The following is a 121,097-nucleotide window of genomic DNA, read 5'->3' as shown; positions in this document are numbered from 1 at the left end:
GGGTGCAGATCACCATTGTCCTTCCTATTCCACTTGGCTCTGCAGCGTCACTTTTCATCCTAATATTAAATATGAGAGAAAAACGGGGACTCCAGCAGTGGAAGAAATAATAAAATAAAAATAAACTTCACAGAAATAGACGTGATTAAAGTCTACTGTGTTTCTGGCTAGGGTTTAAAACAGAAAAATGCTGTGTTAAAATGCTTCCACTTGCTACTTAACGGACTGAATACGCTGTTTATATAAATTGAGTTAATATGTGTATTAAAATAATTCACAAATGTTGGATTTGAAAAAGGACTGAAAATGATCAAAACAGCGATACGACAGAAAGGGTTAACTGGTCAGACTGTGCTGTAAAAGTTTCCGTAGATCAACATGTTTATTTTTTTTTTAATTTGGATGCTTGTTATCTGTCCCCTGCGCAAAACAAAAATTAAGTAGTTAATCCAAATTTGAGCAACGTTAGGACAAAACATAAATATGATACTTGATTGTTGTCAGACGATCAATGAAATGATATGAAATGAACTAAGCAAACTAACAATTCATTAGGAGAAGCTGTGCATTTAAATTTTTTATTGCTGCATGCATTATATGTGGTGATATATAATAATTATATAATCATTGCTGACTGATAATAATTATTGCTCATTGGGCTATTGTCAATACGCTATTTTAATTATTTAAATAGCATTGGTTATATATTACTGAGTCTATATTGATTAATGGCATTGTATTATAATATTGCACCACCCAAATATGTATGTCCTTCTTTCTATTTCTTGTTGTCAGTGAAGGTTTGTTTAGCTTATATTTACCGGCATGAAAAACGATTAACCTGCATAAAAAGTGAAGACAGTGGCAAAATACGGTGAAATTATGTTCTTTAGTCATAAAAAATGGTTTAATGCGTGTGGGTAGCATTTACCCTGCTTGCGGTTTTAGGTATACAGTGATCCCTGGCAGTTCTAATGTTAAAGGAGATGCATGCAAATAATTACAATTAATTATCATTTATTGCAATTACTTATATCAGCTGCCAGTTATATCGCACCTATCAGTGGTGGATTCGTCACACTGGCAATCAGTTCAGACCCAAGCTATAAAATATAAGGGAAACTTACTTGGCAGCTGTGACATAGCGAGGCTTAGGCATGACAGCCATCTTGGCTGGGCAGTCAGGCGTGGTGGCCATTTTGGTCGAGGACATCTTATGGGGCAGGCCCAGGCGTTGCAGGCATGACATTAACAAGAATCGAAGTAAAAGGCATGGCGTGAGCAGGCCCTGGAGTAGCAGGCATGGCACTAGCAAACTCAGCTTAGCAAAAACGAAATTGGGCTTGGAATTATTAAACGTGATATGAGTAAACTGAGACTTATCTGGCATGATGTGAGCAGGTCTTCATGGGTCATGACACCCACTGTAAAAGCAGATCTACTTAGCCACAACACAAAATTCAGTGTACTTGTTCAAGAGTCCAGTGGAGGTATGACGTGGCATTAACAAAGTGTAGCATTTGAACCAATCAGACACACAGAATTTTTGAATAACAATCACAGACCCCTCACACAAACTGAGTGCCAGCATGTCTGTGGATGAACTCAGGCCTCCGGTTACCATGGTAATCAGGACAATCTGCCACATCAGATAAACTTTATGATCTATGTAAGTAGAGACAATCTCCCATCCTACTTAATACTCTCTAAAACTGACCTTAACCCAATTGAGATGTGTGGACCTCAAGAGAGCGATTCACACCAGACATCCTAAGAATATTGCCGCACTGAAAGGGGAATGTTTCAAAATCCCTCCTGAACATTGCGCAGGTCTGATCTGCAACTACAGGAAACATTTGGTTGAGATTATTGCTGCCAAAGGAGGATCAACCAATTATTAAACTCAAAGCTTCAAATACTTTTTCCATTCCTGCAGTGTGAATGTTTACATATTTTGTTCAATAAAAACATGTTGATAATTTTTGTGCGGTAATTCCAAAGGGTTCACATACTTTTTTTTGCAACTGTATATCTCTATCAAATTTGGTTTACTACACTAAAACCATGGTCAAATTTTGTAAGGTAGGACTCAAGGAACACATTTTAGTGGATTCATTTCATTTTTTTTTTTTTCTCTTGCATTTGTTATTCCCGAAACTGTATGTGGATGTATGGTCCTCTTAGACAAATCAAACCTTTCTTCAAATTGTAAATGGATTATGTAGCAAAAAGAAGCAAAGCGTTTTGGCCTTATAGCACAGCTAATTTTCACAAGATGTGACAGCCCGAAATGACTGCGATGTATTACAGGGTTCTTATCAACCACCAGGACAACCTAGAAACCACATAACAAGAGTTTAAAGCAACGTCAATCTTACAATTTTCAGGCTATGTTTCCTAAAGCCAACATCAAAGTTTCTTTTGACAAGCTTTTCTGTTCAGTATTTCAGAATTTCAGAATTTTATTTCAGTTCAGAATTTTACACCTTACAGAAATTTACTGTATGTGTAAAATTAGTTTAAGATACAGTGAAAATGCAACACCTTATAATATAACCAAATTATATATGATATATATATATACTGTACTGTAACAATTTCACAGTTGCAAATGCATGCAAAGATGATTAAATGAATTCTAATGATATATTTAAGTAAAATTACATTTTAACAATGTCATGAACAGCAACTCTGTGGCTCTCTCCGACGGCCACCAGGAGGGAACCTTCTCCTGAGTACAAAGTGTCCCGAACTACTATTCGCATCTTATCCAATACCTAATCTACCCATTGTAAGGGTCCCCCTTTTCCTGCAGAACAGAATCCAGAGGCCCTGGTTGAAGGTCAATGCGTGTTCAGTTTTTTCTTTGCATCTCTTTAAAAATCACTTATATTTATTAATCTTTTGCATTTCCATAATTGTATCTGACTTCAATCTTTCGTGTTTTTAGTTATATTTATTTAAATGTAACTGCTGATCCCTCTAGTTGTGATTAAATTTGGATCATTAATTAACTATAATATTTCCTAGTTTCTACTTATCGTTCGTTAGGAGTCTGGGTCGCTTAGAGACCTTGTTTGGTCAGAACAGACTCACGACACATCTGGTCTAGTCCAGGTCTTAGTCAGAGGCTACCCCGTAGATCGCTTACCTTAATGCAGCCATCTCCTCAATAGACTCAAAAAGAGTAATTTTTTATGCATTCCCTAAGTAATAGCATGCTAAGCCAGTTTGGTGGCCAGAAGTCAAGATCTCAAAAACCTGCCCCCGCCTCCATCCATCGATCGTTGATCTGACTCACCCTAGCACACCAACAATAAAAACCTTGTGGTGTTTAGGTTCCCGTGCTCCAGTGTCACACCTGGCTGGAACACGTTCAGAGACCCAAAAGGAGGACACACCTCCTTCTCAACAGAACACAGTTCTACCAAGTTTTTAATCTTTTCCATAATATAAGTGATTACTGTGAAATTGAGACCAATTTACCAATCACACTGAGACCTTTCAAATTAATTCCAGCCCATTGCGAAGTCTTATCTTTGCTCCGGCTGGTCATTCTGGGCGAATTCTCCTGTGTTGATCTTGGACTGTTTACACCAGTCTCTGTTGTCGATCACTGCTTGTCTGACTGTTCTTATTAAAGAGCTAGCAAATGGATCCAACCATCTCTGACTCCTTGTTACAAGCAAAATTATAAAACAAAATTTCTGTGATTGTCTTGACTCTGAAGTTATGATTGTTCAGTGTTGACAGCACAATTGTGTTATATTGGTTTAATTCTTAATTTCTGTACTTAAACCAGGTGTTTCATTACTCCTCCTGTAATCAAGAAAATTCAGGTAAATAAAATACTTTTTTTTTCAGTTGCATTATTAAATCACATTATTTAAATAATAATTATGTCTCTAATTCTGATAATTTGTTAATGTTTACTTTTGTCATTCAGAACATGGAACATCAAGACCCTGATGTTGCTGATGCAGTAAAGGCATCAGGAGAGTCCACTCTGGAAAAGGCTACAGCAAAAGCTAAAATAAAATTTGACGAGTTTCTCAATGTCTCACTTAACATCGCTGTGACTGGAAGGACAGGATCAGGAAAATCCTCCTTCGTGAATGCTATTAGAGGTTTACAGGATGACGATGATGGAGCAGCACCTACTGGAGTTACGGAAACTACAGCAGAGGCCACCATGTATGAACATCCTGAAATGCCAAATGTGAAGATCTGGGACCTGCCTGGAATAGGAAGCCCAAACTTCAAAGCAATAAATTACCTGAAAGATGTTAAGTTTGACACCTATGATTTCTTCATCATCCTTACTTCAGAGAGGTTCACAGAGAATGACATCATGCTGGCTAAAGAAATAAGAAAACAGAAGAAAAGCTTTTACTTCGTTCGTTCCAAGATTGACAACGACATATCTGCTGAGAAAAAGAAAAAAGGATTTGATGAGCAGAAAGTTCTTTCCGTAATAAGAGCTGATTGTCAGAAGAACCTGAAAGACCTGGGAGACCCCAAAGTTTTCTTAATATCGTCTTTTGATCTGGAGGAATATGATTTTGAATCACTTCAAGACACTCTTGAAGATGAGCTTCCAGAACACAAGAAGCATGCTCTTCTACAAGCCTGGCCAGTGTGTTCTGCTGCGTCTCTTCAGAAAAAGATCAAGATGTTTAAAGGGATGATCTGGGCTGTATCTCTTGCTTCTGCTGGTGTAGCGGTTGTCCCTGTGCCTGGCCTATCAGCAGCATGTGATGCAGGCATGATTGTGTCTTTCCTCACAAGATGTTACTTTGCATTTGGTTTGGATGATAGATCACTGACAAGGCTTTCAGAGAAAGTTAACAAGCCCCACTTGAGAGATTTGGCCAAATCTAAATTTGTTACTGCCATCCGAGAAAAAGCAGTGGCCAGATTTCAAGTGTCTGCTGCTCTCGCTACCATTAGTACAGTTGAATATTTCTTGAGTCTCTTTCCAGTTGTTGGCAGTGCTGCTGCTGCAGGAATATCCTTCGGTACCACTTATTACCTTTTGAGAGAAGGAGTAAACGATCTGGCAAATACAGCTCAAGATATCAGAAAAGAAGCTGGTCTCGCTTCTGTTCGTTGATTTATGTCCAACAGAGCATGTAAAAGATACAAGAAAGGGAATCTACACGCCGAACAAAATGGAAAGTAGAGTAAAATTTTATTACTGAAGATTTACATAGTGGTAGGAACACAACTGCAGTAACAAATGTGATTAAGCGTACTAATAATAGAAAAAAGCAAACTTTCCAGTCCTTGTTGGACTATCTAAAGTGCTAAAGATTACGACAGTGGTTAACAAACATTTAAGAAGCTCAAAGCACAAATCTGAGACATCAACAAAGACCACGTATGTTTTTAGTGCACCGCATGCTGATCCTTCTTTTAATGCACCACCTCAGCTTAGGCATACATATTTATTCTTCATCTTACCATGAGTGGGGAAAAATACATAAAAACCAAAAAAAAACTTTAACCTTGACACAGAAGCTATGAAAGATGTGGTCTGTTTCATTATTGCATTATTAATATATTACTTTTATTATTATTATTGGTACTACTGTTGCTGTCTTCACAGAATATTATTGTTATCACTATCACTATCACTATCACCTTAAAGCAGAAATGAAACATGAAACCTTTTCAAAGTCTTTCAGATATTGAATAATTTGTTATCCTGTATCAACAATAGCATTGTGGCCTTCATTTCTGAACATCAGATGCAATGTTATTTAATCATTAGTTTACTTATAATATTAATACAGTACATTAAACATATAAAAATAAGGAATCTGTGCCATATATAAAATTAATAAAGCCAAGATCTTTAAAAACAAACCTTGTGCATCACAGGGAATAAAATTAATACATTTTATAAAGCTGGTTTAATACCTTTATCATAAATATTTTCTTATTTTAACAGATTTCTGCAGTTTCATACATTAAAAGTTATATAATTTTTATAAAACGCCTAAAATGATAATTCCAGAAATCTTTGTGCAATAAACTTGTATGTATTTCTGAACATTTCCTTATTTGTTTTATAGTGCAATATCATGTTATTTAGAATTATATATATATATATATATATATATATATATATATATATATATATATATATATATATATATATATATATATATATATATATATATATACAGTGAGAGTAAAAAGTATTTGATCCCTTGCTGATTTTGTTGGTTTGCCCACTAATAAAGACATGATCATTCTATACTTTTAATGGTAGATGTATTCTAACATGGATAGACAGAATATGAAAAGAAAATCCAGAAAACAACTTTAAAGAATATATATTAATTGATTTGTATTTCATTGAGGGAAATAAGTATTTGATCCCCTAGCATGCATTAGGAGTTCTGGCTTTCACAGACCAGTTAGACACTCCCAATCAACTTGTTACCTGAATTGAAGACACCTGTTCTAACTAATGACCTGTGTGAAAGACACCTGTTCACAGAATCAGACAATCAGACAGATTGACTCTCCAACATGGGTAAGACCAAAGAACTGTCTCAGGACCTCAGAGACAGGATTGTTGACCTGCACAAATCTGGAATGGGCTACAAAAGCATTAGCAAGATGCTGGGTATTAAAGAAACAACCATTGGTGCAATTGTGAGAAAAAGACAAATGCTGCCTATGACCCCAGGAACACTGTGCCCACCGTCAAGCATGGAGGTGGAAGCATTATGTTTTGGGGGTGTTTCTCTGCCAAGGGCACAGGGCTACTTCACCGCATCAGTGGGAAGATGGATGGAGCCATGTACTGTGCAGTCCTGAGGGACAACCTCCTCCCCTTTGCCAGGAAGTTGAAAATGGGCCGTGGTTGGGTCTTCCAACATGACAACGACCCGAAGCATACAGCAAAGGCAACAAAGGAGTGGGTCAAGAAGAACCATATTAAGGTCATGGAGTGGCCCAGCCAGTCTCCGGACCTCAATCCAATCGAAAATCTATGGAGGGAGCTGAAGGTCCGAGTTGCCAAGCGACAGCCCACCAACCTTAATGATTTAGAGAGGATCTGCAAAGAAGAGTGGGCCAAAATTCCCCCTGATAACCTTGTGGTTAACTACAACAAACGTCTGTCAACTGTGCTTGCAAACAAAGGCTGTGCCACCAAGTATTAAGTGCTTTTGGCTAGAGGGATCAAATACTTATTTCCCCTCAATGAAATACAAATCAATTAAAATATTTATAAGTTATTTTCTGGATTTTCGTTTTCATATTCTGTCTCTCCATGTTAGAATACATCTACCATAAAAAGTATAAAATGATCATGTCTTTATTAGTGGGCAAACCAACAAAATCAGCAAGGGATCAAATACTTTACTCATTTTTTTAATATATATATATATATATATATATATATATATTCTAAAAATTAAGTCTTGTTTTTTATTCACAAGGCCTGAAGACGTATAAAAAACAAGCTTCGTGTTAATGAGCCCTGATCTGGTTAATACGCTGGTTCAGCTTGTCTGTGTAAATGAAACGTACGTATTTATTTGTATTTTTAACCGATGTAAAAGTAAGACTGAGCCAGACGCCTCGCTTCGGTCAATAGAACTGCACCAGCAGGGGCATCTAGTGGAAAAGATTGGGACTACGCCCAAACAACAATTCACTAAAAGCACATTTCTTAGGTATCAAAGGAAGCATTAAACGTTTTGAAATATTTGTAAGTTTAAGATAACCATTTTTTTCTTTTAGGTTTTATCTCTAAATATAGAAGCTGCTAACCGTATTCAGGCAAACACAGAATTGTTGCTGCTATAGTTTAATATGAATCCCTTAATACACAGCTTTTTTCACCTAAATTTTACATCCTCCAGAATATTTTCTGCTATGAATATTTGAACTGTTTATACATCAAAAAAAGAAACAAGACTCTGCTTTTAAACATGTTCCTCATTCTGTTATATCTTTATGTTCGTGTTTTATCATCACATCATCACAAACACGAACGAGTCCTTCAGCTACACTGACTGATGGTTTGTTTGGAACATGCATCCTCAATCATCATCATCAGAACATGTTTGGCAGATAAAAAGATATCCAACACAAACACTGGACGTAAAAACAAAAAACGTTACAAAACAATCAGCGTGTTTGTGTGACTCAATTACAAACGGACAGTCGCAAAGTTTGTAAACGTCATCCCGACTGATACAACTCCAATTTACAAATATAATCACGCATAAAAATACAAACTTCTGTAACATACTTGTAGCGGCTTCCTATTCGTTTATAGCCACTTCCGTGAGGGAAAGTAAAATTGACGCTGCTCCCAGAAAATTGTTTGATTGAAACTGGTGTTTATTGTAACAAAGGAATTAATACTTAAAAAATAAAATCAAACTGTGATTTGAAAGAGTTGATATGCAGGTCAAAAAACTGTTCCCTGCTCGGCCTGGAGTACAAGTCATGTTTCAGGAACAACCCAGGTGGCAGAATTGGTTTTCCTTTCAATAATAGTAGATGATTGGGCGTGAGAGGCTCAGGATCAATGACATCATCAGATATAGTGGTAATAGGACGATCGTTGACAATAGCTTCTACCTCGCAGAGAGTTGTCTGCAGTCCTTCATCATCCAAAGGCTGCTGCTTTAGGATAGAGTACAGAGTTTTCTTTGATGGTACGCTTTACAAGCCTCTCCCATACTCCTCCATGATGAGGTCCTGAAGGAGGATTAAAGCTCCATTTAATTCCCTCATTCAGCATTGCGTGTTTGATTTTACTATGATTCAACTGAGCAAGGCATTCTCGAAGTTCTCTCTCTGCTCCTACATAATTTGTTCCATTATCTGATATCATTTCTTGAACTTGGCCTCTTCTACATATGAACCTTCTCAAAGCCATGATGCAGGAATCGGTATCCAAAGAATATGCCATTTCAAGATGGATGGCCCTACTCACCAAGCATGTAAATAACACTCCGTATCTTTTTACCAAGTTCCAGCCCCTTTTTACCTCCACTGGACCAAAATAATCAGTACCTACACATGTAAATGGAGAAGAATCACAATTTAGATGACTTGGAGGCAAATCTGCCATTTTTTGTTCCATCATCGGAGCATTCCAGCGTCTACAAAGTAGACAGTTTCTAATTAACTTTCGAGCAGCAGAATTGGCATAAACTATCCAAAATCTCTGTCGAAGCTTAGAGAGAATCTGATTCTTTCCACAATGTCCTGTTGTCTGATGAATATGATTTAAAACCAATGTGGACAGATGACTATTTTTTGGCAAAATAGCTTGATGCTTCAAATCTTCAGGCATTGACATTTTATGCAGCCTTCCACCAACTCTTAAAATACCATCCTCCAGAAAGGGGTCAAGTTTGTAGATGCTGCTCCCCTTTTTGATAGTATGTCCTTTCTTCAGAGAACCAATTTCAGATTGAAATGATTGCTGCTGAAAAAAACAACGCCTTCTCAGCTTCAATAAGGTCATTAACTGAAAGTTCTTTATCTCCAAAGTCTTCTTTTACTTCAGTTTTCCTGTCAGAATTATGAGGGTCTGATAAATGTGCATCCCTTCTCTTTTGACTTAGTAACAACAGCATCCTTTTAAACTTCAAGATCCATGCAGTAGCCCTTTTTAGGCTTTTCCAGGAAGAGAAATGCTTTGAACTTGTTGACAGGATCAAGATCCCTTGTCAGAACTGTAGTAAAGGCTAAGGCTTCCTTCTTTATCTCTGAATCATCTCCAGATCTCTTAATTTGTTCCTCTGGAAAGAGAGGCCAATTTGATTCAGACAGAACAAGAAATTCTGGACCATTCCACCATCTGTCTGAACCAAGGAATGAATCAATCGAAAGGCCACGTGATGCAGCATCTGTGGGATTCAAAAATCCATTGACATCGTGCCACTGAGTTTTCTCAGACAAGTCCCGTATCTTTCTCACTCTATTTGCAACATAGGTTTTGAATCGTGTTGTATCATTAAAGATGTATTTCAAGACAGATGTACTATCTGTCCAGAAAACAGATTCCAAAAGTGGGATTTCAATCTCTCTTTTGAGCATCCTGTCAACCTGAGCAGCAAGGACTGCAGCTGCCAACTCAAGCCTAGGGATGGTGACGGGCTTTAATGGGGCAACTCTGGCCTTACCCAATACAAAGGCAACATGAACAGCACCACTGATGTTAGTAAGTCGCAAATAGCTAGCTATCCCATACCCTACCTCGCTAGCATCACTAAAATGATGTAGCTGGGCTGCTTGTACTTCACCAAAATTTGATGGTTTGAAACATCTGTGAATACTCAAGTTGTTTAATTTTCCCAGGTCCTCAAGCCATCTTTTCCAGGGTTTCATTAACCCATCTGGAATCTTGTCATCGCAGCCACAGGTGACTCTGCAAAGTTTCTGTTGTATTCTCTTTGCAGGGAGAATCAATGGAGCAAGAAACCTAATCGGATCGTAAATAGAGTTCACAGTTGAAAGAATAGTCCTCCTGGTGGACTGTTGCTCCTTTAAGTTAATCTTAAAATAGAAAGAGTATGTTTCAGTACTCCAATGAATTCCAAGGGCTCTTTCCATAGGAAGCTTTTCTTTGTCAAGATCCAACTCTTTAACTTCTTTGGCCTTCTCCTCATCTGGTATTGAAGCCAGAACAGGACGACTGTTACTAGTCCATTTTGTTAATCTGAATCCACCGGTGGCGCAGACAGCTCTTAAATCTTGAATTTGTGAAATAGCAGCGTCTTCATTGGGTAAGGAAGTAAGGCAGTCATCAACATAAAAATTTCTTCTAATGGTATTAAGCACCTCCTTACTAACTCTACCCTCATTGTCCTCTGCAGTTTTCTTCAATGCATAGTTTGCACAACTAGGTGAAGAGACAGCACCAAAAATGTGCACCAACATTCGATACTCTGTCAATGGTTGACTAATGTCACCCTTAGGCCACCACAAGAATCTCAAAAAGTCAACATCAATCATCAGGTGTGACTTTAACCTGATGAAACATTCCTTCGATATCTGCCATTGACGGAATCGAAGTATAACTCCAAGCAGGCTATTTGAAAGGTCAGGACCCTGAAGAAGCTCTTGGTTTAAAGATGTTCCTTGAAATGAAGACACACAGTCGAACACAACTCTAATTTTCTTCTTTCTCTTATGGTACACACCATGATGGGGTATGTACAACACTTTTCCAAATGTTCCCGACAGTTGATTTACTGGTACCTTTTCAGCATGCCCTTTTTCCAAGACGTCACTCATAAAGTCTTTATAATCAGCAAAAAACACCTCATCTCTTTGGAATCTCTTCATGAGGGTATTAGCTCGCTGTTCAGCTACCCCTTGGTTATTAGGCAGACTGACATTTTCTTGACGGAATGGAAGTCGAAGTTGATAGTGGCCATCCTGTTTAATTACCGAATCTGCAGCAAGTTTGAGAAACATCCTATCCTCAACTGAATGTTCAGACTTCTCCTCACAGGCATTTTCAGGAAAATCATGATTTAGCTGGTTCACAAGAAGCTCTTCTAAACTGGAAATTGAAATTCTGTTGCAGAACACCTTTAGTCCTTCATCTTTCCTTATAGATGGGCTTCTGCCCAGTGGGCCATTAATAAGCCATCCTAACTGAGTCAAGACTGCATAAGGTCCATCTCCTTGACTATTAATGACCCTCCATGGCTCTATAAGTTTTGGAGCATTAACTCCTATTAACAAATCAACTTCCGCATCAATGGTGTCCAAACTGACCTCTTTAAGATACGTCCAGTGCAGAATATCCTCTTCAGTAGGAATGTTCTCTTTGCCAACTGGTATACGAGCTTGAGTGAAAACCTCTGGAAGGGGCAAAAAGTTGTTGCAATTAAGATTGCTTACTTCTAACCCATTCAATTTATATGTACAGATTGGTCTCTCTTGGCCCAAAGTCCTGAGTAGAACTTCCGTCTTCCTTCCTCTCACACACAACCTTTCCATTAGGCTTTCTGTACAGAACGTAGCAGAGCTTCCAGGATCAAGAAAGGCATAGGTTTGTATTATTTTACTTCCATTACAAGCCTTAATCTTTACCGGTATAATTGCAAGTTTATGGTCTAAGGAACCAACCTCTACCTGCTCTGTTGACACCATGGCTATTGTAATGGAGTTACTGTTGCCTGTTAGAGTAGGCTCTTTGCCATCCTTACTATTCTGGCAATTGTGTTGCCCTTTAAGCGACATCTTAACATGGAGTATTGTTGGATGCTTTTTGTGACAGGTTTTGCAATCCAGACGTTTCCTGCATATTTTGCTCATGTGTCCTTTTAGAAGACATGCAAAGCACAATCCTTTACCTTTTAGGAAATCCACCTTCTCTTGATGAGATTTTAATGCTATCTGATGACATGATTCCAATGCATGATTGCCAAAACAAAACAAACAGGGAGATTGAAGTGCAATATCTTTAGTGTCTGAACCTTCTTCGTCTTTCATACTGGGTGTTAGTGGGGATACAGAAGTAGCAAAGCTTTTCTTACTGCCAGACTTCAGAGGACGAAACTCAGTTTTAATACACTTTGTTATAGAAGTAAGGTCTTGAATATCCCCAAAGACGGGATCTTGCAGTATTTTTGCCTGCCTTTCAATGAAAGCATCAACATCCTGGAATTTAGCTCTACTGTGTGTTCTTTCTAGAATGTCACATGCAGTATTTCTCCACCTTTCACGCAATTTATATGGAAGCTTAGATATTATTTGCTTTAGGTTGGAAGGCAAATCAAGATCAAACAGATTAGGGAGGTCTTCAGCAGCATTACAACAACCTCTTAAATAAAGTGCATAAGCATGAAGAGCCTTTTCATCATCACCCTTGATACTACTCCAATTTAAGGCCTTCTCCATATAGGCACTTGTGATATTTATTTCATCACCAAAATGAAGTTTCAAAAGCTTCTTGGATTCAGCATAGCCCCTTCTAGCATCCATGTGCAAACAGCTTCGGACAAGTTCTCTTGACTGACCAGAAGTGAACTGTTCCAGATAATAAAGTCTATCCCTGTTGTTGTCAGTTTTATCTTCAATGCCATATTCAAATGCTTGCATAAAAGATCAAAAACTTAATGGATCTCCATCAAATACTGGAATTTCTCTAGAGGGGAGTAAAGAGTGTTTTTGTTGCAAGATCAAGAGTTCAGTGATGTCATTCTGCCTCTGTGCCACATTTGAAAGATTCATACTTGTAGGTCCAACACCTTTATCATTGGCAGATGGATTTTGAATTAGTATAGCAGACATGTCAGATTTTGATTCTGTGCTCCCAACATTATACTTCCTTTGTACAACTTTATCAGGTTTCCTAGGTTGAAGCATCCTTTGTAATGGGGTTTTTGGGATAGCTCCAAGCTGAACAAACTCAAAAGATGGTGATGCTCCTGATGGTGTTTGCTCCTGAATTACTGTCTCCTTATGCAAAATACCTATTCATTTCATCTTTAGGTTCATAAGATTGATGAGAATTGACAGAACGAGCATGTAGACTTGGACTTAAATTTGTTTCAAAGTCTTCTAAAACCTTCAGTTTAGCACCGTTTGCAGCTAAGTCACATTCCAAATTGGCTGATTCCAGTTTCATATTCAAAGCAGCCTTTTCCATTTCAAGAGCATGTTTTTGCTTCAATGCAGCTTTGTGAGCCAGAAGAGCTGCTTTATCAGCAGCCGCCTTTATCCTCATTGATGATACTGAAGATGATATACTTGAGCTGTGAGAACCTTGCGACTTATGTGAACTTTTGGACACATTTGAAGCACTATCATTCGGCTCAATAAGTGTTTGTGGATCCTTCTGATCAATCTTCCACCTCTCCAGCTCATTCACAAAGTTTTCAAAGGTAGCCATTTTAGGCTCAAACCAGTCAATGCACTCATTTTCTCTGATATCATCAGGTAGTTGCTCCTGCACAAGCTTATGAGCAGTCTTGAATTCATTAAGTGCCACATAGAATGCCTCCACTCCTTTTTTTATTGATTCCAGATCATCACCAACAGCAGTCAAAGTTTTCACTTCATTTATCCTACGTGTGCACACACCAAGTTTTCCCCTACACATAGAACTGAGGGATGCAATGCTTTGCTCAATCTCAACACCTTCATTTTGAGACATCTCATCAGCCATGCTTGACACAAGCAAACATCCAAACAAACAATCCAAATCCAAATCCAAATCCAAATCTCCATAAACTCAGCAGGCCACAATATGCACACAAGCATCAACTTCTTGTTTCAGAATTTGATCCACCTTCTCAACCATAGCTTCTTAGAAATAAACACATCAGTTACTCACGAATTGGATGAGTTTCTGAATCCCTTGAGCTGCTGATGCCTTCCAACAATAGCTTGGTATTCCAGACACAGGCCTTGTTTGGGCCTACCACATGCTTGCATGTCCTTCCTGGAAGTTTTTTGACTAATGTAGCAGCTTCCTATTCGTTTATAGCCCCATCTTGCCACATCACTTCCTGTTTAAGATGGCTACTCCCAGGAAATGCCAAAATGGATGTAATTAACCTTAACCACCACAAGAGGCATACCTAAAATAACACATACAAACATGCAATCCACATAAACAACAAAAAAAAACATTATAAAACAACATTAACAACTTCATGGCACCTACAATACTCTTTCATATTACACTTCAATCACAAAGAAACAAAAAACAAAAGCGTACCTCATCAGCTGTTTTCAGAAGGGAGGATTCAAATGGGAACATCAAAGACTCTTCCATAGTTTTACGTTCCTTTAGCTTGCTTATTTGCTAGAAATTTAAGTAAACTTTAAACAATCTTCACATAAACCCATTACAATCAATGTCATATTTATATGCATACATATATACCTGTGCCCTTCACCGTGTAGAACATATACAGAAATTTAATAAAGTTATCAAACACAAAATATTAAATTGATTTTATATTAATCCTTAAAGCTATAAGTTTATAGTATATTTAGTATATTTTATAGTACATTTCCTTTTTTTTTTTTCTTTTGGTCTTTAAAGAACAAACATCACAGAGGCTGGGGTTAATGGATTATTTTGGGTGCCGTTTCTTTAAGAGCTGCCTCTGCTGAGCATAATGTAGATCTCACACATATAATGTCTTCATCCTTCATCCTATATCCTTCATATACATCTCTTTAACTTCTCTGACGAAATTAAAATGTCTTTTCGAATGTCTTTTGACATATGTATATATATGTATATATATATATATATATATATATATATATATATATATATATATATATATATATATTTATATATTTATATATAACCAGTCTCTATCACACTGTATAATGGGTAATTACATGCTGTGTTACTGCTCTTCAAGGTGCATTTTCACAATGTTTTCCCAACAAATCCTGCTCAAAATTCGGAATGAATAAATGTATAGACAGCTACAAAACAACTTTAGTCAGTTACAGCTTGGTGTCTCTGGTGACCTTCGTTGTTGGTGTCTGAATGTAGTCCGGGGTTTCAGGTGGAGTTTGTGTTGATTTCTGGTGCGGTCCTGGTAAACGGTGTCCAGTGGAGTCAGAGGTTCTCACCCTTGTCCTGGTGAAGGTGGGGATTCCTGTTTGGTGTAGTCTGCACCCTGTTCAGTGTCTTTTGATTACGGTTTTGGCCATCTCTTTGTTTAGGTGAACATGGTCATAATTGTATTTTGCTGTGATGTCAGAGATGTCAGCTTTGATTCTGTGTAGGGTCTATGAGTACAAGCATTCACCAGGAAGAGGATGTTGATCTCTCTCCGTCTGTCTTTTTAATTATTCATTTCGAGTTAATCTCTTTAATAAATCAAATGTCTCGTTTTCAAAGTTTGTGAGCACTGCACGGCTTCCTTGCACCATTACAGTTCCAGTATAGTAAAGGTTAACCGTTAAGTGTCTTCTCTTTGGCTCTTCTCGGTCGTGTATGTGTAATTGCAAGGCATCTTGAATGGTCCTTTCTGTAACCCTTCCTTCATAATGCCTGCAAAAAGCTTGTCTCCATGCAGTTCTTTGCCTTGTTCTGAAGCGAAGGTTACAAATTTTACCATCCCAGTTACCTCTGATAAGTTCCTCAAGGTTTGCTTCTGCCATATTGTTATACAAACTTCTTTGAATAAAAGGGCTCAGTAGCTCAACTGGCCTACCGGAGGGTTGGAATGTTACTGAACAAGTTTTTTCTCCTATTTGTTTTTCCAAGCTACTGTTGGAAAATAAAAGCTCTTATTGCTTACCTCCTGCATGAGCAAGTTGAAGGTAGTCCTGTTTGATTCTGGCTTTGTCTGAATTTTGTTACTATTTTCGTTGTTGTTTTCCCCGGGTGTACAGCTTGATAGCTTGAAAGAGGTTTTGTATTCTGATCTTTGTCCAGTTTTTGTTGACTTATTTATGCCTCGTCTCTGGTCCAATGGGAAAAAAGTTTTCAGTGCAGTTTTCTGTTATATTGCCCAATTTCTTTAGAGTGAACTGTCTCTGTCTTTTCAGTGTTTATATGCCCATCAGGCTGGTCGATGTCCCTAAGAACACAACCAACTGCGCAGCTGGTACCAACCCCCAACATGGGAGAGGCCTGTACCTGTCTTCTAATGCGTCAGCACTTAAGCATCACAATTGCACTTTCAGTTTTGAGTAACACATGCTTAACACCTGTTTTAAACTGTTTTCATGCGCTTTCGTTTACCTCAAAGAGGCTTTACTGAAGAAAGAAACAAAAGTAAAAGTATGCCAGTGTGCTGTGTTGCCATCTGATCTGAGTGACAGGTAAAAGAAAAGGTGTGTTTGAGTGCAGGTGTAGCAAAGAAACAGCAAGTTTGGAATGGACTTTTAATGGAGAGAAAGAAACAGTATTAGTAGGTTTGGATTCAGTGCTCCCCTTTCATGTGTTTTCAAACCAAGCTCAAAATGAGTGTTATGTATTATTGCAGCAGATTGTATAAAATATAATGTTAAAAACATGTATTATACATTAATGAATAAACACTGCATCGCAGGTAAATATATACTATGCGCTCAGGTGCTGCCAGATCCAGGCTGCTTTTCGCAGGAAATTCTCTAGACCCACCTTGTCCTCATAGGTTGACATTTGTTGGCAGATTTGTGGAGTTAAGCTCAGACGAAATACTGAGAGGAGAGCCGTGCCATTCCAACCGCTACTCACGACGAGAGTATGGAATGGAGAATATAGTCGTGGATTAAGGAATCTGCTTGTCTCAGTTGGAGGAGCTCATATTGGAACAGTAAGTTGAGTGTTGGATTGACTGAATACCATCTGGGAGTGCTCCACGAAGCTGTTGAGTGAATTGACTTGAGGACTGTCGGCATTTCAAAGGGTTTTGGCCCATTGCAGGGCTTGTCAGGACAACAGTGAAACGATAAAGACAATTTTTGAGTGTTTGGAGGGGAATTAATTGGCCTGCATCTCCAGGTAGAGAGAGCATTGCAGAAGATGCACGTTGCAGTAGCGGGTTGGTTGAATCCTTCAGATACTGTGATTAAGATGTCACAGAATCTGGATGGCATTTGTCAATGCCAATGGATCAAAAGGGATAAAACAGAAAAAAAACAGGGACACACATGAAAGAAAATATAAAACTACAATAAAAAAACATGGAATGTAAGAGTCAGGAATAAATTATGTAAAGTTAAATGAATGCATGAAAGTTTAATTTAGTGTAGCTGCGTTGGATGCCGCTCTCTCATGGCCATTCGTCTTGCTTTATGTAAAAGACTCAAAAGGATGTTGACAATAGGCATCCTCAGTGAATACCAGAGAATAATAAAACAGAACTCCACACACATTTTAAAAAAAAACATAGTAGTAATGGGTTGTCAAGGTTATTTATTCAAAGGATATAAATATGTTTATATACCATGAACACCAAGGAAAATCACTGTAAGATTTTTTTTTTTGTGAAGGGGTTTATAATCCAAGCTGTCCATCGTATAACTGTGTATTTTGAAATTCAGAAATAGACAACCTGTCACTTGTACTTGTGTCTATTATCACATTTCCCCTGTTTTTTCCAGTTATGTAAACTGAATCATTGTGTTATATAGTAATTATATATTAACATAGGCGGTATTTTGTGTATGTAACTGTTACATAGTTGTAATAAATAATCAATGGTTGTTTAACGCCTTAATTGCCCCTTTAGTATGGTTTAAGACAGTGGCGTAGTCCTAAAAAAAAGTGGTTATGTTACATTTTTCAATTATGCCTTGTTTTGTCAGTTACAGTATGTTCCAAACAGATTTACAAGTTATTGTCATATTTACAGATTTACATTGCCGTGACTGAGGGTCATTTGCAGTGCGGACTGAACATATTTCTCTGGGTTGAACAGTGAAATTGGTGGGCCATTCAGGTTGCTCATCATTACATTTTCTGAGGTTTTCCGCATTGTTGGTGTGCTAGGGTGAGTCAGATCAACCATCGATGGATGGAGCCGGAGGCAGGTTTTTGAGATGTTGACTTCTGGCCACCAAACTGGCTTAGCATGCTATTACTTAGGGAACGCACAAAAAATTACTCTTTTTGAGTCTATCGAGTAGATGGCTGCATTAAGGTAAGCGATCTACTAGGTAGCCTCTGACTAAGACCTGGACTAGCCCAGATGTGTCGTGAGTCTGTTCTGGACAAACAAGGTCTCTAAGCGACCCAGACTCCTAACAAACGATAAGTCGAAACTAGGAAATATTATAGTTACTTAATGATCCAAATTTAATCACAACTAGAGGGATCAGCAGTTACATTTAAATAAATATAACTTATATATTGAGTCAGATAAAATTATGTATAAGGTCAGTACTATAATTGGAAACCCAAAAGATTAATAAACATTAGTGATTTTTGAGGAGACGCAAAGGAAAGACCGAACACGCATTGACCTTCGACCAGGGCCTCGGGATTCCGCTCTGCAGGAAAAGGGGGACCCTTACAAAGACGTTTCTGTAGACTGTCAAATAGCCTTTGCAAGAATTCTTCAGTGTTAATGGACTTAATCTTAGGGTTTGACTTCAAGGGCCAATCTTTGAATGTGCCACGATCCTTTGCTTCCAGGGCAGCTGATAGTTTCTCCCTTGGCTGAGTTTTAAATGATTGCTCTTTTCACAAGAAGATCTGCTCTGAGTAGGGTCGTAGTTTGAACTCGGACAATGGAGAGTTCATGCAAGGTATCATACATCAAACCAAGATCATAGAGGAATTCTGGGTTCTTCAGCCTGTCACACAGGCTTCTGTATGTCTGTCTGTCAGTGCAGGCCCACTGGTCATCATCGGAGGCCTTTTTCAAAGTGTCTGGCAAGACCAGTAAGAGAGGTCCAGACAGCCCGAACAGTCCGAAAAACTGCTGGCATTTTGAGAACCTAAGAGCCAGCCTCAGCTGCTGATTCTAAAAGCTCTCTCTCTGTTTTTGTTTGACTTGCTATTGCTATAGATGTTGTGCAAATTTTCAACCGAGACTCTGATTGAGTGATTTATAGCAGTAACTAAGTATCTGAAACTGCCAGTTCTAACCTATAGTTCATGCAGTGCCAAGTGAGCAGGTTTGGAAATTTCATTTTCAATTTAGTTGACACACCAGAGTGTTTGCCCAACATAACACTAGCACCTCTCCTCTGTGAATCCTGCTTTTGTTAGGCAACTCATTAAAGCATCAGTTATTCCTTCAGATGTCTGGTCCTTAAGTTCCACTAGATCAAGAAATATGAACTCTGGTGATTCGCCTAGGACAGAGGCTTTAATGTTAACAATCAAGGTGGTTTTTCTACTCAAGGTGGAAGCTTCATCTATTAGTACAGCTAGTTTGCTAACAATGTTGTTTACAATTGAGCACTGCATTTCTTTAGCAAAGCTTTCAGTAATGTTGGTGGCACTGAAACTAGAGTGCAGAATTTGTCCCCTTTTGACTCCATTTACAGCTGGAGTTCTACGAGCGTTTTGTGATCTGTGAAGGAATGATTGTTTTTGGCTAGGTAATATGCAATTCTGAACACTGAGTAAGTTTCTTTTAGTAATGACAAGTTCATTGCGTCCACATTTTTCCCAGCACATCTTTTTTTTCTAGTTTTCTATATTTTCAGCAAAAGCATGTGCTTTTGAGCAAAAATGTCTTTTGATTTTATTCCTTAATGAACATAAAACAATGTTTCTGTTTTCATTGATAGAACCTTGAATTTGAAATGTACACCACTTCATGGAAATCTGGACATCTGGACCAACATAAGATAACATCTTACCAGCAGAGGGAGCCCTCACCAGAGTACTAGTAGTACAGCACTCCCTCTGCCTTCTTCTACTATCATTTCTTTTCCAGGGCTAGATAACCAGAAGCCCTCCATTAGATCATCGCGAAGTATTGCCAGTTTACCTTGCCTTACTAAGCATTCTTCATTGTCTGCCACATGTTTGAACTCCTATTTGACTCACGCTTCACGGTTCTGCCCTTCAGACTCATTGCCTTATCACTACAGTCTCTTGGATTGCCCAGTGTTTGTTGTAAAATCGAACTGTTTCTATGTTACTTCTCTATTACATTGCCTGACTTACCGTTTATGATTACTGTTTCTATCCATTTTAATAAAATTCTGCGAATGGATTCGACGTCGCCTTCAGCCTCCTCTTTACAACATCACAAACGTTTGCTTTTTAAGAAACATTTGCAGTAGGATAACCTCGTAATGTTTACATGATCTACCAAACAATCTCAAGAGTACTTTATTTTAATTTGCTGTTGGATAAACATTAAATGACGGTCAGTAGCAGATGCACAAATCCTATTGCAGCCTTCTGATTTTATCCCAATTGCTGCATTTATTTACCACATAACAGACTATGTTTTATGCAAATACTCATCATGGTTTTTTTTTTGTGTATTTGGCTTTCTGTCTGTGGCTTGTTAACTCCTTTAAACATAATTTCATACTTGCATGCTTCTTTATCAAGCTGAAATGTTTATAACTTCAACAATCTTGTGCTGCTTGGATAACGTTACATTCTGCCATATACGAAACCAAGATGACACGAGGGCATCATAAATCACGTACATTTAAACAGCATTGGCAGAACAGAGTGTAATTCACGGTAGCTGTGGCCACATATGAAACAAATTTCAAATACATTTATTTCCTGATTGCTTCAACATGACACCATCTTCGGTCGTCATGATAACCAGGATATGTGCTTATTTTACAGGAAGGGGCGTTAGCTTTGTGATCTGTATAGACTTGTTTGCAGTAGAAGCTGTCTAAGGCAGTGAGTGACACAGCACACCCAAAGATATTGAAAGTTTTTTTTAGGTAAGAAATTCACTCTCTTTAAAGTTAAATAGAGAGTTTTTTGTTCTTCAATGATTGTAAAAACTGAATTATATGTTCTTTAGTATGAACTGTAACATGGTGCCATGTAAGATTATTGTGAGTATAGTTAAAACACACTTAGTCAATCTCTCTCAAATTATGCATCCCAGGGAACCGAGGTTATGTGAGATCTGGTTTGGTACTCACACCATAGGGTGACCCAACTATAAGAAATATATCAACAATTGTGATGATAATAATATTATTACATTTGATTTAATACATTTTAATAAGCAAAATAACAAAGTGTGATAATGTTGCACGTCCTGATTTTACTGAGATTGACGTGTTCCTCGGTCAGCGTATTTTGTTGACCCTGTAACAACATTTTAATCCAAATAATTAGTTTTGACCATATCTCTACACCTAAATCTAACTTTACCCATGAGTAATGCCTAAAATCAGAGGATGTATGCACAACAGATGAATAAGCACTACTGATTGTAAGCCTAAGACTGGTTAAAGTTGTTTCGGCGTCAACAAAGATGAAAACGAATTCACAGAACCTGATTTTGCTGAGTTCGACATCTTTGTTGACCCTGAAACAACATTGCGATTAACCAGTTTATAGTTTTTGTGAAGCTTTTGTGAGACGGTCCAGTTTTGTGTGAGTGAAGGAAATCTGCTTGCGAGTGTAGATTTGTGCTTGTGCATGACGTGAATCATGTAACATTATGCACTCTTGATGTCTGTCATTAAGGTCACGCTATAGAAACCACCTAAAATTAAGTATTAAGAAGAGAAAAAAAGTGACCCTGGCAACTTGCCTACACATGCCAGGAACCGCCACTGCCAAATAGAAATTTACTAAACACAAGCCAATCACAAGTGTAACAAATTAGCTAAAAAATGGGAATATTTATAATTAAATATATCTAGGTTCAATTAATAATACATATTTAGATTAGATCGTAGAATTAATTGTAGCAGAATTAACGTTACAATTATTTGATCTGTTTGTCAACCGAGCAGACAATATAATTATTTATCGATTCTAGGAAAGGTTATTTTCCTGGCCAAGGAAGAATAGCTTTCCTACTCTGCAGTACTAGCAGTAAGTTAGCATGTAGCAACTGTTGGACTTTAAAGGCAGTCCTGCATGTTCAAATACACTAAAGTTTTATTAATCAGATATAAAACTTACAGTGCACTGGCTTGTCAGATGAACTCCTCACACCACATCACAAACCAACAAACACAATCCTTTTCAGACATGCATATTTGTATAGAATTTAACGTCTATCTCATCTTCAGACTCCTCCTTTGTTACTTGGTCAATCTTCTCCCCAGCAACCATGTTTATCTGACTCCATCTTGTTTTCCCCTAATCTGCACAGAAAACATCTTACACAGCACATCTGATGCATCCTGAGGTTAACAAGTGTCAGGGTGTACTTCCCTTAAACATAATTGTGCAACCCATAACACATAAAAACATCAACTCATTCTAATACTCTTAATAAACATTGTGCCTACTTAAACCATTAAACAACACGCTTGTGATTATACTAATGCATATAAATTCTTAAAATAATGCCATCACATTCCACTTCTTCGGCTATTCTCATTCAGTGTGTGCTTTGTGACTTGGTTTAACTCTCAGAACATCTCATGCTGTCTTACTACACGTACACACTGAGCTAGTTCTACTCACATTAGTAAGTCGTGACACACTCTATACTTCTGTATTACTTCTGTCTTTTAGTAGCAAGCACATGTCATGGCACACAGCATATGATACAAGATATGATGAATAAAATGAAAAGAATAAAACAAATATATGAATACAATGTCTAAAGTTCATATACAAATCCCACACAACATTCAGTGAATCTAAATTGTGAGCAGCACACAATCAGTTGTGAATATAAGAGATTTAACGAATGAGGCTATAGCTAAAATACAACAAATTAAGCAAAACACATATATAGAGGATGAAGTAAAGTAAGGAAGATAAAGAGAGGAGCAAAAGAATGGCAGTATTTGACAACAATTAACCACAACCTAGTGAGAATCACCAAAGAATCAAGATTCACCTTAAAGGGGGCTCAAACTTAAACATGCATCTAAATAGTTGTAAAGGTTACTTGCATTGGTTATTGTTGCTGCAAAACAGTCCTGATGCAGCTGACAAGAGGTTCCAGATGGTTTTGTTAGTCGTGAGCTGGAGGTTTTTCTCTGGTTCTTCTGAAGGCAGGAAAGGTACTGACTGTACTTTAACATCTTATCTAGATGGCATTTGTCCTCTCTCCTCCAGCCCAGCATGGCCTAACTCTTCAAACCCCTCGTTATCTGATGTTCTTCATGAGCATCAGGCCAAACTCAAGTAGTAGAGGGAAGATGGCGCAAATCAAAAAGATCTATTATACCTGAGTAGGTATTCATCTTTGCTTTTAATTTTTCTCTGCTGGAGTCCACATTGCCAAATCGTCATATTTCCACAAGATCAACATTGCTCCAGACATGCATCTCTTAAAAACATTTCAGTCTTTCCTCTGTCTCCATCCACCATCTCCTACCACTTCTATAACAGCTACTGATTTCGCCACATTCTTCACAAATAAAACCAGAACAATTAGTAGTCAGAGTATATGACAATATGTGTGGTTTTGAACTGTCTGTCTGACTACCTGCCTGCCTGACTGCCTGCAGTGTTATAATTTGCTTCTTGGTGTAAGATTAAAACTGTTTATGTTATATGCTCGTCTAGCGCTCCTTCCTTGAACCAGACCGCCCTAGTGTTTCCTAGTGACCGCCTTCCTGTGCTCGATCCACTTCCATGGACTTAACACCTCCACACAAGCAAAGCTTTTCAGGAATGGCCCTCAAGAGAGTGTTACCACTTACATCGAGTGGGTGCTGGTGTCGTGTGATTCGTCAATGACTGTTCAACATGAGGACAGCGAAACCAGCCCCACTACAGATCCAGAGCCCAGCCCATCAATTCACAGCGACGTGAAGCTACAGCCTGTGCCCACTGCTGACAAGGGATCAAAGTCCGCTGGTTCCGTCCAGCTGTCATGAGTCCCTGCCGCAAGGGCGCCCTCCAGATACTGTTCCCCAAGGGAGCCCTCCAGTGCCCGCACCTCGAGTGCTCCTTCCAGTGCCCATGCCTGACCACCCTATCCAGTTGTCGTCAATGTTTCCCAGCAGCCCCTGCGCTCACCCTCAGCTCATCTTCTGGTGCTCCCCACGGGTCTGCCTGTTACCATCGCCTGTCGGATCCCTCACCTCGTCATTGAACCGCAAAGTCCCGAACTCCACCTCAGGCCGTAGACACGTTGGCTCCCCCTTGGCTCCTAGCTCCCTTCTCTTCACCATGGCCCATCAATCCACCAGCTCCGCTAGGCTCCATTGTCCCTCCAGCTCCGCCTTGGTCTATTCGCGACCATCCGTCTTCCACTCCTCCGGCTTCACCTCGTTTCTCCATCCCTCCGGCTCTGTCAGGCGTCTCCATCCCTCCGGCTCAAACTCAGTCTTCTGTCGTGCTGGCTTCGCTGCGTCCTTCTTGTTCCCTGTCTCTGCATCAGTCATCGGTGCCTTCGCCGTCGCCTAGGCCCTCCAGCTCTTTGGCTCTTCGCCTCCGTCTCTGTCTCCTTCACCACCTGTTCCACCACTGTCGGTTGGCCCTATGGAGTCAACGGCCATTCCTTCTCTATGGCTCCATCCGTTGGCTCCACTGTGGATCTTCTGGGCTGTGCTCTGGATGCCACGAATTTCCTCCTGCTCCGAACTCCTCCTGTATCTTCCCTGGCTCCTCCCTCTGTCTGTTCCTCCCTGGACTCTGTTTGCCAACCCCCTCCTGGGGGCCCATCCTCCACCAGAACCTCCTCCCAAGTTCTGTTATTCCCGTTCTAATTTTTTTTTTCTGTTTAGGTGCGAGGATGCACCTTCCGGGAGTGGGGGTAATGACACATCTTTGGATGCTGTGTTGTTGTTTTCTTGTCCCACATGCTCTGTATGCCCTACTTTCAGTTAATTGTATCATTGTCTTCAGGTGTGTCTCATTAATTTAGTAATTTACTTGGTGTATTTAAGTCCAGTTTGTTTCCGTTCAGTTGGTCTGATTGCTGTCTTTAATATGTGTGGTTTTTGTTCTGTCTGCCTGCCTGCCTGCCTGTAGTGTTATAATTTGCTTCTTGGTGTAAGATTAAAACTGTTTGTTATATGCTTGTCTAGCGCTCCTTCCCTCAAACTACACCGTGACAGAGTGACACAACATACCGTGTACTTAATGCCCACTTAATAAGCGTAAGCATCAGGCATGAATTTTGACACACTCAAAGAAACCTCTTCTACCTTGTTCTTCTCAGAAACTGAGAAAGATTTTTAGTGAATTAATTTGCATATGTAACCCTATATAAAAAAAACTCTTCGAGTAATAGGGTTAAAATATGTATTTTAGTCTGTTTGTTTATTATTTGTATGTGTATTGTCCATTCCCTACTAATTTGAGGATGATGATCAATATCTTATCTTTGTAAATACATGTCATTACACAATGTAGTGTAAAAGTTTATTAGAAATGTCAAACAGTCAAACTTGTCTTATGTTTAATGAATGGGTATTCAATAGTTTAAACCTGCCTCCAAAATGGGTGAAAGTAAACCTACTGGTTAATGAAGGGAAACAATTGCAAATTTGTTAATTCATGCAAAATCATGAAATGAATTGTAATTATATATTTAAGTGAAATTACAGTAAATGTAAAAAAACAACAACTAGTAGTGATTGCTGTTTAGTGTTGACAGAACAATTGTGTTATATTGGTTTTATTTTCTATTTCTGTACTTACACCAGGTGTCCCATTACTTCTCCTGGAACCAAGAAATTCAGGTAATTATAATCATCACTTTTAATTTACATTAAATTATGTTATTTAAACAAGAATCATTATAATTATGTCTTTAATCATGAGAATTCATTAATGTTTACTTTTGTCATTCAGAACATGGAACATCAAGACCCTGATGTTGCTGATGCAGTAAAGGCATCAGGAGAGTCCACTCTGGAAAAGGCTACAGCAAAAGCTAAAATAAAATGTGACAAGTTTTTTAATGTCTCACTTAACATCGCTGTGACTGGAAGGACAGGATCAGGAAAATCCTCCTTTGTAAATGCAATTAGAGGTCTAAAGGATGACGATGATGGAGCAGCACCTACTGGAGTTACGGAAACTACAGCAGAGGCCACCATGTATGAACATCCTGAAATGCCAAATGTGAAAATCTGGGACCTGCCTGGAATAGGAAGCCCAAACTTCAAAGCAAAAAAATATCTAAAAGATGTTAAGTTTGACACCTATGATTTCTTCATCATCCTTACTTCAGAGAGGTTCACAGAGAATGACATCATGCTGGCTAAAGAAATAAGAAAACAGAAGAAAAGCTTTTACTTCGTTCGTTCCAAGATTGACAACGACATATCTGCTGAGAAAAGGAAAAAAGGATTTGATGAGCAGAAAGTTCTTTCCGTAATAAGAGCTGATTGTCAGAAGAACCTGAAAGACCTGGGAGACCCCAAAGTTTTCTTAATATCGTCTTTTGATCTGGAGGAATATGATTTTGAATCACTTCAAGACACTCTTGAAGATGAGCTTCCAGAACACAAGAGGTATGCTCTTCTACAAGCCTGGCCAGTGTGTTCTGCTGCGTCTCTTCAGAAAAAGATCAAGATGTTTAAAGGGATGATCTGGGCTGTATCTCTTGCTTCTGCTGGTGTAGCGGTTGTCCCTGTGCCTGGCCTATCAGCAGCATGTGACGCAGGCATGGTCGTGTCTTTCCTCACAACATGCTACTATTCATTTGGTTTGGATGATAGATCACTGACAAGGCTTTCAGAGAACGTTAACAAGCCCCACTTGAGAGATTTGGCCAAATCTAAATTTGTTACTGCCATCCGAGAAAAAGCATTGACCAGATTGCAAGTGTCTGCTGCTCTCGCTACCATTAGTACAGTTGAATATTTCTTGAGTCTCTTTCCAGTTGTTGGCAGTGCTGCTGCTGCAGGAATATCCTTCGGTACCACTTATTACCTTTTGAGAGAAGGAGTAAACGATCTGGCAAATACAGCTCAAGATATCAGAAAAGAAGCTGGTCTCGCTTCTGTTCGTTGATTTATGTCCAACAGAGCATGTAAAAGATACAAGAAAGGGAATCCACACGCCAAACAAAATGGAAAGTACAAGATCCTTTGAATAAAATTTCTTTCAATGAAGATTTACTTACCAATGATCCTGGCTGGCTTATAGTGTCTGGGATTGGGTCATAAACTAAACAAATTTATAATTTTATTGACGCCCATATTAAAACTTTAGTAGTTCAGTTGCCATCATATCTTACAGATACTGGTGACCTTCTTGAAATGTCACATAATCTAGACCTTTGAGATGATCTTTTAGGCAATTCTTGATGCTTTAGAGATGTAGAGAAGGAGAATTATTAATGTTTTTTTGACTATAGAACATGAAAGCATTTTCTGTGTCACTGAGTAATTCAGATGATGTGTGTTAAGATTGTTTGCTGATATGGGGTTAAGAAAAAAATAAACCAAATGTCTGTGTTCATAATATTGCGTATTGGTATATGTGATCATGTTACTGTACCTTTTTTTTATTTATCCATTGCTTTTGCTGAATCTTTTATCTCAAATACAATCATGTGTTTAAAAAAAAAAAATCTATGGATTTTGGATTGCCTGTTTGTTGATGAATTTCAGGATTTTTTTAATATCACATACAACCATTAATGTTACAACCCTTAATAGACTAAATGATAAAATGCTAAATGCTTTTATTGGTTCTTTTGTGATAACTTGTGTTTGTATATACTAAAATCTACTTGAAATTATAATATAATTCTTGAGGAAACTTGGACTAAATTACTGTACAACTCTACACTCACTGGTCATTTAATTAAGTATCCTTGATAGACTGCTCGTTAACACAAATTTCCAAACGTATGCATTTAAACGCATAGACATGGTCAAAGACAACCTGCTGAATTTGAAACTGATCATCAGATTGGGGACATTGCATGGTTGTTGGCGCCAGACGGCTGGGCTGGGTTTTTTAGAAACATCTCAGGTTACTCACATAACCATGCTTCCCTGAGAGCGAGTAATGAGCCGCCGCGTTGTTGCTGTCTCTGGAAACCTATAGCCTGATGCAATATGCAGGAACAGTTACACAGAAAACACATTGCATTAACCACATATTTTGTATTGTTCATGGATGTTTTGTATATTTAGGACTGTACCTGCCACCGGTCCAGTCGAGTAAAGTGGCGCGTGACCAAGTATGGTGACCCATACTAAGAGTTTTTGATCTGCTTTTAACTTCATTTAGGTTAATTATGAAAGTATTATAAAAATAAAAGAGCTATTAAATGTTATTATAATTAAATTTGAAAATTAAAACGAACGTTATGGAACACAACCTTTGATGTATATACTGTATTTTTATATATATTTTTAAAGATCTTAAGTCAGGCAACTGTTTCAAGTTGCATTTATGAGATCGAAGTTTTATTGAGTCAAAAAAGATGGTCACTTGTTCCATTTCTGAATAAATTCAAGAAAAGTGAAGGACACACCTCATGCGTCCTCTGATTTCCAGTGAAAGGATGCTGAATTGCTGCTTTTTAGACTTTGCAGGCAGTGTTTGTTCATGAAGGTCATGAAACTGATTACGGACGAACTTCTGAGGCAGCTCACGGTTCAATGAAATACATATTTCTTGCTAGAAATAATTTATTTTGCTCAACCACAGAGAATTGTGGGTATCAAGGCAACAAGGATACATCCCTTCTGCCTTTAAATATAGACTAAATGAAAGTATCTCAGGATGTAAGGTTAACATTGCATTCGGCGTGTCTTGATGACTTCCTTTCTTAAAAAGTCTACCAAAGGCAGCATTTTCCAGATTCAGATGTATACAGAATTTCAGCGTTGATTCTGCTTCGCTATATAGTCGTATTGGAACATGCTTGTTCTTAAGTTCTTGGTTGTATTTGTAACATGCTTGTTCCTAGCTATAGTTGTATTGTCAGGGACACGCTCGTCGTGAGAGGTTTTTTGTTTTTATTGGTACATGGTTATTCTAAAAATTGTAGTCGTGTTGGGAACAAGCTTGTTCTTGAGCTGCCTGGTTGTTATAGGGAATCATTTTCTTGAGTCTTGAGTCTTAAGTTTTTATGGTATTGGAAAAATATATTCATTAGGACATGTGCTGAAAGGTACATTTTTGTTTTGGTTGTTCGTTTTCCATCAGCAGATACTGCATGTCAATGGATCTTAATGTCTGTTGGGGTGCCCTTATTGTCTTATAGTTGTCTTATCTCAATCATGGGTTAAGGTCATGTTTGTGTTGGGGGATATCAACATATGGTTTATTTTGGGGCTATTGCTGCTCTCCTGATGTCCCATTGATTGTCCATGCTTGAAGAATGGCCTGGAATTGCTGTCATTTCTCATGAGAATTTATGTGAAAACATTTTCTCTGATGGTCGGGAACGCCTCTTCACTTTTACAAGAATATATAAACAGCTGTATAAGGATCGGCTTGGCCACATAACATTCAAGTTGCACAGCATTATTTTGCATGTGTGACTGTGAGGGACAATTTATAACATGGAGACAGAACACATAGCCAGACAAATTTAATTAAAACGATTTCTAAACGATTTTCTTCTAAATACAGGAAACAATACTCTATAATACCATAATGCTGCACTTGTGATATCTTGATTACCTGCAAATATCAGCTGGATCGTTAACACAGCACAGGAAACTAAACAGCTATAAAAATTACTCTGTGAATTCACAGAGAATCATCACAGATGTGATGCTGTGCTTCTGTCTTCACCATACTGAAACATTGTGTGTGTTAGATGTGTCATGAAGAGTGTTTCCCCATGATGAGGCGTCAGGACAGGACCTGCAATTTAGCATGATTGTTACTTGCGGATTATTCAGTCATTAATTATAATGTCTGATCACAGAGAAATAAGGTTATCAGAAGGGAATGTAAAACTCACCATCGTTAATGTAGTACTAGGATCTCCTCTATTAAAATAAAAGAGTAGTTGATTGAAAAATAACACAGCATGACACGTGTATCTTATTGTTTGTTAACTCGCAGACCTGTTGCAGTTGTCTTGTAGTAAATGAATCCAGCAGCTGCTACGATGATTCCCAGCATCAGTCCCGCAGCTCCGGCAGTCAATAACAGCGGCGTATTCCACTCAAACTCAGGCAGAGGAGGGTCTGTGAGGAACACACATATCACTATATCATCTCAGCATTTACTGCCAGATACTGTTCGTGTTTAGAAGGTTGAGATCGGACATCTAGACAGTTTCCATGTTTTCTCTTATTGCATGATGGATGCTATACTGGTATGTCTCTTACTCCAGTCATAGATCATGGGTTTGGGGAAGCCGGCGTGGTCCACCATACAGGAGATCTTCTCTCCAGCTTTGGGAGTGTACTCCAGCTCGGTGTGAATCTGGTGGAACCAGTCTCCGTTAGGCATCTTCTCGGTGGAGGTCACGTCGGAAGTCACCACTACACCGTCCCTCAGCCAGGACACGTTGATTTTCTTTGGGTAGAAGTCGTACGCACTGCACATCAGCAGCGATGGATGTCTGCTGTCTCCCTGCTTCACTAAACTCAGCTTCACACCTGGAGCCACTAAATCGTACAAACATAATTACATAGTTACGAAATATGACATTAGCTTACATGTTTCTGAGTTGAATCACCTACCTGCTTTATCGTGGATAGCTGTTTTGTACTGTACAGCATTAGGTTTACAGAACGTATCAACCTCAGCCTTTAATTGCTGTAAGAGCGCCTCGTCTTTGTTCCAGCGTTCTGCAGTTTTCACTCCAAACTCAGTGAACCCCACAAACTCCCCAAGGGTGCTGTTGAACTGAACATACAGATACTTGTTGAAGAAATAGCCTTCCAAGAACACCATGTCGCTGAAATCAGGGAGCTGTAGATGCACTGTGTCAGACGGTAATTATAATACCCATTACCTGAAAAACAAGGCACAAGCACTTGAACGTACAGAATGCCCTTTCTAAAACACCACCTTACCAACATTGATAAATACCAAAGACGACAATATATCCACACCACCAGTACTACTGTAATAATACTCATTTCTTCCGTAATACTGCTCTCACCTGTTCCGTGAATAGAGACAAAATAAGAATTTGATGTAATCTCCAGATCTTTGGAAGAGACATGTTCACTCGCTCTTAGCATAACAACTGAGATTAGCCAATACTCTCTTCATGATAAAGAGATGAGGGTTTGAACCCACTCCAATCAGAAGCCGTTTGCTCATGTGTCATGTGTTTCTAAGCCGTACCGTGCTTCCATTTTAAAATCATGTTTCAAAAACCAAAAGTGAATAAAAATTGGTTAAGATTAAACACAACTACTTTCTAACTTAAAAAAAACAACCTCTCCAGTTTTTGAGAACACAAATATTTTATTATTCTTTTAAATTACTCAGAAACACTGTAGAATGACTACGATTCAGAAATCATTAGAATATGATCGGGAAAGGGTCCTAAAAGAACATTTAGGGAACTGCATTGTTAACTAGTTCCTAAAACTGAGTTTCTGTAACGAATCAAGGCTGCGTTCCACTTCCCTTTCCAACGCTCTCTTGAACTCTTACTCTTGTGTGAATCCTTTTGTTAAATGTAACAAGCAACGTTTGAGAGACGATCTCGATTGAGAAAGAGAAGCTGCTTCAAACCGCGCGCCACTTCATCGACCACAATGCAACACCATTGTGATATCATCGCAGATTGTGTTTAATTTACCCCCCAACCAAGTGTGCATTCATGTTTTTAGCATTTGCATCATTAAAAACTAGTATTATTATTTAGTACTGTCCTGAGTAAAATATTTACACAAAAGATGTTTTCATATAGTCCAAAAAAAAGAAAGAAAGAATATGTTGTGCAAAGCAATACACAGCCAAAGTTTATTAACAAGGTTTTATAATAGCGAAAGTCACATTTTTATTGGCATTCTTTTAAGTCCTTGGGTCCACTGCATTAAATGTTTTATGTTTTTGGCCATGTCTGGCGTGTCAGTCGTTATTGCTTTAATGAGGAAGAAGAGTCCAGTAGTGACCCCCAGCAGCCCTAGAGTCAATCCCACTCCACAGAAGACCGCCGGACCCAAGCTGGGCAGGACAGCAGCTGCCAGTGGGACGCCTGGTGATAAGAGGTACATGTAATATGAATTCAGCTGCTGAGCAGATGCACTTTCACCGTAACAATCTTCTCAGCACTTGACATTTTTAATTTGTGACAAAATCAGAACTGTTCTTTTTAAATCAACTCTTTGTCAATGGCTCTTACTCCATATTTTGGTCTGCGGTTGGCCCTGGAGGGCTCGGTGCTTCACTGTACAGCTGTAAACATCTCCAGCTTCAGGAGTGATTTTCAGAGAGGAGAACACGTGGAAGGATCCGCCGCCTCGGCCGGTACTGACTCAGACTCGCGTTTTCTGTCACAATCACATTGTTCTTCGCCCATGAGACGTTGACAGGTGGAGGAAAGAAGCCAGTGACGTGACAGATGAGCGTGTTTTCAGCACCCAGCTGAAAACTGCTCCTCAGATAGATGAACGTCTCGGGAGGATCTGTCAAAACGCACATTTAATACAATTGCGAGCCAAAACACTGAACGCAGAACATTTAGCCCATTACACTTCTGTTAAAGAAATGTATTACTGTGAAAAACTGTACTTCGTACCCATTTCCTCTGGTGGGCTCTTGCAAGCTTTAATGAGTACAGCCAGGTTTTGTTTGCATATTTCTTGATCTGCGATACTTTCTTCATAAAATCCACCAAAGGATATAGGATCTGCGAAATCGGGTAATGTGACTACTCCCATCTTTTGATTAAAGTCAGCATGCCATGCCTCTTCTCCATCAGACCCAGTCATAGACTCTTTCTCCGTTTCAGAACATCCAGTAATCGAGAAATCGTTATGCTCTACTGAAATGGAAGAATCATCAAAATATAAATTAGAAATCCCAGACAAATAAACGTATAAAAACATAATAGCGAAGACTCGCTCAGTCAGAAATAGCTTTAATAAATCAGCTTTTTCTTCCCTTTAGAGTGAGCGCATACATTTGTAAATTCGAATCATTTCTTTGCTTGATATTGCGGTTTTACCGTTTACTGGACGTTGTTATTGTTCTCGTTACTTCCGCTATAGTGGCTACTGAACATAGGCTTACTTCTGCATCCAAGGGAGATAATAATGATTTTTGAAGATAATGCGACACTAAAATCTGGAGTAATGATGATGAAAATTCAGCTGTGCAATCTATTAAAATTTACAATATATTAAAATAGATTTTTTTATTAATCAAATAAATGCAGCTTTGATGAGTATAATAGACTTATTTAAAAAAAAAAATACAAAAATGTACTTATGCCAAATGTAGTGGTAATGCATATTGCCTGAGAAATTAGTTTACTTCATGAAATCATACATCCATTAATGTGTAAATATTTGAATATGCAAATTATGAACTTACACTGAGCAAGAGCTGTAAGAAAAACAGTCAGGGAAACAATGGCCAGATACAGCTCCATGTTTGATGACGACGGAAGAACTTGTGTCTGGGCGAATGAGCAGGCAGACACTTAGTTTCAGTTCGATAAACGCCTCCTCCACTCAGAATTTAAGCATCACTGTGACACGGCTGTATCCAGGGGAAGAGAGGAAACAAAACAACTGAGGATACCGTATTGTTGGTACCGTTTTGTATATTAGGTGTCCTTAATAACTATGTGCTTACATGACACATCAAGGACTTGATGCACTTATATAAATGTACTTACAAGTTCTTTAATTGTACTTACATTTAAACCAGAGATGAGTAACTTGATAATGACTGAATATAAGAATATAACCATTCAGTGCTTAAAAGATCCATAGCATGTTACCCCCAAACACATGCATTTACCTTTTGAGTTTAGAGAACATTCACAGTTCAAACTATCAAAAAGACATCTCAAGGAGAAACTTGTAGCCTGTGCTGTTTCATTCATTCATTCATTCATTCATTCATTTAATTGAAGTTTAGTTTTGTTACGTGACGCATTAATTAAAGATTAACTATAGCGTGTGTAATTCTCCAATACAGTTATACTTTTTAATTGTTTATCATGAATAAATATTTCAATGAGTAAACCTGGCTGTATCCTGTCCCCGGATCAGTAGGATACTCCTGTAATGAAGTTATGGTGGCTGGGACAGATCAATTCTGCTTGTGATCTAATCCTGTTTACATGAAATAAACCTGCTCCCAAGCGGTTTCAAGCTAACAGACCTGTTGCTATGACAGCAAGTCCGGGATGATCTTCGAAGAACCAAACAATACAAGATTAGGCGAAATCGTCAACGATTAAATCCTGCGAACAGAGTTAGAGATGTAAGAAAGAAAGGACCCCAGCTTTCTGGTCCTGTCAATGTTTGCAAGGAGATACATTTGTATCTCTGCTCCATGGGTGGTGCTAGGGAGCTCCACCAACCAGTAACCCATCACTGCAGAACAAAACGTCCAGGGGTTGTGGTTGGTTCCACATCCAGGGGGTGGAGGTGGGAGGTTTAGGGGTGGGGTGGGTGGGTTGGGTAATCAGGGAGTGGAGACAGGGAGGTTTAGGTATTTGATGGAAGGGTATCTCATACAAAAATCTTTAAAGGGAAAGTAAAAGTCTTTCAATCACTGCACATGTGACACATGAACTTTGGACTTTGATCTTAATTTACTGCTTTTATGGTACCTTTCCTCAAAGCTTTTTCTTATACGGTTGTACTTTAGACAGCAAATTACTTTCGGAAGATATGTTTCTTCCGCATAACATTACAAGAAGGATTGAGTACCTGGAAAATAATTTTCAAAGAGGAAAAATTGTCCTGTACATGTAGAGTGGATATGTGCCTTTTATCAGCCATAATGTGAGTTTTGATTTATGCTTACACTATTGTTTGTTGGAAGATAATGGTTAAAAATAGCACTATAATGCAGTGACATAATACACGGACTAAACAGCGTAAGCAACAACAGCATTTGTTTTTTTTTCCTATGTGACAGAAATGCTTTGAGTAGTGTGCACTATTACTCAAGACTAGATTATTAATCTGGCAGATGTGAATACTCTGGTGCGCACCAAACAATTACGAACCATCCCAGAGTTCGCCTGGAACCGAACCGAGACCGCTTGTTCAGCTGGATTTCATTTCGGTTCCAAACAAACTCTGGTACAGTGTGAATATAATCCAACCTCGATCCGACTGCAGAAAGCACTGCAACTTTTCAGTTAACAGGCTCCCATAGTTAAAGTTGCCTTAAGGGAACGTTTCGTGTTAGCTACATTTGCTAGCCACAATGAGGCGCATGTAAAAGCCTGCAATCGCCTTCGTATACACGCCGTTTTTGATAAGTTTAATTTTGGCTTTCTTTATGCCTAGTCCATCTTCCATGCAGTGCCATTGTCAGTATGCCATGTATGAGAGCATGTATAAGAATTTTTGTAGTGCAATTATATAAATATCAATGTCAGTGTGAAAGCAAAACCAAACCAAAAAAATAAAGATTGTATTTGGTCTGGCCAAAGCAAGTGGACAAGCGTACTTTCTTGGTGTGAATACAAACTAAGATTTGTTTTTGTCAAGTAGTTGCATGAAAGTATAATAAATGATAGTATATTCACTTGTGTTTTCTTAACCACAGCAACAATGGCATCGTCCAATCCTCGGCGACGGCGCAATAGCTTGAATATACCTCCCAATATGTAAGAGAATTGGCCAGTATGGCCCAGATTAATTGGTTGTTTAAAGACAAATTGGATTATTCTATTGTGTAGTATAAATGAACTAAAGAAACAACAATTACCATTCATAAATCATTTATATTTCAAATTGTGTGATATATAATAATCGATTCTTCATTTTTACATTCTCTTTAGATCTGATAGTGTTCGTCTCTTCAATGAACTCTACGACAGACATTACCCTGAACTCCAGGAGATCATACTGGCATTGCATAGTTTTGTTAAAATATTTGAAGAATATTTCAAAAGGTCTACCGAAGTCTCTAGAAGAGGAGGAATTTTGGCAATAACCGGGGGGACCATCGTCATCGCAGGATTAGTTTTAGCTCCACTTACTATGGTGGCTTCTGCTGCCGCAGCGGTAGGAGCAGGCATGGCCTTAGGTGGTGGAATTGGCAGTGGTCTCGTAAACTTATTCAAAATGTACCAGCAAGATAAACTATTAAAAAACATTGCAAATGGACTTAAAGGATTTCAGAACAAAATCGACCCTATGGCTGACATTCTTAATGTCATCTCAAAAAAACCTGAAATACTGAAAGACCTTAATACGCCAGATGGTGATATCTGTTATATTATGAAATGTGGTGAAATATTACGCATCATTCGGATAGGTGACATCGGTGAAGTGGCTGGACAGATGTCTAAAACAGTGCGTTTGACTGCAGCCCTTACGGGAGTTTTGCTGCGACATTGGCCTCGTGCTTTGACATTCTCTCGGTTCTTGAAGACACCAAGGCACTCGATGACATGGACAAACTAGCAAGAAATCACCAAATAAGTGAAAGGGAGATGAAGTCGAAAGCTGGGACATTCATCGTCAAAATGAGAAAAGTAATTAATCAGTTACAGAACATCATGGATGAACTTAAGAAAACAAAAGACAGCATCGCAAGAGGACTGGATCTAATGTGACGAAATGAAACAATGAGAACCCGAAGCGTTGGCCAATTACAAATCATTTGTCACAGAACCACAGATTATTTGCGGTGCTTGTAAACATGCTATTGCTTTTGGGTCATTCCATGAAAATGGTGACTGAGACATAATCATAGATTTACTATAACAATGAATATTTTTTCATTGCTACTACTTCGAGAACATTAATGAAAGATTTTAAACATTTATGCTGATAATGGTATGGTTTTTAGCCTTCCCTAACCACGATTTGGCAATTATATAAAAATCACTTAATGAATAAAGCATTATATATCATGCGTCTTGTGAACTTGTTGTTTCTCCATTTCATGTTTGGTATCATTTTATCATTTCACAGCAGTTACTTGTATTATGAGAAAGATTAAAAACTTGTAGAACTGTGCTCCATTGTGAAGAGGTTGTGTCCTCCTTTAGGAACTTTGAGAATTTGATCCATCTAGCCAAGTATGACCCTGGAGCACCTTAAGATCTTAAGATTTCTTTGTCTGGTCTGAATATATAGGGAAAGTGACAAAAGGGCAGGACGTCGGTCCCACTGAAGTATTTTCAGAGGTTCCTGAGGTATATGGCAGCTGCGGCGGCAGTCACGTCGCTGGGCCTGCTTCATATGAGACCGCTTCAACGCTGGCTCCACGGCGAGTCCTGAGATGGACATGGCAATGCAGGACTCACTGGGTTCAAGGTGATTTTGGTGATGTCTTTTCTGTTATTATTTGCTGTTGTGTTTTCATTAGGTTTCTTGATTGGTTGGCCTGACCGTCTGTCAAGATCTGGACGTCCAATCAGAAGCAGCGGTGCAGCATTTAAACGGAACGGTGGTCATGCTTCGGGAGGGCGGTGGAGTTGTTGCTAGCTTCCCCGGACCTCATTTGTGTTGTGGTCCTTCTGTCTGTGTACTAGCCGAGCGGTTTCGTTTTGTTAAAACGTTAAAATTGTTAAAACGTGATGCGCTAGGACTTAAAGTATTATACGAAAGAAATCAATTTTATAACGTATAGGTTGCTTTCATTTGAAAGTGTGTTCTGACTTTTGAGATTTTGGCCATATTGTGAATAACCTTTAACTTATAAACGCAATACTTCCATTTAAATAATGCGATTGAGCTCACAAATCGCAGAAAGCATATTCAAATTAACGATTTTAATTGAAATATATAGGCATGTAAATGCCTGTAAAAGTTCATTTAATTTACCACCCAAGTTAAAAATTGAGCATTTTTGCTCATTAAATAGAAGTTTTTGTCATTTTGAACTGGGTCTACATTTAATTGTGTGCCATTCTGATTATTGGTTTATTTTTAGTTTATCATAAGCTGTATCATCAATTTAGCATTTTTAGAGTCGCCTGAAATATAGCGTATAGATACAGTATACTAAAACACTTTAAGCATAACAATGTTTAAACGTTAAACCCTGCGCTATAATAATACATACATACATATCATTACATATTGAAGTAAATTACATGAATAAAACCCCTCATTTTGCACAATTCAAGGAATCTGGTATTCAAAAAGTCAGGATAAATGTACTTTGGCTTTAAAAAGGGTGGAGGCCATCATGGGTCTTCATTCTGTTGGGGGTATTTTAAAACACATAATTTATCTTAATGCATTAAGACGTGCGTTTTCAAATACTATACTCAGAAAACACGCCACCCCTTCCCCCGAGGTTCCCACTCCCAGCTTCAGCGACGTTCTCGAGACCTGGAGACGAGATGGAGCCCTTAAGAAAGGAGGTGGCCTACTACACAAGCTACCAATCGAAATATTGATGCAGAAACGCGTTACCAACTACGTCCAGGATTGCTTTGCAGCGGTCGACCTGAAGAATAAGTACTTATTCTCCTCGACGCAGCATTCGAGGGCCGAGCATGGCAGTACGAGAAACTCACATACTCACCGAGTCCACCTGCGGGCGCCAAGGTCAACGAATTTCCTGTGGGGGCGTTGAGAAGGTTACGACCTTTGTATGGCATTTATCTGACCTCTCGGTTGCTTGTCAACATTTGCGATGCCATTTGGTTTGCGACGTTTCCCATTGGACCCCAGTCTGCTGTCACGACGTAACTCGTAGTGACGGACACACAGGGAACGCCCTCGCTTACTAAGCTTTTGTTCAAGAAGATGTCCTCTGGTGTAAACATTTTGAAGGTGCTATACCCGATCACTGCTGTTTGTGGTCGTCTGAGAGGTCAAATGTATTATATTTGTGCTATATAGTAATCGTTTCTTTAAATTAGTACTAGTTTCAGTATATATTACAATAAGGTTCATAGCGCAGACTCGGGAACCTGAACGCAGCTAAGAACGAACGCACTGCCATGTATATGATGTGATAGTATGATTTTTACTGTTTTTGTAAATGATTATCTTCTCCAAGTGTCTTCTCGGGTGAATCACTCCATTAATAATGAAAGTATACACCTTGTGTCTTAGAAAAGGTTATATGTTTATAAGCAACTGAAAAAAGCATCCCAAAACCCCCTCAGAGCCCAGAACTCGTCTCAAGATGTCGTTGCCAGTTGTAAGGTATTGAAGACACATCCTCATGACTATGATGAAGTAATGATATTCAGAAGAGGATCTATGACCTTCTTCAGGAGCTTTCACAGAACAGGGTCTTCAACGTGTGTTGGTTTTGATGAATTAGCAAGTAATTGTTTCTCTTCTAGTAGAGAATGAGTGGGATTGTTCCTCAAGGAATCTATAACGCACATCTGATGACGGCTTTTATCTCTAATAGCATTGAACCCTGACATCTACCCTCTTTCTCCCCATTACGTATCAGATCGGAAATCACTTTATTTCCATTTTTAAAAAACATTTCCTTCTTATAAAAAATAAAGACAATGAAGAGCCTTGTATATTTAATAAATAATATTTATTGGGTGTGTATAATCAGCATCTACTATTAAACTTTTTGCAAAGAAATTGCAGCTATTTTTACGTAGTATAAAAATAACCTATAGTTATTTGTTATTGGAATGTACAGTTTTTATGTATTATTTTTATTCCTTTATTTATTTATTTATTTACTACTTTACGTTTGCCTTATTTACTTTGTATTATTTTAACGTAATTACTTTTATTTATAACATTGTACTTTTTTCTGTTTATTTTTTTATACATTATTATTAATATAATTGTTTAATAGTGTTTCATCTGTTAGTTATTTTTGTTTTCTATTGTTAATTTAATTTTCACTTTTATTTATATGATATCTTATTAATATTATTATTTATTATTAATGTAATATTTAATCCATCAGTCTTTCATGTGATACTGTTTATTTATTGTTTATGATTTTATTGCATTTTTATGTATTACTTATATCTCTTCCTTCATTTATTTTTTACTACTTTATATATGCCTTATATACTAATTACTTTCATTTATTACTTGTTTTTTTAATTTATGTATTACTTTTTAATTCATACCTTATTATTATTAATGTAATGTTTTGTTTAATACAGCTTCATCTATTAGTTATTTTTTGTTTTTATTGTTTATTTAATATTCATGTATTACCGATTTTTATTACTTTAACGTTTGATTTTTAATGTAATACTTTTTCCATTTCTTTTAAAAAAAATTATTATTGCGTATTTATTATTCATGTACTTCTTATTATTATTTTTTCACTTTTATTTATACATTATATTATTATTATTAAATATTTCATTTATTGTTACATTTATTACATATTTTAGTTTTTTTTATTACATTTTTATGTATTACTTGTTTTTATTTCTTTATTTTGTTAGTACTTCTTTATTTATACCTAATTATATTATTATTAATGTAATATTGAATCCATCAGTCTTTCATGTATTATTTTTCTTTATTTATTATTTATGATTTTATTGCATTTTTATGTATTATATCTATTCCTTTATTTATTTTTTACTATATGTATTCCTTATATACTAATTACTTTTATGTATTACTTTATTCATACATTATTATTAATGTAATGTTTTAATTAATACTGTTTAATCTATTAGTTATTTTTGTTTTTATTGTTTATTTAATTTTCATGTATTACAGATTTTTATTACTTTAACTTTTTAATCTTTAATGTAATACTTTTTCATTTATTTTTTCCATTTATTATTGCTTATTTATTAAATGTATGTACTTATTCTTATCACTTTTATTTATACGCTATTTTATTATTATTATTATTAAATATTTTATTTTGTTTATTCTGTTTCATTACTTATTTTTATTTTTACTTATTTTATTTGTTAGATTTTTATTACATTTTTATGTAGTACTTATTTTTATTCCTTTATTTTGTTGTTCTTTATATTTTATTATTAATATTAATGTAATATTTCATTTCATTTATTACTTATGATTTTTTGCATTTTATGTATTACTTATTTTTATTCCTTTATGTATGCCTTATTTACTGTTATTACTATTACTATTATTATTACTATGTTATTTTAATGTAATCATTTTTTATTCTTCTTTTTTAATTATTAGTTTATATTTATACCTTATTATTATTAATGTAATGTTTTTTCTAATACGGTTTCATTATTTAGTTATTTTAGTTTTTCATTATTTAATTTTCATGCACTGCTGATTTTTATTACTTTTAACTTTTTGATTTTTAATGCAATACATTTTTCATTTATTATTTGCACTGATTACTTTTCTATTTATTATTGTTTATTTGTTACATATGTACTTATTTTTTTACTTTTATTTATACTTTATCTTATTATTAATATAAATATTTTATTTATTCCGTTTATTCTGTATCATTTATTACTTGTTTTTGTTTTTATTTGTTAGTTTTTTATTACTTTTATGTATTGCTTATTTTATTCCTTTATTTATTTTTTCTACTTTAAAAAAATGTGTAGTAAATAAGGCATACACAATGTAATATCTACTTATTACTTGTTTTATCTATTATTTTTTACTATTTATTTGTTTATTAGTTTTATGTTTATACCTTATCATTATTATTATTAGTGTTTTGTTTAATACTATTTCATCTATTACTTATTTTAGTTTTTAATAGTTTATTTAATTTTCATGCATTAAAGACTCCATAGTCATTATTTTTAATGCAATATTCATTTATAAAAAAATGTATTAACCTTTTTATTGTTTATTAATATAAACATATTCTTATTTTTACTATCTTATTATTAATATTAATGTAATATTTTATTGTTTCATTTACTTATTTTATGATTACATTTTTTATGTATTATATATTTTTATTCCTTTATTTTGTTTACTATTTATTTAGACTTAATTTTATTATTAATATTAATGTACTATTTCGTCCATCTTTTATTTATCAATTTTATGTATTTTACTTATTACTTATATTTATTATTTTATATATTATATTTTGTTTATTTATATAAAGCGTAAAGAATAGAACAGTGAAAAACACTGCTCACTCTTATTTGTGTTCCTTGTATGTTGAAAATGTGCCATCTGATTCAGCTCAGAATGACAAGAACCATGTAAAGTATACGACGAGAGAATCTGTCAAGATCTCCCGCCGAACCCACAGATGCACCGGACTGGCTCCAGAGCTGGAGGACCCTCGAGACCCTCTCTCTCGGTGGGACCTTCCTCGCAGGATCACGGTCCTCATCTGTTGCTCTCTGCGTCTTCAGATCGGTGTCGAGCACCAAACGCTGCTCAGCTGCAGGAACGAGAGTGAGTTCAGAGCTTTTATCAGCAGCTGACCGATCCGCGCTGAGGAGTGGACACTGAAGTACCTCTGGACGTAGAACAGCAGGTATCCGTTATCCCTGACGTCCTCGGACACCTCGCTCCAGCTGCTCCTTCTGACCGAGGCGTCGCTGCACCGCAGCCATCCGTCCTCGCCGCACCGACGGATCTGACTGATGTAGTGTCCTGATCACATGGTCAGTGGCGAAACCGTAAATATACCTCATTAGCAACGGTGTCTATGGGCCGCGATATGTAAGCCATTTTGTTTTTTCATTTCGACTTGACGTCATTCGCAATAGTGATCACTGAATGTTTAAAGATGCTACAAGAACGACAAGTTCACCGTTCCAAGATGGCGGCCGCGTCTACGTGCCTGGAACGGCCTAATGGGGCGTCTTTATACGTCTATGGATTGAAAGAACGAGGCGAGTGAAGACTTACCAAAAGACATATGGCTTCCCAGATGAGACACGACAGCTGAGAGTGTGTACTGTGAGCTCATGAAGACCGGAGCTTCTTCCTGTTTAAGAGACACAGATTATATGATAATTCTGTCCGTCTATAAATGTCCATCCATTCATCTAAACATCTATCCATATATATCCGTTTCATCCATTTATCTATCCATGCCTGCATCTGTCTATCTACCCCTCTACCTATCTGTGTATTTGTCTGTCTATCCATTCATCCATCTCTTTCTTTCCTGCGGTGCCTGTGGAGCAACTCTGTTCTTTTTCCTGAATATTCTCTGGAGAAGTGAACGTCTGCCTGCTCTGCTGTTTTCAGCTGGCTGCTCTGTTCTCTCTGTTGAAGATCACAGATCAAATCAGCAAAGAGAGACTGACATCAAGTTATATGATTCTGTAAGTGGCCACCAGAGGGCAGATGTTTGATAAACAGCAGCGTGCACCTTTAACGCAGGACAGCGTCAGCTCCTCTGGGATCTCCAGTGAAGTCTTCGCCTTCATCGTGGAGGACACAAAGTCAAAGCGCTTCACCAGAAGGACCAGGACCCTGCAGAGAGTGACCAGACGTTACAGATCAGCTCACGATTGGTTCTTCTCCAGATCTCTACCTGATCAGAAGCGTGTCGTACCGAGGAAGAGTGAGGAACTTCAGGGTCTTGGAGGCCTGGACTTCTCCGCACAGACTGCACATGCTATCAATGAGCGACGCCTGAAGACAACAAACGCAGACATGGGCGGATCAGAGACAAGAGAGGCTCCCGTTCGTGTAAGGATATCACTCCGGCGCTGATACTCACGCTCATGTACAGCTGCAGACTGTCTGCGAGATTCGAGTGAGGCTTGATGCTCAGCGAGAGGCAGTTTGATTCCTCTGTGAAACTCTTCTTGAGGCCACAGCTGACGAAACACAATTAGAAGGTTAAGCTTCTTCTGAACGAGAAGAATGCATTCATGTTTCGGTGGCATTAAATTACCTTTTGCAGGTGTGCTCGTTTTTGAGCTTGAACTCCATATTGGACACGGGGCAGGTGTAAGAGGGATGAGACGATCTCAAGCTCATGCTTTCCTCTTTCAGAAAGGACAGGCAAGCCATCAAGAACTTGTGTGCGTCCTGAGAGGAGATGGAGAAGGTGAATCCAACTCATACACAGCTTAACAGTTACCAAGAGTGCATAACAATAGTTCACTGCTAAAGAGATCAGGGCTTTGTTTCCGAAAAGCATTACAAGCCCAATCTGATATTAGCTCAATTGGTTTCAATGTCATTGAGTTTTGGTTTAAAAAACAGGTGTGAGACAAGCAAGTCCTAATCAATCTAGTTAAGGAGCCTGGTTTAAAGCGTACTCACATGCTGTCTGTTTCCCTTGAAAACAAAATAGTGACTTTCAATGCAGCTTTTGACTTTAGCCAGGTGTGTTTGCTTCAGGTCAGAGTCACTGCTGTCCATCCGGCTCATGTACAGGTCAGACAACGCTCTGGCAAGAAACGCATTAAAGGGTTAGTTCGCCCAAAAACTCCAAAACCGTAAGACCTTCATTCATCTTCGGACACAAATTAAGATATTTTTGATGATATCAGAGATCTGACCCTCAATAAACAGCAACAAAACTACCAGAAACGTACTAAAAACATCGGTAAAACAGTCCATGTGACATCAGTGGCTCAATTTCAGCTAAGAGAATACTTTTTTTTGCACAAAGAAGACAAAAATAATCCTTTACTCGACCATTCTTCGGTTATCAAAAGGTGTCTACTTCTGAGATGTGTTTGTTGCATGTTGTTGATGGGAAAAACCTGTGCATAGGAAGCGTTAGCATTAGTTGAACGTTACCTGATCAGCGTGGAGCTGTCCGCGTGACTCTCCTGCTGCGAGAGCAGATCTTCTCTGAAGGGAGAAACGCTGAAGAGGCACTGAATGACGGAGTTCATATAACACGTGTTTCCTAGATTTGGAAGACTGTAACGGGATAGCGTTAGTGGACAGACTTGATGAAACATTAAACAGAGGTTTCTGCATAAATATGTGAGGCTAGTTTTGCAAAAGAGTTTGTAATAATAGAGTCATTTTTTACCCGAGTGCAGCTAGATCAGCATCGACGTCCTCCTCCTTAGATGACCTCTTCTCAGACACTTCCTCTGGTTCTGACAAAGACCTGAGCAGCTCCATCAGAGGGTCCTTGTACAGACCACGCCACTGGACTCCTGAAATGTCCAGCAAGTCTCGAGGGCTAGGGAAAACATCATATGTGTGTTAACCAATACTGTTTTTTCTTGCATTGTGGCACAAAATATACTTAGAATTATAAATCTTTTAAAAATTATATTCATATTTTCAATTTCAATATATTTACACATTTACGTGAATATAGTTTGAAATACATGCATAATTAATTAAAAAATAGTTTTTCCAAATGCCCACCACTCAGCATCAATAGCATCTATGGTTTCAAAGGTCAGAGCCGCGTCTGCATCTGTAAAGAAATTAATAATCAGTCTTCGCTGATGTCTGTAGTCGTGCTGTAAGATGTTTGTTTAAACTAGAACTTCAGACTGTATTCAGGATATTTCAGAAATACAATCTGGTATCAAAACAGGTAAGAAGACATATACATCCAGAGTTGGATGAATAAATGCAGATAATTATTTCTCTCACCTCTTGTCTGCCTGAACTCTTGAGCAAAGAATCTGTCTGCAGATGTAGAAGAACCATCAACACCGAAAGAACCTTCAACTGCTGAGGAGAAGAAATAACACAAGGAATGCTCTGTTGTTTATATACCTGTTTCTTAAACAATCACGGTACAGGAGTGCACCTTTATTTTAGAGCCTTCAGAGGTCAGAAGAAGCAAAAGTAGAAGAAAAGCTGGAGAACTTCTTCCTATCTTACCTGTGATGGGTTCAGTCTCCTCAATCACGGTCTGCAGCTGAGACTGGTTTTGTTCTGAGGATCTGATGGAGGAACCGTCTACAACTACTGCTGTGAAGACAATGTTTTTCTCAGCGTTTTGTCACAAAAGTTTTATTAGGGACATAAAGGTATACAAACTAGGCAAGCTTCACGAAGTAGATCCTGGACAATCGGACGTTTAACGATTGTTACACAGAGCTAAAAAACCCCCTGATGTTGGAGGTAGGAAAAATCGTACGTAAGAGAAATCTCTAACCTTCAACTGCTGCTTTCTCCGAGCTGGCGCTCAGCAGATCTGCTTCTTGAGGCTCTTGTGAAGATCTGCCGACCGCACTCGAGTCGTCGCTGGTCTCCTGAGTCTGGATGGAAGACGACGACGACGACGACGACTCAGAAGACGAGGACGCGTGGAAGAACGACAGCATTCTGCCAAAAAAGCAGCGCAGACCTTGAAATCTGCGTTTTCCTGATGATGAAGTCGGTTCGTCATGGTCTTCGCCGGACGAGTCCATCACATCCACTGGAGAACATTGCGCAATCTTGACCCTCTTTTTCTTCACCTTTTTGGGTTTTTTATTAATTTTTTCATAAGACTGGTGGATGTGCTGCAATAATTTCTGGAAGGACAAACATAGCATTAACACTTAGCTTTATGATCTGTTCATAAAAAGTTCAGTTAGAGAATATGTTAATGTCTTACACCGGCTTTAAGAATAATCAGCCTATTTATATGTTTAAACGAATTTAAGAATGAATACAGATTTGCATAATATGCATAGACAGGTTATGTGATCCAGTTTTTAGAAGCACAGGTTGAACATTTGATGGTATTTGTCGTCAAACAAGTGCCTTTTTCTATCGGCGGTGGAATGGTGGAAAAATTAAGTCATTAAAAATATATGTTTAGTAAGTAAACCGCCTCGGCCTCGTTAAAAACCTTTTTAAAAAGCAGACTTACCTTTAACGGAGCCATTTGGATGAATGTGTAACGACTGACGAACCGCGCGAGCACTTTCAGTCGAACGCGGAATATTATTGTGACGTCACACAGCCCCCACCTCCAACGTTCCATGATCGCGCCTTTTTTTTTTTTTTTTTTTTTTTTTTTTTTTTTTTTTGTTGTCTGTTTAAATTACAGCCGATTTAATATTATTGCCTGTAAATGGTTAAATAACGTAAATAAAATCCGGCATCCATTTTTTCATCATCAAAACGTATTTTTCAAGTGAAGCTGTTATTAATATTTCATAACATTATTTATTAACAATTTTTTTGTTTTGATTGCTCAGCTTTTTACTGTAAAACGAACATCCTATGCTTCCTCCCCTCGTAATCTTGGACATATATAGCATCATATTTTTACAGGAAAAAAATGGATATGTGGATATAATTGGAATTATGCTGGTTTTAACGGAAAGTATAATGGGGTGATATTGTATGTGATGGATTCTATTGGTGGGATGTTAAATCCTATTGGAAAAATGCCCAAAACACACTACAAAAGGAATTTTTGCTAAAGTTAATGGTGCATTGTGGTGTTTTAATGGAAACCATTAGAATAGAATTATTTATATTGCTTTATTTTGTTTGTTGTTGATTCTTTTAGCTAAATTCTATAAAGCAGTTGTGAAAGTGAAAGTTGTGAGGTGTCTTATTGTAAAGACTGAATTCTCATTGTCATCCACATTATAAGCTGTTTAAAATTGCACACATATTTAGAATTGCTTTTATTATTGTTCAGTACATATACACATTGCTTGTCATACGCATACACAAAATATTTTCAGATTTTATATAGCATGTCACATATAAACAGTAATAGGACAAGTCTGCTATTAGGTTACTGATAATGTAACAGTCTTGTGAAGTAATTAAAATTAATTGCATTAAATGCATTACTTATTGTTTAGTTTTGGGTGAATTATGAAACTTTCTCACTAGTTCTCTGGGAAGAATAAAAAAATTGTAGTTATTAGTTAGTTAATAGTAAACTACTAGTGTCATCTTTGTGCTATTACTTACTAATTTGTTAATCAGAGTTTCTTGTTAGTTAACAGTTAGGTTCCTGCATTGTTAATAATGCGTTATTGATTTGTTCCTGTGTAGTTACTGATTAAAAAAGGATCTGTATTCTGAAGCGTTACCCCCACTTTATTTATTAGCAAAACTGCTAAAAAAAACAGTAAACTATTTTCTCATAATATGACAAAACCTAAGACCAACAGAAATTGAAAAGTTGCAATGTAACTACAGAAGAGTCAAGTTTTAAAAAGGAAAAATATCAATATCTTTGATCATTTTGAACTGAAATGCTTCTGGTCTAATCAGATTCAATGGTCTATGCTAAGCTATGCTAAAAGTGTTATCGCCAGATATGGAGAATGGCTGAATAGATTCCAAAACGTCAAAGCCTTTTAACTCTGTAGGAGCTGGAGAATGGGTCTATTTCCAAAAGAGTGGAGTTTTCCTTTAAGAATATACTACTGTTTATCTTTTTTTATATATATCTGAACAAATAAAAGAATGTTGAAAAGCACATAACATGACTTTTGTTTTTAACCACTGTTTTTATTGTTATTATTTAGAGTCCTGTTGAAAAAACTGCATATGCTGATGGTTATGTTTTCAAGCAGGGATGCTGGTTTAAGCTGGTTCTTTGCTGGCTCGTGCTGGTCTTTAGCTGGGCCACTTGCCCATGACCAGCTAAGGACCAGCATTAACCAGCAAAGAACCGCCATAAACCAGCTCAAACCAGCATCCCAGCTTCAAACATAACTTTACTACACAAACTTTACTACACTCTCTGAGAGAAGAGTGTCTTCATAAGTGTGCTCTACATGTTTTCAGATAAGATGGTGATGTAGGCCTCCACTTCACACAGAATATCATTGTAGGAGTCGCAGGGCATCTTCAGAACAGATAAGACGTCTTCCACTAACTGCACAGCTTCATTCAAGCTCTTTTCTCCTGATCTGCACAGAAGCTCAGTGATTCTTGCACTGCTCTGCACCAGATCTCCCAGAGCAAGCGACAGAACGGCCTGAAACTCATGCTGTTCCACTGGAGGCATCACATTCCCCAGATCACTGTTTGCCAGTCGAACAGCGACTACAGGACCGAAGACGTTCCCCAAGAGTCCCATGGTCTTCTGATGCAGATCCTTTATCATTACAGCCTTTTCTTTCAGCGACGCTCCAGAGAAGGTAATCTTCTCATAAAGATCACGTTTCTCCTTTTGAACATGTTTGTTCTCCTTCTCAGAAACATCTAGGATCAGGCACATAACATCTCTGACCCTGGCACAGTTTTTCTCAATGCTTTCACCTTCATTTGCTTCCACTGCAGGGCAAGGGCTTTGATTCAGGTGAGTGTTGAGGATCTCCAACAGTCTCTTGGTGATGGTGAAGTATTTGTGCACATAGTGGTGAAGGCTCTGCGTGGACCTTATCAGTTCTCCTTTCTTGAGCTCGTCTTTCTTCCCAAAGAGCACAGACAGCATTCCGGTGCCTTCTGCAGGTCAAGAGGAAAGCACTTGCATTTAGTAGCACATAAACACTTCTAGATAAAGATGTTTGAAAGTGAACCTTTCGATTTTGCACTGAACATTTTTTATTTCACATAAAAAATCATTGGTTAATGTTTTAACGGTTTATTTAATCGAATACAGAGAATGTAGCAGACAGATTTAGATACAGCATTTAACAATCATTTAAAAGAAATGCATGTCTCTTATCTGAATACCAAAAATATAACACTCATCCACAATGGTAAAAAAAAAAAAAAAACAATCAGAAAAAACTGTGGATGTAATTGCCAACTCTTCGAGTGATCTCAAGTCTTACTTTGACATAGGTTATGTTGTCCTGATATTTTTCAGACGCTGGCCTGAATTCTTTCAGAGCCCTGTCATACTCTGCCAGAGCACTCTCGAGTTGATCACGCTCAATGCTTCCTAGAATGGCACTTACAATCATATCGATCCCCATGAATAACACCCCAACTACAACACTGGCCATAAACCCGGTTGCAAGCAAACCACATGCCAGTGCAACGTTTGTCAGAATGTATCCATTTGTAATTAGCCAACCAACTAAAAATGTGGAGGCAAGGCCTGTAGCACCACAAACTGCACTGATAATGCTTGAGAATTGTTTATATTCATAATCAGGAAGATACATGTTTTTCAGTTTCTCATACAGCGTCGGTTCCAGCTTCTCCTTCATTCGCTGGTCAATCTTCGCCACTTCTACCTGGATCTCACGGATGCGTCCAATGATTACGTCACAGTTCTGCTTCACAGTAGCATTCTCGTTCAGGATGACTGGACTGAAGAACAAGCCTAAGTGCTCCTTAAGAGCCTCGATAAGTTGGTTGGTGGCTCGGAAGTTGTTTTTCATCAATAATCGAAGCTCTTGAGTTTTGCGTATAAGCCTTTCCCTTCTTTCTGGATTTCCAGGGTAGAAGATATCACTCCAAGACATGTTTCTTTAAATTAGGGTCTTGAAATAAAAAAACGGAAACAGTTATTTCAACATCACCAAGGTGTTATTGTGATAAACACGAATTAATAAGTCTCTAGGAACACTTAACTTATTAACTCTGGGGGAGTTGGAGAATGAGTCTATTTCCAAAAAAGTTAAGTTTGACCGTTTTTGAAACCATTGAGTCAATCTCGAGGTCTGGAGATAGATAATTGAATCCTATTAGACCAGTACCATCACGTTTAAAAATGACAGAGTCTTTATATATATATATTTTTTCTATTTAAAACTTGACTGTTCTATAGTTATATTGTGACCAGCAAAAAATTCAAAGCTGCAATTTTCAAGCTGTTCAATGTTTTATGCTAAACTGTGCTAAAAGTGCTATGGCCAGACCAAGAGATCGACTAAATAGATTCCAAAACAGTAAAACTCAACTTATTAATTAAGTGGAGTGTTCCTTTAATAAGACTCCATACATGGATAGGGCAAGTGTGCGCAACACAAACAATGGGTCTCGTTTACTAACCATGTGTATGCTCAAATTTGTATGAATAATTTAAAAACAACTCACAATTCACCAACAATTTCATTTTAAAACGTATTCTAAATTCAGGAAAAAGTAGAGACAACTGAAACCACACATACACAAAAGCTCTTTTGTACAAATGTACAAATGCGGAACAATCCATGCCATTATTAGTGAATGAAACCCATTGTTTTCACATGTAAGATAAGTGATATAAGTTGAAATAGAACATCTGCACACTCCCTTAAATCACAGGCTATTTATTAACCAACATTTTGGCTAGTAGCCTTTGTTCAAGGTGTTATGGGAGGAACAGGGGAAAGGTTTGCTTTCATTGAAAGACGTGGTTGCAGAAAACCTGATTCCTCACCGTTCTCGTGATCATTAAAACTCCACGAGCTGAGATCTTGAATGGAGCCCCAGGCCAAGAGAGAATGACAGTTATTTCGGTTTTTCTTGCGAATGAACTGTTGATATCTTCTCACCAAGCTGCTTGGAGATGGTCTTATGACCCATTCCAGCCTTGTTTAGGTCTACAATCGTATCCATGACGCCCTTGGACAGCTTTTTGACTCTTGAGTCTTGTAGTTTGACTCAAGACTATTGATTTACTCTTATCTTATTGGTTCAATAAACACTTCAGATGTAAAAACACATTTTTATCTTCATTTGACTCATGCGCACATACGTATAAAATACAATGCAATAATACAATATAATAAAATGCATGAATGTTTAAAGTCTGTGTAGGCTCCCATTAGCCAAATTTTGCATTTATCATCTGTAATGCTATGTGTAACCTCTAGATGGATGTATAACCATAATTTAAGTACAAACAAAAAAACAAAACACATAAGCTGTGTAGGCTATCATGTGTTCACATACTGATTTTCTGATATGTAAGAGTAAACTTATGCCATAGGACACATTAATACGTCAATTACAGTAAAGTTTACTCTAGCTTATAAGAAAATCATCACGTGAACATGTTTCTCGGAGGATTGACTACCAGATAAATTACACTATCAAGGTCCAGCAAAGTATGAAATACATTATCAAAATACTCCATCTGCCATAACTGGTTCAACTCTAATGTGATGAATCTATACTTTCCATATGGAAAGAAAACCGATCTCTCGACAGCGATGCTCTGCTTACATGAAAGTGTCATACAACCAAAGTGTTTTTTACGAGCCATTGATGTTTCTTGTTTGACCAAATTTGTCATGATCAGTTTGACCATTATCGTTCAGACCTATACACTTTGAATTAGTTGTAGGGATTCATTTAATACTGTCTTTTAAAAAAAATCTCCAAATATCTGTCCGTTCTCGGACATTCCCATTCCCAGCTTTAAAAATCAAAACACTTCAAATAAGCTTAAGATGAACAACTGTTGTTACTTACCCGATTCTGTTTTCAAGACTTAAAGATTGCCTGAGGGGTTCTGATGCCTCCTGGAGGAGTGACACAGATACTGAACACAAAGCATCCGCTCCAGAGCTTTATATTGTCACTTTCAGCTGATGTTTTCACTTTCAAGATGAGTCACAAAACCGATTTTTAGAAGAAACTGACACAAGACTTTTTTATGTATATATATATTTATCCTTTGTTTTGCCAGCAAATCCTATTGAGACATCACAGTCTTTTCTTCCAAGGAGACCTGGTCAAAACAACAGCACATTGTATTATACATAAAATCAGTTTCAAAACAAAGCGAATCATAAAAGTAAGATCAAACGTGTACAAGTCTTCTTTTAAACAGACCGCAAAAGACATTTAAAAGTAGCCAGGGATGGCAAAGACTCTAATTAAAGTACATTTTACAAATTGCTCCAAGCCAATATAGAGCGTCAAAGGAGAAGGCACATTTTCCTAATTCTGAGAAGACCATGCCACTGATTCATAAAGTTTACAGTGATGAGCACCTAAATCTGCAGCACAAACTAAACATAGACAAATTTCCTTAATAAGGATGCATATATAATGTCACCCCAATCCAACGGTTCTCAATCCCAGTCCTCGCGCCCCACCGTTCAGCATATTTTCTATGTCTCTCCTTGTTAACACGCCTGATTCAAGTCAAGTCAAGTGGCTTTTTATTGTCATATCAACTACATATAGCTGTGCAGTACATAGTGAAATGAGACAGCGTTTCTCCAGGACCTGGTGCTACATGAAGTCACAATCATAATCAGCTGATAATCAGCTCTTTAAAAGAGAACGCGTTCCAATCGACGTGGTCCCTACACGGTGTTCATTGCTGCCCACTCCCTGAGCAGGGGAAAGTTTACTTCACTTCGGAACATTCATTCACAAATTTACGCTGAATATGATTTAAGTTAAGCCTCGCACACGTCCATGCACTTTGAATGAATCGTATAAGTTTGTTCCGAAACGGAATCAAGGCGGAATATCCAGTGATGTCCAATTCACATACATTCGAATAAGCAGTTTCTTAAACAATACAAGAACTCCAATTTTGGTTTTCGTTTCTTCAGCAATTTGTCAATGTGTTTATTAAAAGCTAATTCTTTTTTTACCCGTATCCCTAAACGCTTACATGACTCAACCTTACAATTGTTTTACCGTCTAAAGTTGAGAGTACCTTATCCGGCTGTTTTAGAGGAAGTACTGTTTTTAAATTTAAAACCAACTGTAACAATCAACGTTGTATGCTATTAAATGCTTTTTGTAAATTTAGTAGATGCTTAGGCTCAGAAGATAAATTTTGTCTCCTGACAGTTTAGACGAATATTGGCTCGCTGATAAAACCGTATGTCTGGGGACGTGTGAAGGTTTAAGATTAGCTAACACCGTTTACAGGAATATACTGTTTTTCTGAGGAAGTGAAAGAACTGCTCTTTCAGGGTGGGGTGGAAATGCGTTGACTTTCTGACCGGGTATGCTGTGTGCAAAGTTCAAGATCCTTGTTTTGTAATTAAAACGTTAATTCGAAAGCATGCTATTATCAGTGTATTAAAAAGAGTTGCGGCTCCGACAAGTTTTTTGTTCCGTCGTCCATGAGGTGCCAAATCACACCAAGAGCGAAGCGAGTAGATTCACGAGACTATAAGCAAGCTTGATTTGTGACTGTCTGCGATCAGCTCCAGTGGCCATGAAGTTGATCTGGACTTCAGTGCAGGCGTCTAAGATCCTAAACATCTTAAACACATCTAACTGGTATCTAAAAGGAAACTGTAGGAGCACACAAAGATGAAGAGTACAAATAATAAGTCTTCAGTAATACACAAAGGGGCATATACATGCACCTTCAAAAGCGTTAACGCAGCAAATGTAAATGCATTGAATTTGATCGCCTCAACTCCACATACTCAATTATTTCGACGATTGGTTGATATTAGCTCAATAAGAGCAGATGTCAGTTCAACATCGAGATGTTGTTCTGTCTCACATGGGGGAGTTGGATTTGAGACTGAACGCCAAGAAGAGTGTATTGCGTCCCGCTCAGAGGACCACATACCTACACGTGGTGTGGGATTCGACCACGATGTGGGCACAATTGTCTCCTGCTCGTGTGCAGTCGATCCTCACATCAGTCGAGAGAGTCAAGGAAGGCCAGTCATTCACTGTCAAGCAGTATCAGAGACTGCTGGGGTTGATGGCAGCTGCGTCCAACGTGATACCTTTTGGCCTGCTGTACATGAGACCCCTACAGTGGTGGCTCAGGACCAAGGGGTTCTCCCCGAGGGGAAACCCACTTCGCAAGATCAAAGTGTCACGCCGTGCAGTTTGTGCCTTAGACTTGTGGAGGAAACCTTGGTTCCTGAATCAGGGCCCAATGTTAGGAGCTCTTTGTCGCCGCATCTCGCTTGCGACAGATGCATCCCTAACCGGTTGGAGCGCAGTGCTGAATGGGCGCCCGGCCCACGGTCTGTGGAGTGATCACCACCAGGGGTGGCATATCAATCTGCTAGAGATGTTAGCTGTATTTCGTGCTCTGAAGCACTTCCTCCCACACCTGAGAGGTCACCATGTGTTGGTGCACACCGACAACACAGCGGTGGTCTCTTACATCAACCACCAGGGAGGTCTGCGTTCGCGCCCCTTGAACAAGCTGGCGCACCAGATCCTTGTGTGGTCCCAGGACAAAATCCACTCGCTGAGAGCGACCTACATTCCTGGGCATCTCAATATGGGAGCCGACACCGTGGAGGAATCATGTAAATTAGTTACACGATTCCTCCACGGTGTGCTGAGGATGAGACCTCCAGTGCGGACCAGAGTTCCCCCCTGGGATTTGGTTGTGGTGTTAGAGCAGGGATGTCAAACTCAGTTGTACAAGGGGCAAAATTCAATACACACTTTAGGTCGCGGGCCGAACAGGATAAACATTTATTTAACACACTAAAACTAAATGTTTTTGGAACATAAATATGAATAAAAACAGACAGGAATATTATTCTGAAACAAACTTAAACCTTAAATTACTTCTATTTAATTTTTTGCTCTTCATAAAAATATCTTGTTAAATATAATATTCAAATTCCTTTGCTCCTATGTCAATGTATATAAAAAAAATAAACTTAAATATCCCAAAAGATTTTGCTCTCCTTAAAAATATCTCCTGTCGAAATTATACAAGTTAGAAATATGAACATGCTACAAAACCTGGAAATATACATAAAATGTGTGCTTTTCAGCAATAACAATTAAAATCATTCAGTTTTCTTTGCTCTTATGACTCTGATCTGATTATATGCTCTGACCGCAGCCGGATACCTGGCATCTTTTTTTGGCAACGAGTTCGTTTACGTTTGGTGTAAAGTCCTGTGTTGTGGAGATTCTCAGGATGGACAGCAGGTGCTCATCAGTGAGACGACTTCTGTGTGCTGTTTTGTTAATCTTCATCACTGAGAAGAGCTTCTCACACAGATATGTGCTCACAAACATGCACAAGGTTCGAGCCGCATGAAGACGGAGCTGAGGCATTGATGTAGGGATGGAGTGAATGAACAGTGTCGTACTTTGCCTTCAGTGTCCCATTACACTGCAGCTCAATCAGTTCCATCTGAATCTGCGCAGGTGCAGTTTCAACATCGACGGCAAATGGGTTGCAAAGCAACTCAAAACTCTTTTTTTGTGCTTCAAAGTCACTAAAACGCCGTGCGAACCTGCTCAGTAGTGTGCTCAGTTTGTCGGCAAAGTCCGTTTTGGGGAACACATTTGTGCTGACTTGGTTCAACATTACTTGGCAACAGGGAAAGTGAGGCAAGTTGCACTGTTGCATTTGTGTCTCCCATAAAAGCAGCTTCACTTGAAATGCCTTCACTGCGTCATACATGTCAGTAATCATGCGGTCACGTCCCTGGAGCTGCAGATTTAAGGCGTTAAGATGAGCTGTCAGCCAGCAACGACAACTCACACTTCCATTTTTCCTCCCTCAAAATGGTGGAGTCTTTTCCTTTACTGTCCATGAACTGACAGATTTCGTTGCTGAGCTCAAAAATTCTGTTGAGAACTTTCCCCCGACTTAGCCAACGCACCTCTGTATGATAGGGAATGTCAGCAAACTCTGAATCTATCTCCCGCATAAAGGACCGAAACTGCCAGTGATTTAACCCTTTAGCTTGGATAAAGTTTACGGTTTGCGTTACAGTGCTCATTACATGGTCCATCTTCAGGACTTTGCCACATAGTGCTTCCTGGTGTATGATGCAGTGATATGCTGTTAACTCACCAGTACAGTTCTCCTCCTGCATCTTCACTCGCATCCTTCCCACTAGTTCACTTTTTGCACTGCACATAGCCGGCACTCCATCAGTTGTAAGTCCAATAAGTTTGTCCCAGGGCAGTTTCATGTCGGTTACACTTTGACATACGTTTTCAAAAATGTCTTTTCCAGTCGTTGTCCCGTGCATCGATTTAATGTCCATTACTTCCTCTGTTACGCACAAATTGGAGTCCACTCCACGGATGAAGATAACCAGTTCAGTATCAGTCATATCAGTACTTTCATCCACAGCAAGAGAGTAGACAATAAAGTCTTTGCTTCTTTCACTCAACTGTGCTCTTAGATCAGTGGCCATCTCACAAATTCGATCAGTAACTGTATTTCTACTCAGACTTATATTTGCCAGCATCTGCTTTTTGTCTGGACATAACACGTCGAACACCTTGATCATGCAGCTCTTCAAAAATTCTCCCTCCGTAAATGGCCGAGCTGATTTGGTGATCTCCTCTGCCACGATAAAACTTGCTTTCACAGCAGCTTCACTTTGTGATTTTGCACGGGTAAAAAACGTCTGCTGGAATGATAGATTCTTCTTTAACTCTTCTGCTTTCGGTTTCTTCTGCTCTGAATCCAGGTCTTTCAGGTTATCCTTGTTTTGTCTCAAAGTGCCGTCTTATATTGAATTCTTTAATTACAGCCACATTAGCTCCACAAATGAGACATACGGGTTTACCGGCAATGTCACTAAACATATACTCAGCCTCCCATCGATTATTAAAGGCTCTGTTTTCAGAATCAACTTTTCTTTTTGGCATCGTGACTGGTATCTTCGGCTAACGGCTATCTTCATTATATCTTGTAATAGCTAGACTTAATTGACGCGAGAAGTACGCGGCAAGGCAGCTGAAGCGTTGCATTATGCCATAATGATTATGGGATCTGTAGTTCTGTGCAGTATTGTGTTATCAGCGCTTTATATCGATGGACCATGAATAACAATAATGTAAAATGATCTTGCGGGCCATGATTACAAGGTGGGCCGGATGTGGCCCGCGGGCCGTGAGTTTGACACATGTGTGTTAGAGGCTCTGTGTAAGGCACCCTTCGAGCCCCTCGAAGAGGTTCCCTTACCTGTCTTATCTTATAAGACAGCATTTCTCCTCGCCATCACCTCTCTTCGGAGGGTGGGAGATCTACAGGCCCTCTCAGTGGCAGGCATGGCCAAGGCTTTTGTATACCCACGAGTGGGTTATACACCTAAAGTGCCCTCTGTTAGACCGCAACCAATCATACTGCAGGCCTTCTGTCCTCCCCCTTCCAGGACCTAGATCAGCAAAAGTCCAACTGCATGTGTCCAGTGCGAGCACTGGACACTTATGTGCGCAGAACTGCGTCTCTGCGGAGGTCGGACCACTTACTCATTTGTTTTGGTCCGACAAACAGGGGTGGTGCTGCTGCTAAGCGGACTATTAGCAGGTGGATAGTTGAGGCTATCCAACTGGCCTATGAGGCCTCTGCACTCCCATGCCCTCTCGGGCTCAGAGCGTACTCAACTAGGGGTATGGCGGCCTCCAAGGCCTATCTTAGCGGTGTGCCCCTTGGGGACATCTGCAACGCTGCTGGGTGGTCCACGCCCTCCACTTTTGCCCGTTTTTACAATCTAGACATGAGGGCCACCCCTGGCTCCTCTGTCTTATCCTGATGGGTGGTCTGAGGACCCCTTTTCAGGCAGGGCCTTGGAACTATGGCGGCGTGGGCATCTCGTTCCCAAAGCGTTTATGACGCAGCTCGAGTTCCTGAAGAGGAACGTCCCAGGTTACAAATGTAACCATGGTTCCTCTAGGGAACGAGACGCTGTGTCCCGATGCCATACTTCCCGCACCCCTGCCAGCGCTTACTTCACTACAGAGGCGCCGGCCTCGCAGAGCGTGACTTTATACTTCCTGGTCGGTGACGTCATCTCGTCCATGACATGGCTCCCCTCCATTGGACAGATTTCACACGTGGGTTCAAAGCGGCTCACGCTGAAGGCGTTCCCAAAGCATTTGTGAAGGGAGCGTCTCGTTCCCTAGAGAAACCATGGTTACATTTGTAACCTGAGATGTTATGGAATACACTGGCTCGCAGTGAGTTCACAGTTTTATCAGTCACATTTAATTTACTAAAACATGTTAAATCTGAGCTAAACGGTCCGTTGTTGCTTTCAGTATGTCTAAAAGATCATATAAGATGAACTCAAATTTCACTAACGCACATAATCACCTGAGATGGTCAACCGTCATATACAGTTAATATTGTTTCAGCGAAAATAGATATAAAATATTTGTCTAATTAAAGATTCTGCATGTTGCCGTCACTGCTAGTTAAGATAAACTCAGATTAAGAGTAAGGCCTACAAATAGCTTCCCGATGGAAATTTTTTACGAAAATTATTGTTTTAAATAAATTATTGTACATACTTCCCGTATTTCAAATGACAAGTGATCAACTTATAACTTATATTAATTATACATACACAAAACTGCTCATTCCCATGGCTATGTACAGCAGTCAAAAACAAAATGCAGAATAAATATAATGAAAATCATCTCTAATGTTAAAACTGATGACATCACTTTACTTCCTCCTTCCTATTTTCTAAAGATCTGTGATACAACACCCACGTTACTTCTTCGACGTTTCAATGTTTGAAAACTAATCTCCTTATTTCCTACATTTTCATTATTTTCATGTATTTCATCATTATTTTTGTAACTCTTACTACATATCCCCTCTCGCACAATAGTTTGCTCTATATGTATAATTTATAACTTCAATGACACTTTTAGAAGTTAAGTTTTCATATTGCATTTGCAGACACACTGTGATCTTGAATTAGATCAATAGTAAAACCCATGTCTAATTTTGAAGAATTATAAAAACAAAGTTTACAGTGTAGTCTTCATTTACACAAGTGTAAAAACCTTATTTACTGTACTATACACGGTTCAATAAAGGTTGGATTTGCCAGTTCACCTAAAATGTTTATAAAAATGTATAAAAGCACCTGTTGTGTCAAATCTCGACCCACCAAGCAGCTATATTCTATAGCTTTTAATTGACTAGCAGTAAATATTTTTGGTAATGTAATGTAAAAAATACTATGTATTACCGCTATTAAAGTTATAAAAATTAATACAGAAATATTGCTGTTGCAATAAGATAATTGTTCTGTAAAAATAGTTAAAATTTTTACAATAATAATATTTGGTATAATTTCTTAATTTTCACATTTAACTTTGTTGTTGAATTAATTGTGCAGTCCTGTTTAACTAATAACATTTTTATTTGATTAAAAACGTCTGTTTTGAAAAGCCTGGTTGGAAAGACCCTAGAGAGGCAGACAGGATTTACACAAAACTCAAAGGTTTGGAGGTAAAAAACCTTGAGAGGGAACCAGACTCAGCATGGTGGGACCCATCCCCTTCGAGAACAGTGCACACATTAAAATTACATTCATTTTACCTACTTAATATGGAAAATTAATATATTTAGAAAATAAACCAATTATGTAATATGGCCAACATAAGATTAATTGGTCATCCAATTATTAGATGAAGGAAGTTGACCACTGAAACATCTTCCACCATCTAGTCTTGGACTCATCAGACAGACTGGATATCCTGTGGTAGAAGAAGCAAAACAGAGGTGATACTGTTAGTCAAATGAACCATCTTACACTAAGAGATCTTATGTGATGTGAAACTGTAGCTGACGGCTGCATAGTTACAATTTGATCTCTGATGGTATCAATCTTAGAAGTAAAGAAATTCATGAAGTCATTACTGCTATACTCTTTGGGAATGTTAGCACCTGTTGACATTTTATTTTTCGTTAATTTAGTTACTGTTTTGACTAAATACCGGTGGTTGTGTTTGTTTTCTTCTAAAAGAGAGAAAATAATCAGATCTTGCAATTTTTAATGCTTTTCTGTATGACAGGATACTCTCCCACCAGTCAATACGAAATACTTCTAATTGAGTTTTTTAGCTCCATTTTCCGGGCTGCTCTCTTTAGGGTGCGTGTGTTGTCATTATACCATTGAGTCAGAATGTTTTCTTTCATCTTTTTTAAGTGCAAAGGAGCAACTGTATCTAAAGCTAGAAAAAAGAGAGTGCATAGTTTCTGTTATATCATCAAGTTTTTGCGTCGTATTGGATGTGCTAAGGAATTGGGAAAAGTCAGGAAGATTACTTAGAACAAAACAGAGGGTTTCCATCAGTATTCCACATAACAGTACATTGTCATAATAAAGATAATAAAGTCAGCGCGATACTCTGTGCCATGATGTTTGATCCACCTTACCAGTTTTGATATCTCCACTCCAAGTTTGGAAGCTATGTCCATGCCACCTCTAAGTCCACCGAGTTCCACCATTTTCCCTGGACCAAGAATCAATCTGTACTGGCTAAAACACTCCCAATGCATTGCCATAAAACTCTGGTGCTTTTTGCTAGCATTTTAGTAATGTTCTTAAAGCTCTTTAATTGTTTTAAAGAACTTATGTTTTAGATTCGTATCTCATACACCATATGTGCAGAACTGGTCCAGTTTTTCTTATATACACCGTTGGTAATGTATCATTATGTGATGTTTTGGTATTAGGTTTATTTCAGGAAAAATTTTTTTGCAAAGCTGATGTTCAATTATTAAACGTTTAAGATAAATGGTCATGCCTTCTGTAAGGACTGGTGAAAATACAATGTCTGAAGAAGTAAGAGCAAAAGACACCAGTGTCTATCATCTCTTTGCACTAAATCACCAAATAACAGGCATGTTGCGCAACAAGCACCAAGATTATATGACATTCAAACCCAAATTGTTGCTTCTGAACAACAATTTGACCATCGGTGGACGGTTCCTTTTTTTAAGTTGACTTTTACTGTTTCTAAAATGGGAATATAGGCAAATTTAGCTGTTACAACAACTTGATCGAATGTACTAGTAGTTTTATTTCTCCTGCAAGCACTATTTCAGTTGGTTCAAATTTTTTTGTTTGGCTTCTGAATTGAACAAAGTAAATGGATTTCCCAAACGCTGAATTGAACTTTCTATTGTCCTTTTAGTAGCAATGTCATTTGGAGACAGACAGAGCAAAGCTGCATCCTGGGCTTGACTGTGAATCTCAAACTATTTCCTCCATAGTTGAAACAAAACCATTTATAGCAGACTGACTTAACCCAGCAACTTTTAATTGTGCAGTTGTACACATTTAAATCTGCACAGCAGATGCACACATATCCAAAGTGCTCTTATTTGATAAAACTGATGTTGTGGCCACCTCTCCAGCAATAACAATCTGATCAAATGTTTGAGTACTTCTGCCTCAGCAGTCTCAGGGTTGTAAATGGTGTCAATACTCGGATCACTTTCCTGGTCTTTTCCGGCCTTGGGCAGAAGGTGGGATCAAATGCAACAGAAGTATTATAGAAGAGAGGTTGCCGTCTCAACCTGTTTAAACGCACGTTATGTTAGCAAAATTTTAACTTACAAAAACTAACACCCTCTTCTGAGATACCAGTAGGAGATTCAGCTGCGAGCAGTAGTTCTTCCAAATCACTGGTGCTTGGAAGCTTTTTGCACTGCTGAATCACTTTTTTGTTGAATACAGTGGTCCACTTTTCCAGTAGCTTGCCTGACACTCCTCCTCCAAACATCAGAACAAAGTTTTGCTCAATCTAAGAAGAGGCAGAAATGTATGACAAAAAATTATGGATATAAAACCATATGGGCATTGAATAAACATATTTAGAAATGAGTATACATTTCACTGCATTGTAAAATTGTTGGAAAGTATGATTATAAACACTTAAAACCATGTGTTTGAATCGTGGAAAGACTGTCAATATATCACTTGACTGCATAGGTCAAGAACCATGTTGCTTGGCGATAGTCAAATGTCAATTTCATTTTCTTTTTGATGGCATCCTCATCAGAAGAATGGTTCATGAATGCAATTGTTTCTTTGCATTCATCCTCATTCAAGATGGTCTTTGGATAAAACTCTGACTGCCGTCTTACAGTTGGTCCACCAGACCCCTTCAGAAGATGCTCCTTGTCCCGATGAACAAAACATTTTAAAAGCCTCAACACTACTTAAAGAATGGTAAGTTAACTTAAAGACAACTAAACATCAGAACTCCTGTGAAAGATGGCAGAATGAGCTAGTGAATAGTGAAAATAGTGAAAATCTGAAATGTCCTAATTATTATTTTGTACCTTCAAATGATGCATGTCGTTCGTTAGCTAAACTTCTCTGTATCGTTATGATTCTCCATGCCAAGTATTAAAAAGTCTTAAATACAACTCTTAGAAACCTGCGAATACCCTGGAGAAGCTGGGGGAGTGGCTTTATTGCATCAGAGATGTGTCACTTCACTTGAACAGTTCAAGCTCTCTAAACCAGAACATAACCTGTCCTGAAGGCTAGCTGTGGAGCGTAAGTTACTATGGCGATGACCCTGCTAAAAACCAAACCAATTTCATGGTACCTAAAATTAACTGAACTTATCATTAAAAGAACTTTACGATTAGAAATAATAATAAATTAGCAATTCAAAGTGGGTTTCTTTTTGCAGAGCATAAAATGTTGAAAACTACTCATTTGTCCAGCCTCATCGATGTACTTGTGTGTTTGTTACCCCTCAGTCTAGAATTGCCCTACTGTGGATTTATTCATTTTTATCTGACATCTTTGTGTGCTCCTTTCCGCTTTCACGCCATAACACTAATTGGATATCTAAATGTATTCATTTTTTTTTCTCTCTAAGTGTTTTTATAGTTTGTGTGTGTATATATGATATCGATATCAAAGTTTAAATTTCCCTATTATCTACAAATCATTTCTCGCTGGTGTGAAAGGCAAAGTTCAATCAAAGTGAGCTACTCAGGAGACTCAAGTGCAGAGGTGTAAAAGTCTTCTCAGAGTTTATTTCAAGAACTTAGAATCCACAGAAGATCAAAAAGAATTCAAAAAATAGAAATGATTAAGTCCAATAAACAGCACAGGGCAGAACTGAGAAAATCATGAAAACTTAACTTAAAATCCACAGTGGAAATCCAAAAATGCAAGGCAACAAACAAAACTTAAAGGATAATCACAAAAAACTTAACTTTCTGGCTAAGGACAGAGATGAAGACTAGAAAAACAGGTCACTCTCCAGCATGACTTAAAGCGAAGACTCAGTGACATTTCACCCCCGAGGCCCAATATAAATAGGCAGGTAAATTAGATCAACACGTCTGACAATAATCAGGCAATCAAAAATGGCGGGAAAATGCAGTGTAGGGCAAGGACAAAAAAAACAAAAACAGAGACATCACAGAAAAAGCACAATAGCGGCCACTAGGGACCCAAAACAGAATAAACTCCTAACACCCAATTACTACTTTGTTATAATATGCTCTTATCCTCCTGATCGATAATCCATAATGTAGCTTAATAAACAAACTTTCTCAAACCTGGTTTATTTGAATGGATGGAGTCTGTAATGGATCATAAAAATGCATATTTCAGTTGCAATCCTCTAGGTTCTCGTAATTCTTTGTTTTCTGCATATGTGTGCTATGTGAAAGTGTGGATTCGTCAGACATACACAACACTTTGGTAAAGACAAAGACTTAATGAAACCTCAAAGACTTTATGGTAGCTTTAATATATTGAAAGCATAATCCAAATTAGGTGTGAAAATATGTAGAAAATTACATGTACAGCATGTGCAAATTAATATAAAATGCTGTGCTTACTGACTTTTAATCAACCACTTCAACAACTAAAGCAATATTTTTTTGTTGTAGTATTTAATTGTATTAACCATTAAAAATTAAAGTGATATTTATTCACTTTATTCACCCTAATCTCTGCTACATTTTAAGCAATGCTTTAACACATCTAAGCTACTACAGGCATTTAACTGAAGCACTTGGTTATCCTCGGAGTAAACCCGGGCTGATATTTCTTATGATTGTGCAGGTGGCAGAGGGACTTCAGTTGGAGGTTAGGCTCATCGTCAATCTTCAAATCACGACAGAACAACACAGGTTCTTGCCCAAAACCCATTTTGTATTGCCACAGATAAAAACTCTGATTTGGCTGCAGCTCGAGTGAGAGTTGTTCTTCCACTTCAGTGAGTTCGGTCCAGGTTTCCTTTTCAGTGCTGACACGTGAACCTCCATATTCTGCAGAGAACGAGAACTGCCACTTCGCAATTAACCCTTCAAGGGTTCCAGATTCAGTCGAGACTGACGTGGCTATCTTCCAGTTGTGAGTGATCTGGGACATCTTCTCTTTATTGTATCCAACCTTTTTATTAATTTTATTTTGCCACTTCACTGGCGTGTTGCTGTCATTATTTATAGTTTTAATATTCTCCCACCTCCCAAATGCTGGGCCTTTAGTAATTGACAGCCCACCAGGCAGGAAGTTAAGAACATCAGGATGAACAGAGTAGACATTGACGCACTCGTCTTTGTTGAAGTTGGTACCTTTGTAGTATTCAACTCCCCACTTTGAACTCGGCTTGAGGAAGTAGTAGTGGAATCGCAAGCCCCAGTAATACAGACCGTCTCTGCAGTTGGGATGCAGCTTGTATTCTACAGCATCCCAGTCATGATTCATGTTAGTTGTTCTTCTGGTAAAGTGCCCTTTCCTTGGAAGATGATGTAAAATTGCCAAAACCCGAGAGGTAGTGGTCTCCACCTCGGCAGTTGGGATGAAGACTGTAAACTACAGCACTACTGTCTGTCGACAGATCGGTGACTCTGCGGTAAGAATTGCCCTTGATGATGTAGAAGTAGCCATCCTGATGACCAAGGTAATGGTCTCCATTTTGGCATGCAGGGTGCAGACTGAAAATGTTGAGGTCTGACCCTTTATTGAAATTGCTTGACTGCATATATAAGCCGAGATCAGAGCGGATTATATAATAGCAATGGTCCACTCCACAGAAGTCAGTACCTTTGGTTTTGCTCTTGGGAATAATGCTTTGCATCGTGCCTGAACCTGCAACACACAAAAAAAACAAAACAAAAACATTTAATCTGTAAAGGTAATGGATTGCTGTTATTTAAATGTTTCTATAGATTGATAAAACTTGATGTGATTTGTGATGATGAATCTTTTAATAGGCATCATCGGACTAACAGTCAAAATGGAAAATCAAAATGGAGGATAGGATCTTCAGCCGTTTATTGTATCAATGTTCTTGGCATGACCAAGGACTCTATCCAATCTCGTGACGAAACAAAAAAACAAAACGTTCTTACCTTTTTTTTGAATGTTTCATATAATTTTTGGACACAAGGTGATGCTTCTCTAAAACCTTTTGAGTACGTTCAGGGTGCAGCATTTAAGGGGCCATGTTTGATTAACTCCCAACTCTACGAGGGTTCTCCTACTCTACAGTACGGTAGGTCTACATAAGCTAAGACATTTATCGATACAGCTTACAATCTCATGCTTTTTTGCCAAATTGTTCAGATTTTATTAACAAAAAGTCCAGTAGTCAAAACTACTCATGTGCCCTCGGATCACCCTTGATATAACGCATAACATGTTTGATCCGCATCAGTGGTGGTTTCACGACCCATTTGTGAGTCGCACAAAGTCATTTATTTTTATGAGAAGAAACTTGCTCACTCTATTCACTTTGCTTTATTCTGCATGAGACTGCATGCACGGAAATTTCTAATGTCATGAAAACTGTTTCAGTTATGTTCACTTATTTCTATTGTCCAGCATTCAAATCGAATTTATCACAAATAGGCTAAATACTGGAAGTACATAAAATGAAACAGACTCACAAGAAAACATTTTTATCCATCCCACAGTCTTGCTAGGTGTGTGTGTCCATTAACCATTTTTCGTTTTTCATGAATTTCCTAGACATATCAACGCTATATAGGGAAAAGAATGTGCCAAAAATCTTTAAGATATTGCTTAATATTTATTTAACCATAGCAAAAGTAAATTATTGGCTGAAGTAAGTTTTTCATATCAGCTTTTAGTTTTCATTGAAAGTTATACAAATCTACTACTTAGTTCTGTTTGACTGCTAATGCTTTGCTGTTTAAACTGCTAAGTCAGCTTTGGGTTGTGCTCCGCTCTTCCCTGCGCACAAAAGAGCATGAGAGAGTTTACCAACGCTCACAGTTTATATCCGCTGTTTATGATCTCAAATATCATGGTGGGTCTTGAAATACATTAATCTTGCTTTAGGCGGGTTGTGGAATGAAAACGTTTGGGAATCCCTGAGCTAAAACATCGTGGAGATACCTGCATGTCAACTTTTGCATTAATTGAATCACATTTTGGAGCAAATCCGACAAACTTTTTTGGATTATTCAAAACAATTTTCATGTGTCCATAATTTTTATATGCGAGCATGAACCACCAAAGGTAATAATTTTGTTTCTAGTCCTTATGCTTAGAGTATCCTGACTTGAACCACGAGCCTCATAGATTTGAGCAGAAGAAAACTAATCATAATACCAATAATTAATTGAAATATTATTCTCATAATACACACTATGTACTTCATATCAGTATTTTCTTTTCACAGAAATGTTAGGAATCCAACCTCTACCCTAGTTCTCATTTCTATTTAATTTTATTATCGTCTAATTAGCATTATACTTTAGGTAAAGTAATCTTAACTACAGAATACATACTTACTTGGACTGAACTGTAGACTGCGGTGCTAAGTCTGAGAGAAGCTCTTCTTCTGTAAAGCCTGAGAGATGTCTGTCTTACAGCTTGCTCTCTTAAATAAAGCACCAAAGAGGGCTGGCTGTATGATGTTAAACCCACCTTTACCCTATGTTTATTCAGGCTTGTGGGTGAAGGGTAAGACACACAGAATAAAAACTAGAAATCATGCCAGAATGTTTAATTTAGTTTTCCACTTAAATTGTGAATAAGGCTGAAAAAGGACAGTTTAGCAGCCATTACAAATTTATATGACACTGAGTGAACCTTTGAGTTTGTTTAATTTGTGTTGGAGCTGAACCCTCACACTTCTGTTTCTGTGGATTCCTGCAGGAAATTTTGTCATTGATGTTATTGTACGTTTGGAGAGCTCTACACACCTCTGAAAGAATACAGCCACCACATCGGTGTTACACAAGGACACAAGAAAAAATATCAGATTGCTCCAAAATCTCTAAATTACAGCCCTAGAATAGTTGAAATATTTCAAAATGACTGCATTGTTTTGCTTTTTGTGATTTTAAAAGACAAATATAAAAAATATAATTAAGATATTATAGCGTTCTAGTTAACCAAAAAGCTTTATTGTGTCTTTTGCCTTACAAAAGTGCCAGACGGGTTGAATGAAAATGCAAATTCAATCTCTTACAGCACGTCACATACTTACTGCTGTTTTTGACTTTTCTGTTCATGATTCAGTTTTCAACATTTTATGTTCTACAAATAGAGATAATAAAAATTTGCAATTCAAAGTGAGTTTCTTTTTGCAAAGAAATTCTTTTATGATATTATTCAAGTGTCCACACTGCTTCCTTCTGTTCAAGCAAGGCTCCAAAGCACATATCAGACTATATTTTACATGCTGACACTGATGCTTTCTGTACAGCTGCATATCGCTGAACTGAATCAACACTGAACTGCATTTAGCTGAATGACACTATTGACTTGCGTGGAGCTTCTGAGGTTAGATTAGTCTTATATTTGAAGCTTCGTTTGTAACGTTTTAAGTGCTGCGGAAATGAAAACCTTCAGCACTTCAGTCAATTTCAAAGGAAGTTTTTTTATAGCTCTATTTCACGATACATATTGCTTCAGATAGCTTCACGTGCATGTATTCATTTATTGTATCGGATGAAAGCTAGAGAAGAGCAGAAGCGAGACGTAAAGTGGTGATGATGATAAAAAGGAGAAGAGCTTTCTGAATAATCTTGTTTTCAATGCTTTATTATATATTTATTTATATTGTGGGCTCTTTCTGCCACCCTCACGCTCAAGAAAGTTTCAAGAAAGGCTTAAAATGGAATAAAAAGGCACTTCACAATGTTGTTTTCTCATTTACATCTCTCCAGTTGACCGCTTTAAGTCATTTATGATTGCCTGCCTTGTGAAGACCACAGCGGGGTATATTACATCCACTTCACCCAGAAATTTGAATATCTGAAATATATATTTAAGCTATTAATCTAGAACACTAGGATTGATCTACACACTACTTACTTATAAGAGTAATTACAACCAGACCAATAATAGTAGAAGACTATGCATAACTGAGACTGTCACCTACCACTTTTATCTTGTGTCCAGACAGGATTGAAGATTGCTTTCAGGAAGTTAACAACCTTTTAATCTTTGACTGGAACCCATTTGGTCTTTGGTTGATTTGTGATCCTGCACCGTAATTATAACTATAACTTAAACAATTAAAAATAAAGAACTACAAATAAAGAACCAAAAGCCACATTCAAGCCTCTCCGTTCAGAATTGTTCATTACCTCAACAACCGTCTGCATATCCATGTTAAACATACTGCTTGTGTTTTCTCGTAGCAAATGAAAAACACCTTGCGTCTGAAGCAGTAATTAAATATTGAGCAACAGTGTGTGTTATATACGTCTATAATTTTAGATGCAACTTTAGATGCAAATTTTTAATAGAAATGTCAATTCGTATAATTATATAAAAACTTAATGCGTGTTAAATACAATAGATCTAATGTTGAAATATAAATGATCTTAGATGTTAAAATCGTACAGTGTGTTTTGGGCTTTAGAGACTTGCAGTGAAGAGAAGATTTGTTATACAGGTACATACATTCTCTCCTAGCTAAAAATAAAAAAAATGCTTTGCTGATCTGATCTTAATGCATGTAAGCTGCAGTTTTTTTTTCTTTGCTCCTTTGTTGTCATCTACGTTTGAAAACCTGGTATTGGGGTTCCTTGCAGAATTATATTTCATGCGTGGGTTGTACTGCAGTGAATTTCCCGGGAAAACCGTAGCACTCAAATTAGAAAACCATTATTATAAGATAATTGTATAAGATCTCTACAATGTGAGGACAATCTCACATCACATTTTGTTGCTATATTTCTTGTTAGAACATCAAATCTATTTATAATACATAATGCATTAAGAATACCCTAATTATAATGAACACAATGCATTACAAAAAAAAAATGTGTGTGTGTGTGTGTGTGTATATGTGTGTCCAGTGATGTCCAATTCGTGTGGCACATACCTTCAAATAAGCAGTTTCTTAAACAATACAAGAACTCCAATTTTGGTTTCGTTTCTTCAGCAATTTGTCAATGTGTTTAGTAAAAGCTAATTCTTTTTACCCGTACCCTAAACACTTACATGACTCAACCTTACAATTGTTTTACTGTCTAAAGTTGAGAGTACCTTATCCGGCTGTTTTAGAGGAAGTACTGTTTTTAGATTTAAAACCAACTGTAACAATGAACGTTGAATGCTATTAAATGCTTTTTGTAAATTTAGTAGATGCTTAGGCTCAGAAGATAAATTTTGATTTTGCCCATTCCTCTCCTGACAGTTTAGACGAATATTGGCTCGCTGATAAAACCGTATGTCTAGGGGCGTGTGAAGTTTAAGATTAGCTAACACCGTTTACAGGAATATACTGTTTTTCTGAGGAAGTGCAAGAACTGCTCTTTCAGGGTGGGGTGGAAATGCGTTGACTTTCTGACCGGGTATGCTGTGTGCAAAGTTCAAGATCCTTGTTTTGTAATTAAAATGTTCATTCGAAAGCATGCTATTATCAGTGTATTAAAAAGAGTTGCGGCTCCGACAAGTTTTTGTTCCGTCATCCATGAGGTGCCAAATCACACCAAGAGCGAAGCGAGTAGATTCACGAGACTATAAGCAAGCTTGATTTGTGACTGTCTGCGATCAGCTCCAGTGGCCATGAAGTTGATCTGGACTTCAGTGCAGGCGTCTAAGATCCTAAACATCTTAAACACATCTAATTGGTATCTAAAAGGAAACTGTAGGAGCACACAAAGATGAAGAGTACAAATAATAAGTCTTCAGTAATACACAAGGGGCATATACATGCACCTTCAAAAGCGTTAACGCAGCAAATGTAAATGCATTGAATTTGATCGCCTCAACTCCACATACTCAATTATATCGACGATTGGTTGATATTAGCTCAATAAGAGCAGATGTCAGTTCAACATTGAGATGTTGTTCTGTCTCACATGGGGGAGTTGGATTTGAGACTGAACGCCAAGAAGAGTGTATTGCGTCCCGCTCAGAGGACCACATACCTACACATGGTGTGGGATTCGACCACGATGTGGGCACAATTGTCTCCTGCTCGTGTGCAGTCGATCCTCACATCAGTCGAGAGAGTCAAGGAAGGCCAGTCATTCACTGTCAAGCAGTATCAGAGACTGCTGGGGTTGATGGCAGCTGCGTCCAACGTGATACCTTTTGGCCTGCTGTACATGAGACCCCTACAGTGGTGGCTCAGGACCAAGGGGTTCTCTCGAAGAAACCCACTTCAAGATCAAAGTGTCACGCCGTGCAGTTCGTGCCTTAGACTTGTGGAGGAAACCTTGGTTCCTGAATCAGGGCCCAATGTTAGGAGCTCTTTGTCGCCGCATCTCGCTTGCGACAGATGCATCCCTAACCGGTTGGAGCGCAGTGCTGAATGGGCGCCCGGCCCACGGTCTGTGGAGTGATCACCACCAGGGGTGGCATATCAATCTGCTAGAGATGTTAGCTGTATTTCGTGCTCTGAAGCACTTCCTCCCACACCTGAGAGGTCACCATGTGTTGGTGCACACCGACAACACAGCGGTGGTCTCTTACATCAACCACCAGGGAGGTCTGCGTTCGCGCCCCTTGAACAAGCTGGCGCACCAGATCCTTGTGTGGTCCCAGGACAAAATCCACTCGCTGAGAGCGACCTACATTCCTGGGCATCTCAATATGGGAGCCGACACCGTGGAGGAATCATGTAAATTAGTTACCGATTCCTCCACGGTGTGCTGAGGATGAGACCTCCAGTGCGGACCAGAGTTCCCCCCTGGGATTTGGTTGTGGTGTTAGAGCAGGGATGTCAAACTCAGTTGTACAAGGGGCCAAAATTCAATACACACTTTAGTCGCGGGCGAACAGGATAAACATTTATTTAACACACTAAAACTAAATGTTTTGGAACATAAATATGAATAAAAACAGACAGGAATATTATTCTGAAACAAACGTAAACCTTAAATTACTTCTATTTAATTTTTTGCTCTTCATAAAAATATCTTGTTAAATATAATATTCAAATTCCTTTGCTCCTATGTCAATGTATATAAAAAAATAAACTTAAATATCCCAAAAGATTTTGCTCTCCTTAAAAATATCTCCTGTCAAAATTATACAAGTTAGAAATATGAACATGCTACAAAACCTGGAAATATACATAAAATGTGTGCTTTTCAGCAATAACAATTAAAATCATTCAGTTTTCTTTGCTCTTATGACTCTGGTGTGATTATTTGCTCTGACCGCAGCCGGATACCTGGCATCTTTTTTTGGCAACGAGTTCGTTTACGTTTGGTGTAAAGTCCTGTGTTGTGAGACTCTCAGGATGGACAGCAGGTGCTCATCAGTGAGACGACTTCTGTGTGCTGTTTTGTTAATCTTCATCACTGAGAAGAGCTTCTCACACAGATATGTGCTCACAAACATGCACAAGGTTCGAGCCGCATGAAGAGCGGAGCTGAGGCATTGATGTAGGGATGGAGTGAATGAACTGTGCGGGTCCTGCAGTGTCGTACTTTGCCTTCAGTGTCCCATTACACTGCAGCTCAATCAGTTCCATCTGAATCTGCGCAGGTGCAGTTTCAACATCGACGGCAAATGGGTTGCAAAGCAACTCAAAACTCTTTTTGTGCTTCAAAGTCACTAAAAGCGCCCGTGCGAACCTGCTCAGTAGTGTGCTCAGTTTGTCGGCAAAGTCCGTTTTGGGAACACATTTGTGCTGACTTGGTTCAACATTACTTGGCAACAGGGAAAGTGAGGCAAGTTGCACTGTTGCATTTGTGTCTCCCATAAAAGCAGCTTCACTTGAAATGCCTTCACTGCGTCATACATGTCAGTAATCATGCGGTCACGTCCTGGAGCTGCAGATTTAAGGCGTTAAGATGAGCTGTCAGCCAGCAACGACAACTCACACTTCCATTTTTCCTCCCTCAAAATGGTGGAGTCTTTTCCTTTACTGTCCATGAACTGACAGATTTCGTTGCTGAGCTCAAAAATTCTGTTGAGAACTTTCTCCGACTTAGCCAACGCACCTCTGTATGATACGGAATGTCGGCAAACTCTGAATCTATCTCCGCATAAAGGACCGAAACTGCCAGTGATTTAACCCTTTAGCTTGGATAAAGTTTACGGTTTGCGTTACAGTGCTCATTACATGGTCCATCTTCAGGACTTTTGCCACATAGTGCTTCCTGGTGTATGATGCAGTGATATGCTGTTAACTCACCAGTACAGTTCTCCTCCTGCATCTTCACTCGCATCCTTCCCACTAGTTCACTTTTTGCACTGCACATAGCCGCACTCCATCAGTTGTAAGTCCAATAAGTTTGTCCCAGGGCAGTTTCATGTCGGTTACACTTTGACACTTATATTAGCCAGCATCTGCTTTTGTCTGGACATAACACGCGAACACCTTGATCATGCAGCTCTTCAAAAATTCTCCCTCCGTAAATGGCCAGGCTGATTTGGTGATCTCCTCTGCCACGATAAAACTTGCTTTCACAGCAGCTTCACTTTGTGATTTTGCGGGTAAAAACGTCTGCTGGAATGCTAGATTCTTCTTTAACTCTTCTGCTTTCGGTTTCTTCTGCTCTGAATCCAGGTCTTTCAGGTTATCCTTGTTTTGTCTCAAAGTGCCGTCTTATATTGAATTCTTTAATTACAGCCACATTAGCTCCACAAATGAGACATACGGGTTTACCGCAATGTCACTAAACATATACTCAGCCTCCCATCGATTATTAAAGGCTCTGTTTTCAGAATCAACTTTTCTTTTTGGCATCGTGACTGGTATCTTCGGCTAACGGCTATCTTCATTATATCTTGTAATAGCTAGACTTAATTGACGCGAGAAGTACGCGGCAAGGCAGCTGAAGCGTTGCATTATGCCATAATGATTATGGGATCTGTAGTTCTGTGCAGTATTGTGTTATCAGCGCTTTATATCGATGGACCATGAATAACAATAATGTAAAATGATCTTGCGGGCCAGATATGATTACAAGGCGGGCGGATGTGGCCCAGCGGGCCGTGAGTTTGACACATGTGTGTTAGAGGCTCTGTGTAAGGCACCCTTCGAGCCCCTCGAAGAGGTTCCCTTACCTGTCTTATCTTATAAGACAGCATTTCTCCTCGCCATCACCTCTCTTCGGAGGGTGGGAGATCTACAGGCCCTCTCAGTGGCAGGCATGGCCAAGGCTTTTGTATACCCACGAGTGGGTTATACACCTAAAGTGCCCTCTGTTAGACCGCAACCAATCATACTGCAGGCCTTCTGTCCTCCCCCTTCCAGGACCTAGATCAGCAAAAGTCCAACTGCATGTGTCCAGTGCGAGCACTGGACACTTATGTGCGCAGAACTGCGTCTCTGCGGAGGTCGGACCACTTACTCATTTGTTTTGGTCCGACAAACAGGGGCAGTGCTGCTGCTAAGCGGACTATTAGCAGGTGGATAGTTGAGGCTATCCAACTGGCCTATGAGGCCTCTGCACTCCCATGCCCTCTCGGGCTCAGAGCGTACTCAACTAGGGGTATGGCGGCCTCCAAGGCCTATCTTAGCGGTGTGCCCCTTGGGGACATCTGCAACGCTGCTGGGTGGTCCACGCCCTCCACTTTTGCCCGTTTTTACAATCTAGACATGAGGGCCACCCCTGGCTCCTCTGTCTTATCCTGATGGGTGGTCTGAGGACCCCTTTTCAGGCAGGGCCTTGGAACTATGGCGGCGTGGGCATCTCGTTCCCAAAGCGTTTATGGCGCGCAGCTCGAGTTCCTGAAGAGGAACGTCCCAGGTTACAAATGTAACCATGGTTCCTCTAGGAAACGAGGCGCTGTGTCCCGATGCCATACTTCCCGCACCCCTGCCAGCGCTTACTTCACTACAGAGGCGCCGGCCTCGCAGAGCGTGACTTTATACTTCCTGGTCGGTGATGTCATCTCGTCCATGACATGGCTCCCCTCCATTGGACAGATTTCACACGTGGGTTCAGAGCGGCTCACGCTGAAGGCGTTCCCAAAGCATTTGTGAAGGGAGCGTCTCGTTCCCTAGAGAAACCATGGTTACATTTGTAACCTGAGATGTTATGGAATACACTGGCTCGCAGTGAGTTCACAGTTTTATCAGTCACATTTAATTTACTAAAACATGTTAAATCTGAGCTAAACGGTCCGTTGTTGCTTTCAGTATGTCTAAAAGATCATATAAGATGAACTCAAATTTCACTAACGCACATAATCACCTGAGATGGTCAACCGTCATATACAGTTAATATTGTTTCAGCGAAAATAGATATAAAATATTTGTCTAATTAAAGATTCTGCATGTTGCCGTCACTGCTAGTTAAGATAAACTCAGATTAAGAGTAAGGCCTACAAATAGCTTCCCGATGGAAATTTTTTACGAAAATTATTGTTTTAAATAAATTATTGTACATACTTCCGTATTTCAAATGACAAGTGATCAACTTGTATTAATTATATACATACACAAAACTGCTCATTCCCATGGCTATGTACAGCAGTCAAAAACAAAATGCAGAATAAATATAATGAAAATCATCTCTAATGTTAAAACTGATGACATCACTTTACTTCCTCCTTCCTATTTTCTAAAGATCTGTGATACAACACCCACGTTACTTCTTCGACGTTTCAATGTTTGAAAACTAATCTCCTTATTTCCTACATTTTCATTATTTTCATGTATTTCATCATTATTTTTGTAACTCTTACTACATATCCCCTCTCGCACAATAGTTTGCTCTATATGTATAATTTATAACTTCAATGACACTTTTAGAAGTTAAGTTTTCATATTGCATTTGCAGACACACTGTGATCTTGAATTAGATCAATAGTAAAACCCATGTCTAATTTTGAAGAATTATAAAAACAAAGTTTACAGTGTAGTCTTCATTTACACAAGTGTAAAAACCTTATTTACTGTACTATACACGGTTCAATAAAGGTTGGATTTGCCAGTTCACCTAAAATGTTTATAAAAAATGTATAAAAAGCACCTGTTGTGTCAAATCTCGACCCACCAAGCAGCTATATTCTATAGCTTTTAATTGACTAGCAGTAAATATTTTTGGTAATGTGATTTTAACAAAATACTATGTATTACCGCTATTAAAGTTATAAAAATTAATACAGAAATATTGCTGTTGCAATAAGATAATTGTTCTGTAAAAATAGTTAAAATTTTTACAATAATAATATTTGGTATAATTTCTTAATTTTCACATTTAACTTTGTTGTTGAATTAATTGTGCAGTCCTGTTTAACTAATAACATTTTTATTTGATTAAAAACGTCTGTTTTGAAAAGCCTGGTTGGAAAGACCTAGAGAGGCAGACAGGATTTACACAAAACTCAAAGGTTTGGAGGTAAAAAAAACCTTGAGAGGGGAACCAGACTCAGCATGGTGGGACCCATCCCCTTCGAGAACAGTGCACACATTAAAATTACATTCATTTTACCTACTTAATATGGAAAATTAATATATTTAGAAAATAAACCAATTATGTAATATGGCCAACATAAGATTAATTGGTCATCCAATTATTAGATGAAGGAAGTTGACCACTGAAACATCTTCCACCATCTAGTCTTGGACTCATCAGACAGACTGGATATCCTGTGGTAGAAGAAGCAAAACAGAGGTGATACTGTTAGTCAAATGAACCATCTTACACTAAGAGATCTTATGTGATGTGAAACTGTAGCTGACGGCTGCATAGTTACAATTTGATCTCTGATGGTATCAATCTTAGAAGTAAAGAAATTCATGAAGTCATTACTGCTATACTCTTGGGGAATGTTAGCACCTGTTGACGTTTTATTTTTCGTTAATTTAGTTACTGTTTTGACTAAATACCGGTGGTTGTGTTTGTTTTCTTCTAAAAGAGAGAAAATAATCAGATCTTGCAATTTTTAATGCTTTTCTGTATGACAGGATACTCTCCCACCAGTCAATACGAAATACTTCTAATTGAGTTTTTTAGCTCCATTTTCCGGGCTGCTCTCTTTAGGGTGCGTGTGTTGTCATTATACCATTGAGTCAGAATGTTTTCTTTCATCTTTTTTAAGTGCAAAGGAGCAACTGTATCTAAAGCTAGAAAAAAGAGAGTGCATAGTTTCTGTTATATCATCAAGTTTTTGCGTCGTATTGGATGTGCTAAGGAATTGGGAAAAGTCAGGAAGATTACTTAGAACAAAACAGAGGGTTTCCATCAGTATTCCACATAACAGTACATTGTCATAATAAAGATAATAAAGTCAGCGCGATACTCTGTGCCATGATGTTTGATCCACCTTACCAGTTTTGATATCTCCACTCCAAGTTTGGAAGCTATGTCCATGCCACCTCTAAGTCCACCGAGTTCCACCATTTTCCCTGGACCAAGAATCAATCTGTACTGGCTAAAACACTCCCAATGCATTGCCATAAAACTCTGGTGCTTTTTGCTAGCATTTTAGTAATGTTCTTAAAGCTCTTTAATTGTTTTAAAGAACTTATGTTTTAGATTCGTATCTCATACACCATATGTGCAGAACTGGTCCAGTTTTTCTTATACACCGTTGGTAATGTATCATTATGTGATGTTTTGGTATTAGGTTTATTTCAGGAAAATTTTTTTTGCAAAGCTGATGTTCAATTATTAAACGTTTAAGATAAATGGTCATGCCTTCTGTAAGGACTGGTGAAAATACAATGTCTGAAGAAGTAAGAGCAAAAGACACCAGTGTCTATCATCTCTTTGCACTAAATCACCAAATAACAGGCATGTTGCGCAACAAGCACCAAGATTATATGACATTCAAACCCAAATTGTTGCTTCTGAACAACAATTTGACCATCGGTGGACGGTTCCTTTTTTTAAGTTGACTTTTACTGTTTCTAAAATGGGAATATAGGCAAATTTAGCTGTTACAACAACTTGATCGAATGTACTAGTAGTTTTATTTCTCCTGCAAGCACTATTTCAGTTGGTTCAAAGTTTTTCTGTAAAAAATTTTTGTTTGGCTTCTGAATTGAACAAAGTAAATGGATTTCCCAAACGCTGAATTGAACTTTCTATTTTCCTTTTAGTAGCAATGTCATTTGGAGACAGACAGAGCAAAGCTGCATCCTGGGCTTGACTGTGAATCTCAAACTATTTCCTCCATAGTTGAAACAAAACCATTTATAGCAGACTGACTTAACCCAGCAACTTTTAATTGTGCAGTTGTACACATTTAAATCTGCACAGCAGATGCACACATATCCAAAGTGATCTTATTTGATAAAACTGATGTTGTGGCCACCTCTCCAGCAATAACAATCTGATCAAATGTTTGAGTACTTCTGCCTCAGCAGTCTCAGGGTTGTAAATGGTGTCAATACTCGGATCACTTTCCTGGTCTTTTCCGGCCTTGGGCAGAAGGTGGGATCAAATGCAACAGAAGTATTATAGAAGAGAGGTTGCCGTCTCAACCTGTTTAAACGCACGTTATGTTAGCAAAATTTTAACTTACAAAAACTAACACCCTCTTCTGAGATACCAGTAGGAGATTCAGCTGCGAGCAGTAGTTCTTCCAAATCACTGGTGCTTGGAAGCTTTTGCACTGCTGAATCACTTTTTTTCTTGAATACAGTGGTCCACTTTTCCAGTAGCTTGCCTGACACTCCTCCTCCAAACATCAGAACAAAGTTTTGCTCAATCTAAGAAGAGGCAGAAATGTATGACAAAAAATTATGGATATAAAACCATATGGGCATTGAATAAACATATTTAGAAATGAGTATACATTTCACTGCATTGTAAAATTGTTGGAAAGTATGATTATAAACACTTAAAACCATGTGTTTGAATCGTGGAAAGACTGTCAATATATCACTTGACTGCATAGGTCAAGAACCATGTTGCGCGATAGTCAAATGTCAATTTCATTTTCTTTTGATGGCATCCTCATCAGAAGAATGGTTCATGAATGCAATTGTTTCTTTGCATTCATCCTCATTCAAGATGGTCTTTGGATAAAACTCTGACTGCCGTCTTACAGTTGGTCCACAGACCCGCTTCAGAAGATGCTCCTTTGTCCCGATGAACAAAACATTTTAAAAGCCTCAACACTACTTAAAGAATGGTAAGTTAACTTAAAGACAACTAAACATCAGAACTCCTGTGAAAGATGGCAGAATGAGCTAGTGAATAGTGAAAATAGTGAAATTCTGAAATGTCCTAATTATTATTTTGTACCTTCAAATGATGCATGTCGTTCGTTAGCTAAACTTCTCTGTATCGTTATGATTCTCCATGCCAAGTATTAAAAAGTCTTAAATACAACTCTTAGAAACCTGCGAATACCCTGGAGAAGCTGGGGGAGTGGCTTTATTGCATCAGAGATGTGTCACTTCACTTGAACAGTTCAAGCTCTCTAAACCAGAACATAACCTGTCCTGAAGGCTAGCTGTGGAGCGTAAGTTACTATGGCGATGACCCTGCTAAAAGCCAAACCAATTTCATGGTACCTAAAATTAACTGAACTTATCATTAAAAAGAACTTTACGATTAGAAATAATAATAAATTAGCAATTCAAAGTGGGTTTCTTTTTGCAGAGCATAAAATGTTGAAAACTACTCATTTGTCCAGCCTCATCGATGTACTTGTGTGTTTGTTACCCCTCAGTCTAGAATTGCCCTACTGTGGATTTATTCATTTTTATCTGACATCTTTGTGTGCTCCTTTCCGCACCACGCCATAACACTAATTGGATATCTAAATGTATTCATTTTTTTTCTCTAAGTAGTTTGTTTGTGTGTATATATGATATCGATATCAAAGTTTAAATTTCCTATTATCTACAAATCATTTCTCGCTGGTGTGAAAGGCAAAGTTCAATCAAAGTGAGCTACTCAGGAGACTCAAGTGCAGAGGTAAAAGTCTTCTCAGAGTTTATTTCAAGAACTTAGAATCCACAGAAGATCAAAAAGAATTCAAAAAATAGAAATGATTAAGTCCAATAAACAGCACAGGGCAGAACTGAGAAAATCATGAAAACTTAACTTAAAATCCACAGTGGAAATCCAAAAATGCAAGGCAACAAACAAAACTTAAAGGATAATCACAAAAACTTAACTTTCTGGCTAAGGACAGAGATGAAGACTAGAAAAACAGGTCACTCTCAGCATGACTTAAAGCGAAGACTCAGTGACATTTCACCCCCGAGGCCCAATATAAATAGGCAGGTAAATTAGATCAACACGTCTGACAATAATCAGGCAATCAAAAATGGCGGGAAAATGCAGTGTAGGGCAAGGACAAAAAAAAAAAACAGAGACATCACAGAAAAAGCACAATAGCGGCCACTAGGGACCCAAAACAGAATAAACTCCTAACACCCAATTACTACTTTGTTATAATATGCTCTTATCCTCCTGATCGATAATCCATAATGTAGCTTAATAAACAAACTTTCTCAAACCTGGTTTATTTGAATGGATGGAGTCTGTAATGGATCATAAAAATGCATATTTCAGTTGCAATCCTCTAGGTTCTCGTAATTCTTTGTTTTCTGCATATGTGTGGTATGTGAAAGTGTGGATTAAATCAGACATACACAACACTTTGGTAAAGACAAAGACTTAATGAAACCTCAAAGACTTTATGGTAGCTTTAATATATTGAAAGCATAATCCAAATTAGGTGTGAAAATATGTAGAAAATTACATGTACAGCATGTGCAAATTAATATAAAATGCTGTGCTTACTGACTTTTAATCAACCACTTCAACAACTAAAGCAATATTTTTTTTTGTTGTAGTATTTAATTGTATTAACCATTAAAAATTAAAGTGATATTTATTCACTTTATTCACCCTAATCTCTGCTACATTTTAAGCAATGCTTCCACACATCTAAGCTACTACAGGTATTTAACTGAAGCACTTGGTTATCCTCGGAGTAAACCGGGCTGATATTTCTTATGATTATGCAGGTGGCAGAGGACTTCAGTTGGAGGGTTAGGCTCATCGTCAATCTTCAAATCACGACAGAACAACACAGGTTCTTGCCCAAAACCCATTTTGTATTGCCACAGATAAAAACTCTGATTTGGCTGCAGCTCGAGTGAGAGTTGTTCTTCCACTTCAGTGAGTTCGGTCCAGGTTTCCTTTTCAGTGCTGACACGTGAACCTCCATATTCTGCAGAGAAAGAGAACTGCCACTTCGCAATTAACCCTTCAAGGGTTCCAGATTCAGTCGAGACTGACGTGGCTATCTTCCAGTTGTGAGTGATCTGGGACATCTTCTCTTTATTGTATCCAACCTTTTTATTAATTTTATTTTGCCACTTCACTGGCGTGTTGCTATCATTATTTATAGTTTTAATATTCTCCCACCTCCCAAATGCTGGGCCTTTAGTAATTGACAGCCCACCAGGCAGGAAGTTAAGAACATCAGGATGAACAGAGTAGACATTGACACACTCGTCTTTGTTGAAGTTGGTACCTTTGTAGTATTCAACTCCCCACTTTGAACTCGGCTTGAGGAAGTAGTAGTGGAATCGCAAGCCCCAGTAATACAGACCGTCTCTGCAGTTGGGATGCAGCTTGTATTCTACAGCATCCCAGTCATGATTCATGTTAGTTGTTCTTCGGTAAGTGCCCTTTCCTTGGAAGATGATGTAAAAATTGCCAAAACCCGAGAGGTAGTGGTCTCCACCTCGGCAGTTGGGATGAAGACTGTAAACTACAGCACTACTGTCTGTCGACAGATCGGTGACTCTGCGGTAAGAATTGCCCTTGATGATGTAGAAGTAGCCATCCTGATGACCAAGGTAATGGTCTCCATTTTGGCATGCAGGGTGCAGACTGAAAATGTTGAGGTCTGACCCTTTATTGAAATTGCTTGACTGCATATATAAGCCGAGATCAGAGCGGATTATATAATAGCAATGGTCCACTCCACAGAAGTCAGTACCTTTGGTTTTGCTCTTGGGAATAATGCTTTGCATCGTGCCTGAACCTGCAACACACAAAAAAAACAAAACAAAAACATTTAATCTGTAAAGGTAATGGATTGCTGTTATTTAAATGTTTCTATAGATTGATAAAACTTGATGTGATTTGTGATGATGAATCTTTTAATAGGCATCATCAGACTAACAGTCAAAATGGAAAATCAAAATGGAGGATAGGATCTTCAGCCGTTTATTGTATCAATGTTCTTGGCATGACCCAAGGACTCTATCCAATCTCGTGATTTAAACAAAAAAACAAAACGTTCTTACCTTTTTTTTTGAATGTTTCATATAATTTTTGGACACAAGGTGATGCTTCTCTAAAACCTTTTGAGTATGTTCAGGATGCAGCATTTAAGGGGCCATGTTTGATTAACTCTGAACTCTCTGAGGGTTCTCCTACTCTACAGTACGGTAGGTCTACATAAGCTAAGACATTTATCGATACAGCTTACAATCTCATGCTTTTTGCCAAATTGTTCAGATTTTATTAACAAAAAGTCCAGTAGTCAAAACTACTCATGTGCCCTCGGATCACCCTTGATATAACGCATAACATGTTTGATCCGCATCAGTGGTGGTTCACAACCCATTTGTGAGTCGCACAAAGTCATTTATTTTATGAGAAGAAACTTGCTCACTCTATTCACTTTGCTTTATTCTGCATGAGACTGCATGCACCGAAAAATTCTAATGTCATGAAAACTGTTTCAGTTATGTTCACTTATTTCTATTGTCCAGCATTCAAATCGAATTTATCACAAATAGGCTAAATACTAGAAGTACATAAAATGAAACAGACTCACAAGAAAACATTTTTATCCATCCCACAGTCTTGCTAGGTGTGTGTCCATTAACCGATCCGACTTTTTTTCGTTTTTCATGAATTTCCTAGACATATCAACGCTATATAGGGAAAAGAATGTGCCAAAAATCTTTAAGATATTGCTTAATATTTATTTAACCATAGCAAAAGTAAATTATTGGCTGAAGTAAGTTTTTTCATATCAGCTTTTAGTTTTCATTGAAAGTTATACAAATCTACTACTTAGTTCTGTTTGACTGCTAATGCTTTGCTGTTTAAACTGCTAAGTCAGCTTTGGGTTGTGCTCCGCTCTTCCCTGCGCACAAAGAGCATGAGAGAGTTTACCAACGCTCACAGTTTATATCCGCTGTTTATGATCTCAAATATCATGGTGGGTCTTGAAATACATTAATCTTGCTTTAGGCGGGTTGTGGAATGAAAACGTTTGGGAATCCCTGAGCTAAAACATCGTGGAGATACCTGCATGTCAACTTTTGCATTAATTGAATCACATTTTGGAGCAAATCCGACAAACTTTTTTGGATTATTCAAAACAATTTTCATGTGTCCATAATTTTTATATGCGAGCATGAACCACCAAAGGTAATAATTTTGTTTCTAGTCCTTATGCTTAGAGTATCCTGACTTGAACCACGAGCCTCATAGATTTGAGCAGAAGAAAACTAATCATAATACCAATAATTAATTGAAATATTATTCTCATAATACACACTATGTACTTCATATCAGTATTTTCTTTTCACAGAAATGTTAGGAATCCAACCTCTACCCTAGTTCTCATTTCTATTTAATTTTATTATCGTCTAATTAGCATTATACTTTAGGTAAAGTAATCTTAACTACAGAATACATACTTACTTGGACTGAACTGTAGATCATGCGGTGCTAAGTCTGAGAGAAGCTCTTCTTCTGTAAAGCCTGAGAGATGTCTGTCTTACAGCTTGCTCTCTTAAATAAAGCACCAAAGAGGGCTGGCTGTATGATGTTAAACCCACCTTTACCCTATGTTTATTCAGGCTTGTGGGTGAAGGGTAAGACACACAGAATAAAAACTAGAAATCATGCCAGAATGTTTAATTTAGTTTTCCACTTAAATTGTGAATAAGGCTGAAAAAGGACAGTTTAACAGCCATTACAAATTTATACGACACTGAGTGAACCTTTGAGTTTGTTTAATTTGTGTTGGAGCTGAACCTCACACATCTGTTTCTGTGGATTCCTGCAGGAAATTTTGTCATTGATGTTATTGTACGTTTGGAGAGCTCTACACACCTCTGAAAGAATACAGCCACCACATCGGTGTTACACAAGGACAAAAGAAAAAATATCAGATTGCTCCAAAATCTCTAAATTACAGCCCTAGAATAGTTGAAATATTTCAAAATGACTGCATTGTTTTGCTTTTTGTGATTTTAAAAGACAAATATAAAAAATATAATTAAGATATTATAGCGTTCTAGTTAACCAAAAAGCTTTATTGTGTCTTTTGCCTTACAAAAGTGCCAGACGGGTTGAATGAAAATGCAAATTCAATCTCTTACAGCACGTCACATACTTACTGCTGTTTTTGACTTTTCTGTTCATGATTCAGTTTTCAACATTTTATGTTCTACAAATAGAGATAATAAAAATTTGCAATTCAAAGTGAGTTTCTTTTGCAAAGAAATTCTTTTATGATATTTTTCAAGTGTCCACACTGCTTCCTTCTGTTCAAGCAAGGCTCCAAAGCACATATCAGACTATATTTTACATGCTGACACTGATGCTTTCTGTACAGCTGCATATCGCTGAACTGAATCAACACTCAACTGCATTTAGCTGAATGACACTATTGACTTGCATGGAGCTTCTGAGGTTAGATTAGTCTTATATTTGAAGCTTCGTTTGTAACGTTTTAAGTGCTGCGGAAATGAAAACCTTCAGCACTTCAGTCAATTTCAAAGGAAGTTTTTTATAGCTCTATTTCACGATACATATTGCTTCAGATAGCTTCACGTGCATGTATTCATTTATTGTATCGGATGAAAGCTAGAGAAGAGCAGAAGCGAGACGTAAAGTGGTGATGATGATAAAAAGGAGAAGAGCTTTCTGAATAATCTTGTTTTCAATGCTTTATTATATATTTATTTATATTGTGGGCTCTTTCTGCCACCCTCACGCTCAAGAAAGTTTCAAGAAAGGCTTAAAATGGAATAAAAAGGCACTTCACAATGTTGTTTTCTCATTTACATCTCTCCAGTTGACCGCTTTAAGTCATTTATGATTGCCTGCCTTGTGAAGACCACAGCGGGGTATATTACATCCACTTCACCCAGAAATTTGAATATCTGAAATATATATTTAAGCTATTAATCTAGAACACTAGGATTGATCTCGCACACTACTTACTTACAAGAGTAATTACAACCAGACCAGAGTGAAACAGTAGAAGACTATGCATAACTGAGACTGTCACCTACCACTTTTTATCTTGTGTCCAGACAGGACTGAAGATTGCTTTCCAGGGAAGTTAACAACCTTTTAATCTTTGACTGGAACCCATTTGGTCTTTGGTTGATTTGTGATCCTGCACCGTAATTATAACTATAACTTAAAAAATAAAAAATAAAGAACTACAAATAAAGAACCAAAAGCCACATTCAAGCCTCTCCGTTCAGAATTGTTCATTACCTCAACAACCGTCTGCATATCCATGTTAAACATACTGCTTGTGTTTTCTCGTAGCAAATGAAAAACACCTTGCGTCTGAAGCAGTAATTAAATATTGAGCAACAGTGTGTGTTATATACGTCTATAATTTTAGATGCAACTTTAGATGCAAATTTTTAATAGAAATGTCAATTCGTATAATTATATAAAAACTTAATGCGTGTTAAATACAATAGATCTAATGTTGAAATATAAATGATCTTAGATGTTAAAATCGTACAGTGTGTTTTGGGCTTTAGAGACTTGCAGTGAAGAGAAGATTTGTTATACAGGTACATACATTCTCTCCTAGCTAAAAATAAAAAAAATGCTTTGCTGATCTGATCTTAATGCATGTAAGCTGCAGTTTTTTTTTTGCTTTGCTTTTGTTGTCATCTACGTTTGAAAACCTGGTATTGGGGTTCCTTGCAGAATTATATTTCATGCGTGGGTTGTACTGCAGTGAATTTCCCGGGAAAACCGTAGCACTCAAATTAGAAAACCATTATTATAAGATAATTGTATAAGATCTCTACAATGTGAGGACAATCTCACATCACATTTTGTTGCTATATTTCTTGTTAGAACATCAAATCAATTTATAATACATAATGCATTAAGAATACCCTAATTATAATGAACACAATGCATTACAAAAAAAAAATGTGTGTGTGTGTGTGTGTGTATATGTGTGTCCAGTGATGTCCAATTCGTGTGGCACATACCTTCGAATAAGCAGTTTCTTAAACAATACAAGAACTCCAATTTTGGTTTTGTTTCTTCAGCAATTTGTCAATGTGTTTAGTAAAAGCTAATTCTTTTTTTACCCGTACCCCTAAACACTTACATGACTCAACCTTACAATTGTTTTACTGTCTAAAGTTGAGAGTACCTTATCCGGCTGTTTTAGAGGAAGTACTGTTTTTAAATTTAAAACCAACTGTAACAATGAACGTTGAATGCTATTAAATGCTTTTTGTAAATTTAGTAGATGCTTAGGCTCAGAAGATAAATTTTGATTTTGCCCATTCCTCTCCTGACAGTTTAGACGAATATTGGCTCGCTGATAAAACCGTATGTCTGGGGACGTGTGAAGGTTTAAGATTAGCTAACACCGTTTACAGGAATATACTGTTTTTCTGAGGAAGTGAAAGAACTGCTCTTTCAGGGTGGGGTGGAAATGCGTTGACTTTCTGACCGGGTATGCTGTGTGCAAAGTTCAAGATCCTTGTTTTGTAATTAAAACGTTAATTCAAAAGCATGCTATTATCAGTGTATTAAAAAGAGTTGCGGCTCCGACAAGTTTTTTGTTCCGTCATCCATGAGGTGCCAAATCACACCAAGAGCGAAGCGAGTAGATTCACGAGACTATAAGCAAGCTTGATTTGTGACTGTCTGCGATCAGCTCCAGTGGCCATGAAGTTGATCTGGACTTCAGTGCAGGCGTCTAAGATCCTAAACATCTTAAACACATCTAATTGGTATCTAAAGGGAAACTGTAGGAGCACACAAAGATGAAGAGTACAAATAATAAGTCTTCAGTAATACACAAAGGGGCATATACATGCACCTTCAAAAGCGTTAACGCAGCAAATGTAAATGCATTGAATTTGATCGCCTCAACTCCACATACTCAATTATATCGACGATTGGTTGATATTAGCTCAATAAGAGCAGATGTCAGTTCAACATTGAGATGTTGTTCTGTCTCACATGGGGGAGTTGGATTTGAGACTGAACGCCAAGAAGAGTGTATTGCGTCCCGCTCAGAGGACCACATACCTACACATGGTGTGGGATTCGACCACGATGTGGGCACAATTGTCTCCTGCTCGTGTGCAGTCGATCCTCACATCAGTCGAGAGAGTCAAGGAAGGCCAGTCATTCACTGTCAAGCAGTATCAGAGACTGCTGGGGTTGATGGCAGCTGCGTCCAACGTGATACCTTTTGGCCTGCTGTACATGAGACCCCTACAGTGGTGGCTCAGGACCAAGGGGTTCTCCCCGAGGGGAAACCCACTTCACAAGATCAAAGTGTCACGCCGTGCAGTTCGTGCCTTAGACTTGTGGAGGAAACCTTGGTTCCTGAATCAGGGCCCAATGTTAGGAGCTCTTTGTCGCCGCATCTCGCTTGCGACGGATGCATCCTAACCGGTTGGAGCGCAGTGCTGAACGGGCGCCTGCCCACGGTCTGTGGAGTGATCACCACCAGGGGTGGCATATCAATCTGCTAGAGATGTTAGCTGTATTTCGTGCTCTGAAGCACTTCCTCCCACACCTGAGAGGTCACCATGTGTTGGTGCACACCGACAACACAGCGGTGGTCTCTTACATCAACCACCAGGGAGGTCTGCGTTCGCGCCCCTTGAACAAGCTGGCGCACCAGATCCTTGTGTGGTCCCAGGACAAAATCCACTCGCTGAGAGCGACCTACATTCCTGGGCATCTCAATATGGGAGCCGACACCGTGGAGGAATCATGTAAATTAGTTACACGATTCCTCCACGGTGTGCTGAGGATGAGACCTCCAGTGCGGACCAGAGTTCCCCCCTGGGATTTGGTTGTGGTGTTAGAGCAGGGATGTCAAACTCAGTTGTACAAGGGGCCAAAATTCAATACACACTTTAGGTCGCGGGCCGAACAGGATAAACATTTATTTAACACACTAAAACTAAATGTTTTTGGAACATAAATATGAATGAAAACAGACAGGAATATTATTCTGAAACAAACTTAAACCTTAAATTACTTCTATTTAATTTTTTGCTCTTCATAAAAATATCTTGTTAAATATAATATTCAAATTCCTTTGCTCCTATGTCAATGTATATAAAAAAAATAAACTTAAATATCCCAAAAGATTTTGCTCTCCTTAAAAATATCTCCTGTCAAAATTATACAAGTTAGAAATATGAACATGCTACAAAACCTGGAAATATACATAAAATGTGTGCTTTTCAGCAATAACAATTAAAATCATTCAGTTTTCTTTGCTCTTATGACTCTGATCTGATTATATGCTCTGACCGCAGCCGGATACCTGGCATCTTTTTTTGGCAACGAGTTTGTTTACGTTTGGTGTAAAATCCTGTGTTGTGGAGATTCTCAGGATGGACAGCAGGTGCTCATCAGTGAGACGACTTCTGTGTGCTGTTTTGTTAATCTTCATCACTGAGAAAAGCTTCTCACACAGATATGTGCTCACAAACATGCACAAGGTTCGAGCCGCATGAAGACGGAGCTGAGGCATTGATGTAGGGATGGAGTGAATGAACTGTGCGGGTCCTGCAGTGTCGTGACTTTGCCTTCAGTGTCCCATTACACTGCAGCTCAATCAGTTCCATCTGAATCTGCGCAGGTGCAGTTTCAACATCGACGGCAAATGGGTTGCGAAGCAACTCAAAACTCTTTTTGTGCTTCAAAGTCACTAAAACGCCATGCGAACTCAGTGCGTAGTGTGCTCAGTTTGTCGGCAAAGTGCGTTTTGGGAACACATTTGTGCTGACTTGGTTCAACATTACTTGGCAACAGGGAAAGTGAGGCAAGTTGCACTGTTGCATTTGTGTCTCCCATAAAAGCAGCTTCACTTGAAATGCCTTCACTGCGTCATACATGTCAGTAATCATGCGGTCACGTCCCTGGAGCTGCAGATTTAAGGCGTTAATATGAGCTGTTATGTCAGCCAGAAACGCCAACTCACACTTCCATTTTTCCTCCCTCAAAATGGTGGAGTCATTTCCTTTACTGTCCATGAACTGACAGATTTCGTTGCTGAGCTCAAAAATTCTGTTGAGAACTTTCCCCAGACTTAGCCAACGCACCTCTGTATGATAGGGAATGTCGGCAAACTCTGAATCTATCTCCCGCATAAAGGACCGAAACTGCCGGTGATTTAACCCTTTAGCTCAGATAAAGTTTACGGTTTGCGTTACAGTGCTCATTACATGGTCCATCTTCAGGACTTTGCCACATAGTGCTTCCTGGTGTATGATGCAGTGATATGCTGTTAACTCTCCAGTACAGTTCTCCTCCTGCATCTTCATTCGCATCCTTCCCACTAGTTCACTTTTTGCACATAGCCGGCGCTTCATCAGTTGTAAGTCCAATAAGTTTGTCCCAGGGCAGTTTCATGTCGGTTACACTTTGACATACGTTTTCAAAACTGTCTTTTCCAGTCGTTGTCCCGTGCATCGATTTAATGTCCATTACTTCCTCTGTTACGCACAAATTGGAGTCTACGCCACGGATGAAGATAACCAGTTGTGCAGTATCAGTCATATCAGTACTTTCATCCACAGCAAGAGAGTAGGCAATAAAGTCTTTGCTTCTTTCACTCAACTGTGCTCTTAGATCAGTGGCCATCTCACAAATTCGATCAGCAACTGTATTTCTACTCAGACTTATATTTGCCAGCATCTGCTTTTTGTCTGGACATAACACGTTGAACACCTTGATCATGCAGCTCTTCAAAAATTCTCCCTCCGTAAATGGCCGAGCTGATTTGGCGATCTCCTCTGCCACGATAAAACTTGCTTTCACAGCAGCTTCACTTTGTGATTTTGCACGGGTAAAAAACGTCTGCTGGAATGCTAGATTCTTCTTTAACTCTTCTGCTTTCGGTTTCTTCTGCTCTGAATCCAGGTCTTTCAGGTTATCCTTGTTTTGTCTCAAAGTGCCGTCTTATATTGAATTCTTTAATTACAGCCACATTAGCTCCACAAATGAGACATACGGGTTTACCGGCAATGTCACTAAACATATACTCAGCCTCCCATCGGTTATTAAAGGCTCTGTTTTCAGAATCAACTTTTCTTTTTGGCATCGTGACTGGAATCTTCGGCTAACGGCTATCTTCATAATATCTTGTAATAGCTAGACTTAATTGACGCGAGAAGTACGCGGCAAGGCAGCTGAAGCGTTGCATTATGCCATAATGATTATGGGATCTGTAGTTCTGTGCAGTATTGTGTTATCAGCGCTTTATATCGATGGACCATGAATAACAATAATGTAAAATGATCTTGCGGGCCAGATATGATTACAAGGCGGGTTGGATGTGGCCAAGCGGGCCGTGAGTTTGACACATGTGTGTTAGAGGCTCTGTGTAAGGCACCCTTCGAGCCCCTCGAAGAGGTTCCCTTACCTGTCTTATCTTATAAGACAGCATTTCTCCTCGCCATCACCTCTCTTCGGAGGGTGGGAGATCTACAGGCCCTCTCAGTGGCCCCTACTTACTTGGACTTTGCCCCAGGCATGGCCAAGGCTTTTGTATACCCAGGAGTGGCTTATACACCTAAAGTGCCCTCTGTTACACCGCAACCGATCATACTGCAGGCCTTCTGTCCTCCCCCTTCCAGGACCTAGACCAGCAAAAGTCCAACTGCATGTGTCCAGTGCGAGCACTGGACACTTATGTGCGCAGAACTGCGTCTCTGCGGAGGTCGGACCACTTACTCATTTGTTTTGGTCCGACAAACAGGGGTGGTGCTGCTGCTAAGCGGACTATTAGCAGGTGGATAGTTGAGGCTATCCACCTGGCCTATGAGGCCTCTGCACTCCCATGCCCTCTCGGGGTCAGAGCGTACTCAACTAGGGGTATGGCGGCCTCCAAGGCCTATCTTAGCGGTGTGCCCCTCGGGGACATCTGCAACGCTGCTGGGTGGTCCACGCCCTCCACTTTTGCCCGTTTTTACAATCTAGACATGAGGGCCGCCCCTGGCTCCTCTGTCTTATCCTGATGGGTGGTCTGAGGACCCCTTTTCAGGCAGGGCCTTGGAACTATGGCGGCGTGGGCATCTCGTTCCCAAAGCGTTTATGACGCAGCTCGAGTTCCTGAAGAGGAACGTCTCAGGTTACAAATTCCTCTAGGGAACGAGACGCTGTGTCCCGATGCCATACTTCCCACACCCGGCGCTTACTTCACTACAGAGGCTGGCGCAGGCCTCGCAGAGCGTGACTTTATACTTCCTGGTCGGTGACGCATCTCGCCCATGACGTCCTCCCCTCCATTGGTCAGATTTCACACGTGGGTTCAGAGCGGCTCACACTGAAGGCGTTCCCAAAGCATTTGTGAAGGGAGCGTCTCGTTCCCTAGAGAAACCATGGTTACATTTGTAACCTGAGATGTTATGGAATACACTGGCTCGCAGTGAGTTCACAGTTTTATCAGTCACATTTAATTTACTAAAACATGTTAAATCTGAGCTAAACGGTCCGTTGTTGCTTTCAGTATGTCTAAAAGATCATATAAGATGAACTCAAATTTCACTAACGCACATAATCACCTGAGATGGTCAACCGTCATATACAGTTAATATTTTTCCAGCAAAAATAGATACAAAATATTTGTCTAATTAAAGATTCTGCATGTTGCCGTCACTGCTAGTTAAGATAAACTCAGATTAAGAGTAAGGCCTACAAATAGCTTCCCGATGGAAATTTTTTACGAAAATTATTGTTTTAAATAAATTATTGTACATACTTAGTCCCGTATTTCAAATGACAAGTGATCAACTTATAACTTATATTAATTATAAATACACAAAACTGCTCATTCCCATGGCTATGTACAGCAGTCAAAAACAAAATGCAGAATAAATATAATTAAAATCAAAAAATTAAACTGATGACATCACTTTACTTCCTCCTTCCTATTTTCTAAAGATCTGTGATACAACACCCACGTTACTTCTTCGACGTTTCAATGTTTGAAAACTAATCTCCTTATTTCCTACATTTTCATTATTTTCATGTATTTCATCATTATTTTTGTAACTCTTACTACATATCCCCTCTCGCACAATAGTTTGCTCTATATGTATAATTTATAACTTCAATGACACACTTTCCACTTCAATAGCTTAAAAAATAAAAATAAAACACCCACTACAAAACAATTTGAGAGAGATTATTCATATTAATATATCATAACTGTACCGGAAGCAAGCTCACGCAGGAGGTAGGTAAAATGATGAAGTTTATTTGCACAGATTGAAAAGCTATGGCAGAGGAATCGGGTGAGTGTATAGTCCTTTGAAAGTCTTTAACAGAAGTTCTTTTCTTTTCCGGGAACCAGGAGAACTGGGAAGACGAAGGAGATCCACGCACCACAACCACAGAGACGGAGACACTGGAGACAGTTGGGACTTAAGGAGATACACAAGAGGTAAGTCATTCACCAATACTTTTTTAAGTCCACTTCATACATACAAGCCCAGACACTGACTGAACTGTGAAAATACCTAATATAATCAAAGAGAGACTAAACGAATACACATGGTGCAAATAAGAGATTGATTTTGTAGTTAGTGTTTTTCGCGTGAGTCAGTTATAACAATCATTATATATTAAATTCAAGGAAATGCCAACTGAGCTATTGAGTGATCCAGCAGAGCCATCTACTGGATATAATGATAACTTCATGTAATTGTCACCTCAAAAGTCTTTGTTTCCACACAAGGTTTTTTTTGGCACAATTTTTTCTCTATCTTCATAGGCGAAAATTGAACTCTTACTGCATAACTATTAAGTTAAAACATTATCCCACAATCACACATGCAAACAAAGAGTTTCTCAACACGCTGAAGTCCTGGTGCGAGTCAACAGGTTCAATATTGTAGAAGTGTTTTTATTTAAAAAATTATTTTTTTTTTTGTGGTAGGACGCGGGTATGTTTTACTCACCTTTGAAGCATCCTAGATGTATGTGACTTCTTCTTTCAGATGAATCCAATCTGAGTTATATTAAAAATGTCCGGACCCCTCCAAGCCTTTCTATGAGACTAAGACTAAGTAGGTGTTCAATGAATAAAGTATGTTCGTCTGTAATAAACATCCCTCACAAGACTTCATATGACGGCAGCTGTAATTAGCCCTCGATGGAATCAATTCCAGTGCCTCGGAATCGACTCTTTTTTGAATCGATTCCCAGCCCGAAAGATACTACTTGAGCTGAACCAAGCTGGACGTGACATCAAGAGTGATCAACAGCAAACTAGCTTTAAAAATGAAAAATTGATCATTTCTTTCAATACCAACACACATTTGTCATATTCAAAGGAACGCTCTAGGCTTATCCTCCAATTCCACCAGAGTTAATAAGTTGAGTTTTACCTTTTTCGAATCTATTCACCTGATCTCTGGGTCTGGCAATAGCGATTGTAGCATAGCTTAGCATAGATAATGGAATACAGTACAGTAGCATCACATTCAAAAAATTCTGTAGTTTATTGTGTAAAATACAATTTATTATCACAATTCGTTATTTTATTGTACCATCAAACTCGAAGTGTTGCATCAACTGCGCTCATGCTCATTTAAACTTGTTATAAACTTGAGAATGACTTGTCCAGAAATCACGCTGGTTGACAGAACAAGTCAATATTTAGAATGCATTGCAATCACTCAAAAATAGATGACGATAACTCACACCTGCATTAGGAACTGTACTTCTTTGCGTGCCTGTTAGCCTTTTGCTTTGCATGGTTCGCAGAATCTGAAAGATGCGGTAATTATGGCAAACATTCAGAAGGCGGGAGCCACTTTGAAAGGGCAACATTAACTGATTTCATTGCAAGTGAGCGACAACTCAACTTCAATCTAAATATTTACCATAAAGAGCTCAAGTAATTAATTTTTGTTTTGACGAATTAGGCAAAGGCCAGCGCATGCACATTAAACAATAAATCGATCATTTTTATTTTATATAGCGCTTTTAACAACACAGGTTGCATCAAAGCACTGAACAGTATAAAGTAGAAGAATATAATGACAGGGATGTATAAACACAAAGCTCATCCAGTGTCATCGTTAGAAAGTCTACAGTGTGGATTTCTTTACTGTAAATTACAAACAAATTATTATTCGTTGGCTCAAGTTAAAAAATATAGATGTGTCCAGATGTGTCTCTTTAAAAAGCATTAAGGCCTATTTTTCAAGGTTCTCTTTCCCTTATAAATGGTCTTTTCTGCTGTAATGCTATGAATGAATTATCTGGGGCCTCAATGATCTTGTAATCATTTTGAGAATATGCGTACGAGTGATTTATAGACTGAAGAGAAAACGTGGGTGTGAAACCTATTAATCGTAAATGATCGTGAACTGCGCAAATGAATGGTGTCAGCTCTCTACTCTGGTTCTCCTAATTAACGTCATGTAAAACAGCACAGATCGTCATCATTTAGAACAGCGAGAGAAGCTTACATGTTCAAAAACCTGCCTATGATAGCACACGTACATCTCAGGAACGTCTATAAGATGTCTACATTTCCATCAGCAAAACGTATTATTTAGAGTCTTCGCTCATCTGCGGTATCTTTCCTTTTAGATGTCAAATAGACATCAATTAGATGTCTTTAAGATGTTTATGATTTAGAATGTATATAAAACTGACATCTGTAAGATGTCTGCCAGACGTTTGTAGACAGCAGATGCTTTCCAGATCAAGAGATCTTTAACAGACATCTTGCAGACGTACGTGTGCTTTCTGTGGCAGTATTTTGACTTTTTCTCGTCAAAGATAATGCCAAACAAAATGTCCAGGTCAATCATCCTGACTGTTAGGAAGCTAACTGGTTTCTTCACTAACTGGTTTCTGCACCGCATGGATCCTCATGTGTAGCTTCAGGCATCTTTTAACAGTAAAACTCTTTCCGCACTGATCACACGTGTGCGGTTTCTCTCTGCTGTGGGTCCTCTCGTGCGCTTTCCGATTGGACGACAAATTGAATCTCTTGTCACAGTGTGAACACTTGTAAGGTTTCTCTCCAGTGTGAATCATCTGGTGCTGCTTTAAATGGCTCGTCGAAATGTAAGTCTTGTCACACTCGAAGCACATGTACTCTCTCACACCAGTGTGTATTTTCTCGTGGCTACGTAAACCTTGGAGCTGTGAAAAACTCTTTCCACACTCAGAGCATGAATACGGCTTCTCCTTCGTATGGACTCTCTGGTGTTTCTTCAGGTCTGACGAACAGAAAAATGCCTTTTCACACTGATCACATGTGAACAGCTTCACTCCGGTGTGGATTTTCATGTGCTCTTTAAGGTTTTTTTTAACTGAGAATGCCTTTTCACACCATTCGCACATGAACGGCTTCTCTCCGATGTGGATCCTCATGTGACGCTGACAGTTTGTTTTTCCCGAGAACCTCTTTCCACACTGAACACACATGAATGGTTTCTCTCCAGTGTGAACCCTCAAGTGAAGCTCAAGACTTTGCTTGGTTGAGAATCGCTTTTCACACCGATCACAAGTAAAGGGCTTTTCTCCAGTGTGGATCCTCATGTGAATCTTAAAGGGCTTTTCTCAGTACGCCTCAAATCCACGCGCGAATCCACGAAACTGTTCCCACATTGATCACATGTAAACGGTTTCTCTCCGGTGTGGATTTTCATGTGTCTTTTATGTTTCCACTTGTCCATGAAACTCTTTCCACACTGGACACACACGAATGGCTTCTCTCCAGCGTGGATCCTCATGTGGATCTCAAGACTTGATTCACGTTTGAAGCTCTTCCCGCACTGAGCGCAGGTGAAAGTTTTCTCGGCTCTTCTTTTCTTTGAAAATGTCTTTTTAGCCTTTGAGTGACTGAAAGGTTTTTCTCCAGGTTTGTCATGATGTTCCTCACGCAGATCTTCACTCTCCTTGTTCTCCTCCATCGGCTCTGTAGCAAAACAAAAAAAATTAAATTCAGAATATTAAAATAAAACCGTCACATAGGTTTTAATATTTAGTTTGACAAACTTAGAGTACAAGAGAAATTGTTAATATTTTAAATATTTTTCTAAGCTGTAATGAACAAATGCTACTTCCACATCTCAAAATACAGCTGTTATTTAAAAAAAATATACTTTATTACTTTTGTAATTCATTTATTTTACTGTTTTTCCACAATGTACAATAATAATACATTTGTCAATGAGATAAATTAACTGTTAATTTAGGTTTCAACTGAAATTGCATTTAGTTGTGTTTGGAATTATTATTATTCAATAAGATTTCAATAGAATCCCAGCAGAAAAAAGTTTGCCATTGTTCTTTTGAGCGTGCTTTCATCAGTTTTGAAAGCAGTGTCTTAGCATCTGCAAAATGTGAAGAAAATGTAGTGTTTTTCAGGTTGTAGAGTACGAATTTTGTGAATTTTCATGTTTCATCCATTTTCTTTACCGTTAAACTCTTAAGTATTTTAAAAGTCCTTGTCCGTACTCCTAACGATTTCGGACCTTAATACCTCTCTTAAGGGTTGAAATGCTTTCTGAATTACTTATTTCTTTACTAGGATATTTTCTTTACATTTTGAGAGGGAAACACACATTTCTAAGAATTTTGTCACTAAGAGCAAGATTTTTCATAAATACAGACCCGAGTCTATTACCACCCGCTTTGACTTATACAACAACGGAAATTAGCAAATATAGCTCAATATGTGGGAGAAAGAAATGAACGAAACAGTATTTTCTTATGGTTACTCTTTTATCCCTTCCATGACCACGTGACTAAAAACCAAATGTGCGACATTCAAACTGACCAATCAGCAAATTACAGCTCATGTGAAAGCTGTGACAAATCACACCGGCGTTCGTTAGGTTCAAACTAACGTGCATAGCTTGGCGGCTGTGCGTTTTCACACAGATGGTTTGTTTTGTTCAGGAACAAGAACCTTTGTCAGTTACAATGTTGCATTTTCTTCTCGGTTCAGTTCACTTTGACAAGGGAACATTGTCATACGTACCAAACTGTATCCAAAATGTTCCCTATACCCTCGTTCACTATTCCTTACATTGGCCCACTCATTCAGTTCACTTGAAGGCGTGAATGGAAACGAGAGTGAATTCGGACACTTATCCAAAACATAGCCCATTCACATATATTACTATTATAGTAAAAATACAAAGCAGGTTGACATTGTAAAGTAGTTTTCGCAACTGTTTCAAAATATGGGGTGAGTATATCCTATACTCACCACAGCTCCATCCCACTTTTTTTTTTTTTTTTTACAATAAATGTTTATTTTTATTCAGCAGAGATGCATTCAATTAATCAGAAGTGAGGTTAAATGAAACGCTGTTCATTTAAACTCACTATTCATCCACGGATCTGAGAAAAATTGTGAATTAAACCGATAACGTTACCTACCACTTTAATGAACAAGTGTGCGCCATCAGCGGTTTTAGTTTTGAAAGAAAAAAAAAGAGCTGGACTTGAATTAGAACATGTGACGAGTCCAACAACAACAAGTCCGAGACAGCAGAGAAGGATACACACAGCAAATAAGTAAAATACCTTGAATTGCTCACCGCTGTTCAGAAGATCTGCTGCAGCTTCTTTTCAGCAAACTCAACCAGGATCCTCCAAAAAGTGTCTGCTTACACTTCACTTTCGGAACGCACTTCCTGAGCACTTTCTCCTCCCCTCGGGGGAAGCAGCTTCAAGAATAGCTCGCCCAAAAATGAAAATTCTGTCACTAATTACCAAAGAAATATACCTGAATACACTAAAAATGTATTACAAATGTACTTGTTGGTATTTCATTTATACAGTAGAAGTACACTAATTCAAATTTCTACTTTATTAATACTTAAGTTCGATTGCAAAAGCATGCTAAATACCACTGAGATTTAAATAGATTTTAGTGCATCGAAACAATATACTACTGCAAAAATCTACAGACGACTTTTATTGGTGCCTTTCCTGAAAGTGTGCTTTGAATAATCTAAAAATTTGTTTCATGTTAGTACATTATTACTTTTTCCCCTTATTATTTATCCAATATATGGTTTAGAAATTAAAATAAATTTAATTATTGTCCGTGTATACATCATTCAAAGAAGTCATTATTGTTTTAATGCATTCTTTGCCATTTTGAACTTTTTACATAATAATCCCCAATGACTAGTTTTCATTATTTATGCGTCATTATTTTTTAAGAAGAAATTTGTCAATTTGAGAGGAACTTTGCCCGTGTCCCAATGTTCATACCATCCCCCCTAAATAGTATGTGAGATTAGAATATGTATGTCTCGAAAGGGAGTATGAAAAGGAGTGTGGATCTCTTAACTTAATATATAGAACGTATACATTCATTATCTGTGTTACATTTCATCTGCAATATCAATGTGAACTTTTACAAACATATATTTGGTCGTTAACTAAGCGGCGATTACCCGAGTTCGAGCAAAAAATAGCAACTTTAAGAAAATTAAAATACCAAATCTAAGAGTATTATATTACTGTGTAATTTTAGCATATGTTTTAATAAGAACTTTAGACATTGTACTCATATATTCGTTTTATTCATCTCATTTTATTCATCATATCTTTTATCATATGCTGTGTGCCATGACATGTGCTTGCTACTAAAAGACAGAAGTAATACAGAAGTATAGAGTGTGTGTGCGACTTACTAATGTGAGTAGAACTAGTTCAGTGTGTACGTGTAGTAAGACAGCATGAGATGTTCTGAGAGTTAAACCAAGTCACAAAGCACACACTGAATGAGAATAGCCGAAGAAGTGGAATGTGATGGCATTATTTTAAGAATTTATATGCATTAGTATAATCACGAGTGTGTTGTTTAATGGTTTAAATGGGCATGATGTTTATTAAGAGTGTTAGGATGAGATTTTGTGCAAATACCAGGAAAACAAGATGGAGTCAGATAAGCGTGGTCTAAGAAGACTGGTGGCTGGGGAGAAGATTGACCAAGTAACAAAGGAGCTTGGTTTGTGATGTGGTGTGAGGAGTTCATCTGACAAGCCAGTGCACTGTAACTTTTATATCTGATTAATAAAACTTCAGTTTATTGGAAAAAACCTTTCTTCAATTTTTGAACATGCAGGACTGCCTTTAACAACAATGTATAAATACAAGCATACAGTATATATTTAAAAAATATTTCTATTAGTTTAACTATGTAATGTTTATGCATAATACATTGTTGGGTCTGGATGCTCCTTTAAGCTTCTTTCCCGCTGGAGTCACTCTTGTTAAAATAAAGACACGACAATTTGTTTCTAATTTTCAAAGAGCTCGCGAGTTGCAAGCGAGAGCAAAACCGTCCAGTCTGCCTTGGTTTGCATCTGAAAGCCCCACCAGAAAACCTCCTTATTGTGAAAAGATCAGAAAACACACCATGTTACAAAGTGGAGCGTCCTATCATCATAGCGTAGGTTGAGTTCTGACATTAAGACTGTGTTCCTAAAACTTGCGAGAAAGCGGCCTTGGTACGCGATAAGCAGGAACTAAGATATGAAAACAGTCCAAGATATGAAAGACCCAGCAATCCTTGAAGATATGCACACACATCTGCTCTTGAAATTTCCATCATGCAGTCACTTAATGTCAACATTAAATCATAGAAAATCATATTTCATCTAACATACATATTTTTCTTGTCTTTCCAGCTGCTCACATATGACCAACAAGGAAATACTCCCCCAAACCACGTATACAAAGTCTATTTCTGAACAAACACATTGCTTTAAAATCTATAAATATGGATGCATATCTTACTGTATTCTTTACATTTTACAGCTATCCATTCTTTTAGTTAAAATTCTAAATCGGCAAAGGTTGCATATCTTTTTGAAAGTTGAAAAGATAGTATTTCGACTCAACTTTTGTCACTAAAGTAAGTAAAACGTTCTCACACACTTCAACTGAAAACATATTCTGTGACAATCGTAATTATTAAATCAATTGGTAATACTCAAGCTGATTTAAATGTTCTCTTTCCTTCTGTTATTGTCAGGCTTCCTGCAAGCATTTGTTCTCAAGTTAATGAAAAAAATACCTAAATAATTCAAATTTGTTGCAACTGCTTCTATAAGAAGTAGTTACGATACTTAGCAATTAATTTCCTCATTTAAACCCCAAAAGTTAGCATTTTACACGGATGTACTTAGAATAAAACTTAATATAGTTTTTTTGTCTAGCTCGTTGTTCTATTGCTCTGTAAAAGTGTTAGACATAAAACTAAATTTAGCATTAGACCTTCTAAATCGGTCTGAACTGGTTCTGCAGTCAGCTGTGTTTGTGATGGAAAGAACATTCTGTGCTTGTTTTCTGAACACAACGTTGAACTAAAGCAGTTAATAAAAGTAATAAAACCAAATAATAATGCAAATAATAAAGATAGAGAAAAGAAAGATTACAACAGGGAACAATCGTTTCTGTGTGTTTGATCCTGATTAGTTAGATGGAATCTGCGTGGGCGCGAGTTCAGAAGAGTTCAGCAAGGTGGAAGCTGTGATCCAGTTCTTTGTGGACGAGGCACCAGACTTTTATCCTCACAGAAATTCTTCAAAACAACATTGATATATCAGACAATAATGTCAATAAAAGTACGAAACAAGAATAAAAGTTCCAACAAAGACTCAAATTAATTTGAATAAATATTTTGTACATTTTTTACCCTGATTTACCCTAAACTGTTACAATCACCAGCTGGGAGGGACCACGAACTCCATCAGAGGGCACTCCACCCAGGACAGTTTCGTCCGTCTGGCTCTAAAGACTCTTATTTTGAAGCGATTGTTCCTCATTGTGTCTGCGTTCCCTTATTTGTCTCAGACCTCTTTGTCGCAAAAAAAAAAAATCATGCTTTTATTTGAAAATCTGTTTGGTTCACCTCTCTGCAGAAAGTTTCATTTGATGTCCTAAGGTGCCAGCTAACGGGAAAAATTATTTTCACTTTTTTGAAGTTATTGAAATGTATTTTAAAAAGGAAGACAACGTGTCCTCTAGGGCAGTGGGTCACGATTCCTTTGTAAGGGCCCCCCTTTTCCTGCAGAACGGAATCCAGAGGCCCTGGTCGAAGGTCAATGCGTGTTCGGTCTTTTCTTTGCGTCTCGTTAAAAATCACTAATATTTATTAATCTTTTGTGTTTCTAATTATAGTACTGACCTTATACATAATTTTATCTGACTCCAATCTTTTATGATTTTAGTTTAATTATATTTATTTAAATGTAACTGCTGATCCCTCTAGTTGTGATTAAATTTGGATCATTAATTAACTATAATATTTCCTAGTTTCGACTTATCGTTCTTTAGGAGTCTGGGTCGCTTAGAGAACTTGTTTGGCCAGAACAGACTCACGACACATCTGGTCTAGTCCAGGTCTTAGTCAGAGGCTACCTAGTAGATCACTTACCTTAATGCAGCCATCTCCTCGATACACTCAAAAAGAGTAATTTTTAATGCGTTCCCTAAGTAATAGCATGCTAAGCCAGTTTGGTGGCCAGAAGTCAAGTTCTCAAAAACGTGCCCCCGGCTCCATCCATTGTTCGTTGATCTGAATCATTACCGGTGGTGTGTAGCGACAATTGTCAGGCCCAAGTACTGCAGCTTCCTGGTGTGACGAAAATTAGAGTCCGGGTGGAAACTGGGAATTTAAGGGCGAATGGTGTGTGAAAGGAAAAGTTGTTGATTTTATCAATTATATTTAGTTGTCTATTTATGTTGTTTGTTTATGGGTTAGGTTCTTTGGCGATGATTTAGTGTTTCCTTTTGCCTGGTTTATCTTTTTGATTTGATTTCTCTTGTTGAATGTAAAGTGTTGTTGATTTCCCTCTTAATTTGTAATGGGCCCATCTTTCTCTTTATAAGCTGTTGTGTTGTCCATTTTGGTGGCTTTTGTTTTTTTGGTCTGTCTCTGTCTGCATGGTTTGTTTTTTTAGTTTAAATAAAAGGTTTTTTTCTAGTGACTGCTGGTGTTCCTTGTCTTTGACTTCTCGGTCCCTCACAAGATAGATGCATTTTATTTCAGGACTTCATTCCTCCTGTTTTGACATGATTTGGTCTTTGATTGATGTTGACATTTTGCAGTTGAATAGGATGCAGTTGAATGTTGATGAAAAAGAGGACTTTACTACTGACTCTTCAATACTGTCAGAGATTATGGATTTTGAATAAAGATGGGAAGATTATGCCAGCTCTCTGTAATGGTACAAGGCATCACTGACTTGTCTGAAGGGGATATAGATCCATAAGAGTGGAATGGGAGGATGCTGAAGTGTGATTTGGACCCTTTTAGACTTGTTGAATGTAAGCAGTGCAAATCTCTTTCTTTGACTGATCTGAGGAGATTGAGAATCCATTTAGCGTCCACTGCCCAGATAAAGTTTATGTAAACTTTCAATAGCTTCCTGTTTTGTGTATTCCCTCCAATTATTTAGGATATGGCATTGTGCATTAAATGTTTTTTTGTAGTGTTTTTCCAGATCTTCGCGAAATCTGTACACAACCCACTTCCAGTAGGGCAGTTCACAGAGGTTATGTGTGATGCTCCAGTTTGCATAAACTCCTCCTGCTCTTCTGTATTCTCTAAAATAGAAGGTTTTATTGGTCACGCTAAAATAATGATCACTTGTCACTAAAGTTGTGCAAATAACAGCACAGAGATTTTGTGTGTTTGTGAAATAATGTCCATTAATTCCATTCACTCTGTGTAAAGCAACACTGTGATCTCCTCCGTGGTTTTCTGTGTCGTTGTTGCAGATGGCTCCACAGAATGGACACTGAACCCAACAGCAATGACAGAAGTGATCAATCAGAAGCTCATCTGGACTGAATTTATAGTGCAGATTTACTGGAAATGTCCCTGTGTAGAAACTGCTTCTAATTTTTGACATTAGAGCAGAAAGTTCTTGTTTTATCACATCTTCCAGGAGATTGAAATCATCATGTTTGACTCCACTGAGGTCTTTTTCAGAGAAGTGCAGCTGAACGGAGAGCTGCTGTGTGAAACTCTTCAACCACAAAACAGCATCTCCTCTTTTCTCCTGAACATGTTCAGTAGATTCATGGGCTGCTTTTATGATCTTTGCTGCAAGAGTTCAATGTTCTCCTCTATCCTTGGTACCAATTGACTTTATCTCTGATGAAACTCGTCAAGTAATCTCTGGGAGTTTCAATATATTTCATGTATTTGTCAAAATCCTCCTCTTCTGCCAGTGTCTTCAGAATATGTATTTCCAGATTTGATCTGTTTCCATTCAGAGATTCACATTGATTTTATTTCTTTTGCCAAATCTCTAGCAGTCTTCTCATAGAAACTCTGCTCAATGTGCTCCTTAAGTTTCTGACAAATGATTTCACCAAAAATGGCAATATAATGACTATAGTACTTTTCTCTCTTCTCAGTATAAAGATCAGGATCGTTGGCTTCATTGAACAGTCTGTGTTGGTGAATAAAACTCTCTTTTGCTATGTTACAGATGCGAAAAACCAAATTCACAAAGAATTCTTCCCAAAAAATCATATTTCTCACATTTTCTCTGATGTTCTTTTATACTCTTCCTGATGCAATCTGTTAGTTGTTGAATGCAGCTGATGTTGTAGCCCTTCACTGAAATATTAAAGGATGAAATCAGTGTGTTTGTCTTCAGAACAACGTCTTTGACAAAAGATTTTATTTGGTCTTGATCTACTGTGGTAAGAGTTGATTGCTTTTTTGAATACTCTCTGAAAATGACATATTCAGAGTAATTTGACACAGCAAGAATATTGTTGTAATTGTTGCCCTGTTTGCAGCAACTGAGAACCTGTGTCACATCATTCAGTATATCAGTATCTGTGATGATCTTCACACTTTTTTCCCAAATAAACTCAAACTCCTTCTTCAATGTTTCTTCATCATTTGCTTTGTCTTTGAGTTCTAAGGCAAGTTCTTTGCTCTTTTCAATAAGAGTGTTTTCAAGTTGTTTTCTCTTTTCATTGTTTTTCTCAAGATCTTCATTCAATCTCAGTTTTGTTTCTCTCACAATGCTATTCTCAAACTCTTTGATTTTTGTTTCAAATTATGTTTTCCACTTACTCAGTATTTCTGCATAAGCATCTTTCTAAAAAAAATTCTGAAACTGATCTTTCTACTTTTTTACTTGTTTTAGTCACTTCTCTTTCAAGTTCAGTTTCATCAACTTCACAAACAGTTTTATTTTTTATTTTGTTGTACAGTTTGTTCTCAATTACAGTCATGGCATTCTGATGTTTACGAGTCCATTTGCTGTATTCATTCTCCAGTTTAGTGTAGGCTGCAGTCTCCAGAGAGTTTCCAAAGCTGAAAACAGATTGTTCCTTTAGTAAAGCCTCCCAGAGGTCTTTAATATGATCTTTGAGGTGTGTCAGATTCATTCCATGTGATTTTGAAGCACAAGATAGAACAGTTTTCTTAAGCTCTTGAATGTTTTCACAGTAGTTTGGGTTAGGTGGTGCCATTGGTGGGCTGCCTTCCCAGAGCTGAGCGAAATACTTCACATCATTCTGAACATCAAATTTAATGACATCACTGAAACATTCTGCATCACAGCCTTCCTCTTTAGCAGCGAGTTTTGTCACCTTATCCAGTGTCTCCTGCAGTCGTCGCCTACCCTCCATGTTTTTCTCTTTTGCTGTAATTTCTAAAACATTCTGATGTACAAACACACAGCTGGGATTCTTCTTCATCCTCAGATAGGCCTAAACAATCTGAAGAATGTCCTGCATCTCAGCAATGTTTTCTCCAAGGATGTTTATCAGTGTTAGATTTGCAAGACCTACAACAAATGTGGCTAGTTCATTATCATGATGTCTTGTTGATCTTCCAACTAGTTCTGGAGCATGAAGACCCTCAGTATCAACAACCAGAATATAGTCAAAACCCATCTGTGTTTTCATCTCATCTGAAAGTCTGACCAGCTGCATGAAAGCTCCTCTGGTGCATCTGCCAGCACTGACAGCAAATTCAAGTCTAAACATGGCATTCAGCATGGTGGATTTTCCAGAACTCTGAATCCCTAAAACTGAGAGGACAAAAATTCTGGTCTGGTCTCCCAGTTTCTGGGTTAGTTGGTCTAAAAGACAGAGATCCAGAACAGATGAACATGAACAGCGTCTCCATCCATCAGCTCCATTGGAAATCCAGAGATCATCATCTCTGCTGCAAGACTTGGGAGAGAAGAGAATTGAACCTGCAGGTCTTCTTTGTTCTTCTTCACAAATAAACATGATTCATAGATTTGTCAGATATCCCTCATTATGTGCTCCAAACCAAAGGTTGCAACCTGAAGTTCTTCAGCTATTTTCTCAAGTTGAGTTTGTTCATTCTGAAGTTGTTTTGATTTGTCATGATTATCTGTTAGTTTTAAGACTGTTGACCATTTTACATCATACTTGTGATGTAGAGCAGAAAAATCAGCTCATGTATGTTCACCCAGGAGAATTTTGAGCCATTTGAGAAAAAAACATCTTCTGAGTTTGATAACATGAGTTAGTTTCTTTGATGAAGCACTTTATGAAGTCACTGGTGTAAAGGGTATGCTGCCAGTGATGGATTTCTGTGTTTTTTCCCCATTCTATACATTGTCCAGAGTTACAGAGTCTGTAGAAATACAATCCAACTTTCATAGTTGACAGTCATGTGACAATCTCGAAAACTTGAAGGGCAAAACATCCATCGAACTGCAGCACAAGCCTGTCATTTTTCAAATATTTTCAAAACAATACAACAAAGGTAATATTTAAATCATTAAACAGCGCAAAAAAAGCATTGTAGAAACACCTAGTGTGAATTGTTGGAAGTCTTATTTTTACGTGGTGATCCAGAGCTTGAATTGTAATGTGGGTATTGTTCCTGAGTGCTCACTGAGACATGATTTCGGTACATATACGCCCAAAACGAGTTATTTTTAGTGGTTTATCACATGTAAATTTTCTGATACACTCAAAAATGTCAAATTGCCCATCTTAGCGAATATTCATGTAAACTTTTACTATACATGTTAAAAGCTTTACTATCGAATAAAAGCATATCTGTGAAAATAAAACAACCTTACTTTTGAATACAGTTTTTGGGATTTAAATTTTTTGCGTTTTTTTGGGGTATCTCACAAAAAACTATTCCAAGATGGCTGATGTGCCAACATGTCTAGTGCAGTCTTGACATGCGATTGTCAAACGTATTGACTTCGGTGACAGTTGGTATTGAAATTGTATACATTTTATGATACCAGCAATTTCCTGCAAACATTTCAAACAGTTGAGCATATTCTTAAAGAGCCTTTGATTGGTCATTGTTTTCATGTGCTCAAAAGATATGTCTATGATTGAATAAAAAAAATGCTGGTATCAACACATTTTGGGTGTTGGAAAGGTGATGTATTACTAAAAATTTGTAAAATTATTACTATTTTGAAATTGTCGGAAGTTGGTACTTTCGACAAAACACTATGTAAGAGAAAACATCTCAAATTAAATTAATGTTCTGACATCACTCTCCAGGTTTTTGATCCTACTTAGGTTGTAAAGGTAGCAGATATTGGTGACACTTCAGGAGAATTATGAGATTCCTAATTTCAAATAAATTGGTGATCCAGTATAGCAGCTTTGGGCTGTCATGGCAAGAAAAGATTTCGAGATTTACGCCCCTTTGATATTATATGTGGTAAATGTGTTTTATTGTTTAACTACTCATTTACGTGTAAAGCACTGTTAACAATACACACTTAACAGATACGGCTATTCTCAACGACTTTCACTCGTTTGTCCCTCAGGTGAGAATCACTGACTATTAATGTTCATTGTCACTCTCCAGCAAACAGGCTTTCAAATCGCGAAACACGTCTTTGGAAATTTAAATCAATATATTGTTTTCTGTGAAGGTGTAAGTAGAATAATTTTCACATGGTTTTAAAGTAAATATTCTAACCTACAAATCTCATTACTCCAACGTCTTGTGCAGAACAATTCAGTATGAGATTTATGGCCTTATTTCAGCTGCATATTTTTTCCCCAAAAATGTACAAACCACCCTTTTTTAAAAAAAAATGCAGACATGTACATCCATCTTTTTCACATATTATTGTAGCAGTTTGTGCTGAATACAAAATAATCACGTTGACCAATAGTGCGCTATAAGTAGCAGTATAACAAATGTAACAAAACTCTGATAGTGTGGAAGTATCCTTCATCAGATTTATCTTCTTTTATTGTTAGATAGATGTCTTCTCTCTCCAAACCTTTATTTATTTGATCCAAAGTATGATTTACAGTACAAAATTCTCTCAATATTTCAAATAGTTTATTTCTGTTTGATTGAATAAGTTTCAATTTATTCTAGTGATTAAATAAATTTTCAGCAATCAAACAGCTGATTAGATTTCTTCAAAATTCATTGATGAATAGAAATATCCAAAAATCGGCATCATAACCATTCAAAAGCTTAGTCAGTATTAATTTATATGTCTTTCCAGTATACTATTATTTAGCAAGGATACTTTAAATTGTTTAAAAATGAAGGAAGACTTTGTAATGTTACAAAAGATTTGTACTTTTCAGTGGATCTTTAGTGAAGCGGTAACAGAGCGCTTCGAGCCGGGGGGTTAGCGGGGGTGGGTTTGGTAAGATTAGCACCTCGGCCGGTGAGGACAGGGGCAGTGGCCCTCGACACCGGGCCACCCCCCTGTGCATGGTCCTGGTGGGAAACACATCCTTCTCACACAACAACAGACATCTTATTGCTCATTCTAACAGAGGAGAGAGAGAAATTAGGAGCTGGCAGACAGGTAAGAGAAACAGATCTCCTCACATAAAAGATATGTTAAAGCTAATGCTAACAGACAAAGAGTAACAGCTACTCTCTGGAGTGGAGCTGGATAGAGAGAGAGAGACAAGGAGCCGGCAGACAGGTGAGAGAAACACTAATCTCCTCACACACCAGACATGTTAATGCTAACAAACATGCTAACAGACAAAGAGTAACAGCTAGAGCAGAGTCCTGAGTGAAGCTGTAGAGAGAGCTGCCACACAAGAAAGAAACCTCCTCACACAACAACAGACATGTTAACGCTAATGCTAACAAACATCCTAACAGTGTAGCAGCTGCTTTAGAGGAGAGGAGGGAAATGGAGAGGAGCTGCCGAAGAAACACACCTCCTCGCATAATAACAGAAATGCTAACGCTAACAGAAGAAATATAGAGGAAGGAGGAAAATGTTAATGTCATTGAACGCTTAAATAATTTTGCATCACGTCTTATAATTCTGGAAAATCTGGAGGTAATTCAGCTTTGCAAAATATTAATCTATAGTAAGTATTAGTGTCTTTGAACTATAGTAAAGTACTCAATTGTAATAGGTTATATTAATCTACAATACACTAGTTTACTGTAGCAGAAATTTAAGTATAGGTACAGTAGTATTTATTTTACAGTAGTTTATCAGTTCACTATAGTTAATAACTACACTGTGCACTAGCATTTATTAACAACGTGTGAGTACTGTTATACAGTTGGTCTTTGATTCAGGATCAAGTTATATAAAAAGTGCAAAATGTGGGGAAAAAGAGGATCATGAAAATTGCACGCTTTTTTCTCAATAAATTTTCACATAACAGTTTACATAGAATACAGTGTTCACAATCATCCAAATATTACTCACCAAAAGTGTTAGTGTAGTGTTTAATCATTAATTTCATTTCACAATTGCTGAAATATCTTCTAAAAATCATGCATAAGTAATGTAACTATAAAAGTTAACTTCACACAATTGTGTTGTCATTTTTAAGTGGTTGCTAATGAATGACCGTTTATGTCATTCATGTTTATCGTCTTTAATGACATCTTTTTTTTATGCAGATTTGAAACATGCTGCTGATCAAAGTCAGATATCTGGACTCCAGGAAATTTATCAGGCTTCAGGATGGATTCACTTTTGCTGACTTTGCTAACGAAGGTGGGGTTTGTTTTTTTTTGCTTCATTTGTTTGTTGTTTCTGTTTCACACATAAAATTGTATCTCTGTTTAGTCTACAGTAGGTTTGGCCTACCACCTGAGACAAATCTACACATTTATGATGACACTGAAACTGAAATAGACGAGGACATTTTACAAGATTTTCTCAACGCGAGACCTGATACATCGCTCATTATTGTTAGAAGAGAGAATGAAGGTACAACATTGCATCACTAATTTGTAACAAATATATTGTTAATTATGTTGTAATAGGTTGTTGTGTTTCAGAAATGTTATCAGATGCAACAAGCTGCTCTTGGAGTGACATTTTGTCACTTAGTCATTCATCATGTGAACTTGACCAAATGCCAGACGCATCCTTACAAGAAACCTAAGACGGACGATGCAGCATCTGAGGCAAAAGAGGTTACTTGTTCATTTAAATGAAGTATGTTTTATTTTTAAATACATTAAGTTAGTCAAATTTTGATTTTGATTGTACTTTTTTTTTCTTTTTTTTTGAAGATGGTTCATAGTGCCCTAAAGCAGACAAGTGGAGGAGATGCTGTCCTTGCCGAATATGGTTCCAAAAATACGCTTTCAAGTGAAATGAGACGAGTCCTAGTCAACATTGTGGTCGGACATATGGTGGAAAGGCATGGGTAAAAACTATTTTTGATTTGCTCTTAAATAGTCATAGGCATGTCAGAGTAACACAAAAGCTACTCAGTGAAGTCAGCATCAAAATAGAGTTAGCTTCTGACAGAATGAAGCAAGCCACACACAGGAAATATGGTAGAGGAAAGAGTTACCCCAAGACGTTCCCTTCTGAAGGAACTTGTGATTCATGACTTTACTTTGTAAAACTCTTTACAACCTCACCTGAGAGGAAATTATCCCCCTCAGCAACCATACCCACTTCCACCTCCTTGGCTGGGGATAAAATATTGTGCCCCTAGCATGTGTTAGAAGGTCATTCCTTATTGGGATCTTCCATGGGAGTTGATGGTCCAAAAATGACCATATGGCCCTCCAAAATGGGGTTAAACGGCAACAAGTCAACTTATCTCCAGCTGTTATCTTTTCCTTGAAGGTGATCAATACCGTGTCATCCATGTATTTCTAGATCCTGAACAAGATCTTCTCCTACAATTACCTCACAAAGTCAGATTAATAATAGTATATAACAGTAAAATAGTTTCTTCTTACGAATAGGCATAATTCTATGTATTATATTACATCAAGGTTAATGAAAATATTCCACAGACATCAGGAACTTCCTGTGCTGCAGAAAAATGGAGATACGGAAATAACCATCTTCTGGCTTGATTTGACTCTCCGAATTTTCTTCACAATCCACTAAGACACAATGTGTAGTGCTTGCCATGCTTCAAGGAACTGACCTTTTGAGCTGTAAACATGCTGTAAACAGACCTGCTGCTGTAAACGTCATTGTTTTTTTTGCTAATATATAGTTAATTCCTTTGCTTTTTAAGGACGATTCCTTCAAGGAACCAGAAGGAGAAGTATGCTCTAGGGGTTGTGACTCTTTTCCCATCACTTAAAGATCCGTTTTCAAAAAAAGGCTATGTGAGTATCCTAAACTTGTATACTGTATATTTTAGCAGTCCAAATACTTCCTGTGATTAATGAATCTTTATGAATGTTCTTCGAAATGCCACAGGAACATTTTTATGACGCAGACGGTGGAACTGGATATATTGCATGGCGATTGAAGACTGTTCAGAGGAACACCAAGAAACGAAATAAGCCTAGAATCTCCAAAAGAAGTGAGACTGGTTTGAGTGGACCTTCTTGGAACAGATGTTCCAGCTCCGAGCAGCAGGATGAGGATACTTTAAGAGAGGCAATTGCCTTTCTTACTCAATCCACAGATGAAACACAGATCATACCCAAAATGAGGGAGACTTTTCACTATAGGCATAGTCTTGTTCATGACCCAAACAAGACAACAGACATTCTGAAGACCTTTCCTACCTTTCTAAACACTAAAGGACTTGTAAGTTTGCAGATTCAAACAGTTTATTCAAAGAGTAATGGGCAATATATTGAATTCTTATTTGTTTTGTTTTTTATTAAAGGTGAATCAAGACTTCTCACTACTCTTCAGTTCTGAAACATCGTCCAAGTTGCTTGAAATGTGGGACACCACTTTTAAGGCAAGAATCATCGAAGAAGCCATAGGCTTGACTTTAAACGCTGTTGTGCGTTCGCTTCTTCTGTCAGCAAATAACCAGAGAGAAAGCGAACACTGTTCTGGTAAGATGCCATTTTCTCAAATTAATTTATTTGCGTATTCCTTTAAATCTGTAGCCTAAAAGCGCAAACGTTGCCCTATATGGATAAAGTGCTTGTCAATTGTATCTGAATTTTAGACTGGGACAGTGACATGGCAACATTGCTTTTGCTGCTCCATCTACTTCCACCAACACCTGGAAAGAAAGTTTCAAAATCAGTGCATCAGATGCCATAAACAGGCTTGTGGTGTATCAGAAGGTAATGAGAGTGGGAACGTGAATTTACTTTTTCTTTTCATTATTATGTGACTGAATCTTGTTTTTCATCTGTCTCTCTGTAGTCTCGCACCAGCCTTGAACAACATCTTCAGCAACGAGAAGGAAGACAGCCATACCTCCTTGCTGTTGGACGAAACCGCAAGCAGATCGAACACTTCTACATAGTTCTGGATAAGAATCTCATCCCCTGTCAGTCGGATACTTCCTCGGTGCATTCGATGAGCTATTCAAAGCACACTTTGTTTTTAATTTAACGTACGATGAGGCACTCCTTCATTTTTACACTTTCATTCAGACAACCATCTACATGGTCGACGTAGGGAAAACCAAGGAGTCGCCTAGAGTCAAGGAGTTGAGAGCAAAATTACTGAATTAGCCATGGACGGTTTAAACGCAAATCGTATTTTGTGACTGAGTAGCAACAGTTTGGATCTGAATTACATTCAAACTCTTGTCTTGTTAGGAACTACCCATTATTACAATTATTTATTGGGTTATTGTGCCACAAGATGATCGAAACTGGAATTTGTTGTAAATAATCAACGTTGTCTGTTCTCCAGGGGTTTCTTATGGAATGGCTGTGTCTCTTAGACCTCTAATCAAAGTATAAAACTGGAAAGAGCCAGAATAAAAAGAAAGTCGTTATTTATTGTTTTGTCTGAATCGAAAAGTTTTTATTTGGACTGTCTTCAAAATCCTGACAATATAAAAGTGATGTGCAGCTTTTGAAATTATTCATCCAGTGTTATTGTTTATAATACATATTTTGTAGATAATTTTGTAGATATTAGCATTTTTGAATAAATTGCAACTTTTCTTAATTATAAAGAAAATCATAAAAAATTTTGCAAGCGTGCATTTAAATAAATAATTAACAATACAATTATTTTCATTCATATATTTCTAAAAGCATAGGACCTTCATTCATTTTGTTACCGAAAAACCATGGTTGTGTTCGAAATGCCATTCTGTCATACTACTCTTACTATTTCTGCAATATCCAGTATATATGCTGTATATAGTACGCTAATTTTCTAATATGCAGTATGCTGTATGTTTAATTTGAATAGTATGTTATTTTGTTTGGATGCATAAAATGCCCGTATGACCTGCTATATTGGCTGAAATTTGATGTATTTGAAGACACTGCATGGGATCCTGTTTCCCACGTGATGTTTCTTGTGTGTGAGTGAACTGGAAATAGTAAAAAAATAAGTTATAAATAGTAAAAAAAATGGTAATTTTAAAATGTAAGACTAGTATGTGCGTACTGTACGTATGTATAGGTAATACAAACTACAAATACAATATAATTTGTAGGACAAAAATTGTCCTTTCACTTCCGAGGCACATTTGGCCAGTAGTTGGTGTGGTTTTGCACAACTGAAGTCAGAGAAGTATCTTACTTTAAAAGTGACTGACATGCTAAAGATGATAAACAGTGTTTATTGCTATCCTTAGATTGAATCAGTTATGTAACAAAATGAAGAGTGAAATTTTTTAAAAAAAAATTTAATATAGTAATGTTAACAGAGTATTTCAACAGCTCATTTTAGAGTCATAGTTAAATAAAAGAAGCCTACTTAGATACTGCTTTCTGACATTATTTACACATGTAACTTAAAGTAATCAGATTAAATTACTGTAAACACTTGGATTAAGTTACTGAATATATTTATAGTGATGCAATTTATAAGTAATACGTAATTTGTAACACACACACAAACACACACACACACACAGGTGCATCTCAATAAATTAGAATGTTGTGGAAAAGTTCATTTATTTCAGCAATTCAAATCAAACTACTTCAGTCTTTAATGTATTTAATACACAAGATTCACAATTTAAGTCTTTGGTTCTTTAAAGTGTAATGATTTAGCCTCATGTTAAATAAAAACCTCAAATCTCAACAAATCAGAATATGGTGGCATGCCATGATACAATCTGTGTTGTTAAAAGCGCTATATAAATAAAAGCGATTGAATGATTGACATGCCGATCAGCTAATCAAGAGGTAGAGGTTACCCTAGCCTTCAAAATGGGATCTCAGTTTGGAAGACTCCTAATCTAACAGTTGTCCAGAAGATAATCATTGACACCTTCACAAGGAGGGTAAACCACAAACATCCATTGCCAAAGAAGCTGGCTGTATTCATGCATGTTAACAGAAAGTGGAGTCGAAGGAAAAAGTGTGAAAGAAAAAGACGAAACACAACCAAGCGTGAGAACCGCAGCCATATGAGGATTGTCAAGCCAAATCGGTTCAAGAATTTGAGTGAATTTCACAAGGAATGGACTGAGGCTAGGGTCAAAACATTAAGAGCCACCACACACAGACAACATCAGAGGCGTCTTACCTTGGTTAAGGAGAAGAAGAACTGGACTGTTTCCTGGGTGTCAAAAGTCAAGTTTTGTATTTCATTTGGAAACCAAGGTCCTAGATTCTGGAGTTGCTTGAAGCTGTGATGATTTGGGGTGCAATGTCATCAGCTGGTGTTGGTCCGTTGTGTCACTGCACCCAACAAGACACTTTGGAGTGCTTCATGCTTCCTTCTGCTGACCAGCTTTTAGAAGATGCTAATTTCATTTTCTAGCAGGATTTGCTTGCCAAAAGTACCAAAAGTTGTTTAAGTGACCATAAAATCTGTATGTAACCCTAGGCTAAGGGAGATGTACTGCTGTGAATGTTACCTTTTTAGTAGAGGTGTAGAAATGTAGAAGCTAAAGGATGAAACAGAATAGCTAATTTAAAAATGTGGATTTTATTCATTTAATAAAACAAATCAATAAGTTGCAATAAATTTTTTTTCAATTAAATACATTTTAATTTAAAAAGCTCTAAAAGCTCATTTTAGTCAATCCTGTGAGACAGACTTTTCATTGTAGGAGATGGACTAAATATACTGCCAGATTCTGGAAGATAAAATCTTCAAACGCTTGTACAAGAGGATGTGTTTCTGGTCCTTTAAAAGTTACTCTTAACTTATCTTGTCCATAAAGCTAACTAAGCAAGCCAGAGGCGACAGCACTTAATTTCCGGGTAAATTTTAAAATGCAGCTACAGTCATGGCCAAAATTGTTGGCACTCCTGAAATTTTTCCAGAAAATGAAACATTTGTCACAGAAAAGTACTGCATTAACACGTTTTGCTATACGCATGTTTATTCCCTTTGTGTGTATGCGAACAAAGCAAAAAAAAGAGAGGTAAAAAAAAAATTACCAAAAGCTAATTTTTGACATAAATGTCACACAAGACTCCAAAAACAGGCAGGGCAAAATAATTGGCACCCTTAACTTAATATTTGGTTGCACACCCTTTGGAAAAAAATAACTGAAATCAGTTGCTTCCTATAACCATCAATAAGCTTCTTACACCTTTCACCCAGGAAAAATTAGAAGGGTGCCTTTTCCCAACAGCAATTTAGAGCAATTAAGATCTCTCCAAAGGTGTTCAATGGGCTTTAGATCTGGACTCATTGCTGGCCATGAGTCCAGTGCTTTGTTGCCATCTATTTCTGGGTGCTTTTTGAAGTATGTTTGGGGTCATTGTCTTGCTGGACGTCCCAAGATCTGGAACGCAAACCACCTCCACCAAATTTAACTTTAGGTATTGTGTACTTTTCTTTGAAGACCTCATTCCGTTATTGGTAAACAGTAGAATGATGTGTTTAACCAAAAAGCTGTGTTTGTGTCTGAATCCTGTGATCCGTCTCTGGGGCCCATCTAGCTGTTCTGGTCTCCGATGACGGTCAGGGCTGTAGACATCATGTTTTGGTGGTGATCCACCATCTGGATACGAGTTGAGAAACAGAATAAGAAGGAAATAAGACTAATATTAGCGTAGATGCCATTCCTTTTACGATGTAATGAGTACATTGTGTGTTATGGAGAATGTTCCCACTTCTGGATGATCTAATGAATGCAACCTAGCAACTCTTTAATGGATTGGTAATAGAATGGTATTAGTCTGTTTAAAGAGATGGGTCTTTAATCTAGATTTAAACTGACAGAGTGTGTCTGCCTCACAAATAGTGTTTTCTTCCAGTTTAAAAATAGGAAAAGGGTTTTGACATTCTAGGTATTATCAAACAGACAGAGTTTTGAGAACGCAGCGGATGTGGCAGACCATAATGTGTTAAGAGCTTGTTCAAATACTAAGGAGCTAGGCCATTCAGGGCTTGTTAAATTAAGATTTTGTTTGATTGAGATCATATTTCTTTGGCAGAATATTTGGGCAGTGCAATGTTGTGTGTATGAAATTCCACATGGCAAAATACTGTAGTATTCAATGTAGTTAATCCGGAGACTACAGCCCAGCTGGCTAAATTATCCAAACTACTACTTACCATGGAGAAAGGTTCACTTTTAGATCATCAGGGGAAAAGATTAGAAGAGATTACTCTTATATTAATCTATATCAGAAAGTAAGCAACTATAAGCGTCAACTGTAACTGTTAATGCATTCTTTTATTTATGTTACCCTCCTCGTCAATGTGCTCCCCGAAATGTCTCTGCGATGTGTTGAACATGAGGGGGACACCCAAATAAACTTCAAACATAATATAATATACATGAAAATAAGCTCGACCACATGGAACGTAGGAAACGTGCAGTTTTCTGTGTCAGCTGTACCACACAAATACATTTTTTGTGTGTTTATGATTTGATTAAAGTGAAATCCAACATTGATTTTATATTTTTGAAATTTGCTGTTAGTGTGTTTATATTTTTATAGAAATTATATTTTCATGTACAAAAACATAATTTAACATCATAAACATGAATTTATAATAATTCAATGAAACAAATTACTACATATAAAAAAAAAAATTAAATGTTTTTAAAATGCCTATTTTTGTTGTAAAAGATCTGTTTGCAGTTTCTACTGATAAAAAATAAGTTTCTGCATCAAATTATTTATAGCAGGTGTTTTGCACCTATAGTAAACTAGTGACTATGCAATAACTATGCTATAGATAAGTCTACATTAACTTAATACTATTAACTAATATAGAAGCAAGAATAACTGAGCAATAAGTAATAGCTCATTTAGAACAAAGGTTGTTCCTGTTCCTTATTGGGTATTTGATAATTAAATACTAAAGACAAAAATTGTCATTGAGAACTACTTGCAAACTATGAACAATTAGCCATTGCTTTTGTTTCAAAAAGGTCATGAGGTACACGGAGTAAAATATAACATTGTATCTTTAGATCTCGCCTTGAGGGATGTGTTGGGTTATGGGACACAGTACTACAGCGGTTTAGATCATATCTTACCAATAGGAGATTTGTGGTCAATATTGGACGTCATTCATGCATTTAAGATCTGGTGTACCTCAAGGATCAATTCTTGGTCCAGTGTGTCACCAAGCCAGCAGAGGGAGCTCTTACCTCTGGGTTATCTGTGATCACTCCCTCTGCTGCTCCTTCCTGTCTGAGGACTATAAAGACTGCAGCAGGCCACTCACCTGCGGGTTGCATTGTTCGCCTGTTTCATTGTCTAGATCGTTATTGGATTGCTGTTTCTGGTTTCCTTGGTTTTGATCCTGCCTGTCTTCTGTTATTCTGATTGTTTGCTGCCTGACCTGACCTTCGCCTGTTTTTGGATTTTGTTATTGCCTTGCCTCTGATATTCCTGTTTGCCCTGTTTGACGTCTGCCTGCTTTGACCGTGCCTTTGTTTAATTAAAGCCTGCACATGGATCCGCACGCCTCAGACCCCTCATTCGTGACACAGTGTTGTTCTCACTTTATATGCTTTCTCTTTGGTTTATTTTTAAGCATGGGGTCTCTATTCATCTATATGCAAACAACACCCAAATGTACATCCCCTTTATCCGTGGCAGTAAGCATGCCATTAAAAGTCCATTTTGGAATGACTAGAAAAACTAAAACCTTTGTTTGCTCCAAATTGTTTATGCTTTAATGATAATAAAACTGAATTAATTTTGTTTTGGTCTCGGTGAACAAAGAGTACACCATTTGAAATCTACATCTGTAACCTAAAATCTTACAAGCAGATAATCGCCATTGTTAAATCCCGTTTTATCACATAAGACTTCTCTTCAACGTGAAGTCATTTCTATCGTTAAACAAGTCTAAAATTGCAATGCATGCATTTGTTACATCTAGACTCAACTACTGTAATTCTCTGTAAGTTGGTGTCCTCAGTCTACAGTTAGCCCAGAATGCAGCAGCTTGACTTACTGGAAAGATATGGGAGATATGAGATTATTATAATGGTTTTAATCGTCATTTAAACTTCTTTGGCTTTCCATATAGTACAGAGTATATATAGTAATGTTGTTTTTAAATCTCTTCACAATCTGGCTCAGCTGTGCCTAAAAGAGCAGCTCTTCTGGATCTGATGTCATAATGTAAAACAACAGCAGCGGCCACGGCAGCCACGCCCACAAGAGCAGTGACGACCAATCGGATCACAGCCTGAACGGTGCCACAACCGCAAACTGAGTCTGAGGAGTAAAAACATTAAACGAATGCTAAATACATAGTAAAATCACCATTGACATCAACTATTATCTGCACTACCGTACCTGAGCATATGTGACAGTGTTCACTGATGTCCAGATGTTGAGTCTGCTCAGTGAACGAATTGTTCAGCACACATCTGTAGGTGTTTTGATCCTGATATTCCACCTCCAGAGGCAGAGAGAGACTGACGCTGAGATCAGACACGCTGATGTAGGACAATAAACTGTATCCTCTGTACCAAGAGAGAGTCGCATCATCCACATTCGCTGCTGAGCACAGCAGCACACATCTGGATGCTGATGACGAAGATGAAGGAGGACAGTGGCTGAAGATGACAGGAACGGGCAGAGGAGCTAGAAATCGTGAGGTAATAAAGCTTGTATGAATAAAGATAAAGATAAAGATGTTGATGATGAGGAGCTATTCAGAAGAGCCAAGGCTGATCGAAAGGATAAGAACTGTTGCTAAAAAAGACTGTAAAAACTGTCATCTTAACATATAGACATGACCTTATTTAACATCTAAATGGTACAATACTTCTTTAGATCCACTTTAATAAAAAGAAGGTAAAACCAACTCACCATAGACACTGAGAGTAAAAACCTTGTTGAAAGAGTTGGTCTGTTGTTTATAAAACCCAGTGTGTTCAAATCTGACATTCGTGATGTTCAAAGATCCGGTTTCTTCATCCACCTGCAGTCTGTCTCTGAATCTCCCTTCAAGAACATCATCGTATACAGTGATGTTGGACATTTCCTTGATTTCAGCTATCAGATAGCCTCCAAACCTCCACTGAGTCAGATCATTGTTCCTTATTTCGGTATCAGAGTGTAGAGTGACAGAGTTTCCCTCCATCACTGAAACTGACTTCATCTCGTAATTACTGACAACCATGACTGCAGAACAAACAGAAACAGTGTTTGTTACAGATTAAGACTTTTAATTAAGATCCCAAACAAACACATGGACAACAGATGGAACTAAAACCTAGCACACCATTGACAGTGAGAAGGAAAAACCTCTTCCTAGAGTTGATCTGGAGTTCATAATGTCCAGCGTGTTCAATTCTGGTGTTTGTGATGGTCAAACATCCGGTTTGATGATCCACATTCATTCTGCCTCTGAATCGTCCATCGTAGTCTTTCACAGTCACACTTTTGTCCTCTACACTAATTTCAGCTATTAAAAGGTTTTCTGGTCCAAACCTCCATAGAATCCGATCATTTTTTCTCATTTCTCTGTCCGTGTGTAAAGTGACAGATTGTTCCTCCGTTACTGACACCGCCTTCAGCCCATGAATACCCCCAAACACACCTGAAGAACAAACGGTAATAGAGTAAAAACTGCTAATAAGTTATTGTAAATGGTTTGAAGTTTACATTTGAAATGTTACGGTTTTGAAGTTCACTGACGTTCATTTGAGATCTTGACATCAAAGGAGAAAAACGTTTAATTTTACAGATGACAATGATGTCTCCAATGAAAATTAGCGCTGCTAGTATTTGAACTTCAACATTGTTAAATAAAAGACAATTTATGAATCTGTAACGATGTTTAAAACTTACCAGCCAGACACCACAAGCACAAACAGAACCAAACCATGTGAAATTTTGTCGATTGGTTTTAGTCCAATAAGAAAAACTCTTTAAAACAGGTTTAGTAATGAAAAAGTGAGATGCGTTGATGTTAGAACAAGTGCGTGAAAAAGTGTTGTGAAAGCATCACTTAACATCTTTAACACGACATGTGCCTTATCTTTTTTCCCCCTCATATCTCAAGATCAAGTTATTGAGTTCCTGCAAGGCCAAACTTCCTTTCCTTCAGTGGTTTTTATTTCGCTTTACATCCTCCACAGCTCTGCAAATTAAGCAATTTTTCTTATCTATCACATACGCTTTAGACCGTCAGCTCTACTGAAAAGAGCAGCATCAACTCTCCTGAAGTATGTAAGGTCTTTTTTTTTTTTTAGAGATATTATAGCTGTAAACCCTTAAAAAAACAGCATATGCCAGTTAGATGTTTTGAAGCTGATATGCATATTTAAGCTAGTTCTTTACTTGTTTATGCAGGTCCTTTGCTGGTCTTAAAATCGTTGAATCAACACATGATCTTCAAAACAAATTCAGTGGAGGTAATTCACACAATTCATGGACACTTGCCCAGCTAACAGGGAACGTTTTTGTTACTTTAGCTAAAATTCTCTAAAGGTACCTTACAAAAAAAATTACTGTTTTTGGAAAGCAATACTGCAGTCTTTGTTTCATGTAGAAAACTGCAATTATTTGGACACGAAAAACCTGTGCTACTGTGTTGTTTTACTGCAATAGAGTCACAGTATTTCAGCAATACAGCTGTAGTATACTACAATTATACTGTAATAAAACTGCAATATATAATACAACTGAAGTACAATTCAATACAACAAAGTTACATACAGTACAACCCTAACCCAACTTTTTTAACCCAAATTGTAAAGTAACCATGTGTTTGTAAAAAGCATTCATACTGCTCCCGATGATTATTAA

The 121,097-nt window shown here is 38.0% G+C and overlaps 6 protein-coding genes, 2 long non-coding RNA genes and 8 pseudogenes across 14 annotated transcripts; 5 read left to right on the top strand and 11 right to left on the bottom strand.

Annotated features, from left to right (window-relative positions):
* The first annotated feature begins 3,946 nt into the window (after window positions 1–3,946).
* On the top strand, window positions 3,947–27,966 carry LOC122331709 (interferon-inducible GTPase 5-like). The gene is made up of 2 exons (XM_043229211.1): window positions 3,947–5,155; window positions 27,554–27,966. Exon 1 carries the CDS (start codon window positions 3,950–3,952, stop codon window positions 5,111–5,113), a length of 1,164 nt encoding a protein of 387 aa, XP_043085146.1. The 5' UTR covers window positions 3,947–3,949; the 3' UTR covers window positions 5,114–5,155; window positions 27,554–27,966.
* On the top strand, window positions 23,725–27,966 carry LOC122331708 (interferon-inducible GTPase 5-like). Of its 5 annotated transcripts, none has more exons than XM_043229206.1 (4): window positions 23,747–23,769; window positions 25,273–25,301; window positions 26,197–26,232; window positions 26,345–27,966. In XM_043229206.1, exons 2-4 carry the CDS (start codon window positions 25,281–25,283, stop codon window positions 27,509–27,511), a joined length of 1,224 nt encoding a protein of 407 aa, XP_043085141.1. In that variant the 5' UTR covers window positions 23,747–23,769; window positions 25,273–25,280; the 3' UTR covers window positions 27,512–27,966. The 5 variants fall into 5 exon arrangements, with proteins under 5 accessions (XP_043085145.1, XP_043085141.1, XP_043085144.1 ...); XM_043229209.1 differs by lacking the exon at window positions 23,747–23,769 and adding an exon at window positions 25,576–25,647 and having other exon boundaries at window positions 24,013–25,393; XM_043229210.1 differs by lacking the exon at window positions 25,273–25,301 and having other exon boundaries at window positions 23,725–23,769.
* A 2,070-nt stretch (window positions 27,967–30,036) lies between these two features.
* On the bottom strand, window positions 30,037–31,518 carry LOC122331691 (annotated as a pseudogene).
* An 854-nt stretch (window positions 31,519–32,372) lies between these two features.
* Window positions 32,373–34,882, bottom strand: LOC122331692 (annotated as a pseudogene).
* Window positions 34,883–35,278: 396 nt separating this feature from the next.
* On the top strand, window positions 35,279–36,954 carry LOC122331693. The gene is made up of 3 exons (XR_006248270.1): window positions 35,279–35,403; window positions 36,179–36,239; window positions 36,414–36,954. It is a non-coding gene; the product is annotated as an uncharacterized LOC122331693 (long non-coding RNA).
* An 11,060-nt stretch (window positions 36,955–48,014) lies between these two features.
* Window positions 48,015–52,803, bottom strand: LOC122331483 (single-pass membrane and coiled-coil domain-containing protein 3-like). 2 transcript variants are annotated; one of them, XM_043228926.1, is made up of 2 exons: window positions 52,723–52,789; window positions 48,015–49,815 (listed from the first exon to the last, which is right to left on the bottom strand). In XM_043228926.1, the coding sequence occupies exon 2, from the start codon at window positions 49,802–49,804 to the stop codon at window positions 49,139–49,141; it is 666 nt and encodes a 221-aa protein (XP_043084861.1). In that variant the 5' UTR covers window positions 49,805–49,815; window positions 52,723–52,789; the 3' UTR covers window positions 48,015–49,138. The 2 variants fall into 2 exon arrangements, with proteins under 2 accessions (XP_043084861.1, XP_043084860.1); XM_043228925.1 differs by lacking the exon at window positions 48,015–49,815 and adding an exon at window positions 49,834–50,804 and having other exon boundaries at window positions 52,723–52,803.
* Window positions 52,804–56,034: 3,231 nt separating this feature from the next.
* On the bottom strand, window positions 56,035–57,828 carry LOC122331477 (annotated as a pseudogene).
* Window positions 57,829–72,546: 14,718 nt separating this feature from the next.
* Window positions 72,547–73,662, bottom strand: LOC122331476 (annotated as a pseudogene).
* A 7,587-nt stretch (window positions 73,663–81,249) lies between these two features.
* LOC122331475 lies at window positions 81,250–84,012 on the bottom strand. Its single transcript, XM_043228920.1, has 2 exons — window positions 84,002–84,012; window positions 81,250–82,322 (listed from the first exon to the last, which is right to left on the bottom strand). The coding sequence occupies exon 2, from the start codon at window positions 82,309–82,311 to the stop codon at window positions 81,250–81,252; it is 1,062 nt and encodes a 353-aa protein (XP_043084855.1). The 5' UTR covers window positions 82,312–82,322; window positions 84,002–84,012.
* A 4,832-nt stretch (window positions 84,013–88,844) lies between these two features.
* On the bottom strand, window positions 88,845–90,653 carry LOC122331474 (annotated as a pseudogene).
* A 3,364-nt stretch (window positions 90,654–94,017) lies between these two features.
* Window positions 94,018–98,721, bottom strand: LOC122331486 (annotated as a pseudogene).
* A 4,209-nt stretch (window positions 98,722–102,930) lies between these two features.
* On the bottom strand, window positions 102,931–104,093 carry LOC122331491 (annotated as a pseudogene).
* Window positions 104,094–104,644: 551 nt separating this feature from the next.
* Window positions 104,645–106,229, bottom strand: LOC122331473 (annotated as a pseudogene).
* Window positions 106,230–108,208: 1,979 nt separating this feature from the next.
* On the top strand, window positions 108,209–109,911 carry LOC122331489. 2 transcript variants are annotated; one of them, XR_006248191.1, is made up of 4 exons: window positions 108,209–108,372; window positions 109,443–109,539; window positions 109,612–109,755; window positions 109,827–109,911. It is a non-coding gene; the product is annotated as an uncharacterized LOC122331489 (long non-coding RNA). The 2 variants fall into 2 exon arrangements; XR_006248192.1 differs by having other exon boundaries at window positions 108,209–108,495.
* Window positions 109,912–109,924: 13 nt separating this feature from the next.
* On the top strand, window positions 109,925–112,005 carry LOC122331488 (the record flags this gene model as incomplete). The annotated part of the gene is made up of 6 exons (XM_043228929.1): window positions 109,925–109,964; window positions 110,064–110,200; window positions 111,035–111,128; window positions 111,223–111,558; window positions 111,641–111,818; window positions 111,935–112,005. Coding segments are annotated over exons 2-6 (816 nt in total), but the record flags the coding sequence as incomplete, so codon positions are not given.
* Window positions 112,006–118,306: 6,301 nt separating this feature from the next.
* LOC122331712 lies at window positions 118,307–120,443 on the bottom strand. Its single transcript, XM_043229213.1, has 5 exons — window positions 120,138–120,443; window positions 119,569–119,886; window positions 119,154–119,468; window positions 118,635–118,925; window positions 118,307–118,553 (listed from the first exon to the last, which is right to left on the bottom strand). Exons 1-5 carry the CDS (start codon window positions 120,172–120,174, stop codon window positions 118,390–118,392), a joined length of 1,125 nt encoding a protein of 374 aa, XP_043085148.1. The 5' UTR covers window positions 120,175–120,443; the 3' UTR covers window positions 118,307–118,389.
* Between the last annotated feature and the right edge of the window lie 654 nt (window positions 120,444–121,097).

Source organism: Puntigrus tetrazona, unplaced genomic scaffold (genome assembly GCF_018831695.1).
Source record: "Puntigrus tetrazona isolate hp1 unplaced genomic scaffold, ASM1883169v1 S000000001, whole genome shotgun sequence".
NCBI lineage: Eukaryota > Metazoa > Chordata > Actinopteri > Cypriniformes > Cyprinidae > Puntigrus > Puntigrus tetrazona.
Note: the sequence above shows the minus strand (reverse complement) of the source record. Positions and strands in the feature narration are given on the sequence as shown.

What these genes read in the sequence shown, in the direction of transcription:
- LOC122331708 (XM_043229206.1), top strand. Translation starts at nt 25,281, where the DNA reads ATGCACCTTCCGGGAGTGGGG. An exon ending in TGCACCTTCCGGGAGTGGGG is followed by an intron (nt 25,302 to 26,196) that starts GTAATGACACAT and finishes TACTTACACCAG; the next exon opens with GTGTCCCATTACTTCTCCTG. An exon ending in CCTGGAACCAAGAAATTCAG is followed by an intron (nt 26,233 to 26,344) that starts GTAATTATAATC and finishes TTTGTCATTCAG; the next exon opens with AACATGGAACATCAAGACCC.
- LOC122331483 (XM_043228925.1), bottom strand. Translation starts at nt 50,786, where the DNA reads ATGTCTTGGAGTGATATCTTCTACCCTGGAAATCCAGAAAGAAGGGAA.
- LOC122331712 (XM_043229213.1), bottom strand. Translation starts at nt 120,174, where the DNA reads ATGGTTTGGTTCTGTTTGTGCTTGTGGTGTCTGGCTG. An exon ending in GTGCTTGTGGTGTCTGGCTG is followed by an intron (nt 119,887 to 120,137) that starts GTAAGTTTTAAA and finishes TTTGTTCTTCAG; the next exon opens with GTGTGTTTGGGGGTATTCAT. An exon ending in TTTCCTTCTCACTGTCAATG is followed by an intron (nt 119,469 to 119,568) that starts GTGTGCTAGGTT and finishes TTTGTTCTGCAG; the next exon opens with TCATGGTTGTCAGTAATTAC.
- LOC122331475 (XM_043228920.1), bottom strand. Translation starts at nt 82,311, where the DNA reads ATGCAAAGCATTATTCCCAAGAGCAAAACCAAAGGTACTGACTTCTGT.
- LOC122331709 (XM_043229211.1), top strand. Translation starts at nt 3,950, where the DNA reads ATGGAACATCAAGACCCTGATGTTGCTGATGCAGTAAAGGCATCAGGA.